We start from the raw sequence: 144,179 nt of genomic DNA, 5'->3' as shown, positions 1-144,179 counted from the left end.
TCTTGTTTATCAATAAAAACTATTTGAGTTTTCCTCCATGCTTTTGTATCATTGATGCTTGTTACATTTGTATGGTCAATTTACATCTGATCCTAGATTGTTTATGAATATAGATCCATGTCTTTGTATAGTGCTATGCTTCTGTGATCTTACAGGTACTTTGTGAAGCTAGGCGTGCAAGGGAGCAGGTAGCTGAGGACTATCAAAGAAGAGAGGGATCGAATCGAAGGATTAGCGCAAGACAGAGGTTGGTCTTTCTGTTCCTCTCTATCTATAATTCATAAAGGAAAGACAAAAGTAGTTTTTCTCTATTTGTTTCTAAGGCAGCTGTCACACCTTAGTGGGATAGAGCAGTTCTATATAGACACTTTTCCCTGTAACAAAATGGCGACTCCGCTGGGGAGCTAATTAGTTTGTTTGTTTATCATTCTTTGTTTGTTTGTTTCATAAACTTATAAGTAGCATTCGAACTGCATTTTCCATAACAAATGCAAAGTAGACAACTGTTGCTTCAATCCATTCACTGGATCTGTTTATGATTTAAACAACTGATTCACAAACTATCTGATTGCCCTTGTGATAGCTCTTAGATCCTCCTTAGATCTACACCTGATTGTTGAATTACTAATTGCTTTTTACTCGGCCAAAAACCAAAAACTGAACTGTAAACTGTGACTCGGAACCCGAACAGAGTCTCGTTTCTGGCCCATCGCAGGTACTGTTCAGAGATTCTGAATTTTAGCGCACTTCCCGAGTGGACAACCTGCGCTGCATTTCAGATTCTCTGTGTTACAGGTGCACTGATCAGACTAGCTCTGTGCAGTTGTGGCTTCTGTGGTTCATTTTTTCTAGTTCTATTCCTGAATTTTGCTGCCTGTGATCAGTATATGTCTGTTTGAAACTTTTTTTCCTTGCTGTTATTCTGCCTCCTTTGTACAAAAGAACTGTAGATGTTTTTGTGTGTTTGTTGAGTCATTTACAGTTCTCCTTTGCAAAAGTAGCATAATCGTACTGTCGTACTTTGATTTGAATCTGTCGCAAGTGTCGATTCCAATCGTAGGAAAGAGTTTGATTGCTGTTGATGGTTGATTATCCTGTTACTATTGATTTTGGTCTGAATTTGTGATTTTCTAGTGCCAAAAAACGAGTATTCATTTCAAAATCGTAAGGTGTCGTAATCATCTCTATTTTTGATTTCGAAAAGAAACTTGTTTATATTTGTCGCTTGAAAAGAAATTCAGATTTGTGCATCAACTTTCTTTTTAGCATCCATATACTAAGAAAGTTGAAAACAAATACATGCATGTGCATTTGCATATAGACAGTCTGTTTGGCTTGATTTAGGAAAGTGCATTTACAGTGTGCTCTTTGCTCTTTGTGAAAATATTATGTCTTTCTTTTCCCTAGTAGCTAGGATTTTCATTGCATAAAAGAGATAAAAAGCTTGTTTATCATCTTTAGATTGCATTTTAGGAATTACATCTACATCTCGTGGTGAACCCGAAGGGAAAACTTCATAAGCAAGATCAACTTAAAATAAATTCAATGAATCTAACAACGCTTTGGAACTTAATGCACAACATTTAGAGGTCTAGGCTAGAGATGTATTCCGGCGTCGTAAAGCATGGTAACTGTTGTTCTCACTGATGGTTGGGTGATTCCTCCACTTTGAGACGATAAGTGCCAGTACGGACTTGTGCTCCCATGTACCGTCGAGTATATTTTGGGAGACCCCTATAGGCTTAAACCCTTTATCCATAGGAAGCCATGTCGGCCGCCCTATGGATCGCAATGCACTGAACAAAGCATTCGGGAAGATTGACTGCCGTACCGTAAAACTTATTCTGCAGTTTTGCGATTGGTTTGGTACTCCCTCTACCTAGACTTCCAGAGCAGTCCCTTTCATTCCTTTTCAGACTCCTTAACGGAAAAGGTCCATCTGAGCACTTGTCACTTCAGGCTCATTAAAAATCGAAGGAGACTAGAGTCATCTTTTGGTTTTTCTCGACTCCTAAAAACTGAAAAAACAAGTTGTGTCGAAGCGTCTAAAATTCATTTAATTCGGAAACATACTTCCCCTTTATTTTAGTTGATCGAGTAATCCGTAATCGTGGAAGAAAGTCAATTGAAACCCCATCGTTCGCGGAGGCTTATGAGTCAACCGTCTTTGTCTCCGGAATCGAAACCAATAAGGACAAAGCGAACTCGTTTAACCGGTTCCAAATCTCCTATTAAATTTAGAACAAGTGTTCCAATGACATCAGAGACTCCGGTTACTCCAAACATTTCTGGAATCCCTGCCTCTACAGAAGAAGTTCAGCAGCCACAGAAGGACAGTGATACTGATCGTAGTCTGAGAGTAAACACTTGTGTTACCGAACCAGTTCCATCTACAACCGGTTTGGAAAGTCTTGCTCTTCAAACATCTGTCGCTGCCGATTTCACACCTTCTTCGACACCAGAAATATTCTATGGACCCGACGGTCTTCCCCTTCCACCTGGCCTGATTGCCATAGAAGAAATTGTAGAAGATCCTCCAAAAAATACTCCAACGCAATTTGGAGTCGGGATCACTCTATATTCTTCTTCATCAGAAGTTAGTCTACCACCAACAGAAGCTCCTGTAGAATTGCTAGGTAATCTTTTGGATAGACTACAAATGTCTGAACAACCATCAACATCTAGGACTGTGTCGTCTAACACAGCGACGGCAAAACTCCCTACTATCACTCCGACAATGTTCGCCTGTATACCATCTGTCCTGACTAGCTCTCAACCGCTAGAAAGAGCCCACTCAGAGGCTACTTCGACAGTATGGTCTGTTCCTGTTTGTTCATCCGGAATAATATCCGGAAACTCTTATGTTGGGTCTCAACAGGTTGATCCATTTGGAGGTCAATTTGGGCAGTCCGGCCCCCAAGGGCAGACAATTACCTTGAGTTCTGGATTACCACCGTATGGGGGGCAGTATGTCCTTTCATTATCCCCTCCGGGCGGATATCCATACGGGAGTTCACAACAACATTCAGGTTATACTGGAATTACCTCAAGCGGTTGGGTACCAATACTACCTCAACAACCAAGAGTTGTATATTCGATGCAATAATGCTTACCTATGTCAAACATACCGACTACGCCAGCTATTTTGACGGTGTCACAAGTTCAAGCGCTGCCTGTTGTATGCCAACCTCAGGTTTCTCAGGTTGTAATGCAACAGCCCCTTGACCTTGTGACTCAACCACAATCGCCGACTGGTGGAATGACACAGGTTCAGACGGGTACAATTACCCATCATCTTGGTCAAACTGTTAGTATCGGTCAACAGCACATGGCTTCACAACCATGGCTAGTACAATACCAACAACCGCAATTCCAACAAGTATACCAAGGTTCTGAGCAACAAATCTTTGCTAATAGTGGGCAGCCGTACATTCAAAATGGTGAAAATCAACCATTTTACAATGGTCATGCCCACCAACCTTACCAAAGTTACCAGCATCAAATGCATTATGCCGGTATGCAAAGACCAACTGCTCAGGCAATCCCATCTTATCATGGGTATGCTTCACCTAACCTGAATCAACAGTTACCCTTTGTGGCAACTTTAGAGTTACCTGATTTAAATCGGTTAACAAACGATCCAATCGCTTATGCCCCTTGGTGGCCAGCGATTCCGCATAAACTTCCATCAGATATTCCTAAATTTAATGGAAATCCGGGTGAAGATCCATCGAATCACGTGATTACCTTTCATATATGGTGTTCATCAAACACCTTAAATGATGATTCGATAAGACTTCACCTCTTTCAGAGGACGTTAACGGGTCCGGCGGTAAAATGGTACATTGAATTGCCTAGAGCTTCGTTCAACAACTTCAGTACCTTAGCCACAACCTTTTTAACCCATTTTCAGTTACCAATAAGGTACGAAACAGGAACAAAACTTCTTACCAACTTCAAACAGACAACGGCCACTCACATATCTGATCATATTCATGAGTGGCAACGTCGTCGTAGAATGGTAAAAACGTATGTCCCCGATAAAATCTTAGCTGAATGGTTTATCAAGTCATTACTGCCTTCCATCACGGAAGATGTGGCAAAGGGGGGAGTCATAACAGAAGAGCAAGTTATTGCTCGTGCGCAATATCTGGACTTGATTTACACTTAGTCCAGCACGCTCTACGATAAAATACCTGATGACCCTAGACTGGAATTCTCAATTCCTCCTCCTCCTAAATCGAACAATGACTCTCATGCCGGCGATGGCTTGATTGGCACAACAGACACGAAATCGACAAAGGCTACATCCAAAAAGGCCCGTAAGATTTCAAGTCAAAATGCAAAAGAAGAACTTCTTGCTTTGGAAGTAAATGCCGTATCGACAGATAAAGGCAAAGAAACCAAACAACCAGGGAGCAAGAAGAAAGGCAAAGGGAAGAAGAAGAAACAGGAGGAGTCATCGCCTGAAAAATCTTCTTCAAACCCTCCTGGAGATAGGAAACCAAAAAATCCATGTCTCATATGCGATGAAGATCATTGGACCGCAAATTGTCCACACAGAGCTGAGGTTAAAAAATTCTTCAAGAATTCGAAAACCTCCGCAGTGTTAACTGATCCGTTTCCAAATCCAGGAACAAATCTGGTTGAAAGTGAAAATGCTTCCCCGTCTCAAGTGCTAATGTTATCGATTTCAAAACAGCAAAATGATGCTTTGATATCGACTAGGAACAAATATTATGGGAATCCACAGCTATCGAACAACAAGGATAAAGATCAACCTAGTAGTTCGACAACAACTTCAACAGAAGTTGCGCCGCCTACCATTCCTGAATTGACAATAAAACCACCAAAGGGAGTAGTACACAAGTCAACGTTTAATCCCCACGCTAGAGCGACACAGCATTATAATATAGTGGAAGATTTTGCCCAATCGCCATCCGCTATGTCGACTCTTGAAGTACTACAGAATTGCCCATCCCAAAGGCAGGCTTTATTATCAGCTATTGGTGGGATAGACCCAAAGGATTCCAATCTTGTATGCTTCGATCATAAAGGATATGATCCTCAATTACCAGCTCAACTAGCTTTCCTTGTTCAAGTGAAAGCCCTCAACAAAACTGTTCATCGAACAATTATTGATGAGGGGGCATCTACATGCATTATGTCGATGTGTTACTGGAAAACTTTAGGATCTCCAACCTTGTCGCGATCTTCGACAACATTAAAAGCATTCAACGGAAGGACGTATACCCCATATGGTATACTAAGTAACTTGAAAGTTGAACTAGGAGGGAAAACGGTAGAAATAGATGTTGAAGTAATCGATGGAAATATTGATTACAACATCCTACTGGGAAGGCCATGGATATATGCTATGGCGGCTGTTGTGTCGACCTATTTTAGGAAGATTTCATTTCCCTTTCAAGGAGGGATTACAATCGTCGATCAACAAAACTTCCTCCCCAATGGTTCTCAAGTTACAGGAAGCATTCCCATGATCCATGGAAGCCCTCATTCACTTCAAAATATCGGAGTAGGCCTATTAAAAGATCCTATACTAATGGCAACTTTCACCCTTCCACCTCCGATCAACTTGGCGGAAGTAGCATCGATAGGAACCTGCAACATGATATCTTCTACAAAGATCTCAGAAAATGATATCGACATGGATCATGCAATGGTTTTTCCCCCAAGCCCAATGGAAATATTGTAGCAATCAATGTTCCTAGCATGGGAGGCAAACCAAAATCAATGCTCATCAAGCATTTGGATAGATAGGTCTAAAGAATATGGTACCCCTTTAGATCCTTGGTTGCATGTGCACGTTATCGACGAAGGAATTGTCCAATCAATGGTAATTGAAGGGGCACCATGGAATGATTCCCACCATCGTTCCCTTCTCCCGGATTGTGGATAAGATACTCAAGATGAACTTTATCATCCTTCAGTCTTTGATTTCCTATCAAATACTGTAACCATGGTGGATTCCAAGCGAAACTTGTCCAAAATTGAAGAGACTATAGCCATAAATATCTCGACCAAAACAGATGTTGTAGAGAATATTTATGTTGGCAAATGTTGTTCTCCTCCAGAACTGGAAATATATAACGCTCTTTTTCGCGAATTCAGAGATGTCTTTGCCTGGTCATACAATGAAATGCCAGGCATTGACTCGAGTATCGTTGAACACGAAATTAAGATGTATCCAGATGTCAAACCGGTACGACAACAGCTAAGGTAGGTGCACCCCAAGAAAGCCGCTACCATTAAGGAAGAAGTTGAAAAACTTCTCCATGCTGGTTTCATCTACCCGGTTCCTCTAACCGATTGGGTATCGAATATTGTCCCTGTTATGAAAAAACAAGGAACAATTAGAGTGTGCGTCGATTATAGGGATGTAAATCAAGCTTGTCCAAAAGACAACTACCCTACGCCCTTCATTGACCAGATAATTGATGAATGCACCGGATGCGAAATCTTTTCATTCATGGATGGATTCTCTGGGTATAATCAAATAAATATCCGCCCACAGTACCAGTCAAAGATTGCATTCATTTGTCTGTGGGGCACATTTGCATATCGAAAATTACCCTTTGGTTTAAAGAACGCAGGGGCGACGTTTCAGAGGGCGATGAATTATGCCTTCCATGACATCAAAAACATCGTTCAACCGTACCTCGACGACCTTCCGGCTCATTCACGAAAGTGGACTGATCATCCGCAGCATTTAAGAGCGATATTTCTATGTTGCCAACACTACAAGATACGACTCAATCCACACAAATGTGTATTTTGCATCAGTTCTGATCGTTTACTTGGCTTTGTAGTCTCTAAGGACGGGATTCGTCTCGACCCATGTAAGGTCCAGGCAAGCATAAACTTGCCTCCACCTTCGAATTTGCTTCAGATTCAGAAACTCCAAGGGAAAGAAAACTTTCTGAGGAGGTTCATTCCAAATTACGCCGAACTTGCTAAAGGTTATACACGTCTTTTGAAAAAGGAAGTACCCTTTGTCTGGGATCAGGTTGCGCAAGCTTCCGTTGATGCTTTAAAAGAATCCCTAATGAAAGCATCATTAATGTATGCTCTTGATTTTCAAAAAGATTTTAACCTGTATCTGGCTGCAGTGGATACAACCATCGCAATGGTTTTAGTTCAAGAGGTCGATGGAATTGAACATCCTATATATTACTTAAGTAAAAACTTAAATGATACAGAAAGCAAATATTCTTACGTTGAAAAGTTAGAACTCGCAGCTGTTCAAGCGATACAGAGATTTCGACACTATGTCCTCTTTCAGAAAACTACCATTCTGTCAGATTGCAACCCCATGACTTATATATTGTCGCGACAGTTGCTGGGGGGCAAGTATTCAAAATGGATAGCAATCGTACAAAAGTTTGATCTGGAATTTGTAAAATCCAAGTCGAAGAAAGCTCTAGTTTTCGCAGAATTATTGTGCGATCTCCCATCGTCGTCCAACGATGGAATGTCCAAAGAAACAATCGTGGACGAAAATTTGTTTCTGATATTGACAAGCAATGAGTGGTATGGAGATATAATCATTTATCTCCAAACCCAAAAATATAGGCCAAACACCTCCCGCTCCGAACAAAAACGTATTCGATACCAAGCAAAAGACTACATGATCATCGGTGATACACTTTACCGTCATGGTATCGATACGGTTCTGAGAAGGTGCCTCACCCATGAGGAGGCCGAAAAAGTCCTGAATGATTGTCATTCAGGCGCGTGTGGGGGGCATCAATCTGGATATGCTACAACGCAAAAAATCTTACGAGCAGGATACTTCTGGCCAACAATGTTCAAAGATTGCATAACCGTAGTCAGAAGTTGCCATGCTTGTCAAATTTTCGATAGCAAAACCAGAAAACCACCCGCACCTCTGCAGCATAAGTTTTTGTTGGGCCATTCGCCAAATGGGGCATCGATTTCATGACATGTAACCCCACCTCGACCGAGGGGCATGGGTATATCATAGTCGTAGTTGACTATTTTACCAAATGGGCCAAGGCGATGCCTACATTAGATAATACTGGTGAAACAGCTGCCCTCTTCTTTTTCAATCATGTAGTCACCAGATTCAGCGTGCCGCAAGCTATAGTCACAGATCATGGATCACATTTTTGCAATCACATGATGGTCGAATTAGCTGCCAAACAAGGGTTGTCTCACGACAGCTCTACTCCATATTATCCGCAAGCCAACGGACAAGTTGAAGCAATCAACAAGGTCCTGAAATGCATGCTGCAAAGGATGATTGGAGTTCACAAAAAAATATGCCACCTAATCCTGTACTCAGCTTTGTGGGCTTACCAAACATCGGTAAGGAATGCAACCGGGTTCACACCTTTCCAACTGGTGTATGGCCTAGAAGCAGTCTTACCAATACAGTGTGAAATCTCGTCTCTCAAACTCGCAATTGATCTCTTCCCCGGAACTTCAGAAGAAGAAGCTCGTTTCTTGGAATTAATCCAATTGGATGAAACCCGTCGTGATGCCACTTTGGCTAACAAAGCCCATAAGAAACGAGTCAAGGCGCAGTTCGACAAAAATGTCAAACCCCGTGTCTTCTCAGAAGGCGACTTGGTCTTGCTTTACGACCAAGAATTCGATAAATTGGGAGCAGGTAAATTTAAGTCTTTATGGATGGGCCCCTATATTGTTAAACGAGTGTTAGCAAAAGGAGCCTATGAGTTAATGGATTATGACGGAATTCCACTGGCGCAACCTCGTAATGGGTTGTACCTCAAGCGTTACTATGCGTAATGGTAACCTGTATGCTTTTGTTATGTTTTTGTTTTAGCTAAAGTGTTTATTTTGGTCAAGTAATCCACTTTTTACATTTGTTGCAGATGTCAAACCTATTGGAGTCATGTGTTGGATATGTCGACGGAGCGAGTCGTAGTTCGCGGAACCTATCTTTCGCAGCCTGGGCTATCTTTGATCCAAGCGGCGAGTTAGTAAGTTTCAGAGGGGTATTTATTGGTCGATCAACAAATAACATCGCTGAATATAGCGCGTTGATAGAACTTCTCTCTGATGCCATCACACATGGTATACGCCGACTAATTGTCAGGCTAGACTCACAACTCGTAATACTACAACTCACTGGTATCTACTCTGTCCGAAATCCAGCTATTTATCGCATGTTCCTAAGGGTTAAGATTTTGGAAATATAATTTGATTTTATTCAATATCAACATATTTCCAGAAACTTAAACACATTAACTGACTCATTAGAAAATTATGTGTTAGATAGACATTTGCAACATTTATAAAAAGAAACATACCATCAATGTTTGCATTTGGATCATAACCAAAATAAAACTCCGAAAATCAAAAATATATATAACTGTTTATGGTTTACACATAATGTTCTGTAACCAAGACAAAATCGGTCAAATGACCAAAAGACTCAAAATGCTAGGGGGCACCCTAGTCTAATGATGCTCGTGATAGCAAATCACAGGCTGTGTGATCATGCGTAAGAGACGAGTCCATCATTTGGGCACACCAGTAGTATGCCGCTGTAACCTCAAAGGTAGCTCGTCAGTCCTCAAATCTGGAATACCAAGAGTAAGGCGCTCAACCTGCTCCTGTAATGCTATGAGAGTCCCAGCCACGTCGAGGTCACGAAGGATAGCCCTTTCGACGGCCTCTCCTGCTGGGGCAGCAGCTGGTACTCTCAGGCGAACTGCTAGACGAACAGGACCAACATTTGCATGTACACATGAGTTTGATTAAAGTCTTGATAGAATAAAGCACAAGGACATTATAAACAAAAAATAATAAACAGGAATATGGTCAAAGATTTTACCAATTGCGCCCCACTGTTCACCATCTGGCAGTTCCAAATCTGGATCACCCCGGAAGTCCATGCCAGCGTATGGATACTCGAAATAAACCATCTCTTGACGATCAAACCACCTGAAGAAGGTATCAAAAAATGAAATCTGAGATTGGACAGCATGCCTAGACATATGGTCATCCCATCTCTGCATACGTGGTTCATAGGAGAAGGTAAATCGAGTGCAATGTACTGGGGCTGCATCAGTGATATCTTCTCCAAGGCAAAGGCGGTCAAAATACAACCATACCCAAAGTTCTTCAACCTCCCGCTCTTTATCTTGGTCAACTGTTCTTTCATCACAAGAAGTACTGCGTCGCACCTGTTGAACACCTTCGGTTGGAGGCATTCCAAGGCATACTGCATATAAGATTGGTTGGCTACATGAAGAGCCGCACCACCGGCCATCCTACCAAAAGTAAACAGAATAGTCCTAAGGCACCTGTCAGTGACATCACGGATGATGATCTTGCCGTCTTTACTCGGCTGAGATCCTTCTCTGCAGTACCGGTGAACATAATCTCTCACCGAGTTACCTCCTCGGGCCGAACTTGATAAAGAGATGGGGGCACCCCGCCTCGACAAGCCAGTCAAGAAATAGATGTCTACTACAGTCAAGGGGATAGATTTTCCCTTGATCTGGAAAACCTGGTTGGTAGGATCCCAAGCATCGAGCAGATACTGCAGTAAGTTAATCTGTTGTCTCATGCTAGAAATGCGGAAAAACTTCAGCAAGCCACAGTTCCGCAGTGCGTTTACTGTAACTGGAGCATGAAGGGCAAGCATGTCCTCTTCTTCATTCTCATGTTCTCGCCATGTAATGGTCATCTTGCTCCAAATATCTCTGAAAAACAAACAAGAGAAGAGTTAGATCCTGATTTTGGTAAGAAACAGGCAAAATTTCCATTAAAAATTGTGCACAAAATTCCTTCTCTGCGCCCATCGCACCTACAACAGTACTCTGGGTGCATTGCATGTCAGATGGCCTTTATACTGGCCAACATTCAACGCACCTTTCGATACACAGAGGGTGCGCTGAAGGCAGAACGAGTTTTTCAAACCCCAGGGGCTCATAAAAACTAGGAATCAAGCTCAGAATGCAAAATGGAAACCATGAAATGAAAGAGCTCAGGTTTAGCTCCTACCTGGTCCAGACGGCGCCGAGAATCGTCCACAGAATCTCTCGAAATCAGCTGATGAAAATCAAGGGGGAAAAGCACCTCCAAAGCTCCAAGAAACCAAAGTTCAAATGAAATGGTAAAATGAGAGGTAAAAACACTTTTTCATTACTTTTTACGTAGTTCAAAGTAAAATATTAGTGTTCTAACTCGTTTTCAAGCATATATTGTTCATTTCTGACTAGTTTGTTGAAGCAGTTGAAAATACAGTACAATCTTTGAAAGAACTAAGCTATTTATGGTAAAATAAAAAAGGGACCATTCAATCGAGCAGTTTTAGCACATAGTTCAAGCTCGTTAAAAAATGAACTATTCCCCGGCAAATAACCATCGTGAATGTAGTACTTCAGCCATTAAAGCCTTGGTCGTGTTTGCACCATCACCTCCACTTTTTCATTGGCCGATCATTCACCTCCATTTGATTGTTTACCCATTTTGAGGAACAGCTGCGAAGAGTGATCTCACTAGCCATCGTCGTGACACTGACGTGATTGGAAAATTCCAAACCTTACCTGGAATCAGCTGCTACCCATGTTATCACTCGTTCCTCAAAAGACGAGTCTCCTTTAAGCTCTTTTCAACTGACTCGTAAAATATGAAAAGATTGTGGAGCCATTGGCCTTTCCAGCTCGTTAAAGGGACAGGAAGTGCTATCCCTCCTCTAGATTTTAATCTTTTTGGACCTGAGGGATTATTACACAAAAAGATCGAGCGCTTGTTTTGTTCAGCTCGTTAAAAGTATCGAAAATTCATCCCTTCTGTATTGTTTTATACTTTTTCGGACTTAAGGGATTAAATGACGAAAAAGGAATTTTGGATTTACCTTGACGTTCCTTTTCAGACTCTCTAAAATTGAAAAGGACCGAGTTATCTTTGTCGTTAAACTCTTTAAAAAGATTAATAGCGACAAACTTGTCTATAGACGAGAACGAGTTTCACTATCGCTAGGCTCGTTAAAACATAGCGATGGGTTTGCCCGAAGGGAAAATTATAGAACAAGCATATGTTATCCTCCTCAAGCTTGACAAAAATAAAGAGGTACTGGTCAGAAATGACTGGGGAAAATTGGGAAGAAAACTCAAAGAAACTTTATTGGTAGCAAGTCGCTCTTGAACATGACACTTCCACTCCGTGTCCGAGTCGGGTTGGGTTGTTTCATTCACCGGTCACATCACCATGGTCACGCCATACCATCCACATTTGGGGTTAATGCTACCAATCCATCACATCAATGTCGCCGATATGTTCAAGAGAAGTCATTCAGAGAATTCACCTGTGTCTCACCCACTACCATACATTATACTCCATTCTTTCATGACCGCCACCCTGAACCTTATATCACCAGATCGTTTTCACCTCCATTAAAATCATTTGCTCTGTTCCATGTCATTGTTGTGGGATTCATTAAGGCCCTCCTGCGACAGATCACTTCTTGTCGACATCAGCTCATTATCCAAGAAGTTGATCTAGGAACACCCCATTCAGTACTTTGAAACTTGCATGCCTCAATGGCAAGTTTCTCACTTCCGGTGACAGGTTTACATCAATGGCCTTCGACCGAAAGATTTTGCGTGGTGTTCGACGCCAAGTCCTTTATTCACACCACGTGAATCGTACTGCAGTACCTTGAGGGTCATTATCATTATCGGTGATTCCTCTCGCGCTTGTTAACAGTTTACATCATTGACTGGTAATCAAGCGATGTCTTTCCATGTTCGACTTCAGAACATTTCTCACATGGATCGACTTGTACTCCGAGTGAAGATCAGACGAGATTGAAGACCCCGGATCTAGTTTCATCCATCCGGGGTGCGATATATATTCAGGGAAATAAAAGCATTAAATGTACATCATTGCTGCACAGATAATCATCCACTCAAAAGGATGATGGCTCTATCACAATCATTAGTCTACACTCAGACGATTGTCTGTCCTACGTACATGAAAATGAATTTATAAAGCTGAGCATGGGAATGCCCGCCTCAGCTGGATCATGAAAATAGTATGAAGATAATGTATTGTATTGTATCTTATTACAGGTCTCCTCCCAGCATTGAAAGAACTTCGGATCCTCATAATAAAGCATTTCACCCGACACCAAAAGGTTAACGGCCTCATACTTTAGGGGGCAACTGTTATAGACATTTTTGTGCCCTGCAACCACAAGCATGGAATGTCCATAAACCAAGGGCTCCTAAGTCCCTAAAAGTGTTGTTCTATCCCCTAAAGGAACAAGGTCAACAGATTACAGCTTCTCCCAGAAGTTTTCCATGAGAAAATGCTCAGAATTGGTCAAAACAAGATCATTTCAGCTGCTCCACTAGCTAGGTGCGTTGCATTGCACCTAAATACACTGTGAGGGTGTGTTGCATTTCAAAAGTCCCTTCTATGGGGTGCGATGGGCGATAAATGACAAATGGCAGTGTCATTCCGCGAGGTGGAGAGACAATGGAAGCTTCCAGAATCTTCTCCTGTGACACTTGCCTCACTGAATTCGACCAAGGATGAGTAAGAGGCCTTCAGTCTCCAAGTGGAAGCAAGAACTATCAGAGAGAAGACACTAATCAAATCACAAGTTGACTCATCCCCCTTATAGATATCTATATATGGATCCCTCATCACAGAGATCCAGGGGCTGGAATTTTGCATATTGTAAGGAATTACTGTTGGTTTTTTGAGACAAACATCAGATTGTTGGGTGATCTATGCTTTGTTTGAGGTGAAGAGGGGCTTATTTGCTGGGAGGTTGATGCTTGGTCGGAACAACTGGTTGTAACTCCTCCTGGATCTTTTCTTGTTTATCAATAAAAACTATTTGAGTTTTCCTCCATGCTTTTGTATCATTGATGCTTGTTACATTTGTATGGTCAATTTACATCTGATCCTAGATTGTTTATGAATATAGATCCATGTCTTTGTATAGTGCTATGCTTCTATGATCTTACGGGCACTTTGTGAAGCTGGGCGTGCAAGGGAGCAGGTAGCTGAGGACTATCAAAGAAGAGAGGGATCAAATCGAAGGATTAGTGCAAGACAGAGGTTGGTCTTTCTGTTCCTCTCTATCTATAATTCATAAAGGAAAGACAAAAGTAGTTTTTCTCTGTTTGTTTCTAAGGCAGCTGTCACACCTTAGTGGGATAGAGCAGTTCTATATAGACACTTTTCCCTGTAACAACGATGAGCACACTTGTAGAAGCTATGAGCTAATGATGGATAGAACTGCCACCTACAAAGTGTAGGCCAAAACGCGGCGCTAGACTAGAATGGAGGAATGGCGTGAATAGGGTTTCAGGGGCGCGGACGAGGACGAGGCGGAGGAGGATCTGGAAGGTGTCGCGGACAGTTGATATGCTACAATTGCGGAGGTCCAGGACATTATGATCATGATTGTATGAACCCAACGTGTCCTTCATGTTTGTATTGCACCTTGTTTGATCATGAGATAGAAGATTTTCCTACACTGATAGCTAGGATACGTGACAAAGGAGTGCTACTGCCTCCCCCGACTCAAAACCTGCAGATGATGAGGTATGGGCCGCGCGAGGAAGATCCAAATGTGAAAATTGTACTCCAAAGTGGAATCACGATGGGAGATGACAAAGGAAAATAGCCAGAAGATAGTACTTGGGTTCGCAAAGCTCTGGTGAAGGAAGCGGAGTTTGATTTGGAGTGGGCTCAAGAAACCTTCATGGAAGCTAAGAAGAGCTTCGTTGATGCCTCCACTTTAGGAAGCAAAGATAGACCGAAGCTGGAGATGGACCCATCTATGCTTACGACATTCCTGGAGACATGTATGAAGTTACTGTGCAACAGTAAGGCTGTAAAAGGATTACAGGAACTCATTAACAAATGCGTTGGGACCGCACCAGGAGAACCACGCGTAGTCAGAAAGATTGGACAGTATAAGATGAGGACGGCAAGAGAAATGAGGTTAACTGTGCAGATTGGAGAATATGAAATGGACCAATTAATTCTGGTTTTAGGATTGGATTTGAACGTTTTGCCAAATCAGACATGGGAGAAAATGGGGAGACCTACGCTGCAGTGGTCTACTATTCAGCTGTGAATGGTGAACCAGTAGGAGATAATAACCATGGGGCGATTACAGGGAATCACTGTGGATATTGAGGGAGCAAGTGCGCTAGCAGACTTTGAAGTGATAGAGATTGTTGATGACAACAATCCCTACCCTGTGCTCTTAGGAATTGATTGGGCCACTGACATGAACGGGCTGATTAATCTGAAGAAGTGCAAGATGATTTTTGAGAAGAAGTCGCTATGCGTAGTTATACCCCTGGACCCTAATGAAGGATCGCACTATACAGAGTCGGTGCACAACTATGGAAGTGATGATGATTTGGACTGCATCTACAGGATAATCGCGCGAGAGCAAGACTGGGTAAATCCCACCGCGGATGGGCAGATTTCACGGGAGCGCGAGAGCTCCTGTACTTCGGATTATGATGAGGAAATAGAGTGATGGCAGAATCGGTTACACGAAGTAAACACGTTGAATTGTAATATGATGACAAGGTCACTACACTGCGTATCGATAGAAGTGAGGGATCTGCCTACTTATGATGGTTTAAGTGAGGTAGATGCCTTCTTGGATAAATTTGAAAGGGAGTTGCCATAAAAGCAATGTTTTCAGGCCTTGGATTGGGTACTACTGGGTGCTATCACCGCGAGATGGTGGGGTATGCACAAAGGCATCTTTGACGACTTGTTCGAATGTAGAAGGATGATGCGCACATGATTTGGGAAGCCTAGGGTGTGACTGACAGACAAACACAATGGACGGGGTGATTCACATGCTCATCTGGCTAGCTGGGTGCAGGCATATGGAAAACAACCTATGCGGATGCACATGAACTCTGCATTGAAAGGTATGGTCAATAAGCCTGTGTTGGGGCGGTGCATATGCAAGTGGATTTTATTATTCCAAGAATATGATTTTGAAGTTGTTGTGAAGCTTGGACAACTGGCGCGGGACCTGATCACTTGTCGCGTATTGAGATAGGGGAGGAACGTACCATTTTTGAGGAAGGACGACCCGATGCATATCTTTTTGATATGTGCATAGCGGACAGACATTTTGAAGATATAATTCACTTTTTAACAACTAGAACTACGTCGAAAGGTTACTCTGTCCATCAGAAGAAGGAACTAGTGGTGTGTGCAACAGATTTCTCTGTCATTGTGGGGCATCAATATAATATGGGGAAAAATGAGATACTATGAAGGTATGTACCTGAGTGTGAACGAAGCAGCATCCTCGTGGACGCTCATGGGGGCGCTGCGAGAGGCCATTATGCAAGAGAGAAACCGCACAGAAGATTCCTCACACAGGGTTGTGGTGGCCCACCCATCATCAGGATTCGAAAGCACATTGCAAGGCATGTGATGTATGTCAAAGAACAGGTAAGCCATCACAAAGGGATGAGATGCCTTTGAATCCGAAAATGACATTGTAGCCCTTCAAAAAGTGGGCGATTGACTTTGTAGGATCTATAAAACCTCAAGGAAAGACAAGCATGAGATATATTATTACTCTGACAAAGTATCTGGCTCACTGGGTAAAAGCACAGTTGGTAAAGGATTGCATGGCTGCGATGACCGTGAAGTTTCTGTTTGAACACATACTAACACAATTCAGATGTTCGAAGATCTTGATGAGTGACCGCGGTACACATTTCCTGAATGAGACGATCAACGTGCTGACGAAAGAATTTCAGGTGTATCATCAGAAAAGCACACCGTATCATCCATAGGCTATCGGGACCATAGAAGTGTTTAACAAAGTACTATAGACTACACTGACGAAGGTATGTAATGTGAAGCGAAGTGATTCGGACCTGCGCGTACGCACACTACTATGGGCTTATAGGACAACATGCAAGAAACTGACGGGACAAACACCGTTTAGGCTTGTCTATGGAGTAGAAGTTGTAATGCCAATCCAAGAGTACATCATGCCTAGTCTGCACATAGTAGTGCTCACAGGTATTACAGACCGTGGAACCCTGGAGGAGAGGCTCGCGCAGCTAGAGGAACTCGAAGAAGAAAGATTTTTGGCTGGATTCCACCAGCAGGTACAAAAGCAGTGCGAAAAGGCCTGACACGATCGACATATTAAGTTGCACACCTTTAAGGTGAATAATTTGGTGTTGTTATATGATAGTAAGTTTGATAAGTTCCCAGGGAATTTCAGAATGCATTGGCTGGGACCATGTGACACTAAGGAGATAACAGATGGTGGTGCGATGTAGTTGGTGAAACTAAATGGAGAACTCTTCCCAGGGAAAGTAAATGGTAGTCGTTTGAAGCCATATACAAGTTCCTCAGCCATCTGACTAGTCGTAGGAAGTACAGTCTTAGCACTCTAGGCAGCTCAAAGGAGGTGTGGGACTATAAACTAGTCTGCCCGAGAGTTGCACAATGTCAGGACTACGCGCAGTAGTGAGGTATCACAGGGTCCACGACAACATGAGGGTAGCTACGCTGTCGCGCGGGTTGGATGGAAAGTGACGTTACAATCACTATTCATGATGTGATACTTGGTTTGAGACCAAATGGAGCAGACGATAGGCATTTAAGGTGAGCTTTATGGGCTATATTTGTGAAAATATGCCGCCAAGGGAGAATTAATGGACCGAATGTGGGGGGAACGGTCAAATTCAAATTCAAAAGGCGCTATAAATTGAAAAGGGCTGCCGAGCAAACAACACTTGGCCATTTGAGAATTGAGTTGTCGCATGCCCAGAGATCCATGAACCCAGATTTGTTTGATCTTTTGAAGTCAAAGGCATTATTTGAGCACTTACCTAAGCCGTAGAGAGAATTGTGGAATAGCAGTATAGCAGTGCCTGAGGAAGCCATGGATACCAGAGCAATGACCGCTGAGGAGGCTGCGCAGGCCGTGATGGTAGGAGAACCCCTAGAAAGTGCCGGTATAGTTGCATAAATCCCTAAATTGCCACACATAATGAGACCCAAGAAAGACAAGTAGCCTATGGTCCCAACGCACATGTCCCCTAGGAATCAGTTAAGGACTAGGCTCACCATGGAAGAAAAGGGGAAGGCGGTCAACTTGGAAATCGATGAGGAGGAAAAATTCGAGGAAATCCTGGTAGAAGATGAGGAAGACATAGAGATGGAGGTGGAAACCCAGGGTACGGACCCTCTGACCAGGCTGCTCACGTATGTTCCTCCACGGAAGGGGAAAGCAAGGGCACCCAAGGACTTACATGAAATCAAGAGCTCTCTGTAGATCCTGTTGCTCCCCAATGACATCATTTTTTATGGACTACACTTCAGGCAAGTGCCAGTATTAAAATTTGAAGACTGGTATCTTGCTGACCACAAGAAATTCCCAATTTGGCAACCGCGCAGCTCATGCGCAAGAAGGAAAACACACCAATGGGAGTCATAGAGGTGGATCCGCACAAGTGGTTGCGAGGAGTAGAGAAAGCAGGATTGTTGAACCTGCTCTGGGTGCCGCATTACCATCGTGCCCTAGTAACTATTTTCGTCATTAGGCAGCTACTTTGCCTAGTGCATGATTGATGTTTGTGGCTAAAGGAGCCCATCCCCATCACAGACCACTTAATCCACAGAATTACCCACCTCCCTTGCAAAGGGGAGCATCCAGCAAATATCTCAAAGGGTAAGAGTGACGATTTGGCCATTGCGGAGGCCATGAAGAAAAAGTTCAAGATGGAGAAGAAGAAGAGAGGGTACGTGATTTCCGGCAACAACAACGCTGTGGTCAAAGTCGCGACACAGAGATTGGCCAGGAAGGTTATGTGGAAGTGCCGCGTGGATGAGGTGCCTGTGCCAGTGGTTGTACTTGCCGTGCAATGTGTAGAAGGGGTCTAGTTTAGCTAGTTGAATTACTTGTGCAGAGAGTTCCTGGAGAACTGCTATGAGGCACAAGAACAAGGGAAGACTTTCGACTATGCATGGCTTCCGCTATCCATAGTGCTGGTGGCTTGGGAATTGCCTGAGCATAGCGAGTTCCCAATGATTGTACAAGATCTTCTCTAGGTAGCGAAGTACACTTCGTTGTGGGCAACTTGAGATGCACAAAGAATTAGGGACAATAAGATATTCTAGGTGTTCATGGAGATGAACATCAGAATATGGATTAATCACAAGTCGCGGTTATTTCCCACTGTCTACAACAGTCTGCGGAGCTTCGCAGAGTTCAAGGCAGACTTCCACCATGTTTATATCAGGGTGTGGAAGGACCCCATGAAGACATGGCATGAGCTATCTTACCTGGTGACAGATGATGTCATATTCACCGTGCTTGAGTCGTGGCTGCCGAAGTGGCGTGCTCCAGCAAGCTCCGTAGTGGAAGCAGAGAAGTCTGTTGCACAGAGGAAGAAGGAGGAGGCAAAACTATAGATGGTGCAGTTGGCAGAGAAGCATCGGAACAAAGCAATAGCAGCAAAGGCCCATGTGGCGCAGGACACTGCGAAGGCAGCAAAAGAAAAACATAAGGCAGTAGAGAAGGAGTGCGAAGGCCAGAAGTCACCTTTGCCCGAACAGGAAACAGATATAGAGGAAGGTGGTATGGACCCGTAGATACGTCCACATAGTTGAAACGACAGTGCCCAAGAGAGCAGGTAGGGTTGTGGAAGAAGTCGAAGGCTTGGAAAACTTCTTTCGACCTGATCACCTTCACTCAGGGGGATCTACATGACATTGGGGAAATGGTGAGGGACGTCATCGCAGAGGCCCTCCAATAGTTTATGGAGGAACACCAGATGGTGTTGGGGGCCCTCCGGGTGCAGATACAGGAGTTGCAGGTGCGCACTCCATAGCCTGGTACTCTGTCAACTAGCCTCATAGTAGGCACGATTGCGGCTAAGGAAATGCTACGCGTCCGAATGACCAACACTATAGTGCTACCAGAGGGAGCAATGGTTATAGAAAATGAGGCCAACAAGCCTATGGTTAGTGCACTAAAGGGAGTTTGGATAAACATGGATGCGCTCCCTCAGGAGATGCTCTATGTTTTGCAGGATGGTGTTACTGCAAAACTGCGAGCTAGGGAAGGTCGCAGGCTCTAGGTCCTGAGAAAGCAGCGCATCAATATTGAACAATTGAGCTTGCAATGCAATGGCGTAGTGGCATAGAACTGACATATTGTGAAGGTGGTCGACGAAGCTTGCCAAATGGTCCCAAAGCTTGCCAGATGGTCCCGAAGCTGGCCATCTAGGCAGAGGAACCAGTAGAGGCGCCATCCTGAAACTAGCAGTAGGGTGCGTGAGGCAAAGGAAGAGATGGCCAAGGTTCAGCTGGAGCTAAACCTTCAGATCGCCAAATTTTAGTTGAAGGCACAACCTTCAACCCCTCCAGAGGTTAAGGAACAGCGTGCCAACGCCATTACAACAGCCATGGTAGAGGTCAACAGTGCATTAAAGGACTGCACCAAGCTGTTCGAAGAGTCATTTGAGGTTCTCACCACTCTGCAGGAGGACCCAAACATACAACACCTACAAATAGAAGCACACGGGCTACAAAAAAATTATGATGAATTAAAAGGGACCGCGTAGATGGTGGCCCTTACATAGAGGCTCGTGTGGATGCAGTAGGCAAAAGCACTCAAGGAACAGGTAGATGTTGTGCGACATAAGTCATTTTTAAGGCGCGCGTATATCTGTGGATTGATGAGGCTTTTATCATTACAACCTCTATTGAAGCAAAGCTCACACAGATGTAGGGAACATAGGAACAGGTTCAGGGAAGCAGTTCATCTACAGCGGTTTCTGAACAACGCGTCTAGGAAGTGCAGCGGGCAGCCGCTCAGTGCGCTGCCGATCTCGTAGTAGTCTAGGCAGAGTTGGGAGGTCTTTGCATAAAGATCTCCGCACCGATAGAGTGACTCGAGGGCGAGTCACGATGTTTGTGTTGGGGGTCTGATGGGCGCGGGATCCCCCAAGAGAATTTTTCGGGCTTAGAACCGAGATTTTGGTCAAAATTGATAATTTTGATGTAAAGACTCTGCATTTTGTGGGCACAGAGCACATAGCTTGTAAAAGAGTCATAGGGTTGTCTGCCATGAATTTTGTAATGGAATGTCAGCTATAGAGATCTACCCATGGTCTGCGGACCATGGGATTGTATAACTAGAGCGAGGCTCTAAGTTGTAAAAGAATCAAATCAAAGAATTCTAAGGATGAAGAATTGAGTCATAACTGAAGTGTAAAGTCGAGTCTTTCGGTCGTAGAGTAAGAGAAGGCTCTGCAGCCAAGTGCGCAGAGGCCTAGTTGAGTTTGTAACTGTTGGAGAATTAATAAAGAGAAGTTTTTATATCATTCATGTGTATTTATTTCTTGTTTTTTGCATTGAATGTATTGGGTATGAATTGCATTTCTGTTGTTTATATGATGTGCGAACATATGTGACTGTGTTAATTAAGTGAATGTGAGATAAAGTATCTGTGTATGCGAAGTTAACTAAGATCTTTAAGAAGACAAGTAACATCCACGGTATAGTTTGGGGAAATAGCGCTGATCGCTGCCATAGTAGCATGAAAAGCACCTCAGCCCTTGGTTAGGGTTGCACAAAGGTGATTATAACAGATCACGGAGGTCTCGTAGGTTAGGAAAATGCACAAAGTGGCCTGCATGAATGTAGGCACAGTTGGACAAAATCGACCCCTTAGACATCTCAAGGGTGCAAAAAATTGGTTCGAGCATCCCCCCATACTACTTCAGATGAGACTTCAGTCTGCGCTCTGCAGGCTGATACTGAAAGGGCCAATACTGTAGGGATTTGTTTGGCTAATTAACTCCAAACGTGGCTTAGGCTCCATCAAGCGAACACCTCAGTTCCAAGCTCGACCCTCACTATTCTGTTGTGAACAAATACCTGCAAGAAAGACCTAACAAAGATGATACAAGAATACATATCATAATTCATTCTAACATAAAATATATGACCAATCAAGGAATATCATACTAAATGAGTAATGCTTTACACACTTATGGAATGTAAACATGCATTGTATTAATAATAAACATAAGAGGGAAGCATGCAACCACTGCCTTGATTTTGGAAGCATCCTTCAGATTGGGTTTCCAATTCCAAGAGAAGACTTCTCAAGCTCTCCTTTTTCCTTCTCAAATTGGAAGTAATTAGGCACAATTTAGTAGCAACATGCTCAATCTATTCTAACCAACCATTTGAGGGTGTAAGGTAATGCATTTATGGGTAAGGACAGAGAGTTAAGCATCCAGAAAAGGGGGAAGAAGGTCCACATATTAAGGGGAATATCCATAAATTTAGGATCAACGACTCAAAATGGAAGAACTTGACCATATCCTTATTCAACAATAACCACCTTTCTGTTATCGAGGCTTCTAGTAAGAGAAGTTTTTGCTCCATTTATGGAGAAACTGCTTGAAGAGGATAAACATGGGTTTTCCTATCCAAAGTCATGTTGCCAGCACTAGTCACTAGTTAGACCAAAGGATACCAGCATGGATTTACTTTCTAAAAGTAGCATTGGGATTACAACTAGGGTTTTTGACAAGCTCTTCCAGAATTACTTCAAGGAATTTCTTCTTCTTTTCTTCATGGATGCTATGGTTAGTAGTTTTCATGGTGAATTCATTGACATATTTTTTCTCTTTGCAACATTTTGGGAAAAGTTTGACAACTCAAGGTATGAGACAGGGAGTGCGACAAGTTATTGTATAACAGAAAGTAGTAAGAATATGTTGTAGCGGCTACAAGCACCCTCAAAAAATTTTCCTTAGCTTCGTTTTGGAACCTCCCTACCAACCTTTCACAGCAGCATGTCTTGCATCATCAAGTACACGAGATTCAATGTTTTTCTTGCAAAATGACAACCATCCATCAAATCTTGATGCATTCGCCTCACTGGCTATTCCACCAGACTTGGTCCAGCTGCAGGCTAGAATCTCCCTCAAGTAATTGAAAATTTCTCGAGGGAAACGAGCCTTCCCTCTAGAAATTGTACAATTATGTCTGGTAGCCTGCTCGGCTCCAGAATTGCACAATTCTCCCATTTAGGTTTCATCTAGAAAATTGTGCAATTCCTCCCAGTAGAACTTCATAGCGCAAGAATTGTGAAATCATGGGGAGCAGTCTGCTTCTCTGCCCATAAATTGCACAAATCTCCTAGGCAGCCAACCGAGCTCCCTTCCAAAAATGCACATTTTCTCCCGGCAGTTGAGCAGCCTCTTGCATGTGCAATTGATTTGACCGGTTCCCTCTAGGACCGAGCAAAACTAATTTGCATGCATGGGATGCTTCTCCCAAGGAAGCATGCAAAGGCATCCCTTGATTCAGGGATCTACTTTTAGAAGATGGAGGTTGCATGCAAGGATCATCTCAAAAACCTCCCACCCAATGTTGCTCTTCCTATATTTGTTGCATGTGCGTCACATCTTTGATTTTATATGTTGCAGAGCTCATTCCTAATAGCAACCTTGCAGGTCTGACTTGCTACATCGCATCTAGGAGCTGTCGGTACATTCAGCTCAGCTGTTTTGGGGTAAGCCCACTTTCCATGTCTTGTGTTACTTTTCTGGTGCTTTTTATGTTTAGCTTCATATGAATGATGTCTTCTTGATTTCAGTGAGCACTTGTTGTCATTTTGATACATACTAGCTTGTAATAGAACCATTTTAGTTTTTGTTAACATCTCACTACTGTCGAATGCATGAAATTATTTTGCACGAACAATCATCGATTCAGAGACTCACCTCACCCACATGCATGTTGTTCCATTTTATGAATTTGTCATTCACCATTTGCATGCACGATCATTCACTTATGCTTCCACTCAGTATCACCATGCATTCGCATTCACATTCACTTTCAGTTGCCCATCGGCGAGTCTGGGCAGCCTTGGCCCAGACTCTGCCTCGCTAATAAAACATTGCGCAATCCTGAGAGGGAAGGCTTTGTCTTCCTCTTAGGAAATGCACATTTGTAACCAGTGATTTTCCTTCAGTCTTGCATTGCGCAATTCTGAGGGACAGTGACTGCTGGCCCAGAAAATTGCACCATGTAGTCACTGAGCCTGCAACCACTGGCAGCTGAGATTGTGCATTTCATAATTCCAATAGTCAACAGCCAAAATGGAGTAGGAATTGCGTAGTTCCGGCAGTCATTCAACATCCCAGTAGCCTAGACGTTTCCTTGCACAGTCTTGGCAATCAGTCTCCCGACGTCCTGATGGAAATTGTGCAACCTTCATGATTAGTCACACAGGTATGTTGCAAGTCAGTTCTCAAGTTCATTTTGGTTTTCGACTGACATATTGTTGTGGGGAAAAATGCCTATTTAGGACGATCCTATCCACCTAAGGTGTGACAGCGCCTTAGCAACAAACGAATACAGCTATCATGATTTCTTCCTTTATGAAATATGAAAGAGAGGAGATCGGCAGACTTACCATTATCTTCCGGTTGTCCCTCGAACTAGATCCTCTTCTCTTTGTGTGTCCACAGCTACTTTCCTCCTCGCTCGATCAAGAGAACAACTACTTGAATCCCACGAGATCACAAGAGAACAGCTACCTGTGACAAGAGAGCAGCTACTTGCAACAAGAGAAGAACACAATACAAAGACAAATATACATATTCATAAATGATTCAGGATTAGAAGTAAATCAAATATACTAATGCAATCATACAAATACACCAGCATATAGGAAAGAATCAAGATATCTTTATTGAAAGTAACAGTGTTCAGGAAGAGATACAACCCATAGGGCTCCAACCCAGCATCTCCTTCCCAGCAGAATGGACTTCCTTCTTCATCTCCTTTCAAAGCATAACACACCCAATATTTCTAACCACAAACCAACAACAATTCTTTGCAAATACTAAATCCCAGCCTCCCTAGACCTCATGAGAGAGATCTATATATAGGAGTTTTGGAGAAAGGATGAGTCAGCTTGAGGCTGGCATGAAGCTGACTAGTGTCCTCTCCCACTTCAGTTCTTAAGTCCACTTGGAGGTTCTTGCTTCCACTTGGAGATTTGGAACCTCTTACTCATCACCAATCGAATTCCCTGATCCAAGTGTCATTTTGGAAGCTTCCTGGGCATTGACACCTTGAGGAATGACTCTGCCACTTGTCCAAACTAGCTCAGAGCAGGTAGCCTTCTTTGCAGTTGACATTCAATGCAGGTAGACAGTGGAGCAGTTGACATTCAGCGCAGATGCTCAGTGGAGCAGTTGACATGATCCAGAATTGCCTTGTTTTTTAGTGTTTTCAGGTGGAGAACTTTTGTTAAGTGCTGTGGTTTGCTGGCCTTGTTCTTCTAGGGATAGGAACAACATGTTTAGCAACTTTGGATCCCTTGATTATTGACATTTCATGCTCAGTGATGCAAGGCACAAAAATGTCTATAACACATATTGCTTGCCATGAGTGTTTCCATGTCTCCAGGTATCGCAAGCTTTCATCTGCCTCTCAGTAGTATAGGTACAATGGTTTCTAGGAGAACAAAGATGAAGACAACATTCAGAGCACACTTGGGGATGCAGTCGGTCAAGTGTCTATGAAATTTCCTACCCATGAAGACATCCAGTTGTTCATAGACAAGTACATCAAGATATTGTGGCAGCACCATCACAACAAGCAACACCATGAACAGTAGTTGAAGGAAGTACACTGGACGCCATGAACACAAGAGGAAGGTTGTTGACAACACATAGGCAAAACAAGGTTGCAAGCTCAAGCAGATCCACTTGTGATGAAAGCAACTTTGGAGACTCAGGCTATGAGGTGATGATGCGACATGAAGATCGCGTAAAGACAGAGAATGGAATAAAGAAAGATTTGCATGTGTTGAAGCAACAACTCAAGGAATAAGAGGAGCTCCATAGATGAGAGAATGAGTTGCAACAGGGACAAGTATAGTAGCGGGTGCAACATGCACTCATGGATGAAAATGTGCCCATACAAGTTAAAGATTCATCCCAGTAGCTGACACGGAGTAGACATGGTGAGTAGTGTTATTGATCACATGCAAGGGAATTCAGCAACATGCATGTCATCTTGCGCCATGCGATCCCACCCATTCAGCACACTTACCAAGGTAAATACAAGAAGAAAGTCCATTGGAGCTGAACGTGTAGTTGATAGTTGATGTGCATGACCACCAACACACACTGGAAGATCAACACAGAAACGATGCATCAGTGTGTTTTTGGTCCAGCCGCACCCATAAGACCATTCACATGTTAGCAAACGAGTTGGATGGAGGAGCCACACCAATGCACTCGGATGCAACAGAGGCAAGAGTTCACTTTAGAAATATGTCACCATGGAGCGCATGCACACCATCATGGATGACCAAGCTTGGAATCAGCTCACCACCTTCACCATCACAAGCATGTCAAAGAGTTGGTCTCACCAGAATGGGCTGAGTGTGAGTGATGTCTTGCATGGCTTGCTCAAGCCATTTTGTATCACATGGGCACATGTGCATTGTAATGTAATGTCTTGTCAAGTGGAAGTTCAAGTGTCGATAGTTGAATGTAACAGTCATAGAGTAGTTAAAGAGTTATGAGGATAGATGAACAGTCTCAAAGGGGAATGTGAAGGGTCACCCCACCCTTTGTTATAAATAGTCCCTCATAATGCATTGTAAGGGCTTTTGTTCAACCACGCTTCCGATAAGACTATCTTGGAGGAGCTTGGACAATATTATAATGAGCCTTGGCTTCTCCACTGCGCAAAGATAGTACATCTCTTTAGAGGAGCAGGTGGTTGTGGATGTAATGTTTCACTATCAGAACTAGAGGTTAGACATGGATGTCTTGTATGACTGGAACTTACACTTCTTAATATAACAAGAGATAACACGTTTCATGCACATGTTTTATTATATTGTATGCTATCTGGTTTACTCTAAATGATATATATATTGATTTTCTTACGCATGCATGTATAGCTATCTGTGTATGTATGTATGAAACTTTCCGAAATGTGATGTTGGTTTAACCATCACTTTGGATTACTTGCTAACTTGCCTCCCATGTTGTGATGCATCTTCACTCGTATGTTCCAAGGGGTGCACAGGTTTCCAAGGGGTGCACTCATCTCAACCCCCGTGTGTTAGAACATCTCATAAACCTTCCTTGGCTCACTACAGCTATCACAACCTTGATACCAATAGAGTTATCTTACTTGCCTCTGTGTGAAATCGTGGTCAAGGCATTTTCACACGACCCACTACTATGACTACTACACAAAATGGCCTGAGGTCTAACTGGGACTTCTTACCGAGGAGATCCCCTTGCACGTTGGCGGTGTTAGCACAGTTCTAGGCTAAGTCATGAGTAGGATTTGAATTTTTTATTTTTAGGATTAATTTTGTAAATTTCAAAAAAAATTAAAACGCTATTGGAATTTCCGGTAGCACCCGATTTTGTCGTTTAGATAGTCTCCCCTATTTTTCAGACAGTCTTTCAGTTATTTTTTTATTTCTTGTTTTCTTTAACAAAATTATGATACAGCCAGAATTTCCGGTAGCGTTTTCCGTTTTTAAAAATAAATCCGAAAACACAACCATTTCCGATTGTCCACGTTCCATGACAGTGGAATATCAAATCCAAATCATGAGATTTCGTGATTAGATAGGTCACAAACCCAAAGTTAAGTCAAGTGGTAGTCATTAATCGTTTTGGTTGATCATGTTTGCTAGGTGTCAGCCATAGCCATAGCCAACCATTTTCTACCCCACCCATCTTAAATAACTTGGGCTTCCCAAAATCTACAGCGTGTCTGTCGTGTCAGTCTGAGGAAGATATTTAAATTCTGACGGTTGTTCTTTCCATTTCACATAATATGCTACTGAAATTTCTGACCAGTCTGAATTAATGGAGGAAAATTGCCAAATTTGCAAGATTCTCGTACAACCAACTGTAGCAGATCAGCTGGACTCTCCAAGGAAACTCAAATTCATCATTACAACAACATGTTGTCTATCATGACATGAAATCTTGTGTAATTTGGAAGGATTATATGGATGGGAGATTGAACCATGGCTTCATCTCAAATATTCAAAAGTGAAAGAAATGTCACCATTTCAAATTCCTGAAGAGCAACTAAGGAGACACTGGTGAAGGAGTTAAAGAACATATCCTAGGTTTCCAGGGAGCATAACTCAAGATAATTGCAATAGTTGTTGGGTAAGGATTCAAACACTTTGACACCTATTCTTCAGAATCAGCAAGTAGATATTCTATGGAACCAAAGTCTAGGAAAGCTGGAAAGCTCAAAAGAATTGAACCCCATGGAGCTGAGTTAGTTGATGCTAATCCGAAGGTAAGAAGTTTGTTCATTTAGGCAGGCTGGTATCCACTCTGCACGACATTAGTAGACTCACATCAAGGAGTAGCTTATGAATTTGCTCAAACTTTCAATGGATAGGAAGCTATCATTTTTGGTTTTTAGTTGCAGGTTTCGAAATAATCTATTGCAGAGGATTTTAGCCTTCCCCAGGAAGGAGAAAAGTGGTTCAAAGGATAGCTTATCACAGGAGGATATCTCAATGCTTTTGCGAGAGATGAATACTGAGATCCAAACTGGGCCAAATGAATTCCCAACAGTTATATGAAGAAAGAATGGGAAGCAACAGTCAAGCTAGTTAAGGTCTTTCTCACTTGTGAGAGAAGATATACAATAGTTTTCCTGTACCATGTGAGGTTTCTGTTTCATTTTGCAGGTATGAGGGCTCTTAATCTGCTTTATTTTATATTGCAGAGCCTAACCAAAATGGAAGCTAGGATTCAAACACATCAAGAAGCATCAGAGTACAACCTGTATCATCAGGAAATTATCAAGGCTCTGGTTGAAGAAGAGTTGAAAAAGAGGAACCAGACTTGGGACCATTTCTTGTTTTACCGAGCAGGCCAACCTGTAGCAAAACCAAAAGAAACTAAAAAGCCTTCTTCAACATGGGTTCAGACAAAGAGGACATCAACTGCATCAACTGAAGGAAACTCCAAAAGAAATACAAGGAGGGAAGGTGTGAAAAGAGGTGCCAAGAGTAGTAGAAATAAGCCTTTATCTACTAAAACTGAAAAGAAAAAGGAGCAAGGAGAAATCTCTTCTGCTCAGAAAATGGTTGCTCCCATTAGATCTTTTCCTAAGGTTTACATAAGAACTCGGAGAACAAAACATGTAGCTGAAGAGATATCTAAAGTGCAGGTGTTTCCTAAAATTCCAGAAGCACATGAACAGTAACAAGAAGACCCACCTCTTGATTCTGATGAGGAGATATTGAAGGAAGAAGGGTATACAAGAACCAGTAAAAAAAGGAAGGAAGAGATAAAACTAGTTGCTAGAACTAGGAGGAGGCATACTAGGGAAAAGAACAAATACAAACAGAAACCAAAGGCCCTAAATAATCCTAGTTTGCTAACTGAAATAATAGTTATAAAAGAACAACCTACAAAGTTGCAGACTGAGGATCCCTCAATTTCAGAAATCAAAAGATCCTTGAAGAAGCAAAGAGGCAATTCTCCCCTAGACCAGCCATCAGAGTCTTCCAAAAGAAAAAAAAGATCCAAAAAGAAGCAAAAAAGAGAGAGGCCATCATCAGAGAAGACACAACAAAAATCACAAGGTCTAAATCTTCTAGAATTAAAACCAACTTGGATAAGCTTGCATAGGCTGCAGCTCACATAGGATGAAAGGGTATTTTGAAGAATTTTTGTTGAAATTTTGAAGTGGAAACATTATCCTACCAAAAGTTTCGAAGTGTTTCTAGTTTTTTTGCCATTACAGGTATTACCAGAATTTCAGGTAGCACCTGTCACAACAGAAATATACAGCTGTCAACAGCAAACCTCTGAGCCAGTTTTGGAAGACAACAACTCATAACGATAGGGATAAGCAAGATGATGGATATGAGACAGTTATGAGGTTGATGAAGGTTATGTTAAATGAAGACATATGGTCATTCAATAAGCAATACCATAAAGAGAAAATTCAACAACAAAAGGGGCAGCGAGTTAGTTTTCAAGATGTAAAGTGTCATTCTTCCCCTTCTTCTCATCTACACCTGTACTTTCTGTTGTAATTTGATGGGAGGTGATCTTAATGTCTAAAAGACACTGATGTAAAAAGAATATAGTGGAACCACCAATTTAGGAGAGTTGGAGTTGGTGTCTCTCTCCATATATATACCTTTTGTAAGTATCACTTCAGGGTTGGATTTTGGTTCACCTGAAGATTCAACTTAATAAAATAGCTTTTTCTACACTTCATGCTGGAGGATTTTGTGATTCAAGTCATATCTAATGTGTGGTTTGTCTATCTCCTATTTTCAACTTTCTAAATTATAAATTTGCAATAGCTAGTATAGTATGAGTGAGAATCATTAAGAGGATCTAATGATGACTTATCTACTGTCCAATTTTCTATGAATTATAATATGTGTTCAAGTAGAACTTGCTAGTGAAGATTTCACAAAGGATTTGTGAGATACTTTATACCTGTTTTTACTTCCTAATTGTTGTTTTCCTTGTCATGCCTGTTTTAATATTTTAAATGATAAATTACAGCAGCTAGTATAGTATGAGGGAGAATCATTAAGAGGATCTAATGATGACTTATCTACTATCCATTTTGTTGTAAATCATAATATCAGTTTAAGTAGAAATTGTTAGTGAAGGTTTCACAAAGGATTTGTGAAATACTTTATACTTTTTCCTACTTTTTATCTGTTATTCTCCTTATCAAAATATAGAGTTTGCTATAAGGCTTTATGTAGTTGAGGTGACTGTCTTAATATACCTAGTTTTCTTAGGATAAGTATCAGCTACCTGTTCTCCTTCCTTTGCTCCCTTATACTACTCACTTAACCATACAATTTATGCTTGCCACAACTTGCCAAATGCATGAAAGTTAAAGAGGAACTCATTCATCTCAAAACCCCTTCAGAAAGCCATCCCACCACTCAAAAAACCCTTTTAAATTTTGAAATGAAATCATGATGTGTAAGGCTTACTGATTTTTCAGTCTAGGAGTAACTCCTTACACTAACAGGCAGGTCCAGCACTATGAATAGAATAAAACTTTAAAATCGGATGGAAATGGACTCCCAAGTACAAGAGGGAATTGGTAATGGTTGATACAAACCATGCTTACAATTTGAGGGCTTTCTTTGTGAAAAAAAAGAACATGTGCAAATAAATTTTCTGACTGGCTTGGACAAGGCAGGCCAATAGAAGTGGCGTTGAATATGTCTTGTCTATGCAAAAATTCTATCCTCAAGAAGAGGAATGTGCTGCTTGAATGACAAGGAGACAATCACCGTATTATGGCAGAAATAGTTGGTTAAGTTTATAAAACCAACCATCACTAATGGTATGCTCAAGAAGGGGAGTTTTTTTTATGATTGTAGGTTTCTGCAGAGCTTCCCATGTCTTCCAAAAGACTGGATTGGTTGCATACATATATTTCTAGGTATCATATGCAACAAAAATCACATCTAGAATGTGTAGGACCTAATTAGGTGATCAATTTAACAAATCAACCATTTTATTACTTCTCCCCTTCTTAAATTTAATCACCTTATGGAATTGTTGAACATAGGTAACCCACTTTAGATGGTGTTTCTCTTGAATCTTTCATTGTGAGTTTATGAAGATTAGTGGATAATGATCTATATGGAGGATGGTCTCTTTTCCAAGAATGTAATGGTGCCACTACTTCAAGGATTGTACTAAATTGTAGAAATATTTGTCATATGTGATATACGTGAGTTTAGCATCTACAAGTGCCTTATAATGGTATGCCATGGGGTGGCCTCCATATTTAAGAACAAGCCCAATGGAAAATTTAGAGGCATGACTCTCCATCTCAAATTTTTTATCCATATCGGGAAAATGAAGAATAGGGGAAAAGCATAATGCATTCTTGAGTTGAGAAAAATATTGCTCAGATTCGACATCCCAAATAAACTTTTCTTGATTTGACAATTGGTGCAAAGGCTGAGTCAACTCTGAGAAATGAGAGAGAAATTTTCTGTAGAAATTAATACCTCACATGAAGTTCTTGAGGTCATGTGCATTGGAAGGTGCTGGCCATTGTGCTAAAGCTTGTACCCAAGAGGGCTCTGGGAAAACACCTGTGATGTCAATAATAAATCCCAAATATTGAATTCAATTTTGTCCAAAATAGGATTCTTCTCCTTGACCTGAAGGTGATGTGCTCATAATAATTCAAGTATGTTGTGAACGTATTGAATATGGTCTTCCCAATATTTACTGAATACCAAAATATCATCAAGGTATATGACCACAAAATTATCCAAGTGTGTCCTGAAAACATCATTAATGAATCTCATAAAGGTCGTCGGTGCATTGGTTAGTCCAAATGGCATGGCCAACCATTCAAGTAACCCAAACCCTATTTTAAAAGTACTTTTCCATGCGTTGTCTACATGCATGCCAACTTCATCGTAGGATGCATTCAAATCCATCTTTGTGAAGAAACAATCCCCATGTTAGTGGTCCAAAAAATCTTAAATGCGAGGTAGGGGGTAGAAGTTTTTAATAGTGGATTTATTAATGACCCGGTATTTTGTCATGAGGTGCAATTCAAAAGTATCATTTTTGGGAATAATAAAAGATGGAGATGTACATGGCGAGGATGAAAGCTAAATACAACCGGATGTAAATAATTGTTCAATTTGGAATTCTATCTCAGCGACCTGTCGAGGAGCAAGGCAAAAATATGGGGTATTGACACGTTTATTTTTGCTTCCATCATTAGACATGTTCTAAAATAGTTGGAGAGACTATGAAGCAAATAATCGATAGCCTTACCATTCATTTGGCCTCAGAATTTGGGTAGCTAAAAGCATGTATTGAGTTGCATTGTCACTGGTGGGCATCATTCTTAATGCAACATAATTAGCTCTTGAAGAGCCATGGATAAATCATGGACTATTGATTATGAATTTGAGGTCTCTTAAAGAGGAGGCATGATTTTCATCCACCGAATGGATTGAAATGTATGATCCAAAAAAAAATATATTCAAATAGGTGGATGGATTCCAAGAACTTATGCTCTGATATCAGTTGATCCACTTGTAGATCTGAAAAACTAATTCAAAGAATCACATAACAATATAGATGCAAGAAAAGAGCAGAATACAACAACTATGGAAATAATATCATTGTTTTATTATGAGGGAGAGATGAGAATTTTATAAACAATGCAAACATTCTCCTTATTTTAATTTGTAATTAGAAAATATATTACATAAAAATCAAATACATTATTAGATAAATAAAATATATTGAGATGTTTCCTTCTCTCCTTTTTTTTATATGTTTCTGTCTTTTCTACTGTTAGATGTTTCCACAGAAAGGAGTGCACTTTTTATTGGTTTCCCAATCATTTAGGGGTTTCTTATTGGTGTGCCTTTCTTGGTTTCCCACATAAACATATTTCAAATATTCATCTTGAGCATACTATTCAATATAAAGGTCATGCATGATTTAGCTATGCTTAAGAATAACAAATGCATTAACAATAGGCCTTGATAACATGTATGCAATGTTGTTGTATATACCTTTCTTAAACTTGACTACCAAATGAAATTGTTGCACATATCCCATTCATCTGAAATGTCTAGCTTGTTGTAGCTTGGTTTGAAACTATAAATATTGCAAAGGTTAATGGTCAGTATGAATAATCAATTACTTACCCATCAAATAATGCTTCCATTTGTTCACGCATTGTACTAAAACATACAACTCTTGATCGTAAGTTGGATAGTCAATCACTGTATTGGAAAATATTTCAGAATGATAACATATTGGCTTACCATGTTGTATAAAAAATGTTCCCATAACATATTTTCTTGCATCAGTTTGAATTTCAAATGGCTGCTTAAGGTCTGGAAGTGCTAGAACTAGTGTTGTACTAATTTTGTATTTTAGAGTATCCAATGCTTTCTGTTGCTTGCCTCCCGACTGAAAGACCTGCTTCATTCTTGTCAAAGCATGTAATGGTGTTGCAATGAATGAGAAGTTAGCAATAAATTTTCTCCAATATTAGGTTGCTCCCAAAAATCTCCTACCTTCTATTTCAATGTTGGGTTTAGGAAAGTTCACAATAACATCAACTTTGGAGGGATCAATCTTCAATTCACCACCTCCTGCAATATGACCTAAGTAAGCCAAATACATTTTCCCAGATTCACATTTTGACATCTTCAAATACAAATTTTCCCTTTTCAAAAAATCTAGAACTTTCTTTACATGCTTGACATGATCTTCACGACCCTTACTGAAAATTAGAATATCATCTAAGTAGACTATGAAAAGATCATCAAGGAATGGTCCCAATACATCATTCATAACTCTCATAAATGTGGCAGGTGCATTACAAAGCCCAAACAACAAAACTAACCATTCAAACAAACATTGTTTTTTCTTGAAAGGAATTTTCCAAATATCATCTTCAACAATCCTTATGTCATGATAACCTCTTCTCAAGTCTAACATAGTAAAAAAATAGTTCCCTTTAACCAATCTAGACAGTCATCAATGTGAGGAAGAGGATAGTGATTCTTTACTGTGATCTTGTTCAAAGCTCGAAAATCCACACATATGTGGCAAGTACCATCTTTCTTTGGAACCAAAAAGATAGGATACTGATAATGATATGTACAAGTTATAATGACCCCTTTGTTAGGAAGCTCTTGAATTTCATTCCTAATCTCCGTATTCTCGAAAACTGACATTCTATTCAAACCAATATTCAATAGCGATGCATCTTGTTGGAAATGAATCTCATGTTCGATTCCTCTTTATATAGGTAAACCTTTAGGTTCCTTAAACATCTTGCCATAAGTGTTAATAAATTCAACCAATTCATGCTTGAGTTTATAATCACATATTGAGAAAGCTTTAGTTTCAACAATATCTCTAGCTTTAATCACCAAGAACACAAAATTGTTACTAGCATCCACAAGACTTTTCATTTGACCTACACTAACAAGGCATAAGTTCATCTTCTTGTGTTGTGCTCTAACAATATAATCAACTCCATCTTTGAAAAGATGATATTTGTTCTCATGATGTTAAAATATGAATTTTTGATCATATAAATATGGATTCCCTAAAAAAATCGCCCAAATATCAAGTGGTGAAACATCAAGCTCTACCTCATCTATAAAAATAGCAATGATGGAAAATTTGAGTTTACATTTTTTTGTCACTTGCAATTTGGCACATCACATACCCAACCCAAAGGGTAGGGTCTCGCATGAGGTTTAGTCTCTAAATTAACCTTCTTGGCAATTTCTTTAGAGATAAGATTGACTTGAGATCTACTATCAAATAATGTATCCATTTTTGTATGTTTTGTAATGACCTTGATATGGAAAATATCACTTATTTATTTATCATTTTGAGATTCAATATGCTTGCTAGAAGAACTAGTACTTGCATTAGAAGCTATCCATTTGATTCCCATGGTTGTGATTTTGGTTTCATCACCTGAATCAAATCCTAATTCTTGTTGCGTTGTAGCAGCAATCTTTTGTTTCACCTTGTTATCGAACTTCTTTGGTCACAATTCTAGATGTAATTTCCAGTAATGGTATTCATCATGGCCATATTTTTAACAACATTTGCAAGTAAGTTTATCTCCCTCTTTATTCACAGTAGCATTCCCTTTACCTTTGCCTTTAAATTTCCCATTTCCTTTATCTCCATATTTAAAAGGTTTCTTGTTGAACTCTTCAAGAACATTCTTTCCTCTTGATTCTAAATGAGTTGTCTGAACTTCATCTAGATTGGTGCGATTAAACATAAGTATAGTATATCTCAAATAACTATGAAATACACGTATATATTTAAGGAGAGTATCTTGTGAGGTCAAATCAACACCCAATATTAATGCTCTTTTTCTAAATTCTTGTGTGTAACTTTGGACACTCTGACCTTTAGCTTTTCTAAAAAAATTCCAATTCACAATTTCTTTTTGCATGTAATCTAATGGTTAAATTTGCTTCATAATGAAACTATAAAATCATTCCAAGAAGAGATAATTTTACCACTTTTCTTAAAATCTTATTTAATTCTTGCCTCCCACTAGATGATTGTTTCACCTTCCAAGCGAAGAGAAGTAAGTTGTATCTTTGTGACATCATCATCAATCTTTTAAATCTTGTAACTTCAATTTGACAAACCCAGTTATCCATGTTTTAAGCATATACTTCTCTATTGTACATTGGAAATTCAAACTTGGCATCAAACTTAACAAAGGAGACTTAACATGTCCTCTTGGAGATGTAGGAGTAGTAGGTCTATGTGATGAAGGAGTTCAATAAAGAGGTGAGGATGTAGGTGAAAATGGAGGTTAAGGAGGAGGAGAAGATGGAGGGTTGCTTCCATTACCAACATCACCTTTTGGTTGATTAGAATTTTCTCCTTGCAATTGTGTTGTTCTCCCATTGTACAACACTTTCACCATCTCAGTCACATCAAATAAAGATTTTCTAAAATCTCTCTCATCCTTAGACATCAAATCTTGTCCTTTTACCTCTTCATGTGCCATGACTTCTGGAGTTTGTGGCCTCATTGAGCCAATTTGAGGGTTAGGTTCTTCAAGCGCTCTTTCTCCTCTTCTCAATTTAGACCTTGTAAGCATTCAAAAACAATGCAATTTCTGTCAAACCTTCACAAAGACCATTCTTTGATACCAAACTGATCCAAAATTAAAAAGGTTTCATGAGATGATTTGCAAGATATTTTATGTATTTTAGGCAATGGATTGTGATTGAAAAAGCACACAAAATTCAATAAATTTTAAATAATTTTAACAGTTAAAAATGAACAAACATGTAGCATCAAACACAAGAAATTCATAACAGAGTTCACCCCTCCTAGGCTATGTCTCCGGGTGCAACTTCCAATGGTGGCCTTTTTTATTATATTCTTAAATTCTCAATACATCATCATACAAGCTTCAATATTAAAAAATAATATTGTCATTGAGTCCAGAATGCCTAGAAACTCATATCTAGGCTCTTATTGAGCTCAAAAAAATTGAAAAATGGGCAAGATAGGTTTCTTATAAACTTGAGGTGTCAATATTATAAACACAAGGTATATAAACCCTAAGATAAATATTATAAACCCTAAAATAAACATGTTTGACCATGGTTGATTTTCATATTGAGATAATCCTTCTCACAATGTGACGTTCGATCATGGTTGACTACGTTTGACCATGATTAATTTTCATATCAAGACAATCTTTATCACAATGTGACGTTGCACCATGATTGATTTTCATATTGAGACAATATTTTCCACATTATGACATTGGACCAGGGTTGACCATGATTGACCATGGTTCACCATGATTGATTCTATAAAACATGGTTGACCATGGTCGACCATGATCAAGACAAATTTAAAATTAAGAGAAATATCAATCTTTGATTTGTTAGCTACTATTAAGTATATTATATAATATTTTATAAAGTTTAAATTCCTACTATCCACCTTTAGTTATTGATAAGAATATTTGAAGAGACTTATTCCATGGTCATTGCTAACCACATCTGGTTCAAGATTTTTGTGGTATGACTCTAACCATTCCCAGAAGTAGGCAATTAGTGAATCATGGACATATCTCGGTCAATGAAAGATTTAATTTCTTTCATCTACTATAATTATTGAATTAAAAATCAATTTTGGAGATTGAATTATAAAATAAAAAGACATATTCATGTAAATATTTTATTAATATTCAATAAAGATTAAACATATTGAAGTAAATATTTTATGATTCACGACTCTAGGTTGTTAAAACTTCATGGAGCATTGTAAGAAATAAGATTTAATTATCATCAACCATATAGACAACTCTAGATTATTATCACTCTTATGTTGCAATCATCTCTATGGGACCTTCGTTTTTAGGTTTTTATTTTTCATGATCCTTTCCAATTACTCAATTTTGAATCTACCAAAAAATATTCTCGCTTGTTTGTCCTTTATTATTTCTTTTTAATTTTGGGCATCCATCCTCATTCTTGGCGCTTCTTTAATTTGTAATTACAAACGATATTGCATAAAAATTAAATACATTATTAGATAAAGAAAATACATTGCGATGTTTCCTTCTTTTCTTCTTTTAGATGTTTCAAAGGAAGGAGTGCACTTTTTGTTGGTTGCCCAAGAATTCAGAGGTTTTTTATTTGTGTGGATTTGTTGGTTGCCCAATTCCTCTCTATTTAGAGAAGGAACTGTCCCTGCTTCCTCCGCCAAAAGGGGGAAATTGTGCTTCAATGTTTTTCGAGTAATCAATTTTTATTGCGTTTGTATGTGTCCCTTCTGATCAAGAAGATATAATAAGTATGGTTGTTGGCATGTCTTACTTTTCTTATGGCCAATAACTGTATCTTTGAGTAGAGGAGAGTAAAAATAAGGAACATTTTCCATCAAGTGATGAGCTGTTACAGATTCCTCAAGTCAAGGTTGTTCAAAGAGCTTGAGATGATTAAAATTAACGACATTATTGATGCCAATCTAGGAAGGCAAGTACACACGATACAAATTTTATCTAATTCATTCAAGAATAATATATGGGCCATATCATAGAGGGTGAAACTTATGGTGCTAGCCCTTAAAGAGATTCTTGTACAACAAGAGCAATACATGATCTTCAGGTCGAAAATACAATGGTGTTTGAAAATTTTCCTGCCTCTATTTGGCATGATCTTGAGTTGTATGAAAACAACATTTACTTTAGCCTCCTATTGAGATATGGAGTGGAAGAAATGATAAGCTGATTTTTGTTCCTCTTCTTGATGTGCAGACCCAGAAGGGGTGATAGTTAGTGGCATCTCAAAGGGAACACTTGTCTAACACCCAAAATAAACCTCAAAAGGCTAGAAACTAGTGGAGGAGTACATGGCCCTTTGTAACTATGATGAACTATGTGAAAATATGTATCCCACTATTTGTTTATGGAAACATAGTTGGTAAGGGAGTGAAGCAAAGTGTGATCGACAACTTCGATTAGTCCATCCATTTGTGCGTGAAACATAGTGTAGTAACAAAGTTGGAAACCCAACAAAGATGATAGAGTATGCCAAAAACTACTGAGAAAATGAGAGTCATGATGAGAAATAACGCTACTTGGGAAAATAAAGTGTGGCCAAACATGTTAGAAGAAGAGATCCACAGTCTGAGTAATAGAGATAGTATTATGACAAGGAAGAAATACACCCATCTTGTAAAAGTGACAAACCACTAACCAAATAACATCATGTTTGCAAAAAGTAGTAGGAAGACCACGTAAAAAGTCCATGAAAATTGATTCCCAAGGACAAGAGGGAACTTGTAATGGATGATACAAACCATGCTTATGGTTTGACTACTTTCTTTTCGAACAAAGAGAACATGATCAAATGAATTTTTTCACCTTCTTGGGTAAAGCAGGGCAGTAGAAGTGGTCTTGAAGATTGAGAATGTTCTTGGATGTGCCAAAATTCCCTTCTCATAAATAGGCATGTGCTTCAATAATTAGAAGGAGACGATCATCATATTGTGGAAAAAAGAGCTAGTTCAATTTATGTAATCAACCATCATGAATGGTATGATCAAGATAGGGAGTTTGGTTTATGACTGTAGGTTGATGCAAGGATTGCTATTTCCCACCAAAGACTGTATATGTTGCATACATATCTTTCCATGCATCATATAACAATGTAAACTTTGAAATAGGAACTATAAAGTTAAAATAGGAACTCTAGCCAAAAAAACCCCAAAAAAACATGAAAAACAATGCTAAAAACAAAAAGTGTTGATGCTAGAATAACACTTTTTTTTTCTAGTGTAAATTTTCAACATGTTTTAAAAATGGCAGTGAAAACAAATTTTTTATGCAAAAATTGTGCAAAAAACACCCTCAAAATGAAAAGTGTTGACGTTGCAATAATTTTTTTTTTCTTGGGTAAATTTTCAACATATTTTAAAAATGTCAGTGAAAAATGATTTTTTGTGTAAAATTTGTGCAAAAAACACCCTCAAAACGAAAAGTGTTAATGTTGGAATAACACTTTTTTTTCTAGGCTAAATTTTTAACATTTTGAAATAATGGTGTAAAAGATTTTATCACAACTCCAAAAAACATTAAAATTTCAAAAGAATAATGAAAACATAAAGTAAAAAATTAAAACAAAAATTAAAAAAAAATAATAATAAAAAATAAAAATAGCAAAATGTAAATAAAAATATATATTAAAAACAAAACATAAAATAAAAATAAAAAAATCAATCAAAGTCTGACTGACTACTGAAACTGTGCAATGCATAGACCAGCCTGGCCTGCTAAGGACTGAAACTGCACAATGCACAATTTTAGTTAGCAGTGGCATGCAACCAACAAACTACATTACAAAGCTTCGCAGAAAAATAGGACATTTCCTCCAATAATTGCGCAATGTATGCCTGGAGGTCAATTCTTGGCTAGACTTGCATAATTTCTGGATGGAAGGCAGAGCCTTTGCTTCCAGAAATGTGCAGTGCTAGCCAGGCAATCCATGGTTCGAGCCAAGGCAGCCCTGTCCGGCTGACGGGTGACATAAAAAACGAGAAGTGTGAAGCATGATGAGATGAGTGCAAACAAGAGTGAATGATCATTCATGCAAAAAACAAGCACTAGATTCAGAAAAAGGGAAAGCATGCATGTGTGTGAAGCGAGTCACTGCAACGATGACCGTTTGTGCAAAAGAATGTCATGCTTGCAACAACAGTGAGATGTGAACGGAAACTAAAACGGTTCTTCAACAAGCTAACATGTATCAAAATGATAGAAAGAACTCCTTGAAATCAAGAAGACAACAATCACACAAAGCGAAAAACAAAAAGCATTAAAAATGCAACACAAGACATGAAAGGCGGGCTTACCCCAAAACAACTGATATGAATGTGTTGATGACTTCTAGATGCATTGTGGGATGCCAGAGCTATAGGGTTGATGTGAGGAATGAGATCTGCAGTGTCCGGTTCATGAGTTTTGATAAAATTGAAGATGTGATGCGCATGCCAAAAATCTAGGAAGAGCGACACTTAGTGGGAGGTTTTTGAGATGATCCTCGCATGCAACCTCCAACTGCTAAAAGTAGAACCCTAAATCAAGGGATGTGTTTGCATGTTTCCTTGGGAGGAGCAGTCCATGCATGTAAATCAATTTTTCTTAGTCCCAGAGGGAATCGGTCAACTCAACTGCACATGCAACAGTCTGCTTAGTTGGGAGGAAAAAATGTGCATTTCTAGGAGGGAGTTTGGCTACCTACCTAGAGGGATTATGCAATTTCTAGGCAGTGCAGTTGACTGCTGCCCAGAGTTGCGCAATTTATGGGTTGAGCAGTCCGATTGGGAGGAATTGCACAATTTTTCCAGTGAACAGTGATAGACATATTTGCACAATTGTGGAGCTCAGCAGGCTGCAGACATAATTGTGCAATTTATTGAGGGAAGGCTAGTCCCCTCTAGAATTGTGCAATTTCGTGAGGGAGATGCTTAACCTGCATCTGGACCAAGTCTGGAGAAACAACTTGTCAGGGGGATGTAACAAGCTTTGATGGACATGATATCATTTTGCAAGATAAACACTGAAGCTTGTGTACTTGACAAGACAAGACCTGCTGCCATGAAAGGTTGTTAGGGAGGCTCCAAAAGGAAGCTAAGGAAAATTTTTGGAGGGTGGTTGTTGCCACTACAACGCTTTGCAACACACTGGTAGAACTCCAACTCTTTGAATGGACCTATTTTCGTGAAAAGCAAGTCTAACACCTCCGAAAGTATTGTTCAGTTCTCAGTTCGTCTTTGTTTCCACACTGCTTGATTGTAAGATGTAGCATTTGCCAAGCACTTGGTCAGTCGACACACATTCCGATATAAGTCAACACAGGTGTTTTGATTGGGGTTGAGGGGTATATTTGTGCATAAGAAATATATTCATCAGAGTATTAGTTTCATCTTTGGTGTTTCTCCGCTGCTAGCAGGCTTGGACAATACCGTAGTGGAGTCACACAGGAACACAAGGTTTCCCCCCTCACCTTACTCTAATTGACTGAGGTGACAAGGGTTAACTAAAAAACAACCAACTAGACAAGGTGATACTAGTTAGTGCACAAGCGTTGTGTTTTCACCAAGGTTCACTTCGAACAATATGTAGTTTACATTGATGTATCACGGACTGAAGACAAAAATTTCTTACATAAGACAGTGGACAACAAATAACCAAATGTTAATAGTAGTACAAGTCCTCTTGTACTTTACCCATCTTGTTTCAAGAGTCACACACGGTCCATGTGAAACTAACCTATAAACAATAACAAGAAAACAAACCAAAAAGAAAAGCAAGAAGCAAAAGAAAATGTGGAAGAAAATCGAGTAAGAAAACAAACAAGAAAACAAATAAAGACGCAAAGGAAGAAGAAAACATGCATGCAAGCAAACAACTCAAAAAAAAACAATACTCCTACTCCTAAGCTAACAGTGCATGGGTCATGTCACGTGAAGTGATACTTCCAATGTAGCCACCAACGCATTGGTTGACCCATGTTGGTGAAGGAATGGTTTGTGAAAATCGAATTTTCACAAACCAATGAGCATGAAAGACATAACGATGAAGACAGACACACTCTGAGCTTACAAGCAACCACAAAACAAAGATGAGTGAAAGCACATGACATGCACTCTGTGGAGCTACAATGGTGTTATGATACACTGCATGCAGATGTTGAGTGTATGCATTCTTCTGACTGTGACATGGAAGCAAACATGAGGAAGGTATACCACTTATGCTATGCATGTGTGCTTGTTGTGTAAGATTCCTGCAATGCACGAGTGATGGGATCATGTAGTTCGAGTGGAGGAAGTGAAATTTGGGTGTTTGCTGATCTTCAATGCAAATCAGAGAGTGATGAGGAGCCTTGAGTGTTTCAACAATTTTGTGATTAGAAGTGAAACCAACCTTAAGACAGTGAGGGCCTACCATAACCATCAGCTTAGGCTGAAGTGCGTCGACAGTCTGTGGGGTTTCGACTTTGTTGACAGATGGATCATCGTATATTAGTGTCTTAGACAAATTAACAAATGATTGAATCAACATCATGATTGGATGAGGAAGTGGAGAGATCACGACAACCAAGATCAAAACATTCAGGATGTTTGTCAGCATCCTCATGATTTGATGAATCAGGAAGAGGGGTACATGAGAAGCAAAGATGTTCACTCTTTGTGTTTTTAGAAATGAGAGATGACAGATTGGATGGATTTTCGGAGGAAGATGTGTCATCTCTGCACTATGATGACACACTGACATTCAACGTGTCCTGTGAATGATCGAAAATAGAAACATCTTGAAAGGGGTTTTCATAGGGGAAATCAGTAGTGGAAGAATCACAATGGATGTCAGGATAAATCAGATGAGGTGTGGCTAGAAGGGAGTCATCCTTGGCTGGTGATTCTTCTTTATATTTCCACACACACTCATCATGAATGATGGCACAGGTTGGCTACATAACAACAACTCCATCGACAAATTGATCCTCATTCATAGTAGGTGAGGAATCCAAAAGGGAAGAACACAAGACAGTACAATCCAGAGGATCAACAGAACATGGGGATGGAGGTTGAGGGAACGAATCCATATGAAAACCAATAAGATTTCAAGCCAAATATGCGTAAATATAAAGAGAAGGTGGGGTGGGAGGATGTGACACTTCAACAGATGTGTGCACATGATCTCCCACTGTGCCTACTTGTGATTCTGTAGCTCCATCACCGAAGTGTGCTGAGTGGGGTTCAGATATGCAAAGAAGATACTCAAATATTCCATAAACAAATTCCCAATCAATTTCATCTTTGGTAAATCATTATGCAATAATACAAAAGTATGTGTAAAATTGATCAGTTGATTCATCAGGTGCTTTTCATAATTTTAGAATTTATTGATCGAGTTCTTTATGGTTAAAGTGATTGAAAGCATGGTCTATCTTTGTGACCAGATGAGCAAGAGAATGAATATATTTTTCGGGAAGCATGACACACCAGTGCATGGGGTTCCCTTGAAGTGTGTAGATGAACATTGCGCAGGTCATGTATTCTTCAAATATTCCATGTCTTTTGCATGAGACTACAATACCAACCACGTGCCTAACCAAGGCTAGGTTGCCTCCACCATCAAATGTTTTATGTGACATGTTATCCGAGAGGTCTTCTGAGATATTGAAGTTGTTTCCATAAGAAATACACTCTGAAAGAGGAACTTGGTAGTTAGTCATGATAGATATGTATAGATTCAAAAAAGATGTGAGGAATCAACTTGTCATCTGGCCCTCATAGCGCCAAAATGTTGACGATGCAGGACCCACCAACATGTAAGGGTATCTCCCCAGTAAGAAGTGCCAATTAGACCTCAAACCGTTTGGTCTAGGAGTCATAGCAGTGGGTCATATGGTAATGCTTTGATCACGGTTTTGCACAGATGCAAGTAAGATGTCTCTGTTGGTAGAAAATGTGTGACAGTTGCAGCAAGCCAAGGAAGGTGCATGAGAGGTTCAAACACACGGGGGTTGAGATGAGTGTGCCCCTTGGAAACCTGTGATAGAACGGAGTTAAGAAGGGAACACATGAGAAAGGATGCATCACAACATGGAAGGCATGTTAGACAACACTCCAAAGTGATGGTTAAACCAAAAGTCCATACATGCATGCATAAGAAAATGAATATATATATCATTTAGAGTAAACCATATATCATAGAATATAATACAACATATGCATGAAAAGTGTTGGCTCTATTATATCAGTAAGTGCAAGTTTCAGTCATATAGTACATCCATGTCTAACCACTAGTTCTGACAGTAGAATGTTACAGCCACAACCGCCTACTCCTCCAAAGTGATATACTAGCTCTGCGCAGTGGAGAAGCTAAGGCACGTTACAATACTGTCCAAGCTCTCTCTAAGATTGTTGTATCGAAAGCTTGACTAACCAAAAGCCTTCATAATGGGTTATGAGGTTCTATTTATAGCAAAGGGTGGGGTGACCCTTGACATTCCGCTTTGTCATAGTTCATCTACCATCATGACTCTTCATCTACTCTATGACTGTTACATCCAACTATCGATGCTTGAACTTCCACTTGACAAGACATTACATTAAAATTCAGATGTGCCCATGTGAGACAAAATGGCTTGAGAAAGCCAAGCAAGACATCACTGACACTCGGCCCATTATGAAGAGACCAACTCTTTGACATGCTTGTGATGATGAAGGTTGTGAGCTAATGCTAAGCTTGGTTGTCTGTGATGGTGTGCATGCGCTCCATGGTGACATCTTGCTGAAGCAAACTCTTGCCTCTGTTGCATCATGGTGCATTGGTGTGTCTCCTCCATCCAACTCATTTTCTAACATGTGCATGGTCTTCTTGGGTGCATCCAAAGTGGAAACACATTTACGCATAGTTTCCTTGTTGATCTTCCAATGTGTGCTAGTGGTCATGTGCATCAATTGTCAAGTGCATCTTCAGCTCCAGTCGGACTTGGTTCTTGTCTTTTCCTCGATGAGTGTTCCAAATGGCTAGGATTGCATGCATGCACACAATGACATACATGTTTTTGCATTCCCTTGCATGCGATCAACAACACTTCTCACCTTCTCTTCTCTATGCCAGCTGCTGGTATGGATCTGTAACTTGTACGAGTGCAGTTTCATCTATGTTTTCATGTTGTGCCCCTTGCTGTACATGTTGTTGTTGCAACTCATTCTCTCGTCTATGGAGCTCTTGTCATTCCTTGAGTTTCTGCTTCAGCACATGAAACTCCTTCTCAGATCCATTCTCTACCTTCATGCGATCTTCATGTCATGTCGTCACCTCATAGCTTGAGTCTCCAAAGTTTCTTTCACCACAAGTGGATCTTCTTAAGCTTGTAACTTTGTTTCGCCTTTGTGTTGTCAACAAACCTCCTCTTGCATTCATTGCATTGGGTATGCTACCTTCAGCTGCTATTGATGGTGTTGCTTGATATGATGTTACTGCCATCATATCTTTATGTCCTTGTCTACGAACAACTCAAGGTCTTCGTGGGTAGGCAAGTTCATAGACACTTGATCGACTACATCCCCATGTGTGCTCTGAACGATATCTTCAACTCTGCTCTCCTGGAAACCATTGTACCTATGTTGTTGAGAGGAAGATGAACACCTGTGGTACTTGGAGACATGGCAACACTCATGGCAAGCAATTTGTCAGTCAAAAACCAAAACAAACTTGAGAACTGACTTGCAACATACCTATGTGACTAATCATGAAAGTTGCGCAATTTCTGCTGGGAGGTCAAGAGACTCACTGCCAAAACTGTGCAAGGCACAGTCTGGGCTATTAGTAGGCTGACTAACTACTAGAACTGTGCAATGCACAGTCCATCTTGGCCTGTTGTGGAAATAAACTGCGCAATGCATAATTTCAGTCAGTAGTGGCATGCAACCAGCAAACTGAATTGCGTAGTTTCTCGGGCCAACATGACACTGCCTCCAAGAATTGTGCAAAGCATGCCTACAGGTTAGTGCCTGACTAGACTTGCGCAATTTTTGGAGGGAAGGAAGAGCCTTCGCTTCCTGAAATGTACAGTGTTAGCTGGGCAAGGCACGTTCCAAGCCAAGGTAACCCAGTCCACCCTACGCGTGATTGAAAACATGAGAAGTGTGAATGCATGATGAGATGAGCGCAAACAAGAATGAATGATCATTCATGTAAACAACAAGCGTTGGATTCAGAAAAGAGCAAAGCATCCATGTATGTGAAGGAACTTGCTGCAATGATGACCATTTGTGCAAAACAGTGTCATGCATGTGACAACAGTGAGATGCGAATGGAAAATGAAATGGTGCTTCTACAAGCTAACATGTATAAAAACGATAGCAAGTGCTCACTGAAATCAAGCAGACAACAATCACACGAAGCAAAACACAAAAAATGACATAAATGAAACACAAGACATGAAAGGTGGGGTTACCCCAAAACAGTTGAGACGATTGTGCCGATGACTACTAGATGCAATGTGGGATGTCAGAGCTGCAAGGTCGATGTGAGGAATGAGCTTTCAACCATCTGGTTCATGAGTTTTGATGAAGTTCAATATGTGACATGCATGCCACAAAACTAGGAAAAGTGACACTTGGTGGGACGTTTCTAAGATGATCATTGCATGCAACCTCCAGCTGCTAAGAGTAGATCCCTAAATCAAGGGATGCCTTTGCAAGCTGCCTTGGGAGGAGCATCCCATTCATGCAAATCATTTTTGCTCAGTCCCAGAGGGAATTGGTCAACTCAACTGCACATGCAATAGTCTGCTCAGTTGGGAGGAAAAAATGTACATTTCTGGGAGGGAGCTAGGTTGGCTTCCCAGAGGGTTTGCACAGTTTCTGGGTAGAGTAGTTGACTTCTGCCTAGAATTGCACAATTTCTTGGGTGAGTAGTCCTACTGGGAGGAATTACACAAATTTTCGAGTGAACAGCGAAATGTAGATTTGCGCAATTCTATAGCCCAGAAGACTGCCAGACAGAATTGCACAATTTCTAGAGCTTAGCAGGCTTCTAGACATAATTTCACAATTTCTGGAGGGAAGGCTAGTTCCCCTCCAGAATTGCGCAATTTCTAGAGGGAGTTGCTCAGCCTGTAGTTGGACCAAGTCTGGAGAAACTACCCGTGAGGGGGATGTAACAAGCTTTCATGGACATGCTGTCATTCTAAAAGAAAAACACTGAAGCTTGTGTACTTGACAAGACAAGATATGCTACTATGAAAGGTTGGTCGGGAGGCTCCAAAAAGAAGCTAAGGAAAAATTTTGTAGGGTTGTTATAGCTGCTACAACATTGTCCCAATATTAACTCATGGAATTTCTTTTCTTAGTCATCATAATACCGTTCATTTTGATATTTGGACTTGATATGTTTCTCGAACTCCTCCTAGGTGGTTGTCTTTTCTTCGAAAGTATGCATGATTTTTACCTCCTCCCACCATAGGGAAGCTTTTCCTTGCAACTGGTAATTGACAAGTCTGGCCTTGAAATTATTCTTATGCTCATAAGATTAGAAGTACTTTGTCATATTGAGGATCCATGCTTCTGCATCCTCTTCTTTTTCATCATGAAATGTAGGGGGTTTTATTTTTCTAAAGTCCCCTTGAAACTCCACTTTCTCCTTCTTTTCAATATTGTTCGGATAAGTTTTATCCGATTTGTCCCCACTTTTAGATTTTTTTGTTTTTGTTTCAACATTTTTTCTCTTCAATGGTTCTATTTTTCCTCCATCTTCTCCTACTTCTCTTATTTTGTGACTAGGTTTTTCAGTTACATCTATTATCATTTTTTTTGTTCTTCACTAAGTTTCGGCAACGTTCATTGTTGTTTATGTGATGAATCAACTCTTCTTGTGAACTCCTCATGATGTCCACAAGTTCAGTTGTTGGTTGAGAATTTCCTCATCCCAATTCCACATATATTACTTCTCCCTCCACTGCAAGTATATTCTTGTGGTGTAACTTTCCATTCTTGGAGTACCTTATAATTCAACACAGTTCAACATTAGAATAATAATTTCAAACATAATTTCCAACTGTACTCATAGCTTTATTCAAACTGTGGTGATCTTGGGTGGTCCCGATTTTGAACTGGTACTGTGATACCATATGTTACATATCTAATGGCTAGCTCTGGAACTTGACGCATCCGTGCTATTTATTCTTTGAGATTGATTGATTTTTTCACCTTTGACCTGAGGATATAGTTGGGTTGAAATGTTGACCAAATCATAATGATGTGATTAATCTGAAAGCCATTATTATTTACATTATGGATCACACAATTCTACAATCCAAAATTTTCCCTATGTTTGTTTTGTACCTTTTGTAAAGGTTAATTAAAAATCTAAAATCCATTACCTCCAATTTAGTACACTTCCTTAGACTAAGGAATGCGATCAAAATTCACTTACCTTTAATGTGCCCAAGTGAAAGGATATAGTTGACGTATACATGTTTTATAAACTCCTTGCATTAATTATGTATAAGTGATGAAACTTCAAGACAATAGTAGTTTCTCAACGTTTGGTAAACATGGTAAGTGATAATGTTTTTATGGCATGGTCCTTATAGTTGTATAATGCATTTAAGACTTAAGGGATCAACGGCTGAGTGTTCGTTAGGTTTTGTGAGAGAACCTATGGTGGCGACGTTCTCATAGCTCATGTGATTGTCATGTGACTTTGAGTAGCTAGCAAAATGGACATTGGGGATGTTTTTCGACAATAAAAGGGTAGATATTTGCTAAAAAGGATACTGGTAGGACCCCTGCTGTCCTGAATAATCCTTTCCCTACTTAGAAACAACAACACCTTATTGCAAACCAACCCCAACCTCCACAAAGAGGTAATGGTGGTTCACAACATCCTTTAGCTGGTGAAGGATCCTCTACCGTTTACACCTTGGAAACGGTAGATCTAGAAACCAGAGCCAAAGCTTATGGATCTCCTGTCACTCATGCAGAGGAACCTCCTCAAGTCAAAACCCACCGCCTGACGATCTCCAAATTGAAAGGCTAGTTTCTGACCTTGTGATTCGCCCCCCTAAAGGGGCACTTCGACACACAATGCACAATACATCTGCACGTGTTTCCCAAAGCTACAACATTGTAGAAGACATGGCACAAGTGCCATCGGCTATGTCGACGCTCGAAGTATTACAAACATTTCCAGCACGTTAGCCTCCTGTTCCAACAGGTGTTCATATTTCATGATTGACATTTTTACATGCCAAATATGTCATCTTTCATGCTGCAAGGTTCCATATTTCCAAAAGAGGCCAAAGAAAAGGCCATGAAAGTGTGCTAGTCCAAGTGCCAGTGTTGTATTCCAATTTTGATGACTTAACCATTTTTGAAGAATGTTCTATAAAAGGGAGGGCCAAACAGTTTAATCTTGGCCCCCCTAGGTTTCAATTTCGTGTTTTAGAATATAGAGAATTGATATCTGACCAAACAACTTAATCTTGGCAGATTTGTAGATAGGTAGAGAATCAAAGGAACCCAACTGCTTAATCTGGGCCCTTGGCAGAAATAAGGGTAGACTTAGATAGGAGGGCAGTGAAAAGAAAAATTGTAAAGCAGGGTCTGCAAGTCTAAGTGCACCCACCCAAAAAGAAGAAAAAATGTTAGGAAGGTAGGCTGGGTAGGTAGCTGTGTGGTTGCAGAATCATGGCTTGTGATCCATTTCATGTTGTCAAATGTCATATTTATTCAGATCACAAGTTGAAGGCAGTTTTCATCTGGAGGAGCTCAAGATGGGTATCTCTAACTTCCCCATTCTCCCTTATCACCAAATCAGTCACTAACTTCCCTGAAGAGGTCAAGATCTGCTTTATTCCTCTTAGTTTCATCATTTTCCATTATATTTGCCTGAGTAAAGGTCCTCTTTGCTTAAGAGTCCTGTTGTTTCACTCTATGAGTCACTTTTCCCCCAAAATAGCCTAAGGTCACATACTTAGCGCTTTCTCGTCACCTCCATATTAACTACTAATTCTATTATATAGCTCCCTATCTATCCCCCCTTCCCCTACTAAAATTATGTATAAAATTCCCCTATGTACATATTCCCCATCCCTGGCACTATAGCCCAATTGTATAAGTTCTGGGAAATAACAGCCCATCTGGGGCTGTTAATTAGCCCATCCGTGTCCTGGAGTTACTCTGACATCTGGTCAGAATAACAACCAGTTCCCCTAAATCCTAACCCTGAAAAACCTATTTTTCCACCTTTATTCTAAAGTTTTGCCTCTAAATATCTACCCCGACGTGCAAAACCCGCAAAAACCCACTTTCCTAAGGTTTTAAACCCCCCCGCCATACAAAAAATTAAATATAGCTGGCGGGACCCCGCCCTAACATTCCGTCACCTTACCTATCCTGTCAACCGTTAGATCTAGCCCGCCCAAGATTTATGGTGGGCGAGTGTTTCCTCGCGCCAACAGCCTGAGGGTTAGTGTCCGGGAGTTCGGCGGTTTTACCGTCATACTCCCGCTACGTGTCTCCCTCCCAGGTGTGGCGGAGCCCCCTCCTCCCAAACTGCTTCAGTGCAAAGGCGGTGCGCCCGAAACCGCCAAACTGCCCTCCCCTGGGTAATGTCAATGCCACATCCTCCGCCCAGTGACGTCATCCTACCGCGTCATCTGCGTGTGTCGGCCTCCTGCCACCATACTGCCAACTCACCATTGCCACGTCACTGTCACCGTGTACCACCACATCACCCGTCGTACATGCTGACGTCACCCTGCTGACATCACCCTGCCACGTCACCGCCGTACTGGGTCCCACCCATAGACGTCATGCTGACGTCATCAGCAAAAACGGCGTGAAGGCAAAAATCGTGCTTAGGAAGCCCGGATTCAAATTCTAAGGCAGTTTTTCATGCGCAATTAGCGCCTAGCGCTAATCGCGCATGGCTACGGGAACTGGGCCAAAGTGGAAAGACCCTCATCGCACAGCCCCCAGCAAGCCTGAAAGGCGCAGAATGACCCGTTTTTGTTCGCGAAGCATTTAGAGAGGGGCAAACACAGTTTTTAAAGCAACAGAGGGCCGAACAGTAGCCATTAACTACTGATTTGACAATTTCATACACAGTGAAAGAGAGAAACGACCTGATTCAACTGCGAAATAGTATCGGAGGAAAGATGGAGTGACAAAGAGTATCAGTTGGATGTTTTAATCAAAATATTCATTTCCCAAGGCAGCTTAGCATTGAATGGCCTCCAACAAAGTCAAATAAAGCGGTGTAAGCCCATTAAAGCTCTAAAATCACAGTTAAAGAATTTAAAGCCACCGAACAACAATGGATCAAAGCCCAAAGCATAGTTATTGCAGAAACACTGCACCAAGCCACCAAGGACAACACATTAACTCAGTTTTGATATGGCTACCCTCAGCGCAGCTCAAAGATATTTTCTTGCATTTATTTCTGGATAGGATTAGGTTAAAGTAATCATTTTCTTTTAGACCTGTTTAGGTCAAACTGTAATAGACAATTTTGGATATTTTTCCTATTTATACCTCCCTCTGTATTGTTCTAAGGGTGGGTTGGTTGATAATCTAGAGGAGAGACTCGCACGGGATATCTTAGATGTTTTACTTAATCAAAGATTGCTGAAAACCTTTGGAGAAATGATTGTTTGCTCTGTGTCTAATGGTATGAAGAATTGAATGTGGAATTCTTGTGCTGCAGTATGAATCAATAAGTGATTCTTACCTCTGTTATTTCAATTTCATATAAGCTCAAGTTGCAGAATGAAGGATTGGTTTAGAATTTTCTTAACTACACTCTATGCTCAGTTTTTGTGGCTTTTTAATGTTTTCTTCTCGATTTAGGCATAAACATGAATTCCTTTGTGGCTCATGTTTGATCTTTTTCACATATGAATGACTGTTATCTAGGAATTCTTAACTACTCCTAGATAGGGCTCATTTGTTTTCTTTCTGCTAATCTGAATGAGAGATTCTTAATTGCCCCTCATTCCTTAGCCTTTAATCCATCTCTTTTACCTTAAATAATTGTTTCATATACAGCTAGCTTGCTCCATTTTCCTTCTGGCGACCAAGAAAACGCACCAGCAATCCTACTCCTTGACTCCATGCCCAATGGTTCTAAAACTTTCATGCTATCCCTGCCTCTTTACTGATAGTATCATCCTTCCCACCAAAACTTAAACAAAACCCCCTTGAACTCAATAGCTAGCCTAAAATCATCTTCAACAAAGCTAAATCAAAAAGAGAGAGCCCTCTCTGATTGCAGGTGGGCTAGAACCTGCAGTCCAAAGACTGGTCTGTGGTTACCTCGGCCATATCCTTTTGCGCTGATCAAAAGGACAACCTGAGTGATAACATAATGGCGACTCCATTGGGGAATATCCTCAGTTAATTTCATAAAACAGGTTGGAAAAATCTGCTGGGGATAAATTGATTTTCTAATTGCTGTATATTCCTTAAAACTACATATTAATCCTGAATATCAGCCAGGAAGCCTTTGAAACTATTTTTTCTTTGCATTAACAGAAGTAAATAAAAGCTGCTTCAGTCAATCTTCATGCTAGTTTTAAACTATACACAGCTATTCCAAAATCGGATCAGTTCCTTGCTAATTCTAAAAACATTCACACAAAATACCAAAACGAATTCAGAATCTGGCTCCCAAAAGGAATTCTCATTATACTAGGTCAAATCCTGACCCAAATTCCCCAGCTGCTTTTGAAAATCCAAACTTAATCCCAAAGATCCTTAGGAAGCAAAAAAGACAAGAAGATTTTGTTGATAATAGCCCTGAATCAATTCACCCTAGCTGTGCTCCAACTCCTGTCAAGGTTTTATTTCATTCAACCCCTATTTCCCCTTGTTCATCATCCACATCTCAAAGCACTCCTTCCACACCTTCATTCACTGCACATACTCCTATTACCACTACTGTTGTCACAACTGTTCCAGTTGTCCCTATTGTTCCTATTGTTCCACTTATCCCTGTGAATATGGCCAATAGATATGCACCCCTGCAACTACCTGCTAATCTAGGGCTTTGCCACAAGATTACCAAACTAAAATCACATATTTTGATAGTACCGGTCCTTGCACAACCCTACAACATACCAAGAAGATGCAAGACTATTTTGAGAACTACAAGATAGATGATGACAGCGTAAGAATGAAAATTGTTGTTCAAAGTTTAACAGGTGATGTAAGAACCTGGTTCAAATCACTTGCTGCAAATTCTATAACCACTCTGGATGAGCTTTACCAATCCTTTACCAACAGATGGGAGAAAAAGAAAGACCCCTTGCACATACTAGCTGAATATGATACAATTAAAAGAGGTCTTCAAGAGACTGTTTTGGAGTATTGTGCAAGGTTCAATAATGTCTATAATGCAATACCACAGAACTTAAGACCACCACCTGACCTTGCCTTGTATAAATTCCCTGATGGATTCAACCCAGATATGGCATACCAGTTAAAGGAAAGAGCCCCTCAAACCCTTGCAGACATGCAAAATGTTGTTGTTAGCGTAGAGGCCAACCTAATTGCCAAAAGAAACAGAGCTAGAATGGAAAGAAGAACCACCTTCAAGGAAGAACCCTCAGCCTTAGAGCAAAAGCTTGATGCTATTATCAGTGGCATGCAAAGGCTGGGAGACAGAGTAGAGAGTGTTGAGAGGAAATAATCATGGGAAGGACAACCGTCCAATACCATAAGGAACCCAAACTTTAGGAAAACACAGAACACAAATGCTGGTAGGTGAAGTCCAGACCATGACATAAGACCCCCTTTCCAAGAAAACTATGCTGAGGAATCCACTTCTAGTGAACCCATAGAAGACACTCACATGAATCTGATGGATCTAAAGGGTGAGCATCAAACTTTCCTGAGCCAAGAAGACCAAGATGAGCATGACTATAGTCAATTTCAGACTAATTCTAGTGAGTCTTTTGATTTTAAACAAGGTTATGATACTGCTATGTATGAGGTACACAAACAATATAAGCTGAGAACTAGGACCATTGATATTTCTGAACCTAGCAAACCAAAGGATGGCAAACAGCCCAACAAGATTAAAGGCAAGGCTATTATAATAGAACCAGCTGATATACCTGTCCCAAACCCGCATCAAGTGACTGTAGAAGACATAACAGAAATGCAGCCTTCTATTGATCAGCCTCTACCACCTTCTTCCTCTGAGAAAAATTCGACCAGTGTTCGAAAAAGCTCTCCTAAAACAGAAAAACCGCAAGCAATCAATTCCCATAACGCTGATAAACAAGAGCAAATCACTGATAATTCAAATGAAGAAGAAAAAACTCCCATTATCAACACCAAGAATCCATTGGAAAAGCCATTTAATTTAGAGGCAGAGATTGGAAAACTTAAGATATCCATCCCCCTCTCAGAACTTTCCAAACATGATGTGTATAGGCAACAAATTCAAAGATCGCTTCAAATCCCAGAGAACAAGGATGACATAAATGTTTTAGGTGATACCCCTGAACTGCTGTTTGGTCCAGAAGTTAATGGAAAGTCAACATATGGACCTATTTCACCCTTTTATGTCAATTTGCATATACATGACAAAGTTTTGCACAACGCTATGTTTGACTCAGGAACATCGCACAATCTTATGCCCAAAGCAGTTATGGAAAAGCTGAACCTTGATATCACAAGGCCCTACAAAGATTTATTCTCATTTGACTCAAGTCAAGTCAAATGTTTAGGCCTCATCAAAGACTTGTGTGTCTCCTTAGTCCAATATCCCAACAAGACCATCCTCATGGATGTGGTGGTGGCTGACATCCCACCAAAGTACGGTATGCTCCTATCAAGATCATGGGGAGCAAAGCTTCAAGGATCCCTTCAATTAGACCTCTCCTATGCCACTATTTCAGTCTTTGGGCAACCAAAGAGACTATACAGAGAAACACTGATGAAATATGTGGTAAGTAGTGAGAGCAAGCCTGAAAATTTTCCCATTTACTCAATCCATTCCGATATGGATTCTTTTATTTTGTTTAATGATGAAACAGGTCCTCCCACTGACGATGAGCTGCTGGCTCTAGAACAAGACATACACATCAATGAAGAATTGGTGGCCCATACTGATAAAACTATCAAAACAATCAAGGTAACCAACTTACAATAAGAACCTCCCCAAACAGAAATTTCAAATCTGCCCAATCCTGAAATGGCTGAAACTCTTAGTACTAACCACAAGCAAGAAATCACATGGTATTTAAAGTTTGACGGCTCTGTTAACAAATTAGGAGCAGGGGCAGGTGTATGGATTCATAACACACATAACAGCCATGCAGAAGGCCATGCCTATAGACTAAATTTCAAATGCACAAATAACATGGCAGAGTATGAGGCTCTTCTTTTAGGCATTAAATTGCTCAAAGCTCTAGGAGCTGCAAAAGTGTCTATGCTAGGTGACTCTGATTTAATCATACAACAGATGAAAGGTAACTTTGTTAGTAATGACAACAGAATGAGGGCCTATAGGACTGCTGCCACTAATATACCCAATGCATTCACTGAATCCAAGCTCGCCAAAATCTCAAGAGATCATAACATTCATGCACACAGCCTAGCCACTTTTGCTAGTACATGGAAGCTTCCCTTTGAGCCAAACTACTACTTTACTTCTGAGATAAAACATAGGCCTGCTATCCTAAATAATGTTAAAGATTGGCAAGTATTCGAGAATGATGCCCAGATTAATAATTTCCTTACTCTTGAGCAAGCGTTTTCAAATATTAACATTGACATGGATGCTGTGACAGATGAACAACAACAAACAAATGAAAATCAGTAGGCCGTAACAGCTGTAACAGCCAAACAAATCCTAAACCCAACTGTTTTTGACAATACAAACATAGAAGAGCTGAAACAGATGCATTTGGAGGAAATTGCGAAAACGGAGGCAGAGATCATTGACTTAAAGGATAACTTTTTGCCTACTGGCCTAACTCTGTTAGAAGACATGTTTGATGCAAATGATGTTCCTAAAAAACCAAAAATGCAACCACTGAATTCTGATATAGAGGAACACAACATTGGGACAGTAGAGAAGCCAAAAATGATCAAACTGTCCAAAAATTTGCCACCTGATCAAAAGCCCAAGTATATTGATTTATTTAAAGAATTCCAAGATGTATTTGCTTGGAGTTATGAGGACTTGAAGTCCTATGACACCTCAGTAATCCAACACACCATTCCCTTAAAACCAAACCAGAAACCCTTCAAACAGAAACTGAGGAGAATCAACCCCATGCTTCTTCCGCTGATTGAGAAGGAAGTAAAGAGAATGTTTGAAGCAGGTATAATAACACCCATCAGATTTTCTGAATGGGTGTCCAATCTTGGTCCCACAAGAAAAAAGACAGGTGAGATTAGACTTTGTGTAGATTTGAGAAAATTAAACCAAGTCTCCTTAAAAGACCACTATCCCTTGCCCAAGATGGACCACATCCTAAAAAGAGTAGTGCGGTCATCTAGAATCTCTTTGCTAGATGGCTTTTTAGGTTTCAATCAAATACTTGTTCACCCGGATGACCAAGACAAGAGAGCCTTTACCACACCGTGGGGAACATTTAAGTATGTAAAGATGCCATTCAGACTTAAAAATGCTGGTGCTACCTTTCAAAGAGAAATGGATATTGCATTTGCCAAGGAAATACATGATTTCCTAGTGGTCTACCTTGACGACTTGACTCCATTTTCTAAATCTGATCAGGAGCACCTAAAACATGTGAGGCAAATATTCATGACATGTAGGAAATATGGCATTTCCTTGAATCCCAAGAAGTCTCTTTTTGGCCTTGAAGAAGGCAAATTACTTGGCCACATCATATCAAAGGATTGGATTAGAATTGATCCTGAAAGAATTCAAGCCATCCTCAGAATGCCATATCCAAGAAACATCAATGTCATGCGGAAAGAGTCAATTTTGCGGACAAAACCGACCTCCCTAGAAGCTAAGGCTTTCTAGTGACAAACAAGACAATCAAGCACTATCTTTCCCTAAATATGCATTTAAAATACAAGCAACCAAGTGTTTAAAGCATACCTTTAGTTCAACGCTGTTTAGCAGCCAAGTCTCTCTAATCCAGATGAGCTCCTCCTTCTCTTTGAAACCTGCATTCACTAACAAGCAAACGATTACATAGCACCTGAATAACTCATATAATAAAACATATTCATCATAAAGACCAAGGAGTATATGAAACAAATTATATATAACAACTTGTTGAGAAAAATGAACTTAATTGTATTAATTGGAAACAAAAGAAACCATTACAACCAGTGCCTTGGTGTTGTGCAGGTCCCTCCCAGGGTCCAGCAAGAGTTCTCCTTTACTTTGATCAGCTCACCCACTTCCAAATGAAGCTAAGAAAGGATGGGAATCTCTCCTCTTAAGCTCTATAAGGGAGTCCTAATTTAAGCAGCATCTACCCTTAGGAATGTTCGGCTTTCAACCTCCCCTCCCTCTGGCCCAATGCCTGTATTTATAATGCTTTGGAGGAAGTTAATCAGGTCCACCATCAATGGGATAAGCCCCTCTTTCAATGGGATAGCTCCCCTCTTGATGGGATAAGTTCCTCTTTCATAGGGATGCATGAACCATCTGGAGGTGCTCAATACACGTCAAACCATCTTCTAGAATGCTCTAGATTCGACCACAAGTAACTTTTTTGAAGTAAAACTCACGCCTTTTGACCTTTACAGGAGTACGCACCCACCCCTTTACAGACAGAGCGTACAAGTACGCAGGTATTGTGAACTTGAGGTGCGTACACGCAGGTAAGGTTAAGAGAAACTGCGTAACCAGAGTTAATTGACTTTTTAAGGACTTTCTCTCTTTCTTGGAGTTTGACATGAGGAGCAGAGGTATAAGACTTGCCAAGGAGGATAGTATGACAGTTGATGGAGCCATACTAACTGCAAATAGTCATGGTGACAAATTTTAGTGTAACAGATTGCCCCCTAAAGTGCGAAGCCTGTAGTAGATTAGGGTTTCATATCATCTAGGAAGGGTGAAGCACTTTATCATTTCAAGGATTATCTTGTGGAGAGCCCAGTCGGAACCTGCAAATATTCAACACAAAATACATATATAAGATCATATCATCGCTGAGGTAGGCATTCCCATACTCATATTGAAAACTTTAACTAACAAACTAACTACTACTCTGATATAGGAATGATTTCGCAGTACATCATAATCATAGACTCTTGTAGACACAGTATGGACGCAGCCATCTATTTATGATTAGTCTACTATATAATGAATACAAAACTCCTCGCAGCCTAGATGGTGGAAACTAGTTCCAGGGTCTTCATTTCTACTTCCCGAAATAGTACGATTCTATCCATGCGAATAAATGAGTTGATGTCGAACATGGTAGAAACCACTTGATTACCAGTCGATGATGTAAACTGTTAACAAGTGTGAGAGAGGCCACCAGTGATGTCAATGGTTCTCAAAGTACCCAGTACAATCCATGAGATGTGAATGAATGTATTGATGTCGAACATATCACGGAATCCTTCGATCAAAATTCAATGATGTAAACTGTCGTCAAAGGCGAGAAACCTGCCATTGATGCATGCAGATTTCAAGGTATTGACGATTTCTAGGTCATCTTTCTAGATAATGTGCTGATGTCGATAGAAAGCGACCCCTTGCAGGCAAGCCAACAACACGAAATCATAGATCAAGTTGAAGAAATGTAGCTGTAAGGACCGACTCAGGGATGGTCAAAATGGATGACAGGTATTTTGCAGATGAATGGTTTATTTGCAGTGACCTCTTGAACACATAACGACACGACAAATGGCTTGGTGACAATTGACCCAAAGTTAATACCCGGAACCGGCTGAAGATTTTCAATGTGGTTTGATCAACTGTTAGGCAAAGGATTTCCCAACCCAGGTGAATGAAAAAGTGTCGTGTTCAAGAGTGGTGATAAGGTTTCTTCCGAGACAAAGGATAACAAATAGGCTCATTTTTCTCTCTTTTCCCCCACCATTTCTGGCAAGTACAAGCTTGAGGAGGATAACATATGCTTGATTATAAGCTCATCCTTCGGATGAGTCCAACTTAGTTTAGATTCGAACCCTAAGAAGGAGTGGTCCGTTCCTGTTTGTAATCGAACAGTTCCTTTACTGTGAAATTTTAACGAGTCCACTATAGGAGAAACTCGACGTTTTTCAATTTTAGAGAGTCTGAAAAACTTAAGAAGACTCCAGGGCTGACCTTTTTCGTAAATTTGTGTCTCCCAAGCCCGAAAAAGTATAAAATAATACTTGATAGAACCACTTGATCTTTACGACCAAGGAGTACTTTCATGATTAGTGTCTTTGACCTGAAAAGTAAAAATCGATCAAGGACACGTCGTTTTATTTCCATTATCGAATTTGAAACGACAAAAATCCGGCAATCTTTTCCTGTTTTTACGGTCAGAAAAGGGCTATAAGAGGACCGTCTTTTAATTCCGTTTTAACGAGTGTAAAAGAAACGCTCGGCAATCTTTTCATGTTTTAGGAGTCAGAAAAGGGATTAAAAATGACTCTGATGTTTTTGTTCGTAAAAAATGACAATTTTCCCTAAAAATCCTTTTATCCTGCACAAAAACCAACACATTACTCATACCTGTTTAAAGATAGATAAAAATACTTTGAAAAATACCTTTTCATGGTGAAAAATAAGCAAATTTGCCATTTATTTACCCAAAAAACCTATAAAAAGGGCTTTTACCAATCATTTTTACCATTTTACTGTTGAGGAGAGAAAAAGGGCTTTTGGCAAGAAACTTCCCGTGGACATTGCGGAGAATGTGACCGTCGAAATCGAACGTCGTCTCTTTCAGGTATTCTACAACATCCTCCTCTTCATTTTCATCCATTTAGAATTTGTTTTTAGGCCCTAGATGTCATTTTTTGGAGGCTTTGGGGTTTCAAGATCCGCCTTTCGGGGTACGCAGGTGCCACACTAGGGACCTGCGTACCCCAACATTTTCTCAGTTGGGAAAATGGCGGGCATACGCAGCTTGCCTTAAAGGAACCCGCGTACCCACTCTCTGTTCCTAAAGGCAGGGTGCGTACTCCGCGCAAAGGGTTTACAAACCCCAAATTCTCCAAATTGGACCAACAATTTTTGATTTTATGGATTCTAATGGATGTTTTCTGGTGTGTAGATTGCCCACCATGCTTGATTGGCGTAAAGAGAGCACGAAGATGTTGATTTGGCCGCCATTAATCATCAACCGTCCATTGATGCTTTGAAGGCATGCGACTTTTACAAATACTGGGCCATACCTGGCATGAGGGCCCAGGTGCGCTTTCTAGAGTGGCTGGTAGAGAGATGGAACGTTCAGGGACCAGTGTTTTTGCATTGGAGGGCACCAGCTCGAGATAGAGCCCTCAGATATCTACTTCCTCACTAGTTTGCCCAAGAGAGGCAAACACTTGACTCTGTTCAGGACTAGGCCGGGTGGCCAGTCCATTGCTAGTCTCCGACTAGAGTGGTGTAACACTCAGTCTCAGGAGAAGGGGATAGAGATCAAAACTATATCCCGACCTGAACTTATGGTGATTGCTTTTACACTTACCAGACTTTGCGAGGCTGCCGCTTTACACATTGCCACTGGATCCCAGATGCGGATGGCGATTGATTGCTATCGAGGCACCATTTTCAACTGGTGTGATGCTGTGTTGGCCAATTTAAAGGGCCAACTGACTAGAACCAAAAACGGACAGCTAAAGACTTTTGGTTATGGGCCTTTAGTTGTGAGTTTTTCCTTAGAGAGGGTTCCGATGCTGATCCCACAGCAGCTCACTGTTGAAGCTGGGCCTCCCCGAGAGCCTAAATTGATGCGATGGGTTGCGGTTATGGCCCGTCATTCTGATGAGGGCACGGAGGTTGTCCGATTTACTCCGGAGTACTTTCACTGGTTGGAGGACCAGGTCTTTTCTATACAGTATTTTCCTTATGACGGAGTTGATTTTCGTGGAGATTCGGACATGGTTCTTCCACCGGGAGAACAATGGGATGACACAGGTAATTCGTTTTTCACAAGTTTTTAAATTATCTATTTTTTTGTTTTTTATATCGTCTCAAAACTGACAGTAATAATTTTCAAAATGCAGATGTAGGCCCACGTTGTCCAGCCAACCTCCGGCCTTTCGAGAGGAGACTGCCAGCTGCAGCGGCATCGGCCCCATGGGACGAGGCCACAGAGACCTTAACTGAGTTGGAACAAGACCTAGAGCGTCTAACGGCAGATATACCAGATACTACTATAGATGATATTCCTATCAGACTTCAGCGCTATGTAGTCGCAGTCCCAGGACCTTTTAGGAGGTTCTTGTGTAGGGTAGCCCATGCAATGGTGTCGTATAGAGAGCATCACCAGTGATTGGATGGTCATTTTTGTAGACACATGTGACATTTTGGTTTTTTGTACTTATCATTTTTGCCGATCATAAGGTGTTTTTCAACCTATGATCGAAGACGATGTATTTTTTGACACACTCCTATCTATATATATCATTATTACCGGCTTATCTTGTTAAACATGTGTGATGAAATGTTTTTAAATTTACATGTATGATTATTGCAAATGTCTGTTTAACATTCGAGAAGCAATTGCATTTGCTAATGTATTTAAAGACCTTGGAATATGCTGATATTCAATGTAATAAAATTCATGTTCCAAGAGACGCACTCTCAAAAATAACCTTAATAACACTGGATTTCTAATGGCATACACTCTATTAAGCTGTAATACAACGAGTTCAGAATCTAACCTCACTATCAAACTCCGAATCCAAAATGAAATAGATTCAGACAATAACTCAATCACTGCACTGTATTCGGCAATGTTGTTAGTTGTTTGACCGAGGCTCACCCCATGCATAGAAACTAACTCGTCAGAGGGCGAATAGATAACCCAAGCTGCGGAAGAGATATTCCGTGTACTACGACAAGCACCATCAGAAAATCCAATGTATGTTTGGAGAGGCATCGACATCTGCAAACATCAAGCGTAAAACCAAGATAAGCAGAATAACGACGAAAAACACACTTTCTAAGCTAAGCACACTGTCTAAACTAACAAACACACCAGCTAGAAAGAAAAACCTAACCTAACTAAAATCTCCATACCCATCATTTAAGCATAATACCTCTTTAGGTAAAGTCCATTTCTGGGTTTACCCAAAGAGTCCCCGTCAAAGTCTACCAGCTCATAGGCCCCTTTTGCTAGCTTTCGCTTGACAATATAGGGCCCATGCCACATAGGAACGAATTTTCCAGCACCGAATTTATCGTTAGCTTGATCATATAATAGCACTAGGTCTCCTTCCGAAAAATTTTGAGGGGTCACATTTCGATCATACTGAGCTTTCATACATTTTGCGTGAGTCTCGATTGCCAATGCAGCATCACGTCGAGTCTCATATAATTGAGCTAAGTATAATAAATGCTTCTCCTCTTCGGAAGTAGCTGGAAGTAATTCGATGGCCATTTGAAGTGACGGGATTTCGCATTCAATGGGCAGCACAGCTTCCAAACCATAAACTAGTTGGAAAGGAGTGAACCCTGTTGATGTTTTCACTGAGGTTCGGTAAGCCCAAAGTGCGGAAAATAACATGTTGTGCCAATTCGACCGATGAATACCAATGATTCGTCGGATCATGATAACTAAAACTTTGTTGATGGACTCAACCAGACCATTCACTTGTGGATAATAAGGAGTTGAGCTATCGTGACGCAAACCAAGCTGGCCTCTAAGTTCTGTCATCATAACGTTTCGAAAATGGCACCCATGGTCAGTGATTATCGCTTGTGGGACACCAAACCTAGCAATAATGTGATTGAATATGAAAATTGCAGCTGTCTTTCCATCTGCCTCGAATGTAGGCATCGCCTCGGCCCACTTAGTAAAATAATCTACCGCAAGGATGATATACGCATGCCCCCCAGCCGAGTGAGGGTTACATGTAATAAAATCGATACCCCATTTGGCAAAAGGACCAACAGCAATCATAGGGTGGAGAGGAGCAGGTGGAGCGCGCATCTTGTGATCAAACACTTGACAGTTGTGGCATTTCCGGAACGCAGTAATACAATCTTTAAACAAGGACGACCAGAAGTAGCCAGCGCGCAATATATTTTGGGCTGTGGCATACCCAGACATATGACCGCCATACGCTCCAGAGTGACAGTCATTCAGAACCCTTTCAACTTCCTCATGAGTTAAACAATGTCGAAAAACAAAGTTCGCCCCACGGCGATAAAGAGTATCTCCAATAATTTTGTACTGTTGGGACTGGAATCGAATTTTCCGACGTTCCGACTTTGAAACTTCGGGCCGAAAGGATTGGGTCTGGAGATAGACGATGATATCCCCATACCACGGATCTAAAGTGCTGATTAGAAACAAAGATTCGTCCGCAATTGGATCCTCTGCCACAGTTTCCGTGTCAGCACGCGGGAAGTCACACATTAACTCTGCAAAAACTAAAGATTTCTTAGACTTAGATTTTTCAAATTCCAAGTCGAACTCCTGCAGGATAACGATCCATTTAGAGTACTTGCCCCCTAGCAATTGTTTAGTCAAAATGTAGATCATAGGGTTGCAATCTGAAATGACTGTAGTTTTACAGAGTAGAATGTAGTGACGAAAACCTTGGACAGCTTGAACGGCTTCCAATGCCAATTTCTCCACATGTGAATATTTGAGTTTAGTTGGATTTAACGTCCGACTAAGGTAATATATCACATGTTCCGTTCCGAATTCATCTTCCTGTACTAAGACCATTCCAATGGTGGAATGAGCGGCGGCGAGGTACAAAAAGTAATCCTGGTTGTAGTTGGGAGGATGCAGCAACGGTGCATGGGTCATCACGTGCTTGAGGGCATCAAAAGATTTCTGAGCTATCTCATCCCAAGAGAATTGAGCGTTCTGGTTCAACAACCAGGTAAAACCCTTTGTAACCTCGGCGTAGTTAGGAATGAATCGTCGTAAAAAGTTTGCTTTCCCCTGCAAACTTTGGAGTTGGCGAATACTCGAAGGAGGAGGCAATTTGATGATAGCTTCTACCTTCGAGGGATCGACGCGAATGCCGACTTTTGAAACTACAAATCCCAGTAATGGACCCACCTCTATACAGAAGACACATTTGTGTGGGTTCAACCGAATACGATAATGCCTACACCTCATGAAAATTGCTCGTAAATGGACAAGGTGGTCAGCCTGATGTAATGAATGAGCGGGCAAATCATCGAGATACGGTTGTACAATGTGTTTGATGTCATGAAACGCATAAGACATCACCCTTTGAAATGTGGCTCCGGCATTCTTGAGCCCAAAAGGTAATTTGCAATAAGAAAATGTCCCCCATGGACAAATGAAAGCCATTTTCGGTTGATCAGCAGGTAGAATATTGATTTGATTGTAACCGAAAAAACCGTCCATAAAGGAAAATATTTCACTGCCGGCACAATCATCAATTATTTGATCGATATAGGGTGTTGGGTAGTTGTCATTTGGACAAGCTCGATTAATGTCCCTATAATCGATGCATATTCTTATTGTTCCGTGTTTTTTGTTAACCAGAACAATATTCGATACCCAATCCGTTAATGGGATCGGATAAATGAAACCTACTTTCAACAACTTCTCAACTTCTGCTTTAATTGCAGCCGCTTTTCGTGGGTGAATCTGACGCAAACATTGCCAGACGGGTTTAGTGTCCGGGAAAGTCTTAATCTCATGGACAACAATCGCGGGATCAATTCCTGGCATTTCCTCATAGGACCAGGCAAACACGTCGCAGAATTCTTGAAATAGGGCCTTGTATGTCTGAATTTCGTCATCTGAACATGAGGCACCTATATGAATGTGCTCAACAATTCCGGGCTTGACTGAAATGTCAATGGGAATAGTTCGAGAAATGTTTCCAAAATTCAGCTCTGAATCAGGATGTTTCATTGGATTCTGAGCTTCTTTGACATATTCAGCTGTAAAGATTGTTGAGAAATCATTTTCAAAACGATCCTCCTCAGGTAAAAATGAAGATCTGTGATGGAGATCTTCCCATGGTAAATCGTCTACACACAGGACTTCACGAAGTTGCTCGTCAGATGACACAACTTCGGGAAACACTATTAACTCCGAGATTGACGTGAAAAGTGATTCCTCACGGACCACATTCATTTGGTCGATTTTGGTTGAACATGAGTCGGTAAAAGACTGCACGGCTTCATAGGCAATTTCATATGGACTCAAAGGCATAGCATCACCAAATGAGTCTATCTCAGATTCAGAAGGAACGATCCAAGGATCGTCATAAACAACGGTATCTGATGTAATCATATGAATGGATGAAAACGAAGACAATGCGTTGATTGGAGGAAAAGGAAAAGTTCCCAGTAAACCGACATCTTTAACTAATCCTACTCCAACATCCTTGTAAGGGATAGTCGTTTTACCGACATGCTGAATACTCTCTGAAGAGGCTGGGTCGGATGAAAAGTAAGCCAGCTAGTCTATGGTTACGATCTTGCCATTATGTGGAAACTTGATTACTCTGAAGACCGATGAAATGACCACTATCATAGCGTAAGACAAACTTCGACCCAAGAGAAGGTTGTAGCCTAGAGGGGCATCAACCACCTCCACATCTAGACTAACGGTTTTGCCTTCAACCCCTATATGCAAATCCTATATAATGCCAAACGGATGAAACCCATGGCCATCAAAGGCCTTAAGAATTGTCAGGGATTGATTTAGTGAAGGAGAACCAAGCGATCTCCAACACTGTATCGACATAATACATGTGGAAGCTCCCTCATCAATTACAGTCCAATGAATAGGTCTGTTTTTGACTATCACTGGGATCTAGAAAGCCATTTGATGAGGTTAACGCGGTGTACTATTTTCTAGATCAAAGATTATTAGGTTCGGGTCCTGAACATCAATAGCTCCTATAGCCGACAAAAGTAATTTGCGTTGTGATGGGCATGATTGCAACACTTCCAAAGCCGACATTGCTGAGGGTGAAACAACTAAATCCTCAACAATGTTGTAATTTTGGGCCGCTCTCGCATGTGGATTGAAAGAAGACCTTCGAAGTACACCCTTGGCGGGCAGTTTGATTACTAAGTCTGGGTTAGGTTTCTCGATCTGTAGTGGATCGGAACCGGGAGCTGAGGTTGATGGATTAGAATGAGAAGATTCTGCTTCTTTGCCATCAACAGGACTTTTACTACCATAATCTTGCGATCAAGTCGCAATCCTTACATGAGACATCATCAATATGGGTTCTTCACTGGCACTTGAGGAAGAACCTATCATCTTACTCTCCTGCTTTGGAAATGGGTCTTTCAAAACAGCAGGAGTTGGGGAACCCTTGACGATTTTCACAACCTCGGCCCGATGAGGGCAATCTCTTGTAAAATGATCCTCTTCACAAATAAGACAAGGATATCGGGGTTTGCGTTTTTCGTCACTAGTTTCCTTTTCAGTTTTCTCCTTTGGAGTTTTGTTTGCTTTATTCTTCTTCTTGCCTTTCTTTTTCCCACTGGATTTTGATTTAGCCGTAGATGACTCTACAACGTGAATATCAGCGGAAACTTCAGCAGAAGATTCTCTTGTCGGGGAGTTTGGTAAGGTTATAATAGGAGAAGAATTCTTTGAGGATTTCTTCTTGTTTTTAGTATTCACCGTACCAATCATGCCATCAGCGGCATGAGACCCCGAAGGAGCAGCAGCGATTTGATTTGACTTAGGAAGATCTGGGATCTTTTCGTGTAACATACCTGACTGAGTATAAACTAAGTCAAGGTACTGCGCTTGAGCAATCACTTGCTCCTCAGTGACTACTCCGGCCTTAGCTACGTCTTCAATAATCTTCGGTAGCAATGATTTAACAAACCATTCAGCTAAGATCTGGTCTGGGATAAAAACTTTCACTAACCGCCTTCGACGTCTCCATTCATGAATATGATAAAAAATATACGTGGACGTCGATTGTTTTAATGAAGTTAGTAACTCCGTGGCATTATCATGTCTAACCGACAACTGAAAATGAGTTAAGAACGAGGTAGCTAACTGGCTAAAATTATAAAAAGAGGCCCGTGGTAACTCAATGCACCACTTGGCCGCGAGACCAATGAGAGTATGCTGGAAAAGACGTAAGCGGATCGAATCATCCGAGATGGAATTAGAGGCACACCAGAGGTGGTAAGTCATCACATGGTTCGACGGGTCCTCTCCAGACTTACCTTCGAACTTGGGTATGTCACTGGGCAACTTATTTGGCATTGGCGGCCAAAACGGAAGATAATTTATTGGATCGTTCGTTAGGCGCGACAAGTCTGGTAAATCCAAAGTTGCGATAAACGGTAACTGTCGATTAGGATCCCTAAAGCTCTGGGTCACGAGACCAGTCCCAGGAGGAGGATATCCAAGATAACTTGGAATAGGAATCGCGTTCGGGATATTGTATCCTCCTGGAAAACCAGGATTAATCGGACCGTACTGGGGTTGTTGTGATTGTTGATAAGTGTACCCAGGATACGGTTGATACTGATAAACTGGCTGCTGGACAGCAGGCCCGTATTGGTACTGTCCCTGGTACGGTTGATAAGTGAATTGTGGTTGACTTGTGACAACCGTACTTAAACCAGGTTGTCCTACAGGCATCTGAACCGTAGTTTGAATCGTAGATCCAGACGATGGTAAAGATGTCTGAGGAGTAGATACAGAGACAGTAGAAACCGGAGCTGTCGATACTCCAGAGGTAAGTGGGGTAGATTGAACAAATGTTGCGGTAGTTGCAGCAGTCGTTTGAGATGGAGTACTAGGTGCAATAGGCCCAGGCTGAGAAACTACCGAAGGTATAGAAGTTTGAACATTAGACTGGACAGGTTGCTGGGGTGAACCAGAAACTAAGGGTTGTCCAGTTTGAGATGACAACTGTACACTTGGCTGCAATACCTGTTGAATTTGCGATGGATCCCACACTATGTTCATTCCGGGGTATTGACCCATAACAGGTTGAGGATATTGAGATCCATAACCAGATTGAGGGTAGGATTGATAATTGAAAGGTACATTTCCCGTACCTTGAACATAAGATTGACCTTGGGGTGGTTGGTAACCTTGACTCGAGTACTGACCTTGGGGTAGATACCCTTGAGGTAAGTACTGATACTGGGGTTGACCTTGAGGTATAAATTGATACTGAGGTTGACCGTGGGGTACATATTGAGGCTGGGGTTGACCTTGAGGAATGTACTGCACCACGGGACATACTGTCCTTGAGGTTGCCCCCCAGACGCAATTTGTGTACCTTTAGGTTGCCCCCCAGGCATTAATTGAGGCTGCCCCCCAGGCGGTAACTGGCCACCTTGAGGTTGAGAACTGGGAATTGAACCTGACATCATATAAATGTCTCCTACGCTCAACGGTTTATTACCATTATTTCCAGTTAATAACCCATGTTCGATGGGTTGAGGAGATGCTCCTGCAAAAGTACCAGAAAGTGACTGATACCTAGAGGGAACAGAAGGACCGCCGTACAAAAAAGATTCACGAGATTGAGTAAAAATGGACGACTGACCTGACATATTTACAGGAGTATAAATACCTCCAGGTGGATAAGGAGCACAAGGTGGAGAAAAACTTAACCCTGAGTTGTCCAAATAATTAGTTAAAGAAAGATACCAAGTAGTACTTCTAGGTGGACTGTAAAAAATGGATTCACGCTCCCTTAGATCAATAGTAGGTTGATTTTCAGGGATAGGGACGCCTATTTCTTCTTCTGGAGCAAGTTCTTCAATAGCTATCAAACCAGAAGGAAGATTTTCGGTGATGACTCTTTCTACCCTAGGTGAATCAGGAGCACTAGAAGTTGGAGTAACGGGTTCAGATATCTCAAGTTCTTCGCCTATATCACTAGTAGATGAAAAACTACCAGCAAGCTCGGAAACTGCAATAGCTTCAGGATTTTAACCTGTTTCTAGACTTTGGTAATCAGGATGAACTACCAACGAAGACTCTCCTTCTTCAGGTGAACCTACTTTACTGCCACTAGGAGTTACGAGGACTTTCAAACCTTCGTAATGACCCGGGACGTCTTCAGGAGGTTGGCCCCGAAGTCTACGGGACTTCCTCAACAAATCGGCCATGGTTACAATCTCAGGAGACTGGCCCCGAAGTCTACGGGACTGTCTCGGTAATTCAGCCACAGTTAAAAACTTTTAACTACTGCACACGCAAACAAAGTAAAATCTCAAAGCAAACCGCCTAAAGTCTCTAAAGAACCAAACAAATTCGAATCACACGCCTAAAGAATCAAGGGCGTCAAACCATACACAAACAGTAGCCTTCCGGACCGAAAACACTAGTTGGTGATGAAATCCAACATCGTTGAATTCAATACAGAAGTGGCGGGTGGAACAGTTACCCCGGCAACCTGCTTAATGAATAGACCGGCACAAGTTCCTCCACTTTAACCGTCTCGAGTGAAGTGAACCCCCCGGAAAATCCAAGTGAGTCTAGCCGACGTCTGCTCCAGGTACAGTGGGATCGTCCCTCCACCGTCACCTTGGGTAGAACCCTAAAGATAATGGTCACTAAGGTCACCAACAGCAACAAATATACCTAGGGGAACAGTCTACGATCCGATAGCACGCAAGGGCAGAGTAACAAGCTCAATCCCCTTGCCGGCTCCTTGACAATAATCCAAGGTTTACCGACAAGTGACCCCAGGCTCCTCGACAATGGTCAATTCAAGGTTTACCGTTTGTAGTACGTGCGTATCTGGTGTCATTCCCAATGAAGGAGGATTGATCCCCTCACTGGTTCGGACACGATCTCGTGCTTCTCCTTTAAGAGTAGCTTTCCCAGAGCATAAATGTAACAACTGGATTTATCCTACCACAAGATGAGCTACTTATTTGGTTTTGCTGTCTTGGAGAGTTAATTACTCTCCTACTCCAAGACACTAGCCTGATCTATATTGGTGTTTCAGAGCCCTAGTAAATAAAAAGTTACTAAGTAAATTTTACTTTAAGCGTTAATTTTTATGGCTTTTCTTTAGGACAAAAGGTAGTGGAGATGAAACTGATGGTGTGTAGACTCGACTCAAATCCACTAAAAATATGCACCTAGGATGATTTATACTATTTTTCTTTTTCAATGAATTCCCTAGCTAAGAGAGTTGGAGAATGCAAAATTAATATAAAGACAACTTTCTTGGCAATGAAAATCAAAGAACAATCTCTTTATCTTTTCCAAAGCGTACAACACATGACCACTAATTATTTCACGCAAACTCCTTTCTCTTTTCAAAGACTTCAAATGCTACTAAAACAAACTTTTTCCAAAGAGATTTTTGTATTTTTTCCTATATTAACAAAGCATGTAAAACTACTTAACAAAAATCAACTTTAAAAAATCTATGACAATCAAATCAATTTTACCTAAAAGCAAATCTAAGAGAAATTCACCTAAAAGCAAACCTGATGAGGTAAAAGCCTACAAAGTATAATTCCAGGATGTTTTACTCAGTTACAATTCAACCAAGGACTAGTTCATGCAGAATCATAAACCAGTCAAAAACAAAAATCAAAATCTTTTGTTCTTTTTCTTAAGAATGAAATTCACAGCTTTAACAAACAAGCTTTCTCAAAATTCCGCAAAGAGACAACACAATGGTAGGTTTCTCACAAAGGTGGATTTTACGAAAGGTCTGACTCCTAAGAAGACTGAAAAGACCAGGGATATCCAAGGTTTTTACAACTTCTAAAGCCAAAGTCACTACAAGACCGATGCAAAAATCAAACCTAGGGCTAGAACTTTTATGAACTTCACTAAAACTCTTGATACTAATGAAACAAGCTTAGATGAAGACTTCTGACAGGTAACCAGTGGATCTGGGCAGCAAAAAACAAACTATAAACAAAATCTAGGAGGCAAAAAGGAAAAAATGGAATTTTCTCAACTTTTGACAGGGTACGCAGGCAGCCTGTTTGCACAGGTGCGGCTACGCTCTGTGTACAAAGCTGCAGTGCGTACAGGTACACACTGTGCTTAACGTAGAGGGTGCATACTGCTAACAAAACCAAGAAAAATAAAAACTAACTTAACCCTAAGCTATTCCACCCAAATTCACAGTCAATCAGTCAAAAACCAGAAAGAAATCGACTTTTCTCAAATCAAAGTATCACTCAAAAGAGAAATCAATCAAATCCATGGAATCCCCAGTGGAGTCGCCATTTTGTCATGCGGAAAGAGTCAATTTTGCGGACAAAACTGACCTCCCTAGAAGCTAAGGCTTTCTAGTGACAAACAAGACAATCAAGCACTATCTTTCCCTAAATATGCATTTAAAATACAAGCAACCAGGTGTTTAAAGCATACCTTTAGTCCAACGCTGTTTGTAGCAGCCAAGCCTCTCCGATCCAGATGAGCTCCTCCTTCTCTTTGAAACCTGCATTCACTAACAAGCAAATGATTACGTAGCACCTGAATAACTCATATAATAAAACATATTCATCATAAAGACCAAGGAGTATATGAAACAAATTATATATAACAACTTGTTGAGAAAAATGAACTTAATTGTATTAATTGGAAACAAAAGAAACCATTACAACCAGTGCCTTGGTGTTGTGCAGGTCCCTCCCAGGGTCCAGCAAGAGTTCTCCTTTACTTTGATCAGCTCACCCACTTCCAAATGAAGCTAAGAAAGGATGGGAATCTCTCCTCTCAAGCTCTATAAGGGAGTCCTAATTTCAGCAGCATCTACCCTTAGGAATGTTCAGCTTTCGACCTCCCCTCCCTCTGGCCCAATGCCTGTATTTATAATGCTTTGGAGGAAGTTAATCAGGTCCACCATCAATGGGATAAGCCCCTCTTTCAATGGGATAGCTCCCCTCTTGATGGGATAAGTTCCTCTTTCATAGGGATGCATGAAGCATCTGGAGGCGCTCAATACACGTCAAACCATCTTCTAGAATGCTCTAGATTCGACCACAAGTAACTTTTTTGAAGTAAAACTCGTGCCTTTTGACCTTTACAGGAGTACGCACCCACCCCTTTATAGACATAGCGTACAAGTACGCAGGTATTGTGAACTTGAGGTGCGTACACGCAGGTAAGGTTAAAAGAAACTGCGTAACCAGAGTTAATTGACTTTTTAAGGACTTTCTCTCTTTCTTGGAGTTTGACATGAGGAGCAGAGGTATAAGACTTGCCAAGGAGGATAGTATGACAGTTGATGGAGCCATACTAACTGCAAATAGTCATGGTGACAAATTTTAGTGTAACAATCAAGGAGCTGCAAGCTTTCCTTGGAAAGATCAATTTCCTAAGAAGATTTATCCCAAATCTAGCCGAGTTGATAAGACTGTTAAGCAACATGTTAAAAAAGGATGCCAAGGTAAAATGGTCTCTTGAGACCAAGCAAGCCTTTGAGAGCATCAAATTTGCCTTAACCCAAACCCCTGTCCTCACCAGCCCGCAGTTTGACAAAGATTTTATCATATTTTCTTTTGCATCTGATCATACTATAGCTGCTGTCCTTTTGCAAAAGGATGAACAGGGAGCTGAAAATCCAATTGCATTTTTCAGCCGAGCCTTAAGAGATGCCCCTTTGAAATACCCAATCATGGAAAACCAGGCCTACGCCCTTGTTAAGGCCATCAAGGATTTCAGAGTGTACATTTTATATTCACATGTGATTGCCTATGTCCCAAGTGTTGTTGTAAAAGACATACTAACCCAAGAGGGATTAGAAGGCAAAAGAGGCAAGTGGATTACAAACATCCTTGAGTATGACATAGAAATAAAACCAACCAAACTGATAAAGGGACAAGTTTTAGCCAAACTAATGTCCAAAACAAACTTTCAAGCCTTGGACATTAACCAACTGGACAATGAATAGGAGCTGGCAACTCCACAGATCAGTGAAACCTTTTTGCAATCTCCATGGTATGCTGATATATGTTTTGTACTGTTAAACCTGTTTTCTCCCCTGGGATTGTCCAGAACCAAGAAAAGATTTTTGAAAATGAAGGCTTTAAAGTTTTGTGTTATAGATGGTGCGTTATATTGGAGAAATCATGAAGGCATATTGCTGAACTATTTAACCATGAATGAAACTAAAAATGTCATGAAAGAATTCCATGCAGGTGACTGTGGAGGACATCTATATTGGAAGTCCACTGCTGATAAAATTTTAAGGGCTGGTTTCTATTGGCCCTCTCTTTTTGCAGATGTAAAGAAGTTTGCCATGTCATGTCATAAATGCCAAATCTTTGAGGGCAAAAGAAAGCTGTTGCCCTTTCCCCTTAAACCCATCTCAACCGAAAAGCCTTTTCAACAATGGGGTCTTGACTTCATTGGAGAAATCCACCCCTCTTCCTCAGGTTAGCACAAGTAGATCTTAACAGCCACTGAATATTTCACCAAGTGGGTTGAAGCCATCCCATGTAGGCAAGCCAATGACACCATCATTATCCAATTCCTTGAGTGTAATATCCTTTCTAGATTTGGCTGCCCTGAGAAGATCATTACTGACAACGCTGTTGCCTTCAAATCCAAAAAGATGATCAATTTTTGCCACCAATTTCATATTACCTTGGGCCACTCTACAGCCTATTACCCTCAAGGTAATGGCTTGGCCGAATCATCCAACAAAACTCTCATCAATATCATAAATAAAGTGCTAGAAGAAAACAAGAAGAACTAGCACAAAAAGCTGGTGAAAGCCCTATGGGCAGACAGACTTTCAACAAAGAGATCTATTGGGATGAGCCCTTATGAGCTAGTATATGGCATGGAGGCCAGATTTCCTTCATCCTTGGGCATCCCTACTATCAGATTGTTACAAGATATTCAGGCTGAACCAAATGACATCCAATGAAGAATCAATCAGACCATTCATCTTCAGCAAACCAGAGAACAGGTCTATGACAGAGCTCAAACTTTGCAAGAGAAGCTAAAAAAGATGTTTGATAAGAGAGTTAAGGCTGAGGATTTCTACATTGGTGACAAAGTTCTAAGGTGGGATTCACAAAGAGAAGACAAGGGAAAACATGCCAAGTTTGATTTTTTATGGAAAGGGCCATTCGTTATTTCTACTGTTCAGGGAAATAACACGTATTTTCTCAAATCTATAGAGGGCAGCACTGCTGAAGAAGGCCCTGTTAATGACCGTATGCTGAAACATTACCATGATCCCTTTTAAGGGATACAATGCAACTTCGTATATATCTTTTGTACAATAATATTTGTATATATCAACACTTTGTCTTATTTTTCCAAATGTTAGAGGAGCAACAGTCAATCTTGTGAAGACACAGCCAATGCAAGTATTCCAATTTTAAAAAGCTCCGTCTCTGCACTAATCTCAACAAAACAGCAAGAGTAGCACTGTCGCATCACAACAATTCATGGCAAAAAGAAGCTGTTTGTAGTCTTGCAGTCTTAAGTTTCACATCAGCAACTGTTTCTAGACCAAGCCTAAAGGAAATACATCAGTTTTGGTCTATGTTTTTCAAAGGCAATAATCAAGAAACATTCTATATAATATCAAGCACGCAGAAGAAAGCAGGTGATGCTATACAGTTCATAAAAATTCAGTTGAGGGAAAGTGCAGTTCTTATTCCAAAGTTTCAAGTATCTGACAGTCAGCACAAAGAAGTGTTTCTAGTCTACAACAACAACATAAGATCAAGGCAGTATGACCTGTTGTTCTTGGCTTTTCACAAGGAAAAGCCATCCCCAAGTGGAGCCACTATTAGCCTCCTGTTGCAACAGGTGTTCATATTTCATGATTGACATTTTTACATGCCAAATATGTCATCTTTCATGCTGCAAGGTTCCATATTTCCAAAGAGACCAAAGAAAAGGCCATGAAAGTGTGCCCATCCAAGTGCCACTGCTGTATTCCAATTTTGATGACTTAACCATTTTTGAAGAATGTTCTATAAAAGGGAGGGCCAAACAATTTAATCTTGGCCCCCCTAGGTTTCACTTTCTTATTTTAGAATATAGAGAATTGATATCTGACCAAACAGCTTAATCTTGGAAGATTTGTAGATATGTAGAGAATCAAAGGAGCCCAACTGCTTAATCTGGGCCCTTGGCAGAAATAAGGGTAGACTTAGATAGGAGGGTAGTCAAAAGAAAAATTGTAAAGAAGGGTCTGCAAGTCTAAGTGCACCCACCCAAAAAGAAAAAAAAATGTTAGGAAGGTAGGCTGGGTAGGTAGCTGTGTGGTTGCAGAATCATGGCTTGTGATCCATTTCATGTTGTCAAATGTCATATTTATTCAGATCACAAGTTGAAGGCAATTTTCATCTAGAGGAGCTCAAGATGGATATCTCTAACTTCCCCATTCTCCCTTATCCCCAAATCACTCACTAAATTCCCTGAAGAGGTCAAGATCTGCTTGATTCCTCTTAGTTTCATCATTTTCCATTATATTTGCCTGAGTAAAGGTCCTCTTTGCTTAAGAGTCCTGTTGTTTCACTCTATGAGTAACTTTTCCCTCAAAATAGCCTAAGGTCACATACTTAGCACTTTCTGGTCACCTCCATATTAACTACTAATTCTATTATATAGCTCCCTATCTATCCCCCCTTCCCCTACTAAAACTATGTATAAAATTCCCCTATGTACATATTCCCCATCCCCGACATTATAGCCTTATTGTATAAGTTCTGGGAAATAACAGTCCATCTAGGGCTGTTAATTAGCCCATCCGCGTCCTCGAGTTACTCTGACATCTCGTCAGAATAACAACCAGATCCCCTAAATCCTAACCCTGAAAAACCTATTTTTCCGCCTTTATTCTAAAGTTTTGCCTCTAAATATCTACCCCGACGTGCAAAAACCACCAAAACCTCACTTTCCTAAGGTTTTAAACCCCCCCCCCCGCTATACAAAAAATTAAATATAGCGGGCGAGCCCCCGCCCTAACCTTCCGTCACCTTACCTGTCCCATCGACCGTTAGATCTGGCCCACCCAAGATCTACGGTGGGTGGGTGTTTCCTCGCGCCAACAGCCCGAGGGTTAGCGTTCGGGAGTTCGGCGGTTTTATCATCATACTCCCGCCACACGTTGCCCTCCCAGGTGTGGCGGAGCCCCCTCCTCCCAAACCGCTTTAGTGCAAAGGCGGTGCCCCCGAAACCGCCAAACCGCCCTCCCCTGGGTGATGTCAACGCCACGTCCTCCGCCCAGTGACGTCATCCTACTGCATCATCTGCCTGCATCAGCCTCCTGCCACCATACTGCCAACTCACCATTGCCATGTCACTGCCATCGTGTACTGCCACGTCACCCGCCGTACATGCTGACGTCACCCTGCTACGTCACTGTCGTACTGGGTCCCACCCGCTAACGTCATGCTGACGTCATCAGCAAAAAAGGCGCGAAGGCAAAAATCGTGCTTAAGAAGCCCAGATTCAAATTCTGAGGCAATTTTTCATGCGCGATTAGCGCCTAGCGCTAATCGCGCGGGAAATGGGCCAAAGTAGAAAGACCCTCATCGCACAGCCCCCAGCAAGCCCAAAAGGTGCAGAATGACCCGATTTTCTTCACGAAGCATTTAGAAAGGGGCAAACGCAGTTTTTAAAGCAACAGAGGGCCGAACAACGGCCATTAACTATTGATTTGACAATTTCATACACAGCAAAAGAGAGAAACGGCCCGATTCAACTGCGAAAGAGTATCAGAGGAAAGATGGAGCGACAAAGAGTATCAGTTGGATGTTTTAATAAAAATCTTCATTTCCCAAGGCAGCTTAGCATTGAATGGCCTCCAACAAAGTCAAATAAAGCGGTGTAAGCCCATTAAAGCTCTGAAATCACAGTTAAAGCATTTAAAGCCGCCGAATAGCAATGGATCAAAGCCCAAAGCACAGTTATTGCAGGAACACTGCACCAAGCCACCAAGGACAACACATTAACTTAGTTTTGATACGGCTGCCCTTAGCGCAGCTCAAAGATATTTTCTTGCATTTATTTCTGGATAGGATTAGGTTAAAGTAATCATTTTCTTTCAGACCTATTTAGGTCAAACTGTAATAGACAATTTTGGATATTTTTCCTATTTATACTGCCCTCTGTATTGTTTTAAGGGTGGGTTGGTTGATAATCTAGAGGAGAGACTCGCACGGGATATCTTAGATGTTTTACTTAATCAAAGATTGCTGAAAAGATTTGGAGAAATGACTGTCTACTCTGTGTCTAATGGTCTGAAGAATTGAATGTGGAATTCTTGTGCTGCAGTATGAATCAATAAGTGTTTCTTACCTCTGTTATTTCAATTTCATATAAGCTCAAGTTGCAGAACGAAGGATTGGTTTAGAATTTGCTTAGCTGCACTCTATGCTCAGTTTCTATGGATTTTTAATGTTTTCTTCTTGATTTAGGCATAAACATGAATTCTTTTGTGGCTCATGTTTGATCTTTTTCACATATGAATGATTGTTATCTAGGAATTCTTAACTGCTCCTAGATAGGGCTCATTTGTTTTCTTTCTGCTAATCTGAATGAGAGATTCTTAATTTCCCCTCATACCTTAGCCTTTAATCCATCTCTTTTACCTTAAATAATTGTTTCATATACAGCTAGATTGCTCCATTTTCCTTCTGGCGACCAAGAAAATGCACCAGCAGTCCTACTCCTTGACTCCACGCCCAATGGTTCTAAAACTTTCATGTTATCCCTGCCTCTTTACCTGAAAGTATCATCCTTCGCACCAAAACTTAAAAAAAACCCCCTTGAACTCAATAGCTAGCCTAAAATCATCTTCAACAAAGGTAAATCAAAAAGAGAGAGCCCTCTCTGATTGCAGGTGGGCTAGAATCTGCAGTCCAAAGACTGGTCTGTGGTTACCTCGGCCGTATCCTTTTGCGATGATCAAAAGGACAACCTGAGTGATAACACAACACAAAGGAAAGCTTTGCTTTTGGCCATTGGTGGTATCGACCCACAGGATTCCATGCTTGCAATTTTCGACATGGAAATATGTAAACCTCCCCTTTCTCACCAACTTGCATTTCAGGTGTAAATCTTTTCAAAAAGTAAAGGTATACATAGAACTGTCATCAACAAAGGTGCTTCTACCTGCGTCATGTCGGCTTCATGTTGGCTCACTTTGGGTTCTCCAACCCTATCCCCGCCGTCGAATTCCCTTAAAGCTTTCGACGGCCACACTTTCATCCCAAAAGGTTACATAGCTAGCTACCCCATCACCTTGTATGGGAAAATGGTAATGGTGGACATCGATGTTGTAGATAAAAAGCTCGACTATAATCTCTTGTTGGGTCGTAGTTGGACATATGCCATGATGGCCATTGTGTCTACTATCATCCGCATCATCCTATTTCCATTGGATGGAAAGGTAGTTATAGTGGACTATCTATCCTTTTTCACCCCTGATTATTCCTTGTTACCAAGTGGCTCTATACCCCTTGTAGGTGGTATACCTGACTTATGTCAGTATCGGTACTGGTCTACTGAAGGCTTCTTCCTTGATGGGTTGTTTTCCTCTTTAGCCACCGAAGGTTCCACTTACATTCAACATGCTTTCAACCATTCCTCATGAACCGACCAATCCATGGATCCTACTGACTCCTTTACGCATTGAAACTTATAGAGAACAATGTCGCTATCACCAACCGAATTGGCCTACCAAGCCATTCAATATGCATCCGAATCTCCTGTCACTTTGGTTACGGGCAACAGTACCACTGCCCCTTCCATCACTTCTACTTCTTTAGATCCACTCAATCAAGTCCTACCTACGGACGAAGCTATTATAGAAATCATGAGTTTAGAAGAGCGACCGTGGGACGACTCACACCATCGTGTTTCGATATCTAATTTGGAAATGATGCGTCTTCAGATCCTGTCAGCTGACATACTAGAAATAATTTCCTCACCATATACGACTATCCAAACTATGGACATGGAAGGAAACATGGGAAATATTTCAAAGACATTGCTCATCGATATTTCTATCATGACAGGCATTGTGGAAAACATCCAGATTGGAGCAGATTGTAATCCTAAGGAATTGCAACCTTCACCTACCTTTATAAGGAATTCCACGATGTATTCGCTTGGTGTTACAAAGAAATGCCTAGCATAGATCCCTCTATTGTTGAGCACGAGATCAATATTTACGACAATGCTAAACTTGTCCACCAAAGGCTTTGACTGGTCCATCACCACAAACGGTAGCCATAAAAAACGAGGTGGAAAATTTGTTACATGCTAGTTTCATCTATCCTGTTCCTTTAATGGAATGGGTTTCCAATCTAGTTCATGTCGATAAGAAACAAGGGACCATCCACGTATGTGTCGACTATCGAGACTTGAACACCGCGTGTCCCAAGGATAATTATCTGACACCATTCATCGACCAAATCATCAACGTCTGCACTGGTTGTGAATCATTTTCATTCATGCATAGATTCTCAGGTTAGAACCAGATTTTTATAAATCCCAAAGACCAGCACAAAACCGCCTTCGTTTTCCCATGGGGAATCTTTGCCTATCAAAATCTTCCATTCAGTTTAAATAATGTTGGAGCAACTTTTCAAAGAGCCATGGACTACACATTTCATGATATCATGCATATCGTTCAAGCTTGCTTGGATGACCTTCCAGCCCATTCCATGTAGTGAACACAACACCTAAACCATTTAAGAGCCATATTTCTTAGGTATCAATTTTATAACATACATCTGAATCCACATAAATGTGTTTTCTTGTCGAGTTAGGAATGTTACTTGGATTCATTGTCTCCCAGTATGGGATTAGGTTGATCCAAACGAGGTAAAGGCAATTACTAAATTACCTGAACCAAAACTCGTTCTGCAGCTCCAACATTTGCAGGGGAAAGCAAACTTTTTATGACAGTTCATTGTAAACTATGTTGAGTTGACGAAAGGCTTTATGCACTTTATTAAGAAGGGAGTGTCATATATGTGGGATGATCAAGCTCAAGGATCATTTGATGCCTTGAAAAAGGTGCTTATATTAGCCCCACTCATTAGCACTCCGAACTATGGCCGTGATTTTCTTTTCTACCTGGCAGCCTTGCCATCCTCTCTCACAATGGTCTTGGTTCAAACTCATGATGACCAGAGTGAACATGGGATCTATTATCTATCAAAAGGCCTGGCTGGGCGTGAACTCAGATATTCACATGTGGAAAAGCCGTCATTGGCAGTCGTCTCTGATGTCAATCGATTCCAACACTACATACTACTGTGATAGACTACCTTCATCGCCTTGGAGAATCCCATGAGACACATTTTGTCTCGTCAAGTAATTGGAGGAAAATATTTGAAATGGATCATGATCCTCCAACAATTTGATTTGGTTTTCATTGCTGCCAAGGCAAAGAACTCCTTAGTCTTACCCAAAATTTTGTAGGATCTTCCCATTGTCGATCTTAGCGAGATAACCCACGATCCTCTTCTAGAGGAATTTGTCTATCTTATCGACACTACTAACCATTGGTATGGTGACATTGTTGTCTACCTCCAAGCACAATGGTTTCACCCTGAACTATCTTTAGGTGACCATTGTCGCATCTGCCACCAAGCACGACACTATCTAGTGATTAACGATACATTATATCATCGTGGTGCAGATAGAGTTCTTCGACATTGCCTCACTCATGAAGAGGTGGAAGACATTTTAAATGAATTCCATGCTAGGGCATGTGGCTGCCATCTTTCTGGCATATCTACTGCATAGAACATTTTTTGTGTAGGCTATTACTGGCTGGCCTTGTTGAAAGATTATGTCAAGGCCATCCGGTAATGCTGTCGTTGTCAAGTGTTCACAAAGAAAATGTGTGCTCCCTTGGGCCTTCTACACCTGGTTATCTCCGGCGGCCAAATGGGGGATACACTTCGTAACTTGAAATCCCATTTCCTCTGCTGGACACAACTATATCATTGTAGCTATGGACTATTTCATGAAATGGGTCAAAGCCCTTCCCACCTATTGTGCCGATGGGGAAACTGTGGCACTATTCCTATTTAATCAGGTCATCTATCGCTTCGGTGTACCCCACATAATTATTACAGACAATGGTTCTCATTTTCATAATCACATGATGTTTGACTTAACATCGTTGCTAGGTTTTCACAAGGATCAATCATCCTCCTCCTACTCCCAAGCTAATGGTCAAGTAGATGCCATCAATGGCATCTTAAAAACCATGATTTGTAGGTTAGTAGGGAATCACAAAACTAATTGGCATCGAATGTTATATTTGGCGCTATGGGAATATCAAACTTTAGTATATACTGCTACGGGTTTCAAACCTTTTCAACTAGCTTACGGCCTAGAAGAAGTTTTACCAATTGAGTGTCAGATTCCTTCACTACAAATCACTGTTGAACTCCTGCCTGGCACTACTGTCGAAGAAGAGCACCTGCTATAACTCAATCAACTGGATGAAACTCGTCAAGATGCCGAATTGGCACTTGAAGCTCACAAGAACCGGGTAAAATCCCAGTAGGATAAAAAGGTCAAGCCTCGTTCTTACCAAGAGGGAGATCTTGTTTTGCTCTATGATAAAAAACATGACCTCTTGGGGGCAAGAATGCTTCAACCGTTATGGCTAGGTCCATATGTCATCAAGAAAGCCATCTCAAAAGGGGCATATGAACTTTAGGACTAGGAAGGAGTCCTGCTCGCTGAGCCCTGAAATGGGCTCTATCTGAAAATGTATTATGCCTAGTATTGCACTCGGCATGTGCTTTGAAATTTTATGTATTTATAAGTTTTGCTTCCATTTTTGATGTGATTGGATTGGTTTGGTATTTATTGGATTATTTGTCTCATACATCTTTCTCATAATGCATATGTCTTCATTAGCCTTAGCATACGTAGGATATGTGGATGGTGTCAGTCATCACACACCGAACATTGCATCAGTTGCTTGGGTCATCTACACATCTGAGTTGGAACTATTTTGTTCTGGGGGAGTCTTTCTTGGTACTGCCACCAACAATATTTTTGAGTACATGTTTGTAATTTCACTTATGAAGAAGCATCATCAAGGGACATCTCCAATCTAGTGGTCAGGTTAGACTCTCAGGTTGTCTTTATGCAATTGACAAATCGTTATCACATTCGTAATCCAACCTTGTTACGTCATTATTTAAGGGTATGACTCTTGGAACGTCGATTTGAAGTTATCACATATGAAAACATTCCTAGAGAATTTAATACAGTTTTTGATTCATTGTCAAACTATGTGTTAGATTGGCATTTGTCTCATTCACTATAGAAGCATGCATGAAAAGTAAAAGTTTACAGAGTTAAATTTTTTACAAAAACACTTAAAAAAAATTACACCATACAAATACCAAAATGTTTGTATGTATATATATATATATATATATATATATATATATATATATATATAGATAGATAGAATCCAATATTTTACATCAAAATATTCCAAAACTTGGATGTTTTAAGTAAAAAATGGCTACTAAGCTTAGCTACAGACACTCATTGGCTATGCCAAAACACCTGCTAAAAAGACCCTATTTCTCCTGAAATGCTAAAATTGCTCTAGCTATCCTTCGAAGAGGAACCAGTAACCGCTTAGGTACATCAGCTGTGTGCCACTACATATGAGTGGGGATCTCCCTTATAGGAAGGGGGGCACACCCATTCTCAAGCCCTCCAGGTTCCTCAGAACCTCACGAAGACCGTCGACATCACCCCCCCAACAAGTAGTTGGCCTCCTCGTCTCATATGGCGAGGTTCTCCTATAGGTCGTAATGGTGCCACATTTGTGTTAACCATAAAGTGTCATGTCAGTACTTGTTCACCCATAAAAACATCACATAAACTTTCAAAAGCTAAAAAATACTTTAATTACTCTGAAAAATCATTCTCACCTTGAGGACCCTAGTTGGTCCTGGGTGGCAGCATCAAGTCAGGGTCACCGGTGAAGTCCATGTCCTCATAGGCATAGTCATCAATCATCACGATCTGGCCACGAAGCCACTGGAAGAAATCTTCCTCAAAGAAATGTTGGATAGGTCCTCCTCCCATGCAAGGATCAAGTGATGACCATTTCCCTTGTCTAGGCTCCCTCGGATCAAAGGGACCTAAGATCATCCTTGGGCGCATAACAGGTACCCTCTCAAGAATGAATGAGACTATGAGAGTACCATACCCAAAACTTTGTTGGGTTCGAGTCTTGCATGCGGTTAATTCTACCTTCAACTGGCGAAGCACTGCTTCACACCAGTTGAACATCTATGGCTGGTCATAGTCAACTGCAAGCAACAATTGGGCCTTTGTTGCAACGTGTGGACTCTTTGACCCCGCCAACTGCACACTCAACCATAAAATGGCCCTCATAGACCTAGACCTAATCCTTTCTATGGGGACTCTGTTGTTGACAAGTCCACTCTCAGAGATGCAGTAGGATGGCACCAGCTCTAGGGTGGATTGAGGATCAGGCCTACCACTGGTGAGGTTTGCTTATGCTCCACGACACAACAAAGTAGTTAAAAAGCAACAATAGTCACGATAAATGGCCAGCTCATGATCTACAATCCTGAGCACCTACTGATGTTCATCCCAGTGCTGGATAATCCATCTCAACAAATCCTCCTGCCCTTTCATCAACTCCAACTTTGCATACTTCAGGAAATTGTAGCAGCGCAAAGCAAGTATGCATGTTGGATCATTTCACATCAACAATTCTTGGCTATCACAAGCTCGTTCTCTCCATAGGCTAGTCATTATGGCCTAAAACCTGTGCAAAACAACCCAAAAATCAGTCAAAATGGGGCAATAAAGCTTTAGGAATCACTGCATGAGGTTTTAAACTACTCCCTCAAGCTTTAACGCTTCACCCAGTGGTACAAAGGGAGGATGAAAACCCTCCACAAGGTCGTATAGGGCGTTTAACACTCCCTGCAGGCCAGCCAGAGGGCGTTAGTGTGCAAACACTGCTTTAGGGCTCCTGAGATATGCAAGAATCCACCCTAGAAACTGATAAGAAAGGTTAATAAATGCATAGAGCAAGTTTTTTGCCTCTACATGGGACTGACAACACATCAAATGGTTGCCCAAATCCCCTACAATGGTCCGTGGAAAATCTGCTCCTCTTTGGCTCCAAAACGTTCTCACAATTCTCAAATAGTGAAAATGGTGAATGTGAAAGCTCAAAGAACTTTATTATATTTATTTTTGGAGACATGATTTTTTTAAATCATTAAAGAGGAATTAGTCCATTCCCCATGATTTTTTTATCATGCATGACCCCATATGGATAGGAATTGCTACTTTTTTATACTTTTTTCCACTTTTTTATGTAATTACTTTTAGGAATGAAAAGCAGTAATCACTACATGCAATTCTCAATGAGTGCTTTCTTTTATGGGATGCTTTCTCACTATAAAACAGAAAAATCCCCGATTTTTTCATCATTGGACTCATTAAACACATACGATGATGGTCCAAGAAACTCTTTTTCGTTCTTTTTCTAGCTCATTAAACTGATTAAGATCATTAGAACATTCTTTTTACGTGATTTTTTCTTGCTCATAAAACTGAAAAAATCCTGAGTTTTTCCATTAGGCTCATTAAATATTTATAAAGATAACCCAATAATTCTTTTAGGTACTTTTCTCGCTCGTTAAATTGAAAAATCCTGAGTTTTTTTCACTGGGCTCGTTAAAAATCTACGGAAGCAACCAAAGCACTTTCTCTTTTGGGACCATTTCTCACTCTTAAATTGAAAAATCCCTGAGTTTTTCCTTCTTCGGGCTTGTTAAATCTACAAAGATGGAATGAGCAGTTATCTTACCTCTTTTTCCTTGCTCGCTAATCTGAAAAAGATACCTTGAGTTTTCTTCATTTGACTCATTAAAATTTGATGAAGGTGTTGAGTTTATCATCGTGTGACTCATTAAAAATTCACGACGAAAATTGAGTTTAGTCCGTCTCCTCATGCTCGTAACAAAATGAGGTCAACATCTATTGAGAATAGGTTTCTCTTTATTCGGAGTCAATATATTAACTCATGGAAAAGTAATCAATCTGGGTATACTATTAAACTTTTGTCGCACTCAGTTAACAACTATGACAAAGGGACCACCCTAGAGTCGTTCTTTACGATCTTTTCAGACTCTCTAAATATGAAAAGACCACCGAGTTGTCTAGTCGGGAATCATTATATTACACAGACAAGGTATAGAGTCCCTCTTTTAACAATCCTTTTTTAGACTCTTAAAACATGAAAAGGTCGACGAGTTTTCTTGTCTGGGCTCATTAAACTAATCAGATAGGGCATATAGTCATTCCTTTTGCAGTCCTTTTCATACTCTTAAAATATGAAAAGATCAATGAGTTTACCCATCTGGACTCACTAAACTAATCAGATGGGGAGAGTAGACAATACAACTATATTCAATATTAGAAAGTGTGGTTTGGCAGCAATCATTCCCTTGAACATGGCACTCCCTCTGATAAACCTTCCTTGTGACGGCCTTTCAATGTGAATCCTACCATCCTATGAGTTTAGCCTAAATACCCTGATGTTCTTGCATCTCTATATCCTAACACTCTTTGGTTTTCATGAGTCTAGTGTTGCACGGTTAAAACCGTTGTCATGCCTTCTATTGTTCAAGGGTTAAACTTTTGTTTCCTCCATCAACCCATCAAGCATATCCTTTCATCATGCCCTCCGTCGCTTTGTCCCAATGCTCAAAGATTCCTCAAAAAACAAATCATTCTTGTCACATTTCATGTCGATTGATGTAGACACATTATTGCCTACCTTTCGATAGGTATCTTTCTATCAACTTCAACAATATATATAGGAAGACAACCCAGAAACACTTTCAATGCCTTGGTACTTGTAGACATTAGTGGCAGATCACCTTGTGTTTGATCAAGGGTTCTCATTATTTGCTCCTGGTTAAGTGATTCTATGAGTATTCGACGACAAAAACATCTTTCGCACTCGGTAGATTGCACTGTGCATCTTGGAGACCATCACCATTATTGGTGGCCTTCCTCACGTCTGTTAATGGTCCCCATTATTGACTGGTAATCAGAAGATTTCATGCATGTTTGACATCAATGAATATATTCAAATGCATCGATCTATGATGTTCGGTGAAGCGGAAATCAAGACCTTGGGTAGAGGCTTGCATCACTCACCCTTGTCTCCTCTCCTAAGTTGCATATATTGTTTTTTTGGAGACAGCTCATCAAAATGATCCTATTATGACACTAGATCTGCATTGTTCTTATCGGCTACCAACATCATCATATCTCGTTTATGAGAAAAATGACTCTGACATAGCTACTGATCATGGAAATTCCCGACTGAGGACATGATTTTAGTTGTTATATATATATATATATGTTGTATCGATTTTCCCGTAACAGTTAAGTAAATTATTTCAGCCATAATCATAGACTCTGATCTCACACTTTAGGGGTCATTTGTTATATAGCAAAATCACCCACTCATCAACTTAGAGGGGAAGACATGATGGCTGAAGCAAAGACCAAGTTCACAAGCCTTGTTTCCACACTAATGCTAGCTATACATTGACAACATGCTTTATAAACCTTCTCTATAAGCCTAAGGGAGCGTTAGTGACCCCAATAACTCTACTTGTTGGTTCAGGGCTAGCGTTAGTGAAACCTAATGAGGATCTACAGGAAAAGGAGTGAATTGACTCGAAAATATCTCTATATTCTCTCCTAAATCTACTCAGAAAAGTAAGGAAACATCTAAGTTCGGCCTATTTGAGGGATTTCTAATCCTAATGAAGGAGACAAATGGGAAAGAGCTCAAAAGCATGGAAACACCATTTCTTTTACCTAAAGAAATTCATGGAGGAACTTGGAAACCCTATCTTGAACGCTACATAAGCAGAGCTAGGGCTATTGTGATAGAGGTCAGATCATTTGAAACGATAGCTTACTTGATTGTCGAGCATAGTCTCAAAACTAAGCATAAGAAGTTGGTAAGAAGGGAGAGAGAGAGAGGAGTTAGAGGGGTATGGGAAGGCTAATGCAACAGATGGTTGTAATCACTCTTCCAACATTAATATAGAACTGCAGTTGCACTGTCTACTCTGTGGTTTTGGTACTATCATTCATTTGCTTATTTGTCCAATACCTTTTAGCATGAGTAGATTAGTTATGTGTAACTAGATGTCTTTTGTATATTCATGTATTAGTTATCAAGGTTTTATGCTGTGATTATGCTTGTCTCTTCTATGTGCAGGACTTGATCTGGAGCCGGCTCAAGGGACTTCCACCTAGCTACATTGTGCTCTCCAGAAAATATACACGGAGGCTTGAGATAATGAATATATTTTTCTTTGATAGTTAGTTATTGAGTATGGACATGCATGTAGATTTGTGACAATTGCAGATAATCTTACAGTCTGAAAAGGGTCTCGGGAAGACACTTGAGGGTTTATTTATTCTCCATACACCGTGCATTTAATCCTAAAGTAGCAGGAAAATAGACAGGTGGCACAGAGCGGGGCTCTGAGAAAGGCGCGCGGTCGCCTTCGCCTGAGACTGAAGAGGAGGAAACAGAGTAGCATGATGTGGTCCCCTAGGAGACATTTGCCTACATTAAGCGCCAAAGAGAGATGGAGAAGTGAGGGTCCAGAAAGAAATCCAAGGCGACCTATATGACATCGGTGACACAGTCAGAGATGTCACTACAGAGGCCATGTAGCAATTTGAAAAGTAGCAGTAAATCATCCTAGGGGCCATCCAGACCAGGCTGCAAGAGTTGCAGACCCACGCGTTGCAAGCTGGTATGATGTCTACTAGCTTGGCTGTCGGCACATTAGAGATTGTTGATATGCTGCGCATGAAGACTTTTAGTGCGATATTGCTGCCAGATGGAGCACTGCCCACGGAAAATGAGGCTGACAGACCCACTAGAAGCACCTTCAAGGGAGTTGGACTAAACCTGGCAGTGATTCCGTGCAAAGCACTCCACCTCTTGTTGGATGGAGTAATTATAGAGCTGAGGGCTAGTGAGCATCGCGCCCTCTAGGTGATCAGCAAACAGAGGAAAAACAACGAGTAGATGGCCCTATAGAGAAATGTTGTTGTCGCCGTTGAGGGCGAGGTGACCAACAAGTGCAAGAAGATCTTGCAGGTCATGGAGGAGGCATGCAGAATGGTCCCAGAGTTTGCCATTCTGGAGGAGGAGCTGGTCAAGGTCTGCATCTGCAAATTGGCCATAGGGTTGTGTGACACTCAGACAGAGATGGTGCGGGTTCAGTTGGAGCTGAACCTATAGATTACAGAGCTCTGGTTGAGGGCCCAATGCTCAACATCGCTAGAGGTGAAGGAATGATGGGTGGTTGTTGTCATAGATGCAATCATGACGGTGGACAGTGCAGTAGCACATTGCACACAATTGTTCAAGCAATCATTTGAGATCCTGACCAGCTTGCAGGAGGATCTAGACATCTAGAGGCTAAAGACAGAAGAACATGAACTTCAAGAATGCTATGATGAAGTTAAGGGCATTGCATGAACCGTTGCGCTAACACAATGGTTAGCCAAGCTAAAAGAAGCCCAGCAGCTGAAGGAACAGGTGGACACAACTCTGCACAAGGAAGCAGTGCTAAAGATGCGACTAAAACCATGGCTGGAGGAAGCTTACAAAGTCACAGGAAACATTGAAGGCAAGCTTGCGATTCTGCAAGCGATAAAACAAAAGCTTCAGGCTGCCAGCGCAGGAGCAGTAACTAAGAAGGCAGTTAAAGATGAGAAGCAGGCAGCAACTCAGTGCACGACCGAGGTTGCGGTCATCTGGGTCGAGTTGGACAGGCTTCGTGCAAAGATCTCCGCACCGACCAAGTGACTCGAGGGTGTGTCACGATGTTTGTGTTGGGGGCCTGTTGGGAGCAGGATCCCCCAAGGGAAGTTTTACGGCTAAAAACCCATGTTTAAGTCAATTTTTGTAATATAATTCTAAAGACTCTGCATTTTGTGGTCATGGAGCGCGAAGGTGTTATGTGTCAAAAAGGGTAGTCCACCCTTAGTTTTGTAAAATAAAGTTGGCTTTAAGAGATCTACCCATGGTCTGTGGACCATGGGATTGTATAAAAAGAGCGAAGCTCTAGAGATATAGAGACACACGATGTAATAGAGTCATAGCTTGGAAGTAAGAAGTCTAAGTCTTGGTTCGTAGCTTAGGTAGAGGCTCTACAGCTGAGCGCATAGAAGCCTAGGGTAGAAGTCCACAGCTGAGTGTACGGATCCCTGGAGCTATGTGCGTAGGTCAGACAGAAGTTGTAATGCTTGGAAGATATTGATAAAAAGAGATATTTTGCAATTTCTATGTCTTTGTTCAGCTGATGTGTTTGGATATTTTATGTATGAATTTCCTTTATTATGCTTATATGATGAGTGAATGAATGCAATTACATTGAATAATTGAACACAATTACGAATATCTGCTTACACAAGGTTAATTTTAATTATTCGATGAGATAATCAAATCACTTAGACTAATTGAGGAATCTGCATGGCATGCTGCCATAGCAATGCGAAAGTACCTGAGTAGTAGGCTAGGGCTATGCGAGGGTCGATCGTATACTTTCGCAAAGGTATTGAAGGCCAGAATAGAGGGTTTGTCTTGCAATCCCTAGAGTGAAGCAACCTGTGAAGGTAGTGATAGAAGGAATCAAACGAAATCACAACCATCTCAAGGTGCAGAAACTTGGTTCTAGGATCGCCCCATACTGCTTTGGGTGAGATTCAGTCTGTGCTCCTTGGGTTGATGCCGAAAGTGCCAGTAGTGTAGAGCTTTGTTCGGCTAATTAACATTGAACCTGGGTCAAGACCCCTCAAGCCAACAAAGGCTAAGAGAGTTTTAAATGACTACCATTCTGTGGCATGTGGCAGTCATATGTCTGGATATGCTACTTCTCAAAAAATACTTCATGTTGGTTGCTTTTGGCCCTCCATCTTCAAGGATTGCATCCTTGCTGTGCGCAAATGCCATGAGTGCCAAATTTACTAGTGAAAAATGTGAGTTCCGCCTACTCACCTACACCCTGTTATTACCATTGGCCCTTTTGCCCAATGGGGCATCAACTATATGACATGTAACCCTCGTTTGGCCGTGGGGCATGGCTATATTATCGTTGTTGTGGATTATTTCACAAATGGGCTGAAGCGATGCCTACATACTCTGAGACGGTAAAACAACGACTCAATTTCTATTCAATCATGTTGTTTCTAGGTTTGGAGTGCCTCAGGTCATTTTCATCGACCATGGCTACCACTGTCGAGATTACATGATGGTTGAGCTAACTTCTACATTGGGTTTACACCACGATGGATCAACCCTATACTACCCTTAGGCCAATGGCCAATTTGAAGCTATGAACAAAGTCTTGGTCACAATGCTTTAACACACCATTGGGATGCACAAGTGTTTCTAGTAAAACTAGTATTCCTAAAGAATGCTAGCCCTCTAGGTTTGACAGCTACCCTAGAAACAACATTTTAAAGCAATTCAATGATTTCTTCTATGTGTAATAGATAAGAGAAAGATAATGGAACCAACCTGGAACTTCTGCTTAATACTTTTCTTGATCTCTCTCTCCTTTGGCAGATCCTGCAACTCCTCCCCCCTACTTAACACACTTGGAGAGTACTTGTACAAGTACAACAACAAAGAACCTTCAAAGCATTGTGATCTATTACAACATAAACATTACAGAATTATATATATATAATGATCAAATGATAACATTCACAATTGCACAATCATATGGGAGAAAACTTGAAGAGCTTTATTAATAGAAAGGAGAATTACAACCCAGTTGTATGATCTAGCACCATCGTCCTAGCTTCAATCCTTCTTCACCTCATGAAATAGCAAGATCACTCCAACAAGAATACAATGCTCTCTCCTCAATTACAAACTATCAGCACTTACTTGCAATTCACAACATTTTAGCCTCTAGATCTCTGGGATGAGGGATCCATTTATAGATGTGTGCAAGGGTGTGAGTCATCCATGGGGTTTGATTAGTGTCATTCCACTTGTTACAATTGGTTCCACAAGAGAAGGGATTGGAGATTTCTTAGATCCCTTATTCATCTTTGGGCGAATTCAGAGAGGCAAGTGGCACAGGAGAAGTTTCTAGAAGATTCCATGAGCAACCACTTAGCAAATTGTCTTAGACGTTTGTCCATCCTCGCCCATCACACCTTATAGAAGGCTTAAATAGTATGCATCTCACCCTGGTAGTGTACCACTTATTATTCATCACACTTTGCCAGTGGAGTAGTCAGTATGGTTCAATTTAGGCAATTTCTAGATGGTTTCTTAGATGGAACTTTTGGGGAATGATGTATTCAGATGACTATGTTCCTTTACGGAATGAAACAACTATTTTAGGGGTTGATGAGCCCTAATACATCGACATATAATTTTGGGGTTGATGTGCCCAAATATTTATATAATAGTTTCCCCCTAAAGCATGAGGTCATAAATATTCATGTCGGGTGAAATGCTTTATCATGAGGATCCGAAGTTTCAAACTGGAAGGTGACTTTCATAAGTTACAATACAATACATCATCATAATATAATTTTCATGATCTAGCTGAGGGAGGCATTCCCATGCTCAGCTTTGTAAATTTTATTTCATTTACATAGATCAGATAGTCGTTTGCAGATACAGATTGGTGATTCTTCAGATATAGATTCATCATCCATGGTTAGGATGAGCATCTGTGTAGAGCCTTTGTACATTTGATGCTTTTATATCCCTGAATATACCGCAGCCTAGATGGGTGAAACTAGATCCGGGGTCTTCAAACTTGTTCAATCTTCGCTCGATGTACAAGTAAATCTATGTGAAGAGATGTTCTGAAGTCGAACATGGAAAGACATCTCCTGATTACCAGCCAATGATGTGAGTTGTTAACAGACACAAGAGGGATCACTGATAATGATAATGATCCTTAAGGTACTACAGTACAATTCACGTGTTGTGAATATATGATCCGATGTCGAACACCATGCAAAATCTTTTGGTTGAAGTCCATTGATGTCAACCTGTTACAGGAAGTGAAAAACTTGCCATTGATGTATGCAAGCTTCAAAGCACTGAAAGGGTTGTTTCTAAGTCAACTTCTCAGATAATGAGTTGATGTCGACAATAGGTAACTCATTGTAGGAGGGCCTTGATGTATCCCACATCTATGACACGAAATGAAGTAAATGATTTCTGGAGGTGAAAATGAACTGACGACACAAGGTTCAGGAATGGCGGTCATGAAAAAATGAAGGTTGAAGGTATTACAGTGTACGATGCATTAACTAGATGGTGGTTTCTCAACTGAATGACTTCTCCTGAACATGTCGGCAACACTGAGATGAATTGGTAGTGTTAACCCCAAAAGATGGATGGTATGAAAGACCAATGGTATGATGACCAGTGAATGGAATAACGCAACCCAAATCAATAATGGTGATGAAGTGAAAGTTTCATGTTCAAGAGTGACTTGCTACCATAACTTCTTCAAGTTTTTTCCATTTTTTCCCCAGTCATTGCTGACCAATACCTCTTTATTTTTGTCAAGCTTGAGGATCCGAGTTCAAATTATAAAAAACCAAACCACAAAAATCTGCAATCCATTAACATATGCTTGTTCTATAATTCGCCCTTCAGGCAAACCTGTCGCTATTTAATGTTTTAACGAGTCTAGCAATAGTGAAACTCGGTCTTGTCTAGATGGACAAGTTTGTCGCTATTGTTTTAACGAGTTTAATGACAAGGATAAATTAGACCTTTTCATGTTTAGAGAGTTTGAGAAGGGACGAAAAGAAAACTCCATAAGTTATTTTTCAAAAAATAATCCCTGTTAGAGCCTAAATCTGCCTTAGCCTGAAGGAAGGCAAAATTCAGGGTAACCACAAACCACGCTCAGTCTGGTAGCTAGCCCTACCAGAACAGGACAGGGCTCTCTCCGGGTCACACTCAAGAAAATAAACAATAGGGTATGAGATGACACAAAAATGGATACTGATTTTAGGCTAGGTAAACAAATATGATGGAGGTATTTTGAAGAATGACTGAGTTTTCTGGGATGTGTGGGGCCAAGGAACAACATGAGCAGAGAATTTAACTCAAAGACGTAGATTATTTCATGAGGCAAGATAGTTGAAAAGTCTAGCAATTAGATTTGAAATAATATGAAGTGGAGAGATTGTTTAAGAGTGTGAAAAGGGCATAAATACATGAATCCTTTTCAACAAAAGAAAACATTGAACGTGAAAACTATCCCAAGGCAGAGCAGTACACTGAATTCTACCTTTTCTTACTTAGAAAGCTTTCACTGGAAACGAATATGAATGAAAATATAAAACACAACAAAATACATATGAAACATAAAGAAAATACATTTTCTAAACTCATGCCATAGGAATCTCATGAACCAAAGCTGCAACCTTTCATTAATTCTCTGTCAAAATGTACAGTGAGTGACTGGGTTTCTCTCCCCACAGTTTCCCAGAAATTCCAGCCCTTTACAAAATGACTCTCAATACAATAAATAAGCTTTGCCATGAGAAAGTCAATCAACCTAGGAAATGAAGAGCCAACCATCAGCAGTTACATTTAATTTCCTATGAGGACCAATTAGAAAAAAGCAAACAAGAGCGTAGATTTTTTGGGTGACTGTTCGCCTTCATTTGGCCACTTGGATAGAACAGGAAAATATTTTTTAAAATTTTCCTTTGATGCCGGGAAAAAAGTATTGTAAATGAGCAGGCCCACTTAGAGAAAATTGCGAATCGAAATTTCGCGGAGCGAGAGTGATTTTGGCCTTTGGGTCTCTATGCGCTGTGCCAAAAACTGTATGCGTCGCGCCACTTTGGAGCTGATTTTGAGGCACCTTCTGAAGTCCAAATTGAGCCCAAGTGTGCTTTTTGGAAAGCCCTACCTATCTACTTTCCAACCCAAGTAGCATTTCTGAATTTGGTGCCCATTTTCCCCTCCAAAACCTCAATCTTCGAAGACTGCTTCTTGTGTGTGAAATTAGGGGCAGAGAGGTCATTTTTAGGGTGTTTTTGACCTCCTGAGGACTCAAAACTTGCCCAAATTTCTTCGCCATGCACCAAAAGTCATGATTTTCCATGAAAAATCCAAAACTATAAACTTTTTTTCATTTGGAGCCTCCTATTGTAAGCGTGTGTCACGTGGCGCGGCGCACAGGGAGAAAAACCGTGTTTTTTGCACAAAAATTTCCAAAAATACCAAAAATGCCCCAAATTTCTTGAAATTTGGGCTGGAGCTTCCTTATCAAGTGTTATGCTGGGCTAAAGAGGCCTTGGCCAATATCTAAATACGAGCTCCCTTTGCCTCTTGTGCTTCTTGATTGCCTTCGTCAATTTCGCCTTCAAATTCCTCATTCAGGCCTTGCACACTTTGTTTCGCGCCATGTAGTGGAAAGCCATGTGTCTCAGCAATGCATGGTCTTTGTCAACCTTGTCCAGTAGCCTCTCTAGGTGCATGTTAACTCTCTCGAGATTGGCCTCCTGATCCTCATTAATCTCTTGATCCAATAACGTGAGCTCAACTCTTCTCCTTTGCGCAACTTGGCGATTCTCGTGAATGTTTTGTAGCTCCATGATTGCCTGCTGATCTTCAAGCTATTTGTTCCTCTACTCCAAGTATTTTATGGTCCACTTAGCCCTCTCCAAGTCAAGGGATAAGGCTTGGATCTCTGTTTGCTGCTCCTGGATGATCTCTCTAAGCTGTGCACTTTGCGGACCCGTATCTGTATCATCATCATGAAGGAGAATGAAGTCAGTCTCTCATTAACCTGATGGCCCCTCATCCTGCATTGGCCTCTTGCCTTTGTCCTATACCTATGGTGCCGATGTCAGAAACGAGGCCCCTTCCACCCAGGTGGAGATAACACTCGCTTTGCTGCTGCAAACAAATGTCTAGTGCCTCTCTGATATGTGATGAATACCGGCACACTAGCGGTCTCATGGCGCTCATACTGATGAGAAGTTCCACCTTCATGCTTAACCTTTGATAATCCCTATGAAGCTCTAAAGAAGTCACGAGAGATGAAATCATCCCAAGTGATGCCCTGTAATCCAAGCTGATGAACCACCAAAATTTTAATAAGAGCAAAATGATAAACACTGTTAAGTTGCTGCTGAGGGGTTTTATGCTGCACAAGGGTGGTCATCCTCTCTATGTTTCGGCAAATGAAATACCGAATGTTCATCATCCGTACCCTAGTGAAATGCATGAGCAACCTGATGTGACAAGCATATAGACGAGAGAACCGTCCCTCACAACATAAATATTTCATGATCAATTTCATTAGTGGAGCATATTCATCTTTCAGATATCAGAATGGAAACACTCTCTTGAGCTGCCTCAAGAAACCGGTTTTAATGTATGGCTCATAATGCTGCCGGTCAATCTTCTACTTCTTGTTCCATGGTTCTCCAATGTTCGGTATGTCGGTTGCTAATGAGACAGATTCTGGTGTAAGTGTGAAGGTGACACCAGCCAAGATAGCTTGAACTCCATGCAAGTGTAGCACAAAAAGACGAGCCAACTCATGATGAAATTGGACACTAGCCACCTTTTGGCAAAACTCATAGCATGAATGATGCTAAAAACATGACATAGCAAGAGGGCAGGCCTGCAATTCTGTAAGGGTGGTCAGTTCTTCTCTAACATGTCTGCCACTTTTATGAGGCCTCCGGGGTGCTTGTTCTTCCAAGGGAGAGTCACTTTGGGTTTCCACCTCATAGTCCGATGAATGCTCAGATGCCATGACTGCTATACAAAATACCTTGAAGACAAGATGATTGTTGTGTATGAACTGTGCTTGAACTGCTCTTTTTGGTGTTGTATTTCAATTTCTGCCACCAAGGGAAAAAACAAATGCAACAGGGACTGTTAGGGATTGTTAGGAAGGGGAAACAATATTGAGGAATGAGAATTATTGGGATAATTTTAATTAGGGAGAGGAGGGGGATTTTATATATGGGAATAAGGTTTAGGGTTTGGGATTAGTTATGTAGGGTTGAGGAGATTTTAATAAGGGCTAGGGTTTTGGGATGTTGAATGTAATGTAGGATATCAACTTGGTGGGGGGGTAGGAAAAGAGGCAACAAGGGAGAATGGGGAGGGAGGAGAGTCCTTGGTGACAAAAATGTGAGATCTGAAACCCTGGCAGCAAATTTGTTTGTGTTGGGTATGAGTTTTTGTTTCAACCTTTATCACCCTTACACCACCATCTCTTATCATAAAATTTGAAGCAATGTCAAAATAGAAGGCCCTACCTGACAACTCCACGCAAGGGATGAGCAATTTGAAAATATTTGACACAATTTCGGGCTTCGAACTGTGTGTGCCATGCCAAGAACCCAGTGCGCCGCGCTCTCTATGTGCGTCGCACCCATTCAAACTAACACTGGGTGGAAATCCCCAGTGCGTCACGCGCTTCCAGTGTACCGCACCACTCCACCTGTGTGCCGCGCTCCAACCTTTAACACAGTCACGGCCTTTCAAACTGCGGTTTGTTCTTCAACCTCCAAATTCGAATTTTCTATAAGATTTCATGAATGTAACTTGGTACAAATGATTTATATACTTGGAGAAATATCTTGCAAGAGTTGGATTTGATTTTTTCTTTCTCCAAAACCCATTTTGTAATGTTTTCACTTTGGCACTTTTTCACCATTAATACAACTCTGCTTTTCACACTTCCTTTTGATTTCTTTGACTAAAATGATGAAATTTTTGGCAATTTTTTGCAGGGGTAGCCGACATGGAATTTGGCTAAGTAGACCAGGGTTGTGCTTGGAGAAATCTACTAAGAAACTTTTGAAAATTATTACAAATGATAAACTGTTGACTATTCTTCAAAATAGAGTTTTGAAGAACAACCGTAATCTATCAACATGACGGTGAAAATCTTTGAATCATAACTTTATAAGAGCCTCCCACTGGCCTTGCTAGCTTTATTGGACATTGTTTGAAGACCAAATGACTAATCCTTAGACTTAATGACTGAAATGACTCTCATCCATTAAAAGATCAAACATGGACTGTCATGGAATTTAATACACATTGATGAAAAGACCTAAGCTAGCAGGTACAATACATGAGGGGAATGAATGATAAGGCCCTTCCGTCAGATTATGGCATGCCCCTAGTGGAATGCAGCTGAGTGAAGGGAGTGAGACACCTAAAAATGAAATGCAGAAAGAGTTTTGATCTCTGATATAGGACTGACAAGACCAACTCTAACATTGGCTCCAATGGGGGATGGTAGCTCCTTGGAGGTGACAAAAACGACAGATCTTTGGGAGAGCAGACAGTGCCTTCGTCCATTGGGCTACAGAGTCATTATTTCAACAAACAACACAAGACTCTGACTCATTTATTGACTAAAACCTGACTCAAACCGACTCAATTATGAAACCAAAATGACCGAAAAACTGACTCAAATTTGATCTTAAAATGACTCGAAGATAGACTTGACAAACTCTAACCAAAATTGAAATAAAATGGTAATTACAGTGAAAATGGAAATAGCAAAAACAACTCAGAAGTGGTACCACTTGAGCAACCGACCATTAATCGGCCCTCCTGGACAATCTTCCCCGATCATTTCCTTCAGAAGAAAGGAATTCTGACCCCGATATGCTGCAATCTTGAAGGGACCTTTCCAGAGATTCTCGAATTTACCGTGCTTACCCTTTTCCTCATTCCTTGCATCCCACTTCAATACTACATCATCTAGCTGAAATTTGTTCGCCTTTGCTTTTCTGTCATAAATTTTCTTAATTTTCTCCTGCAACTTGGATGTGTTTTGGAAAACTTCTTCTCTGGTCTGCTGCAAATGGATCATTTGATTCAATCTTCTCTGCATAGGATCATCTTCACTGTCGGCTTCCTGAAGAAGTTTGACTACCGGGGTTGCGAGAGAGGTAGGAAACAAGGCATCAACTCCATACACAAGCTCAAAGGGGGACATACCAATGGATTTCTTCTCACTGACCCAATCTGCCCAAAGTGCATTGACCAACTTCTTATGCCAGCTCTTCTTGTTGATTTCCAATAGCTTCTTAATAATGTTGACCAAAGATTTGTTAGAGGACTCTGCCAATCCATTGCCTTGCGGATGATAGGTAGATGAGTGACCCAAAATGATGTGATATTTATCACAAAACTCTACCATCCTTTTTGTTTTGAAAGCTGCTGCGTTATCAGTGATTAACTTATTTAGGCAACCAAAGCGAGACAAGATGTTATTTTCAAGGAATGAAATAATTACCACATCTGTAGCTTGTCTGGTGGGAATTTCTTCAATCCATTTCGTGAAGTAATCTGTTGCCATGAGAATCCATCGATGCTGACCAGAAGAAGCGGGATGAATTTCACCAATGAAATCCAACCCCCATTGTTGAAAAGGGGCACTCACCTCAATGGGCTTAAGCGACAAAGGCTGTAATTTCTGCCTTCCTTCAACAATATGGCATTTATGACAACCCTTGACAACCTTATATACATCAGCAAACAATTTCGGCCAATAGTATCCTGCTCTCAAAACATTATTTGCTGTTGTTTTCCAAAAAATGTGACCACCACAATCTCCTTCGTGGAAATCCTCCATGACCTACTTTGCTTCTTCTTCCACCAAACAATTCAAAAGAACGCCACTGGGATCTTTCCAAGAAAGTACAGAATTTAGAATGCAAAACTTGGTAGCCTTTAATTTGAGAGTTCTAGCTTGGTTTCTAGTCATGCAGGGTGGTGGTGACAAATTTTGAAGCACATATATGATGTCTGAATACCACGGAGAAAGAGAAAACATTTCAGATACCTGAATTGACAAACCTCCCTCATTCTCATCGAACATAGCAGTGATCAGATTTATGTCTAAGGCATGCAAGTTTGATTCAGTCATTAACTTTGCCAATCCCTGTCCTTTAACAAGCTTTGTGGGCTTTATTTCCACATCATATTCCAACAAAGCCGCAATCCACTTGCCTCGTCTTCCTTCCGGATTGGTCTGCACTAAAACATCTTTGACAGCAGTGTTAGGAACATAAACCAGAATATGAGAATGCAAAATTTATACCCGAAAATCTTTCAATTCTTTCACAAGTGTGAGGGCTTGCTTCTCAATGATGTTGTACTTTAAGGCTGCATCTCTTATAGTTCAGCTGAAGAAAGCAATTGGTCTTTCATGATCATCTATTTTCTGCATCAACACCGCTGCCATAATATGCTCTGAAGTGAATGAAAACAATATAAAATCCTGAGTGTGTTCCGGGCTGATTAGAATTGGAGCTGAAGAAAGAGCCAATTTGATTAAATTGAAAGATTTTACAGCCTCTTCTGTTCACTTCACTTGGCTTTCCTTCTTAAGCATGTTTGTGATCTCTCTTAGGTGCTCAGCCAGATTAGGTACAAAGCGGTGTAAAAATTTCATTTTACCATTGACCGATTGAATCTCCTTCTTATTCCAGGGCAGATCGATGTGTTGAATTGCTTGCACACACACTGGATCAATACGAATGCCTTCTTTTGAGATGATGTGCCCAAGTAGTTTGCCCTCCTCCATAGCAAACAAGCTCTTTTTCGGATTCAGAGATAGACCATATTTTCTGCACTTTTGAAAGACAGTTTTCAGATGATACATGTGTTCTTCATTAGATTTGGAAAACACCATCAGATCATCAAGGTATGCAACCAAAAAGACATCCTTCTCATTTGCGAAAGCCAAGTCCATTTCCCGCTGAAAGGTGGCACCCACATTCTTCAAACTGAAAGGCATTTTAGCGTAATGAAAAGTTCCCCACGGAGTGGTGAACGCTATCTTGTCTCGGTCATCTTTATGGACAGAAATTTGGTTATATCCAGAATAACCGTCAAGTAGTGACATACGAGATGCTCCAACTACTCGCTGAAGTATATGATCCATTTTGGGCAGTGGGTAGTTATCTTTCAATGAAACTTTATTGAGATTCCTAAAATCAATGCACAAGCGAATCTCACCTGTCTTCTTCTGCACGAGCACCAAATTGGAGATCCAATCCGAAAATCTGATGGGAAAGATGATTCCTGATTTGTACAACCTGTTTATCTCCTTTTCAATTGATGGTAGCAGTTTTGGATTTAGCCTTCTCAAATTATGTCTAAAAGGTTTTTGATTAGGCTTAATGGTATAGTGTGCTGAATTATATTGGTATCATATGTCTTCAAGTCAGAATAGTCCCAAGCAAACACGTCAGCAAATGAAGACAACAAACTGATATATTTGTCTTTCATCTTTTGCGGCAATGCTTTAGATAGTTTTACCATTTTAGGATTAGCAGTTGTTCTGATATTGACCTCTTCAACACCCTTCTCTGTTGGTTGCAATGTTGGTTTTCGGGCTACGTCATCTTGATCAAAGAGTTCTTCTAAAGGTATCAAGCCTTTAGGAATGATGTTATCCTTTAGCTGCAACACGTCCATTTGATGGATCTGCACCTCATCTTTGCCACCATCATTTTCTTCATCAACTGAGGTCTCTTTGAACTTACCTTTGTTTTGCAGAAAATCATCAATCTCTTCATCATCTTGGAAAACTTGCCAATATCTCTGATTGTTGGGGACAGTTGGCCGATGCTTGACATGGATTTCGAATTTATTACTGGAGTTCATTGGAATCTTCAAACAACTGGCTACCTTAGCAAGAGCATCAACAATGCTGTTTTGAACACGAGGCACACATGTCAAGGTATATTCTGAAAATAATTTCAGGATGTCTAAAACTGCATTCCGGTAAGCCCGCATCTGAGGATGTTTTGGTTGATATTCGCCTATGACATGCTTAATCACCAATTCAGAGTCGCCATATACTGCAATCCTATTAGCATTCAACTTTCTTAGGATCTTTAGGCAAGCAATCAGAGCTTCATACTCAACCTCATTGTTTGAACAATCAAAAGCTAATTTGTAGGAGCATACCCGCACATTACTAGGCACCTTGTTTGGGGTAGAGAAAGGACTGTGTACCCAAATACCAATTCCATCACCATCATTTCCCACTGCACCATCGAAATCCATGGTCCACAAACCTTCTTCTTCTTCTTCCAAGTGCTGAAATTCTGCTGGCTCTGTTTTTCCTGCTTGATGTCCATTACCTTCAGCTGATTTCTCAATGGTGTTTTTCTGTTCTCGTCCTTCTTTCTTCAAAACTTCTCTGAAATTGTCTACTATTTCTGGAATAATTTCTGCTTCTACTAACTGACTATCAATATCATTAAAACTATCTGAATACAAAAAAAAAGACTCTCAATCTGTATGTACATAATTAATTGGATGATTAATGGGTTTCTCCTTGCTTGTAATCATGTATTTCATTTTTTGTTCCTGATACAGTTTTCTCATCTGGCCAAACACCGGAATTGTTGCATAGGAGAAATCTAGTTGTAGTGTCCCTTTCAATTTTGTTGCCCAAGACCTAGAAAGAAGCATGTCGAACCTGGGAGGAATATCCGCTACAACAATATCTATCAAAACATTCTTCATTGGGATTTGATCCAGACTTACAACCAAGTATTTGATGAGACTGATACATCTTACTCTGCTGGAATCAAAACAATAGAGATCATGGTATTTCCGGGTGACGTCCAAACCCAGATTATCCATGATAGCCTTGGGCATGAGATTGTGAGAAGCTCTTGAATCGAACATGGCATTATGTAACACAAAATCATGCAATCTTAAACTGATACAAAAAGGTGGCACATCATTATCTAGAGACTCACCATTCAATGCTGGCCCAAAAATCATTTCGAGTTGATCATCTTCGACATTCACCATATCAGACATTGGATCACAATTTAAAATTTTAGAAGCTTGCCCTCTATAACTGTTGTTCTTCATTATTTCAGTCAATGGAATGGATACCTTCAATTTATAAATTTCATTCTCTAAACTAAAGACGGAAGTCTTTTCTACATCTTTGATCGGGACTTATTTCCTTTCCTTTTCTCTCGATACAATTTGCTGATTTGATTTTTCTGCTGATGGTGAATTGCTGCTGTCAGGTCCAAGTGCCTCTTTGCCTTTCTTTTGTGAAACTGGTGAATCATTCTTTGATGTCGAAACTTCCTTCCTCTTCTGAATTGGGTTAAATGGCACATCTCTATTTCTAAGTGAGTATTGCCGTTGTTGAGTGGACAGAGCATTCATATAGCCTCTTTGATACTCCTTTGGTTCTTCTTCCAAAACTGTGTCACTTGCTAGAATGAAATCTGCGTCTTTGTGTGCAGTTGAACTTTCTGCATACTCCTCCTCTTCAGTAATGTAAGTAGGAAAATCATCCGGAGTAAAGAAGTGGTTCTCTTCCCCTATTACCTTCCCTTCCTCATCAGACTCCAGTCCATGCACAAAATTTTGCTGCAGAGGTGGCTGTACTCGCTGTTGTGCTGTCTGATCTTGGGCTCGCTGATCTATCTACCTTATCCTATATTGTGGTTGCTGTTGGCCATGGAAGTTAGAATTTCTAACTTGTGGCTCAGGTTTGTCAAGTTTCACCCTTTCAAGCATCTGCTCTACCTTCCTAAGTAATTGATCTGTCGAGCAAGACTCTTCCTTGACGGTGACCTTCTTTTCTGCTTTTTCTCTAGCCCTCTTGGACAACAGATTTTCTTCAACGCTGACCGTGATTTTCTGCATGTCTTCCATTGTGGCCAGCTCTCTCTCTCTCAGTTGATAAGCCATGTCAGCATCAAAGCCATCCAGAAATTTCATCATGGCTAGTCCCATAGGTGGCCTTAGATGATCAGGAATTTCATTATAAATAGAATTGAATCTAATGCAGTAGTCTTGGACCGACTCACCAGCGTTTCATTTGATCTGCTCATATTCAGCTAGAATTTGAAGAGGGTTCTTTTTCACTTCCCAGCGGTCTAAAATTATCTTTGCAGTTCGGCCAAGGTAGCGATATGTGCAGCTGGAAAACCTCTAAACCATTTCCTTACTTCCCCAACAAATGTCTGTACAAAGAGTCTCATTGTCACATTCTCTGCATCAATCTCATGAAGGTCATAGAAATCTACCATTCTGTCTACATGTTGTTGAGCGGTAACGCTATGAGGGGCACCATCAAACAAAGGGATTTTTCTTTGATAATTTGCGGGCATATCATCTAGAACTTGAGGCAGCACAAGAGGTGCAAAATGGGCAGCCATCACTCTTGGTGGGTTTGGTCTTGGAGGTGTTGGATGGGTGTGTGCAGTTTGTAGGGAATTAACAAATTGAGTTTGAACCTGTGTCGCAATATAATTATCAATTGACCAGTTAGCCCTTTCAGTTTCTAGGTCTACAAGAAACTGTGGATTGGGGATAGTAGAGTCAATAGCCCTTTCGGATTTGGTCTCGAACAATGATATTTCAAATCGTTCATCAAACTCAAGCTCTTCAAGATACTAAAAAATGTCAGGACATGAATGGGATTTGAACACGGGAGTTATAGAGCTCTCTTGACGAAGGAGTCTTGCAATCAAATTGGGGTTTTCGTAGATATGAGGAGGATCTAGATCTGGATTGGCTCTGGTATATCGTCTTGAAGCCAGCGTGCTATTTTCGAAAAAATCACAAAGACATGAACAACTTACTCAGCCTATCAAATCCTAAACTTATCATACGGAAGCTTAGAATTATCAGAAGTATGGGGTGTTCGTAGGTTAAGCCTACCGTTTACGCAACGGAGAAGACTAACAAAAGAAGAAATTCGAGTTTCCCCAGTGGAGTCGCCACTATGACTTAAGAAATTGGTTTTGATGTATGGCTCATAATGTTGTCAGTCAATCTTTTGCTTCTTGTTCCATGGTTCTCTAATGTTCGGTATGTCGGTTGCTAATGAGACAGATTTTAGTGTAAGTGTGAAGGTGACACCAGCCAAGATAGCTTTATCTCCATGCAAGTGCAGCACAAAAAGACAAGCCAACTCATGATGAAATTGGACAATAGCCACCTTTTGACAAAACTCATAGCATGACTGATGCTGAAAACATGACATAGCAAGAGGGCAGGCCTACAATTCTGTAAGGGTGGTTAGTTCTTCTCTAACATGTCTGCCACTTTTATGAGGCCTCCGGGGTGCCTGTTCTTCCAAGGGAGAGTCACTTTGTGTTTCCACCTCATAGTCCGATGAATGCTCAGATGCCATGACTGGTATACAAAATACCTTGAAGACAAGATGACTATTGTGTATGAACTGTGCTTGAACTTCTCTTTTTGGTGTTTTATTTCAATTTCTGCCACCAAGGGAAAAAACAAATGCAACAGGGACAATTAGGGATTGTTAGGAAGGGGAAACAATATTGAGGAATGAGAATTATTGGGATAATTTTAATTAGGGAGAGGAGGGGGATTTTATATATGGGAATAAGGTTTAGGGTTTGGTATTAGTTATATAGGGTTGAGGAGATTTTAATAAGGGCTAGGGTTTTGGGATGTTGAATGTAATGTAGGATTGATCAACTTGGTGGGGGGGTAGGAAATGAGGCAACAAGGGAGAATGGGGAAGGAGGAGAGTCCTTGGTGACAAAACTGTGAGCTCTGAAACCCTAGCAGCAAATTTGTTTGTGTTTGGTATGAATTTTTGTTTCAACCTTTATCACCCTTACACCACCATCTCTTATCATAAAATCTGAAGCAATGTCAAAATAGAAGGCCCTACCTGACAACTCCATGCAAGGGATGAGCAATTTAAAAAGATTTGACACAATTTCGGGCTCTGAACTGTGTGCACCATGCCAAGAACCCAGTGCACTGCGCTCTCTATGTGTGTCACGCCTGTTCAAATTAACACTGGGTGGAAATCCCCAGTGCGCCGCGCCACTCCACCTGTGCGCCGCGCTCCAACCTTTAACACAGTCACGACCTTTCAAACTGTGGTTTGTTCTTCAACCTCCAAATTCGACTTTGCTATAAGATTTCATGAATGTAACTTGGTACAAATGATTTATATACTTGGAGAAATATCTTGCAAGAGTTGGATTTGATTTTTTCTTTCTCCAAAACCCATTTTGTAATGTTTTCACTTTGGCACTTTTTCACAATTAATATAACTCTGCTTTTCACACTTCCTTTTGATTTCTTTGACTAAAATGATGAAATTTTTGGCAATTTTTTGCAGGGGTAGCTGACATGGAATTTGGCTAAGGAGACCAGGGCTCTCTTGGAGAAATCCACTGAGAAACTTTTGAAAATTATTACAAATGCTAAACTGTTGACTTTTCTTCAAAACTATGCTTGGATTTAGTTTCATGTTTACATAAGCTTGAAATGAAAAACTATGCTTAGATTCAGTTTCATTTTTACACAAGCTCGAAATGAAAAACTATGCTTGAAAAATGGCTTGCATGCCCCCAGCATGATGAAAATGAGAGTCTCTTGTAACCAGATGGAAGTCATTGCGGTGAGGTAGGATGGTTATCCAACATCTATTTGGCTTCGTCTAGATAGGCAAAGGTGAATGGGGTGAAAGACCAATCATATAACCTTATCTTTACCATTAGGTGCATGCCCCACAAGCTTCATTACATTCACCTAAGTAGACTACTCATGTCTATCAAGTGGGTGGAATGAAGGCTCAATTACGAGATTAAGTGAAAACTTGACTGGGAGTTTGTTTCATATTTTAAATGAGCTTGACACAAGACAAGGAATTATGCTCATATCCTTTTTTTCATTTTTTAATGAGGTCATAACATGACAACAAACTATCCTCTAAGCTCCCAATCATAACTTGTAAGAGGTCATGGAGGAGAAATATGGTTCCAATGCCCCTAATACATGATGTACAACATCACTGAATTGATTGCCAGTTGATGTAGGTATGGAATAGGTTACCACATAATTAACCCATGGTGGGGATGATACCGTCAATATAGATGGACCACTTAGGGACGATGATTTACTTGGAGCTATGTTTGGACCAAGAAATGAAAGCTGGTCAACAGTGACAATCTTGCCTTCATGCGGGAAACACATCACTCGGAAGAGTGTTGAAACAATAGAATCCATGTTAGAAACATAGTCACACCCAAGAATTAAACTCTAATATAAAGGTCCTGGGACTACCATCACGTTTAGATAAACGGTCTTTCCTTTCAAAGTAATAGGTAACTTAGGAAGGATCCCTAACGGTCGACTCGTTCTTCTGTTAAAGCCCAAAAAATTCTGTGTAACAGGCACAAGTGGTGGTGAACCAAGCGCTTTCCAAGCAATTGAAGAAAGGATACTCACTGATGCACCTTCATCTATAATAGTGCCAGATACAATCATTTTACAAAATTGTACTATGATCTGGAAAGGCACATAAGAAGGAAGGCGAGATCCTGCCAGTCGATTTCAATCAAAGGAAGTGACTAGGTTCTTTGGAGGGGATACTGTAGAAATGGGAGGATTAAACCCTTGTGTTACAAGAACTAGAGGATTTTCCTCCTATCTTGATGGAACAGGTGGATTGCCCCCAAGTTTGTTAGAATCCGAAGTAACAAAAAGAACTTGAGTGGTATCATTTTGACTCTCTTCGAAAAAGGTACGATTTGTTGAAGATGACATTAAGTCAACTTTTGTTTCGACTTGTTGATTTGGGCTAGGTATAGAGTCATTGGATTCACTTTCAGAGAGATTGGTTTCGACCGACGATTGATTTTGGCCAGTTGGTTCTTCATCTAGTGAAGGATTTAGGGAGAGTTTCCTGTAACCTGATGGAAGTTGCTGTGGTGAAGCAGGACGGTTATCCAATACTCTTTTGGCTCCATCCAAAAAGGGACAAAGGTGAAGGGAATGATTACCTTCACATAACCTACATGGAATCCTGACCTTTCCCTTCTTTCCATGAACTTTACTATCACTAGTTGATGGTGTGCTACCAGCATGATCTCCAAAGGTTGATGATACAGGATTGTGTGAATGGGAAGACCATTCTTTCAAGATTCGAGGAAAGTAAGGACAATTTCAATGAAAATGGTCTCTCGCACAAATTATGCATGGATATTTGGCTTTGTGAAGCTTAATGGACAGATTTTCATCAGATGTTGCATTCAGAGCAATGGTTGCTTGGTTGCCCCCTTGCTGAATTGGCTTCTTCTTCTTCTCTTGCCCTTTCTTCTTCTTCTTAGCCACCTAGTTACTAGTATCAATACTTTCACCAAGCGAAGAGGAAGAAGGGGAGGAAGAAACAAATATGGAAGAAGGCAAAGGGTCAACTTCAGGATCAACTGGAGGTTGATTTTGTCCAATTGAAGGTTTACTTGATTGTGGATAAATCACGACATTTTGAAGCAAAGAGGTTGAAAACAACCATACTGGCAAGCCAATGGTAAGTCCCGGAAGGGATAACGTAGCCATATAAGGAGCACCAATTTTTCGAAAGAAGGAAAAGGACTAGGATTCCCATCAAAAGGGATTCCTTGATCAGTGGACTTCGGATTTGTCACCATACGTCTCAACCTAAGATCAACTAAAGAATAGGGATGTTATTCGTAGTCAATTAATTTTAATGACACTTGGACACAACTTTGCTTTTTCAGTTTTTAAGAGTTGAGAAAAAGCTAAAGATGACTCTAGTCTCCTAAAATTTTTAATGAGCCTAAAAGGACAAGTGCTCAAATGGACCTTTTATTTTAAAGAGTCGAAAAGGAATGAAAGTGACTACCCTAGAAAATCTAGACAGAGGGATTACCAAACCAATCACAAAACTGCAATATACACCTTGGTGATCAATTAAAGAGAAATTACAAAGGACTTTTGTACGACAATCAATCTTTCTGAATGTTGTTTTCAGTGCATTGCGATCAATAAGGCGACAGACTCAGTTTCCTATGGATAAAGGATTTAAGCCTATTATGGCCTCCCAATATATATGCGATGGTACAGGGAGCATAAGTCCATGCTAGCACTTGTCGTATCAAGGAGGAGGAATCACCTAACCTTCAATGAAAACGATAGCCACTAGTTTTAATGACGTCGGAACACGTCACTAGCCTAGACCTCTAGATATGTTGCGTTAAGTTCCAAAGCATTATTAGGTTCATTGAAATTCATTTTAAAGTTTATCTTGTTTAGAGTTTGCCTTTCAATGGTTCACCGCATGATGATGATCTGAAATTCCTAAGATGCAATCTACAATGATAAACAATCTTTGTTTATTTGAGCAATGAAAATCCTAGCTACTAGGGAAAGAAAATAACAATGCTTTTAAGCAAAGAGCAAGGAGCACAGACTAATGCATTTCTCTAAATCATCTTTTCACACACAAATCAAAAAATTCTAAGTGAAAATGCATGTATTTTTTTCGTTCTCCTTAATGTGAAAATTGCCAAAAAGGAAAACTAAATGCAGCAAAGATCTGAAATACTTCACTCAAAATGACATTTTCGACATTTTATTCTTCAAAAGAGAAAGGAAGACTCCAAAATGACACTTTCAAACAAAAATTCTTTCGACACTTTGAATGCGAAAAAATAAAATCAAATGCATCAAGGGAAGGAAGAATTCATGGCACTTCTCTTTTCGACAAAGTACGATAATTACGACACCTTCTGTACCAAAGTGACAAATCGATTTAAACAAATTTTTGACAAAGGATTGTAAATGAGGAACAAATACACAAAAATATTCACTAATCCTAATGTAATCGAGGCTGATCTAAGTGATGCAAGTAAGCTTCAGTAAAGAGGCACTGTTCATATGTAGCAAAACAACCAAACAAAACTGAAAACAAGGTCAAAAACCCTCAATTTCTAGATGGAAAAAAAGTTCAGTCAATCATCAGACCTAGGCTTCACAAAAATTGAGAGGCATCACACTTACTGCACTCAGAAGGTGTTATGCATACTGAGTCACAGTGGAAGACAGTGCGATGGTCTAGGGAGCGCAACTGAAATGGGTTTTGGCTCAAATGTGGAGCTATTTTCAATGAGTTAAGCTGGGTTTTTATGAACAAAGATGAGCAAAGTATGATGGAATGTATTTAGAGGTTATTGAGCTACCAAAAGGGCATTTAGATGTGCTTGCAAGTCAAATTTTTAATTCATAAACCAAACCAGAGATTGACTGAAGCAACATTCATCTACTATGCAATTGCAAAGCAAGAGCAGTTTGAAAGCTACCTGGCTGACTTCAGACTCTGTCTATAGTTTATCAAATTGAACATAAAACAAAAAATAACAAAAAACAAACATCTATTCATTCCCTAGCGGAGTCGCCAATTTGTTTCTGGGAAAACTAGTATTCCTAAAAAATGCTAGCCCTCTAGGTTTGGTAGCTACCCTAGAAAGAACAGTTTAAAGTAATTCAATGATTTCTTCTATGTGTAATAGATAAGAGAAAGATAAGGGAACCAACCTGGAACTTCCGCTTAATCCTTTTCTTGATCTCTCTCTCCTTTGGTAGATCCTACAACTCCTCCCCGTACTTAACACGCTTGGAGAGTACCTGTACAAGTACAACAACAAAGAACCGTCAAATCATCGTGATCTATTACAACATAAACATTATAGAATCATATATATAATGAACAAATGATAGCATTCACAAATGATAACATACACAATTGCACAATCATATGGGATAAAACTTGAAGAGCTTTATTAATAGAAAGGATAATTACAACCCAGTTGTCTGATCCAGCACCATCCTCCTAGCTTCAATCCTTCTTCACCTCATGAAATAGCGAGATCACTCCAACAAGAATACAATGCTCTCTCCTCAATTACAAACTATCAACACTTACTTGCAATTCACAACATTTCAGCCTCTAGATCTCTTGGATGAGGAATTCATTTATAGATGTGTGCAAGGGTGTGAGTCATCCATGGGGTTTGATTAGTGTCATTCCACTTGTTACAATTGGTTACATAAGAGAAGGGATTGGATATTTCTTAGATTCCTTATTCATCCTTGGGCGAATTCAGAGAGGCAAGTGGCACAGGAGAAGTTTCTAGAAGATTCGATGAACAACCACTTAGCAAACTGTCCTAGACATTTTTCCATCCTCGCCCATCGCACCCTATAGAAGGCCTAAATAGTATGCATCATACCCTGGCAGTGTACCACTTAGTATGCATCACACTTTGCCAATGGAGCAGTTAGTATGGTTCAACTTAGGCAATTTCTGGATGGTTTCTCAGATGGAACTTTTGGGGAATGATGTATTCAAATGACTATGTTCCTTTAGGGTATGAAACAACTATTTTAGGGGTTGATGATCCCTAATACATTGACATATAAGTTTGGGGTTGATGTGCCCAAATATGTCTATAACAACAAGTCAAATTGGCATCTCATGCTATTTTCAGCTCTATGGGCTTACCGAATCTCAACCAAGGATGCAACTGGATTTACACCATTCCAGACAGTCTACGGTTTGGAAGCAACTTTCTAGATTGAATGAAAAATTCCATCCCTCAAGGTGGCTGTCGAACTTCTCCATGAGACCTCACCTCAGGAAGAGCATCTCTTGTACTTAGAATGACTGGACGAGACCCGTCATCTTGCTGCTTTGGTTATTGAAGCACAGTAAAACAAATCAAATCCCATTTTGATCAGTCTGTTTCTCCTCGAGCTTTTTCCGAAGGTGATTTGGTCCTTCTGTATGATTAGGCTAATGATAAGCTGGGGGTAGGCAAGTTCGAACCCATGTGGCATGGGCCCTACATTGTTAAACGCATGTTACAAAAAGGGGCCTATGAGCTTATTGACTATGAGGGCAATCCCTTAGACAAGCCCCGTAATGGGCTTTATCTCAAAAGGTACTATGCTTAGGTCATCTTGCATGGTTACTTTTGTACAATAAGTGTGTCATTCATTTTTGTGCAGTGTGGTTTGGTGTGTTGATTTGCAAGCAAATTTCTTGCTTATTATGTTTTTTCCTGCTTTGCAAATGTCGGTGTCTCCTCACATCAATTTCGCTAATGGTGCTTGCCGCACTACCCAGAACCTATCATGTGTAGCATGGGCTATTTATGACCCCCATGGTGAGTTGATTGACCTTCAAGGGATTTGTTTAGGTCAAAAAACTAATAACATCGTTGAGTATAGTGCAGTTATCGAATTGTTTCCAGAAGTTATCGCTCTTGGCATTCAAGATTTGGTTGTCAACCTTGATTCATAGCTTGTTGTTCTTCAACTCAACAAGAAATATTCTGTCAGAAACCCTCAAATATTGAGAATGTATCTACATATTCGTCGATTGGAGAGAAATTTTGATTACATTACATATCATCATATTCCTAGACATATGAATACATTGACAGATGCATTAGCTAATTATGTGTTGGATAGACATTTGCGAAACATGTAAAAAAAAAAAAAAAAATCATTTGTATCATAGTAAGCATGAAAATATAATAATATAATATATATATATATATATATATATATATATATATATATGTATATATATATATATATGTATATATATATATATATATATATCAATAATGTTTGTCATACATGAAAGCCTCAAAAAATAATATGTGTGTTTGAAATATGTCGGTGGCTCGCAAACCTTATACATCTGTGGCTCACAGGCCTCAAAATATAGAATGCTAGACCTATGCACTAAAAAACATGATGCTTGTGATAGCATGTAACTGCTCGGACTACGCGAGTCAGTAGTCGGTGGATCCAATCTCACACCCCTACCGTATGCCTCTAGTACTGGCATGGGATATCACCCATCTGATTGTACTATAGGATCCTATGGGTCAAACCCTCGCAATTATACACAATCTCCTCCTCGTTGTCCCTCTTCTCCTGGTAAGGAGTGAAATCAAACTACCGAGCGACACGCCTGGCAATCGGGGACATCTCGGCAGTCCGTTCTGGTCCAACATCTGCACTCATAAAATTGAAGTGTCATGAACACATATATTTCAAAATAGTAAAAACATCAAAAAATAAAAAAATTGTTTGTTTTCAACTCCATCATAAAAATCATCCCCTTCTAGGAGCGCATATTTGGATCTCCAAGGAAGTCAATACTGCTGTAAGGCCAATCCTCCACTACGATCAACTGTCATCATAGCCATGACAAGAAGGGGGGCTTGTAGGAAATCTGTTGGCCCCCTATAACCTTGGGCATCAACTCGCTCCAACATACCATTTGTGGGTCTCGTGGCATCAGTGGATCCACCTCGGTCAATTGGTATTGGAACAATAGAACCCGCTCTAGGAAGAAGGTCACTAGCACAGACCCAAAGCAAGCCTACTTCAGGTATCCTGCCTTATCTTTTGATAGCTAGTGCTTCATGTTGATTTTCATAGATTCTGCCCAGTTAAAAATAGTCGGCATTGTGCACTCAATAGCATACAGGAATTTTGACTTGTTAGTCTCATGTGGCACTTGAGACCCATCATCTCTGTTGATGGTCAACAATAACACTCTCAACACAAGATCTTGAATAGTCGCAATCTTCATCTTGCCACTTTTGGATTTGAGAGATTTTGGGAAATGTTCGAAAAGTAACATGGACACACTTGCCCCAATCGGCCTTGACCCATATAGGTTGACTGGTTCCCCTCTCCAGGATAGTCCTGTCATAAAATAAATATTTGAAGTCTCCAAATCTAGCTCTTAGATCAGCTATTGCTTGAGTATTGATATCCTCATGCTCTCGTTCTTTCCAATCCACCATTTTCAATGATTTTCTTCCTACAAAAACCATTTAATGAAGTCAATGTTCATCTTTTCAAAGGGAAATTTGGATTCAAGCGGTCAATTTGAGCAAAAAACATGTTTTTTTTTCTCAGGTGCTGACACGACTGTTTTAATAACAGTGGCACCAACAACGTGATTGTCGGTTTTCTTAACCCTCGGTCGGTGTATATCCGTGACTGGAAGTCGCGCCGACCGAGGGTGAAATTTGTTTTCCAAATCCTTCCCATGAAATCCAAAAGATGGATAAAAATAGGTAAAATAGTATGAAAGTGGAGCTTATGGTCCTGGCTCTTACCTACAGCTGACAGCTCATAAAATGACCTCTCGGATCTCCTGCAATCTGCTCCAGAAAAATTAGGGCATGAAAGGATAAAAATCTCTTCACACAAAGGTAAAATGGTAATTGGTAAAAAATAATTACCTTTTCCCCTTTTTATTCATTTTAATGAAAATATTAGGGTTTTTAAAGTGTTTTTAACCTATTTTGACTCAGAATTGGATAATGCATTTACCTTTCTTTTTCAGCGACAGGTGATGGATTGTTGACGATGATACTCGAGTCCCGTTTAAGCTCTTTTCTTGGTTCGTAAAACTCAAATGAAAACATTGCCAAGTATTTTTCCCTTTTGACTCATTAAAGAAAATAAAATGGGGAGATCTGCTTTCAACTCTTTTCTGACCTTTTAAACATGAAAATATTGTCGAGCTTTTGTCGTTTTCAACTTGTTAAAGGATGCAAAACATCGTTTACCTAGTATACGTTTACCCCCTTTTCGGGCTAGGATAAACTATTTGTGAGAAAGGTACTCCTTGACTCAAATGGTTAAGCGGTTCTCTCAAGTATCATTTTCTACATTTTCGGGCTTGAGAGACACAAATGTATGAAAAGGGACCATGTGGAGTTTTCTTTTCTGTGTCCTTTTCAAACTCTCTAAAAATGAAAATCACACCGAGTTACACCTTTGTCAAACTCGTTAAAGCATTAAATGACATCAGATTCATCACCATGATGAACATGAGCTTCTCCCTCCTAGGGCTCATTAAACTTACTAGGTCGGATTCGTCCGAAGGCTGAACTTATAGTGCAAGCACATGCTATCCCCTTCAAGCTTGCAATAAAAAATAATTGGGGTACCTACCAGAAATGGTGGGGGAAAATCTGGAAATTCTATCCATGGTGTCGGTAGCTCACTCTTGAACATGAAACTATCTGTTTTATGTCAGGTTGGGGTATCCTTCTTTCATCATTGACCTTCCTAGGTTGGGGAATTAATTTTTTCCTTCCATTTGATCTCTGCCACATCATCATGACCACTGATCCCATGGATCCAAAAGCTGCCAAACTCCAGAATTGTGTTGTCGATCCGTTCAAGGGTTATTCCCTCTTCAATTACGCTTACTCCTTATTCTCTCGACTATCTAATAACATTCGCATCCCTTTTTCTCGTGTCGATGATGTGGGATACATCATGGCCCTCCTTTGACATGGTCACTTCCTGTCGACTTCAGCTCATTATCCAGCAAGCTAGCCGAGAGACTCCTTTCCAGTACCTTAGAGCTTGCATCCCCTAATGGCAAGTTCTTCGCAGTTGACGACAAGTCTACATCATTGGCTTTCAATCAGGTGATTTCATGTGTGTTCGACATCAGTTCCTTTATTCACATTCCATGAAATGTGCTGCGAGTACCTTGAGAGGCATTGTCATTATTGGTGGTTTTGGTCACACTTGTTAATAGCTCACATCATTGGCTGGTAATTAGGCGACTTCTTAGCATGTTTGACTTCAACACATTCATTCGCACGTTAGGATCTATACTTTGATTAGGTCGTTTGGAGCACAAGACCATGGGATAAGAATACACAAGTCCACGTTGCAAGGCGATGTGACATGATCATGCTAATATACATGTCTCTTTCATATGGATTGTTGTGACCATACCATGAGTTTTTATATGTGATCCTTCTCATTATTGGATGGTAACAACCATACCTTGGTTTCATTATGATTCTTTTTGCTGGATGGTTATACCCATGCCTTGGATCCATTTACATGATTATTCTTTGGATGGCTGCACCCATGCCTTGGATCCATTGACATGATCATTCTCTGGATGGATGTGTCCATATCATGATTCCTGTATTATTATTTAGAGTTTTCAGTGATGTATATGTATCTATGCTTGCTTGTAGGTTCTCCGATGACAAACTCTGGTTCCCCGCACACACTCGTAAAGCATTTCACTCCTCACTCTCGTTCGACCTTCATGCTTTATGGGGCATCTGTTACACAACATTTTGTCATTGTCCCTGTACTGCCCATTCCATTATCCTAGAGGACCTCTACAATGAACTGTACATGATTTCCCATCATGAATAAACTCCCATTGTGTCCCACTTCATGAGCAAAACAATTCCCTTTTCCCTTATTTTCGGAAAATCGTTTGTTTGCCCTAGTTTACAAGACTAGTGTTAATGACCTGTGTCCTCATCACACTGATATGTAGGGATTATAACTATCCCTAGTGCCGATCGGGTCGACTGAGCCCTTTCTCTGTCGCGCCGATTCTCTTTTGGAAAGTTTTTTAAATATGGAGCCGAAGCTTCCAGCTCTAGAAGCTTCGTAATAGAATTCTGGAAAATGGTTAGGCCAGATGGAGTCGAGAGGGTCAGTTTGGGCTCCTTTCCCCTATTAGGATGGAACTAGTCAAAGAGATAAGGCTTTCTCCCATGAGAAGAGGAAACATCTCCCATCCATCCAAGCTATAAAAACCTCTCTTTTTCCCAAGAAAAAGCTAGTTTTTAGTTGGGAGTTATAATAATCAGCAAGACATCTATATTCTAAAGTTTTCTAATGTATGTTTGAGGGATAATAGTGTGCCTGGGTGCGATTTGAGACTAGAGGGAAAGAGACCTTAAAACCTCTATTGTTGGGGTTGTCCATGAAGTGCTAGCAGAAGTGTGGGAACCTGGATATGTTGGAGGAGACCAACAACGTCAAGGCACCGATTGTAATCTGTTTTTGATTTATATAAATGCAACTATCGATTCATTTCCTACATGAAGTGTCATTTTACATCTTTATGGCTTAATGTTCCTTGACCTGTTAAGTAGGATGAATACAATATTGTATGCTATTACATTTGGTGTTTTTTGTTGTTTACTTGTTTCGAGTGTGAGAAGGAAGGAAATGAAAGATAGCTGGAGCGAATAAGTAGGATCATCACCATGAAGAATAGAGTTCGAAGAGGTAGGCCCTATTAAATGATTCTAGTCTAAGGAAATCTTCCGTAGATTGTCTGTTTGTGACTAGACCCACTCTCTCGGGCTAGAGGAATTTTTTGTGTCCACACTTAGAATTTACCTGCATCACACTTGGTATTCCCAAGATCTTAGAAGTGTGGTCCATAGGTTCACATCAACCTTTGTCATCAATCTCTAGAGATCATGTTGGTGATAAACCTTCAACTATTAATAGTAAAGCCCATGGGAAAAACAAAAAGTCAAATTTACCTATAGTTTATGTGATGGGAATCATCCTATTCACCTTTTTCCTTTTACGGATGAAGCCTCTGAAGTTTTGGATAACCTTACCACTTCTCAACCTCGTCTCCTGACTGGTTATCAATAAATTTCCCTTAATCCTCCACTAGTTGATAAAGTGATCAATTGAAACTCATATCTTCTCAATCCCACTCTCTCTCTTAAAGTGAATCTCATTAGTCCATTCCCGACCAACCATTGGTCGAGGAAATGGTTGAACCAATTCCACCTTCAAGTGATCCTACATTTCCCATAGAGAGTGCACCTCATATCACTCATGTTCTTCGTGCTTCGTCAGATTCCAATGAATTGAAGGGTAATCCTCTCATTCTCACGGTACTGTGGGGTGATCCTCCTCTTCCCATAACGCAATGGGGCAGTTCTCCCATTCCCATGGAACCCGCTCCAAGTAGTATGGTTATTTCCTTTGATTGGAGTCGATTGGGAGGATATCGTCTTCCTTCTTATGTGCCCTTCCAAATCACGGTGCAAGCTTATAATATCGTTGTACCTAACACATTTATAGATGAAGGCGTGTCTGTTAGTATTTTTTCCTCCACTTCTTGGAAAGATGTTAGGGTCCCACCCTAACCCCCTTATTTATGTCATGGGATCACGTCATAGTCAAAAGTCAATAAAGCCCATATTAATATTTGTAAGTGGTTAACCTGCAATTAATGACGAGACCACAGTTAGTTGCAAATGGGCCGTAGTATTAGATAGATGGTATTAATAAAACCCACAGTATTGGCCCGTGGTATTACATGTATGAGTCATATATAAAGGATAGAGACTCCTTGCGAGGAGCATTGTGTCTTATTTTGTAGTCGATCTATGCTCTATTGGAGGTTGCCCCCTTGAAGAGGCAAGTGAACATTACTCTCTGGATAATAAAATCATTGCTATTCTGTGTTCTGGGTATCTTTTCTTCGAATATTCTGTATTTGGGTATCATTTTGCAGGTTAAGAGCATAACAAGTGGTATCAGAGCGCTTTCCAGGGCCGGTGGGATCTCCAATTCTTAGCAAAAAAAAAATTTGGCTAGAGACGTGTTTCGGGGTCTTTAAACCACGGGATTTGTCGTTAAGCGCATAAACCTGCGGATTTGGGGAGGCATGCACGCAGGAAATACAAGAGGTGGTCACATCTGTTGGACTCCCTTGTAACCGCTGTGGGTACCCCTTCAAGTAGTAGCGCATTAGATAGAACCGCGCACGGATTGTCTTCCACATACCCTCTGGGTATATAGGAAGCCCCCTAGGCTCCCTTGAAACCTCGCCATAGATAAACCGTCCGCCGTCTTGTGGCTACATTACACCGAGAACAACACTCAGAGAGATTACTCGCCCGTACGATAGGGAAGTCGGGTGGTACGGCTAAGGGTACGGTCGATCCTCCTTAGTTAGAGCCCTGAAACATTGGGCCGAGTACTACTGCCAGACCCTTATGTATATTGCGATCTGTAGCACCTAACACTCCTCACGACCATAATTTCCTTTTCTATCGGGGTATCACACATCATCTATTCCCGATCCGCGTGTGCAAAGAGGTGCTACAGCAGCAGACATCAGTCCCGCAGATCCATCAGATCCGTCGCAGCAGTTGTTCCGCCATTTAGATCTCTCAAACCCACTAGATTGGAGTTGTTGGAAGGGTTCCTATACTGGGGTATACTTTTCGCAGGACTTTTGGCAGCATTGACATTTTGAGGATTTGGCGACTGCAGTATTGATCAAGAAGGAGTAAAACTCCGTTAGGAGTTTTCCAAAAAAAAAAAAAAGTCTGAGATCTTCCGGGGTGCTTATTGGTGATCTAGCCCATCAGAATCAGGACGACGAGCTGAGCAAGGTGGTACCATTCAATTTATTAGTAAAAAAAATTTAGGCGGTCCCAATTTTTCATCAGGTTGGTGTATGGTAGAAACTAGAGCTCAAGCGATGGCCAATGAAAGGATGGACAAACTTGAAGACAATGTGACCTCCATCCAAACTGCGATGAACTCCATCCAAAATGAGATTCACGGACTAAGTCTCCAGATACAGCAATTCCTCCCGAAGGGCAAGGAACCAGCCCACGAGGAGGCGTATATTGGCCATGAATACAATGAGGGTGAGTCTAGCCACTCTCCTCATGTCTGGCACACCCATCCACCACCCAGTCAGCGACCTCCCAAGTTGGATGTGCATAAATTTGACGGTTCTCACACTTTCGCATGGCTAGCACAAATGGAGCAGTATTTCAAATTGAATCATATCCCAGATGATGCGAATAAGCTTATGTTGGGGAGCATGTACTTAGACAATGAAAGGTGGCAATGGTGGGAATGGCATCAGCGTTGCAATGGACCTTTTAAGACCTGAACCCAATTTACCAAAGCTCTTCGAGATCGCTTTGAATAGGAAGACTCTTTTTTGGGTCGTCTCACTAAGCTCCAACAAACTGGTACAATGGATGAATATATTACCGCTTTTGAAGCCTTAGCTTTCCGCACTAGGGGTCTCACAGATGAGTTCTACATGGAATGTTTTATCAGCGGTCTTAAAGAAGCCATCAAAGCTCAAGTTCTACTTCACCACCCTCTCACGTGGACGAAGGCTTGCCAGGTAGCGTAGCTCGTTGTACCTAACACATTTATAGATGAAGGCGTGTCTGTTAGTATTTTGTCCTCCACTTCTTGGCAAGATTTCAGTTCTTCCCGGCTTGTGCCCGTTACCAAGAATTTGTTAGCTCTTAATAGAGGAAACAATCCACCCTTATGGATCCTTCTTAAGTTGGCTATTACTTTGGGAGGAAAATTCGTCTATCTCGATGTGGTGGTTGTCCAAGGCCCTTTAGATTTTAATCTACTCCTTGGTTGTGACTATGTTTATGTCATGGCATCTCTTATCTCTTCTCTCTATCATGGGTTGTGTTTCCTGCATGAAGGAATAATTGTGAGCATTGATCTTCTATCATTCGTTGGTTGTAATTCAGATACACAATCAACCATCTTCCCTAAAAGGTCCTTACAAGCAAGTGGTATCTTCCCTGCCATAGGTGAATTATGTGGCCACCTTTTCCATGCTCGCGTCAACTAATGATCTAGTTAGTGATATAGTGCATCATGAACTGGGGACGTTGGAACCCAATTTTTCAATTAGATCCCTTTATAGGTATCCCTTCCAGAGTGTTGTTCTTCGATCTGATGCGAACCTATTCAAATCCATGGTCTCTTATATTCCATGATCAAGGTTGTGAGGATAGTTCTTTTACCATGTCAACCTTGTTACAAAATGAAATAGGTTCCCATGAGGATAATTTTTTTACTATGTCAACCTCATTAAAAAAAGAAATAGGTCTCCATGAGGATAGTTATTTTACTATGTCAACCTCGTTAAAAAATGAAATAGGTGTCATGAGGATAGTTTTTTTACTATGTAACATTTCGTTAAAAAATGAAATAGTTGTCATGAGGATAGTTCTTTTTATTTTTAGCCTCTTTTTCAAACTCTCTAAACATGAAAAAGATGTCGAGTTACCCCTCTGTCAGATTCTTAAAGCTTAAATGATGTAGAAATTGTCACCATGGCGAGACCAAGGTATTCCTTCCTAGGGCTCATTAAACTTACTAGGATTGATTCATTTGAAGGATGAACTTATATGACAAGTATATGATATCCTATTCAAGCTTGTGATTAAGTATAAAGAGGTACTCACTAGAAGTAGCAGGGGGTGGGGGAATGGAAGTAAAGTGTGTTTTGTACCTTGTATAAAAGAAATCATGTCGTTCTTGAACATGACACTCATTTGTATCTCGTGTCGGGTTTGGCATATCCTCTCTTCACCACTTGCCTTCCTGAGTTTGGGAAATCTATTTTCTTCTGATTCCATCACTCATGTTCTCACCATGACCTCTGATCCCATTATGAGTCAAACGTTTCCAAACTCTGTAGTCATGTCTTTCATATGTTCAAGAGAAGTCCTATCTAAAAATTCAAACTTCCTATACTTATTTGACCCCCTTTGCAAAAATCCTGAATCACTCCTATCATTTTGAGATATCATATGTTTCGTGTCGATGATATGGTTAAGTTTATGGCCCTCCTTCGTTGCATCACTTCCTGTCAACTTTAGCTCATTATCCAGGAAGTTGATTTAGAAACATCCTTTCAGTACCTTGGAGCTTGCATACATCAATGGAGATTTATTCATGTTCGACGACAGGCTTACATCATTGGCCTTCGATCAAATGATTCAAAAAGTGTTCGAATTCAACTCACATATTCACATTTGTAGATCGTACTAGTGTACCATGAGGGCCATTGCCATTATTGGTGGTTTCTCTCATGCCTGTTAACGGTTTACATTATTGATTGGTAATCAGGTGGTTTCTACCATATTTAACGTCAACACATCTATTCACATGGTTAGATTCATACTTTGGCTAGGATAGAGATGAAGACCATGGATCTCATATGTTAAAAGCCAGGTTTCGAGGAGTTATTGAGTATTCATGATTGTATACATGATCCTTTTCATATGGATGGCTATGTTCATGCCACAGATCCATACATATGATCCTTTCTAGTCAGATGGTTGTGCCCACATCATGGATCTATACATATGATCCTTTCTAGTTGGATGGTTGCGTCCATGTTGTGCATCCATACACATGATCCTTTCTAGTTGAATGGTTGTGCCCGTGTCGTGGATATGTGTATCGTTAACTGCTTACTCAGAGATTTCATATATGTTGTATTATGTTTTATTTGTAGGTCTCCTGATGGTAGTTATCCAAAATCTGTGCCTTGACTTGTTAAGCAATCCATCCATCACTTCCTATTATGAATTCTATATCGTGGATCCATACATATGATCCTTTCTAGTCAGATGGTTGTGTCCATGTCGTGGATCCATACACATGATCCTTTCTAGTCAGATGGTTGCACCCATGATGTGGATTCTTTTATTGTTAAATTCCTACTTAGAGATGTCATATATATTGTATTATGTTTGATTTGCAGGTCTCCTGATGGTAGTTCTCCAAAGTCCTTTCCTTGACTTGTAAACCACTCGATCCATCACTTCCTATTCTGACTTCATGCTTTAGGGGGAATCTATTACATAGAAATTTGTCGCACTCCCTGTCTCATACCCTGAGCTATCAAAATTTTTGCAAAATGTTGCAAAGAAACAAAATATGTCAATGAATTCACCATGAAAAATATTGATCAGAGCATCCCTGAAGAAAGGAAAAATAAATTCCTTGAAGTAATTTTGGAAGAGCTTGTCAAACAACCCTATTTTAAATCCCAACACTACTTTTAGTAGGAAAACTCATGCTGTTACCCTTTGGTCTAACTAGTGACTAGCACTGGCAGTGCGACTTCGGATAAGAAAATCCATGTTGATCCTCTTTAGATAGTTTCTCCAAAAATGAAGGAGAAGCATCTCCTACTAAATTCCTCGAGAAGGATGCGCTGGTAGTTGTTGGATGAAGATATGGTTGATCACTCCTATTTACAGCTTTTGATCCTACCTTTAAGGATCTTACCTTTGGGATAAGGACCTTCTTTCGCCTTTGGTGAATCTCTGACCTCCTCTCCGTAACTATAAATTTGTTCTTCACTTTCCTCAATGTGTTGGTCATTGTTGGTTTCCATTTTTCTACTCAATTGTGCTTAAATACTTGCCATTTTGGTGATAGAGGAAAGGAGAGCTTATTATGCTTGGCTTGGACTTGGAACCATCCTGAAGGAGGCATTCAACATCAACGCACCAGTTGTATGCTTCCTTCTTTGATTTAATAATTAATACAAATAATATTTTACTTCACATAAGCTTATTTATGATGGTTTCCTTAGTACAATACTTGATATGTTGTATAACTTATATTGGAATGCATATGCTATGATCTATCTTGTTGTTTTATTTTGATCTCTTTTGCAGGTATTTGGACACAAGGAATAACGAGGAGTGAGCTTGGGAGCTAAGGGATCGAGATCATCATCAAAGGTCGAGCACATAGGAGAGAGGTAGGCCATCTCCATTTCTCATTTGTGATTTTGATTTAAATTAGTGAAGTTTTCTTGTTTTGTCACAGTTGTTAATAGACCCACACATTGGGCTAGAGGGATCTCTTCTATCCATAGAATGAATTGCCTCGTTAACACTTTGTCAAGCATCTTGTTCCTTTGTAAAAATTTAATCCAACAACATAATTCGCCTTTACATACAATGTTGTAGATGGTAATACCAGATGTCAATATGCTTGGATTTATCATGAAAAAACAAGTTTCTCATAGAGTTTGATACAACTATGATTATCTCGATAAATCAAAGTAGGATCCATCATCTGAAAAAATACCCCAACAAGAATCTTTCTCATCCATATCGCCTCACATGATGCTTTACTTTCAACCATGTACTCTGCTTCTGTTGAGCTTACTGCCACAAATATCTACATCCTACTACAACAAGAAGATGTTGTTGGCCCAACACTGAAAATTCTTCTTGACGTGCACTTCATTTATGATGGAAACTGTGACCAATATTAATCTGTGAAGCCTTGCAACTTCATTCCCTATTTGTCTATACCAAAAGTCTAAAATGCGTAGTGCCTCTGTGGTATCTCAACACATACTTTTCTGCCTTCCAATATAGTTTGGTTGGCTTCATCATTGCTTGACTAATTGGATAACTCCATAACACATGCCAGGTCATGTGTTCACCAAATACATAAGTGAAACCAAAAGCTACCTGTAAATGGTAGCCTCCACTTCCTCACCTAAAGTGGTATCATCTTTCCTCCAACTGCATGCTAGAGGAGTGTCCATGGGTTTCCTACTCTCCACACAGAACTTCTTTAGTATCTCATTGGCATACTTGCCTTGAGAGAGAAACAATTACCCAATTACTTTCCATACTTCCAAACCAAATAAATAATGCATGATTACCATGTTCTTCATCTCAAATTCCCTTGAAAGATACTATTTGAAAGAGTTCATCAACTTCTCATCGCTGGTTAAAATTAAATCATCGATATATAACACAATAATCAATAATTTACCTTCAACAACAATATGATAAAGGTTTGCAACTTCTTCACTTTTGGTGAAGCGAAATCTAGTGAGATAGTTTTCGATCCTTGTTTACCAATAATGGGGTTCTTGGTTCAATCCATACAATGATCGCTTGACTCTACACACATGCGAATCTCTGCCAAAGGTCTCAAAGCCTTCTAGTTGTTCAATGTACACCTCTTCCTCAATAAATCCATTGAGGAATTTTGTCTTCACATCCATCTGGTCAATCTTCCATGCCATCTGTGTTGCAATTGTTAGAATTGATCTGATGGGAGAGTACCTTTCTACTGGAGTAAAGGTCTCCTCATAGTCAATTCCCTCCACCTGAGAGATGTTGGAAATGCAATAATACAATTCTTGATTTAATTTTCCCTTGAATTACATTAGGAGAAAAATTGTAATTCCACATCACAAGATGAATTGTACAAGTTAACTAACTTAATTCAACTTAGTTGGTTCAATCAATTCGAGTTTAGGGTGTAACTTGTGTCATGTAGAGTGTGTCCTACTTTATAAGATACCTTATTGAGTTTATTTTGAGTTGTAATTAATTAATACAATTTAACTGAGTTAAAGTGAGTTAAACTAGTTCCAACTATTGGGGAACTAGTAGGAGGTATAACAGTGGGGCGTTTCTTCATGTGTTCAACCAGTTAACTGATAATTCAACCATAAATTAATCATGCACGTGAGATTTGAGAGTTACTTAGTTGAGATTAGAGTTCAAGGGAAGTGCACTATCAATTCTATAACTATCTGAATTATACAGATGGTGCATGTAGTTAGAGGAATAGCCTAAAATAACTCATGCGCAATCCAATGGAGGAAAATTCCTATTAAATAGGGGCCTAATTCCTCATTGAATAATGCAAGGAAATAAGGACTTGGGAAAACAAAAAATTGGTTAAGCATTGGACAAGGCTTGTCTAAGAAGTAGTAAGACAAATAGAGATATTGTAGAGGTTTCTCAAGCTTGAGCAAAGCATTGTAATCTTCTCATATTTTCTGACTAATGTAATATACAAATAGAAGTGGTTTTTAGCTATGGATTTCCCAAGGATATCATTGTCTAATGTGTTGACTCAATTTCTTCTCTTATATGCTTCGTGATTTCTCTCCCCATTAATTGTTTTCGCTGATGAGTGGACTAGATTCAAATCTATTGTTTTAGTAAATTACGATTAGTAGTTTGAATCTACAAGGAATTTCTACATGGTATCAGAGCTGAAATCACAATAGCAGAGAATAATTCAAATTTGTCCTTGCAAGTGAATAGAATTTGCAAAATCACTCTTCAGAGCTAGTAGAATGTCATTCTATGGATTGAGACTCGAGTATTTCCTTTAGTGTAGATCAAATTACATTTCTTGGAAGGACGGGGTGGAGGTAGTGTTGGAAGATAATTAACTGAAGGAATTCATAGATCATGATATCTCAAAGCCTCCAACATCTTATACTAAAGAAATAGTAGAGTGGAAGAAGAGTATAGCAAGAGTTATGGGGATCATACTGGAGGGTGTGAGAGACCACATAGGCTTGAAACTACATGGAAAAGAGACTTCCTTTGCTACGTGGAATACTCTCAATGAGCTATTCAGTAATAGACATGAATCCAAGAAACTTAAACTAATGAAGAAAATTAAGATTGAAGACAATGGGTATGAGGTAGTCTTCAAAAACGGGAAGGCCTACCTCAAGCATGTCGCTTCATGTCAAATCAAGAAATTTGGTGTGAGGGTCGAGAACCTCTACAAATTAGAAGAAGATGCATGCATAACCTTGAGAAGAAAGGCATGGATTAGAGATGTTTTGGTTGAGAGGGAGCATAATTCGGTTATCAAAAGGAAGCCTCAACTAATTGATAGTTGGTGTTGGCTTAGGGGGTCATGACCCAGGTTCAGATTTAGTTGCGCTAAACAAATCCCTACACTACTGGCCCTTTCAGCATTAACAGGCGAACTAGATACATATGCACACTATAGATTACTCTTAGACCAATATTTGCTCAGATCTACTTAAGTGTTTGATGACTTTAACAAAGAGAGTTATATTCTTTGCGTAATCACTTAAAATCAATTGTGTTTAGATAACAATGTATATCAAGTAAAGTCGTGCATCAATACATCATTATTTCATAAAACCATTATTCATCATAGCATAAAGCACATTCATACATAACAAAAGTTAATAGATAAAACACAAGAATTTCTGCAACAATCTTCTTTATTGATATTCAGTTAAGCTTACAGACTCAAGACTTTCCTATGCACTCAGTTGTAGGGCTCTGCACACTTAGCTGCGGACACTACTCTAGGCCTCTGTGCACTCAGCTACAGAGCCTTCCTTCTTACTCTCTTGTGCTAACTCTCTAGACTCTTTCCGTCGTACCCATAAACAAATTCAATTACTTACTTTAGACTCTCTAAGACACACCTATTTATACAGTCTCATGGTCTATGGACCATGGGTAGATCTTCAAAAGATGACTCCAGTTACAGAAAAGAAGGGTAAAATCCTTTTTGACTCTTAAATAGCTACGCACTCTGCGACCACAATTTGCAGAGAATTTACATCTTTTTACATAAAAACTTGGGGGTTTTCCCCAAAACTTGGGCTTTTTCCCCAAAACTGACCCAGGGAACCCCATCCCAATGGGCCCCCAACACAAAGATCATGACTCACCCTCGAGTCACTTAGCTGGCACGAAGATCTTGCTGTGAAGATCTACTAGCTCCATCTGCACCACTGCTACTTCAGCCGCACTCTGCGTGACTGCCTGCTTCACTTTTTTGACTAGTTTTTATGTGGCTAGTCCTTTTTTCTCTCTTGCTTGATCTCCTACTGTGTAAGTTGTAGGTTCACCAAAATTTCTTGTATGTTGGTGAGACTTGATAGGCTTCTTCCAACCAAGGATTGAACCGCACCTTAAGGACTGCTCTTTTTTCTGTGCTGCTTCCACTTGTGTAAGGACTTGCTTCCCCTCTTGCAACTTGGCGAGGTGCTGCACTCTATTCACTGAGTGCGTCGTCACCCGAACTTTGTCGTTCTTCTTCTGAAGCTCGCAAGTCTCTATTTTTAATCTCTGCAAGTTGGGATCTTACTGTAGGGTTGTCACTACTTCCATGGCCTGCTCAAACAATGTTGTGAGCAGTCCCCAACAACAACATTCACAGTGGCTATTGCATCCTTAACAACAGCTTCATGTTGTTCCCTAACTTCTGGCAGGGTTGAAGGCTGTGATTCGAGCTCCAGTTCTTCGATTTTCATTTCAGCTCAAACTGAACTCTGGCCACCTTTACCCTGGTATTGCGGACAACTACTATAAGATTCCTAATTTTTGCCTCAAGCAATTCCTCCTCAGGTATGTGCAACTGCGACGATGTCCTGCATGCTTCTGCAACTGCATTTGCCAGCTGAGCGCTCTGCGCCTGGATCATCTCTTTTGCCTTCAGGGCCTCCATCTTTTTGGCAAACATTTTCTCATTTTTCACCCAATATTCACTTATTAGGCTAAGAGAACGTTGCTCCTGGGATCGTACCTCCAATGTCACACCTATCTACAGCATGTGAATAAATTCATTGGGGAGCATTGCACAATTGAGGTCAACGTTATATAGAGTACTCACGATGATCTTGGCATCAACTGATTCCATGCTCAAAGACCCTTCAGGAAGCATGACTTCCCAAAGATCGACTGATCTGACCATCTCTGTAGCCTGACTGGTCCCTAGTGCCAAGATCGTCTTTTGCAGTGCTCACCTGCTCTGTGCCCACTTGTATCTTGCTAGTTTGGATCTACAACTCGCGTAGATCCTTCTGAAGAGTGCCTAGGGACTACAAGTGCTTTTGTTCGAACTGCTACAATAGTCCACTGTGGTGTCACACAATTTATCTCTGATCTCATCAAGATTGCCTTCCATGATTGTAATGGGATAGAGTGATGGATTGATCACTTTGACTTTTTCTCCGGGCCCCTCCTTCTATTGTTCCCTGTACCTCTTCACTTGGAATGGATTGCTCTATTCTTCATCTCTGCCACCTCCCTTCTTTGACTTCTCCTCTTCCTCGGTCTGGGGTGAAGGGGATTTATCACTCCACTCAGAGTGATGATGTTCTTGTCAGCCTGCCGCTTTGTAACGCACTCCTTTTCCAATTGGGCCTTCTCATCGACCTCCTTCCTTCACTTCTCAGCCAACTGTTGGACTGCGCCTGCTTTTCTACCTCCCCCCTTCTTCTTTTTCACCGTAGAACTACCCGCACTTTGCCAGTGCCTGTAGCCAGATCAGATGGAGAATGCGAATCTATCGGCTAGTACTTGATACCTCCTGAATGGAATCTTCTATGGAAAGATAAGGCAGATCAAACCACTTTTGATGTAGATCCTTCAACGCCCTAATATACACGCGGTGGAAGTCTGACTTAAACTCCACGTATTTTGATAATTTCTAAAACAGAGTCGAGGAAAACCATGGCTTCTGGTTGATGACCATGTCAAGGCTTACCTCCATCAACACCTAGAAAAATTGTCTCTGTGACCCGCGTGGAGTCCTTTATGGCCCAAAGGGAGGCAAACTGTGCAACCTCTAACAATCCTTTCTCCAAGGGAGGAAATTGGCTGTCCTCTGGCAACTCCCAAGCTACTAACACGATGGAGAGCAAACAACCATGCGTGTTGGAAGGTTTTTCTCTCATCCTGAGCCTTGAGAAAATTCCTAACAAACTCGCTGCAGAGGTAGCGTGACCAGTCTAATGGAATGCCTTCCGCGCACTATACAACTGACGATGTTACTAGGGTAAGAACCTCGTATCTGTGGCATTTCCTCATAACTTACTAATGAAGATCTACGTGGCAAATTACACGTGGGGTCAGTGAAAGAGGTGATTGAGTACCCACATGGCTTCTAACTAAGATTGAACTTCTTCTTCATCTTTTCTACCAGGTTGCGGTCAGTGGTGTTTCCACCAAAATCCTTCAATGGATTCAAGCTTGAATGTGGTAGGAGCATGATTTGATGGATCATCATGTCTGTGATTGGGATCGGTGTGCTTAGCCACAAACATCCATCATGTACCAAGGTCAACAATTTCTTCATACATATGATATTGATGTTGGAGCAGTGGTAGTGGGGCACCCACAGTAGGTTCAGTAACCCCGACTGATTCACTTCACAAATCCACTCGAATGGCTCGAACACATTGACACTAGACTCTTTATATGTACACCCTCTTCTTGTAGTTCTCTATCGCGAGGTGGGAAACCTCTCATGGTCCACCATATCCCAGTCTTCCATTCTTAAATGGGGAATCCATGCCAGGCTTCAAAGGTGATGCTTTCTGGTAGTAGGGGCATATTTATGAGGAATTTTGTCGCATTTGGGTCCTCAGTGACCTTCACATTTCCCTTACTTGGAGAGATGTAATGTGAAAATTTGGAGATGGGTTCCATGCCCTCGACATCTATATCATCCGCGTGCTCTTCGGCCTCCAAATCTACAACTTTCTCCTTATCCTTAACTGGTTCTTTATCTTTCTTCTAGACCTGGGTAGTAGAGTGCTTCCTCGATGACTCACACACCAACATTGGCCTCTTCTGCTTATCTTTCTTGGGCTTGGGATTTTCACGCACTGGTGTAGGCTTCGACCTAGGTTACCTAGGTGCCATAGGGAGAGGAGACGGAGCCTCCATGTTAACAACTTCTGGAGCCACTCCTTTGAAGGAGACAGTTCCTTTGGTGCTTGTAGTCTCACCTAGTGCATACATAGTGCTGAGAATAAATTGTTGGGTATCCTTAGGTAAAGTATCAAACACAGATCTTGCGACCAAATCTGTGAAAAAATGAGGATTCATAAACGACAGACAACACAACTAAAAAATTCTAAGGATGTGAAGTTGTCTCTAGTTGATGACCATGCATAATTTATAGGCAAATTTGAAGTCAAATCTAACCATGCCCCCCAAAATCCGTCGATAAATGTTGATTTGGTGGCAGATATTCAAATATTTTAACCTTAAATGTCGCCCCACGCTCCTCTTAACCATCTCCTAGTTATCAAATCATGAACAATGACTGTAACAATCATTTTCTGGCTATGTTGCACAGTATCTCCCCTCATAGCGTAGCTCCCTTCATGCACCTTTTGATATTGTTACATCACCCTTTTCTGTGCAACCCCTCTCCCGCATAGTTCCACCAACCAAGAAGTGTAGTTTATAGTCCCGCGCTCCCTTGCAACTGCCTGAAGCGCTAAGACTATCCTACCATCAAGTAATCATTGAGCTAGATCCCCTATATATGTCTTCAACCAGCTTCCATTTACCCTTCCCGGAAATGGTTCTCCATTCAACTTTGCGAGCTAAACTGTGCCACCATCTGTAATTTCTTTGAAGATATATGGCCTTAGCTAGTGCATCTGAAAATTTCCTCAAAACTTAGCAAACTTGCTATCATATAATAGAACCAAGTCATTTACCTTGAAGGTGTGCAGTTTGATGTGCTAATCATGCCAAGCTTTTTCACATTCCTTCTGAACCTTTTGATGGAATCAAGCCAAAATCCTATCTTCTTCAAGCTCCATTAACTATGTGAGTTGTTCTTCTAAGGCTTCGTGGTCTGCCATTCCTGTGAAATTTGCTATGCATAACTAGGCACAATATATTCCATAGGCATTACAACCTATACAACATAAACCAATCGGAAATGCATCTGACCTGTTATCTTTTTGCAAGTAGTCCTGTATGCCCGTAGTATCGTCGGTATGTTCACATCCCAATCATTCCGTTGTGCATTGCAAATATTTTCAGTGCATTTTCCAATATCTTATTGAATGCCTCAACTGTTCCATTGGCCTGAGGATGATATGGTGTACTTTTATGATATTAAACCTGGAGCTATTCTGTCAATGCGTTGATCGTTTCATTGAGAAAATGTGTACAGTGGTTGCTCATCAATATATTCAGGCAACCAAACTTGGTCAAAACATATTCAAACAAAAAAATTTCTATTATTTCCCATGTACAGTCCTTCACAGATTGTGCCTCTGCCCATCTGGTCAGATATTTGGTCACGGTGATGATATATTGCGCACCTGTTTTCTTGCTTGGGGGATGAATCAGTCCTACAAAATCAGTTTCCTATTTCTCAAAAGGCTTAAATGACACTTGTGGATTAAGAGGTAGCTCATCCCTATGCAACAGTCTGCTCATTCTTTGGCATGGATCGCATGCCCTGCAATATGCTTTAGAATATTTATGCAATGTCGGCCACTATAACCCAGCGCGCAAAACCTTCTACATTGTTGTTTTTCCTGCATAATTCCCTCCTGCAGCTCCTCCATAAGCCTCTACAAGGATGTTGTTTCTTTCGAAATTGGGCGCATACCGTCGGAATATGTCATTCAGTCCCATCTTATACAAATGGCCTGCAATTACTGAGAAATTAGCCGTGCGCACCACCAACGTTTCCTTCTGCTTACTGGTGTATCCCTCTAGAGTCATCCCTGTAGTCAACAAGTGGATAATATCCGTGAAATGGTTATCCGCTACATGCACCACAAAGAGCTATGTGCCGGGCAACCCTTCCTCCAAAGTAGTAAGCTCCTCTCTTGTCTCAATGCGCGACATATGGTCAAGGCATGCATTCAACCTTCCTAGCTTCACAATTACCTCAAAATCATATTATTTAAATAACATCAGCCATATGCATATTTTCCCCCGCAACATAGGCTTATTGACTAGATACTTCAATGCAAAATGGTCTGTGTACATCTTGAAATGTCTACCCAGCAGGTAATGGGTGAATTTTTGGAGTGTATATACCATCGTCAATCCTTCGCACTCTGTCATTGAATAATTATTTTTAGCGTTTGACAACTTCCTGCTCGCAAATTCTATAGGATGATCCATTTCCCCTTCACGAGTCTATGTTAGCACTGCTCCTAATGAAATACATGAGGCATCAACATGCACATGGAACTCCTTCTTCCAATCTAGGAAGACCAATATTGGTGCGGTGACCATATTTTCCTTCAAGACATCCAGACTGTGCTGACATTCTTCATCCCAACAGAATATAGTGTCCTTCTTGAGAAACTTCTCCATGGGCGCGATAATATGAGCATAAGACTTGATGAACTTCCGATAATACCTAGTATGGCCCAACGTTTCACGCAACTATTTGACACTCCTTGGGGATTCCAAATTTATTATTACTGCGATCTTGTCAGGGTCCACCATGAGCCCTTTCTTGCATATCACATGACCTAGCAAAATCCCAAAGAGGACACAAAACAATAACTTCTTCAGGTTCAGTGTGATCTGATAACTTTGGCATGTAACTAACATTAAGCATAGACTGGCTACATGGCGCTTGACTAACCGAAACACTCTCTAGTCATCAAAATATACCTCCAAGAATTTGTGAATAAATTCTTTGAACGTCGTGATAACTACGTGCGAGAATATTGTTGGCGCATTCTTGAGTCCAAATGACATCACTGTATACTCGAAACAACCCCATTCCATCGCGAAGGTTGTATTACACCTATCCTCTAGTGTGATCTTAATCTGGTGGTACGCATAGAACCCATCAGTGAATGAAGAAGCCTCATGTCCTCCAACATTATCCAACACCTCATCAATAAATGGTGTGGGGAAAGGATAATGAATGGAGGCATCGTTAAGCTTTCTTAGATCAACGTAAATCCTTATCTCTCCCTTTTGCTTCGCTTCCTTAACTACCATTGGAGTCACCCAATCAGATTCCTCCAATGGTTCAATAATACCTGCTTCAAGCATCTTATCCAACTCCAAGCAGGTCGTTTCCTTTTATTTGGGATAAAGGCGATATGGCCTTTGCTTAATGGTCTTAAGGTCTAGTTTCAAAGTTATTTTCATCACTCCCAAACTGCATATGATGCCTTTCAAGTCTGAACATTTTATAGGAAGAAGATCTTGGTACTCACAGAGTAACTCAACAACTTTATCCATTGTGGCATCATCCCAATAATTTCTGATCTTTGCGAATTTAGGCTCTGCTTCAGTACCAATGTTTACTTGCCTAGTCTTCAGTGGTGTGCTATTATCCAAGTTCTCTATCTGTTGACCTTCAACCTCACGTTGGCCTTCCATTACTGGGATATTGATATTACTTGGATCCTCATCCTCCATTTCAGGAGTCATATTATAGCATTCCAGTGCATGGCGCTGCTGGGTGCTCCAATCTAGTTGAATCAAGTCCAAAGGATCCTACAGGATTCGGAAGATCATTGCCTTAACCTCCTGTAGTGCCTCATCGATGATTTCAAACCTATCTTCAAAGCTAAATGTCCTCACAAACCCTTATCTTAAGACATCCCACTCCATGGTGTCGTGGCAGAGCTTTGTTTCCAAATACCAATTCATAAGGATTATGTCCAGAGTGTGACGGAATAAATGCACCCATTCTAGCTGCGGCTCTATTCCATATACCTTAGTTCATTTGGTCAAATGATCACGTGGATCGTTCCTCCCATTAGACTTCTCCATTGTCTGTACTTTAGGATGACCAAATCATGCTCTCATCATCCTTCTATAATCGCGCCACTCATCAAAGTTGTGTTTGTGCGTACCCCACCACCGAGTGGGCGTAGCACGCAATGCCCAGTCCAATACTTGAAAGTAGTAATCCTCTAAAACTTCTCTTTCAAAAGAATCCAAAAATTTATCTATGTCAGTTAAACCATCGTGATAAGGTAAATTTCTTACCTCTGACGACACACAATGTAGCAATTTTGTCATCACGTTGCAATGTTGTGTGGATACTTCATGCAACCTATTTTTCCAACCTTCCAACTCTTCATCAGAATCTGAGGTACAGGAACTTTACGGTCCCATGTGTTAGGTTACTATAATAATAGGGATCATAATTCTGAATTGGATATGTTAAGTCTTGTAATATTGTACATACAGTTGCTTTTCTGCAAATTTTTTCCCATATTAAAAAATGTAAAGAGGGTATGTCCTAAAAGAATAATCAAAGGACAAAAAGAAGAAAATATCATAAAAAGAATATTAAATATGAACCCCACCAAAAGAGATAACAATAGATCACGAAAGTGTGCATGTTCAAATGCCACTCCTCTCAGTTTACTTTTTACAAATAAGATTGTGTGCTGCTTGTCAAAATTCTACAATCCATGATGATCAAACAATTTAATCTTGATTCATTCATGATTTAAATTTCATGTTGATAGATATAGAATGAATATCTATCCAAATTGTTTAACCTTGGTGGATGAGTAGTTAGGTAGACAATAATAAGGAGCTCATCAGTTTAATCTGAGCCCTTGGAAGTTATAAGGTTAGAATTAGATAGTTTTCTTATCAAAGAAAAAGAAATCAAGGGTCAGCAAGCTCAAATGCACCCAATAAATGAAGAAACAATGTTAGGGTAAATGATGGTTAGGGAGAAGAAGTTTTCACAAAGCATGGAGAGCATCAACTGGCTCAATTCGTATCACTAACTTCCTTCCATACTCATTTTCCCTCAAAAAATCACCCCTACCCCTTCATTTTACTATTCCCCCCTTATTAGTTTCTAGTTTCCTTTAAAACCCACTAAAACCCCTTATCCTAAGTTTGAATAATGTATGAGTCCCCATTCAAAAAACCCTCCCTGATGCCATTTTTAACTTAACCATGACATTATTCATACAATAATCCCACTTTATATATTTAAACTCCCCACTTTATAAATCTTGACCCTCACTAAACCTTTGAAATATGTTTAAACCACTGCATTATTTATCCTCGAGCCCCACCAACCACACCCCGATTCAACCCTTACAACTCTGATTTGAGATAACCCTCTGATCTCCCACCTCTAGATCCGACGGCCCATATCCATATCGCGCTCCCATCATCCGACAGTTAAAATCCCAAAAGCATGCGAGATTCATGGTTTTGCCCGAGCACCCTTTTGCTACATTGCAGCCCCACATTATAACACGTGCTCTCAAAAAATACCGCCCTCCACTGAGAAATGGTGTGATATGACACAAAACCACCTCCTGTTCCACGACAACCCCCTCAGAAGACCGACCTCCAACTGTTTACTTCTGCCCGAAAGCCTCCTCCGACTGCTTCACTGTGTATCCATGGAAACCCTATCATCTATTGTTGTGCGGTAAACCATATAACCACACCTGCACAATGTAAAAGATCACAAAGTTTTTACAATATGAAACTCCACCATTCCCTTACCTTTGTTTAAAATGAATAAATGAAAAGCGACTTCCAAACAGAATTGAGTCATCCACAGTCTGGACTCCATCCTCAAACACCTCAGTTCAATCAAGCCATTGATTGCCTTCCCTGTAGGCCTATGCTTTATTAATGATTGTTTTATTTTGCAGGTGATTAGCAGAATGGGAGCTTGGACAAACAATTTTGATACTAGTTCCAAAACTTGTTTACTCCAAGGTTAGCAAGGAAATGTATTCAAAGGCTTTATTCAGAAGGAAAAGACAATTATCACAAAGGAAAAAGAAATCATTTACACATAAGCAGTAATGGTTAAAACAAAGATAAATCCCATAAAGTAAAAAAGAAATATATATATATATATATATATATATATATATATATATATATATATATATATATATATACAATCCCTCTTTTTACCCCTTACTTCACCAAACCCTATTAATATAAAGTTTTGGACTTTATATTAATTTCTCCCTGTAAGCCTATACTACCTCTTTCCCTGCAAAGTCAACCAATGGCCCCCCCCACACTGAGAATTAAACCCCCTTCATTTTTATTTGCCTCAAGATTTGTAAAAATTCCATATCGAGTGTTCATCTCATCCAACACTTAACACTCAAAAAGCACGCGAGATTATTAGTTTCCCCAACCCATCTTTTTACTACGTGGCAGCCCCACGTTATATCGCATGCTCTCAAAAAATACCACCTACCACTCAAAAGTAGTGCGATAAACCATTAACTATTTTGGTTTTAAATCTTATAAATGTTACGGGAATATGGGGTGGATTAATTTCAAGTGAAATACAGAGATATGAGAATGTGGTAATATTTCAGAGCTAGAGCTACGAGGGAAACCATACTTGAGGTAAAATTATATAGCTACAGGTAATATGAGACTAAGGTTGTGGAATGAATTTATCAGAGAACATAAAAGGGAAATCTTCACATGAAATTAATGTATAGGTGAGCAAAGATAGCATTCATGTAAATGCATTTCACCATAGAAGATTATGGTGAGATCAATTTACAGTCATGGTGAAATAAATTCACAGGCATGGCGAAATGAATTTATAGGCATGGTAAAATCAATTTACAGGTGTAAAAACATGTTGCAGATAAAAATAAAAGAGTAAAGTGAGAATACTCTTCCAACCATACAAATCAACACATGGTTTTGCAAAACCATCCAGGTATTGTACAAGGGTGAAAGGAATTTACATAGAGATAAAATGAATTTACAGAGGAAGTAGTAATAGGAACAAAACTACACATGATTTTGTGAATTCATGGAAAGAGAAAACAAAACCACAAATTGGAAATAACACATGGTTTTGTAGAAATTTAATTAGAAATTTCATTTAAAATATTTTGGAAATATTATTCAAATATATATATTATTATATTTTTTCCAAAATACTTTGTGACACTAATGGATAATAAAATAGCAGGGCAGTCACAGGATCAACTATCGATGAGGGAAGTCTCAGCTTATCAAGTCAGAGGATGCGCAAGTAGTTGAGTGGATTACTAAGAAAAAGGGAGATACATCTGCATCTTCTAGTTCATCTGCTAGCACAACAAAAAATTTGGGTCCACATCCTACCTGCTCCCATTTCCACAACAGCAACATTTGCAAAGCACATTCGACCAGAACTATTAATCTGCAGTAGTTAGAGATTTTTAGGTCATATATAGTCTAAAAATGAACTATAGGCTAAAAATGTCCTGTCCATTAGAGAGAACATTTATTGTAAATAGTTTTTAAATTTTGTATAAATACTTCTTCTTTTGAAGTATTGGTCGGCGGGGGGGGGGGGGGGGCAGTCTCTGAACATTTCTATAGGCGAAGTCATCTACAACCTTAGGGTTTACTGTACTTTTTTAGTTAACATACATGGCAAATACTATAAACATTTATTTATAGGATTCATGTGTTGAGCCAGTTCAGTGAAGTATATTTCAATTGTTCATGTTCTTTTCTAAAGTAGTCCATAAACTTGAATCTTTTCTAAATTTGAATGGTATAACAGGAATGTTATTGCAGAAATTGTTTAAGTACACTCTTCTCTTACTATTATATATTTCTATGTTTTTTTCTGATATCCGAATATGAGAATCCTTAATTGCTCTCCCATCCCGGTTGATCTCTTTCACTTCCTTCATTATCTAGTTTAAGGAATCCTTAAATTCTCCTTGACCTGATTGAAAATCATTTCACAATTATAGGCTTGAGATTTGATATTGTGCAGCTACCTTGCCCTATAACACTGCTCTTATAATTTGTTTTTGTTCTGTTTTCATGATATATTGACTCCATAGCCCAATGGAAAATAGACAATCATCTATCCATCTAAATCAGTAATTCCCCTAACAACTCAAATCAAAACCAAATCAAGCTTATATAACTAGCTTAAAATCAATTAAAACAACAAAGTTAAATCATTAAGAGAGAGCCCTCTCTGAGCATTAGGAAGGCTAGATCCTAATCTCCAAAGTAGGTTTGTGGTTACCTCTATTATTTCTTTCATGACAACCCTAGGGAAATTTTAGAGTGATAACATAGTGGCGACCATACTGGGGAAGAGAACATTTTCTTCAGAAAGATTATACAAAGATCAGATCTGATCTATGATGGTGGATAGTGATCAGACACACAAAGGTTAAAATCATCCACCTGGCGACTCCAGCTCCAAATCAATTTCAAAATCAAGACTCCACTGGAGGAATGAACCTGAAAGAACAATATGGGAAGATCAGGTTTCTAACTTGGATTGTTATCCAAGACATCATGTTCTTTCTCATCAAGAAGGTTTTTCAATGTATATTGTATTTTAGAGAAGATCTTAGATTATTTTTTTATTATTTTCCTGGAAGATTGTAAATATAAATTCTCCTTATCCATTTGAGCAGCTTTCTTCTAAACCTTATGATGATGATTTCCGATTGAGAAGCCTCAAACAACTAAGACTAATATTAAAATTCCTGTACATATTCTTGTACCTTGTAAAGTTCTTGATAGATATAAGCCCCTCATGTTACCTCCTATACTCCATGATTTTCCTGATAACTATTACAAATATCTCCCCAATTTTGATGGAGAGAATGGTATCACTGCCCAAAAACATATTCAAGGTTTTGAGAATTATCTGGACCTATTTGAGATTAATGAAGATGATGTTATTATCAGGATTTTTTCTCTTTCTTTGCAAAGTAAAGTAAAGAGTTGGTTTAGCAACCTGCCTACTGGAAGCATCTCAAATTTCCAATAGTTTGTCAAATTTTTCCTTGATAGATGGATAATCAAAATCAATCTTTTTTTGATCATAGAAGAATATAATCAGTTGAAAAGACAACCAAATGAAACAATACAACAATTTTATGACAGATTTAATCAAGTTTATTATTCAATGCCAGCAAATATAAGACCTCCTCCTAATTCATCTCTCTTGCATTATCCAAAAGAATTTGATCCAAAAATAGAATTTCAATGAAGAGAAAGAAACCCAACAACTCTTGAAACGATGTAGAAGATTGTAGTAGATGTAGAGGTTCAACTGTTGATTAAAAAGAAAAAGTTGAACGCAGAAGCAAAGAGGAACAATATAGCAGAGTTTAAAACTCGACATTTTGGTAAGAAAAATAGAGGAAATGATATAGAATATCACCATGCAAGATAACTTTTTTGTGCAAGACCACCATGACCTATTTATTTAAGAAAAAGAACATGTTGATATCCATGAGAAAATTCCTGCTAATTCCAAATACCATAGATCAGAAAGTGGATTTACAGATCAATATGTGGAAGAGGAATATACTGATCTAATGTGTATGTTTGATGACATTCCTTATTTTAATGATTTACCTAACTATGATCAGTATGATGATAGTTATGTTCTCCAATTTCAAGCTAGCTTAACAGAGGAATCAAAAGCTAGTTTGGGAAATAAGGAAATTTAGTTTCAACAGCTTGAAAACATCGATCAACTTATTCATATCAGCTATGAAAGTGAGGAAGAAAGTGTAAAAAATTTGGAAATAAGTGAACATTCTTTGCCTCTTTGTTTTTATTCATTTCAGTTCATTAGAGAAAACTTTAAAGCAATAAAAATCAGCAGCCTTTTCGTATTGTTATTGATAACAAAGAAGACAATAAAACTCTTGATCAAGATTCTTCAGTTTCACAACTATAGTTATCAAATTTCATTGAAACACCTGATCAAATTACACAGGAAAGTTTTATACCACTATGTTTTGAATCATTTTAGTTTTTAAAGGAAATGTGGTATAAAATCTCTAATGAAAAGGATGATCAGCTTGTATAAATCTACGAAGTTCGATTCAAACCTATTTGCAATAAGTTGCAGTAATCCTTCCAAGTTTTTTATGATCAAATAGTTGGTATATTAGATAATGGAAGCAATAAAAATTGTTCTCCATTAACTAGCTATGAGATTTAGGATCAAGATGATAAAGGTTTCATCAGTCAAACATTTCAATTAGTAGAAATATCATCACAAAGCTTATTTGAAAATTTGCAGGGTGATGAAGATGAGAATGACACTTCAGTTTCATGGCATATGTTATCACCCTAAAATCTTTGTCTCTAAGCTTTGGTAAGTTGCCTTGTTTCTAATCATAGTCTTATAAGTTTTGAGTCAGCTCATCACAATAAGTGTCATTCTCATTTAAAAACCCTTCTTTTAGTCATGGTGTTAAAGGGTCTCTAGGTCATTTCATGCTTTAAGAGTTAGGTCATAAGGTTAGAAGTCTTTCAAGGTCATATCTCTTTTCCATCAAAGTTTGACAGCCTCATTCCATGTCCTAGAAGCCTCACCATGAGTTTGGAAGTCATATCTCACATTACTTTGGAGAAATTTTCAAACTAGCTTTGAAATCACTGAACTAGGCGTTTTCGTAGCGCGCTACGAAACCCCTGTAGCAGCCTGTTTTAGCAGAAAAACTCTGTTTTCTGCTTTTACTAGTCAATTTCCAAAAGCTTTCCTGAGCAGCTGAGAACTTAATTTTTCAAACTGAACGAGGCTTTTCTTCCTAACATGCTGTACTAAAAACACCTCTTTCAGTTTCTTCAAATTCGTTCTGAGGTGGGTGGCATTGATGGTTAAACTTGCGCTACGAAACTGTTGAAAGTCAAGCTTTGTCTACTGGTTTTAGCAGTCTTTTTCAAGATCAGTTTCTGGTCACATGAAAGGGTATTTTGGAATTCTGAAGGAGGTTTATCTTCATCAACTCTCCTACTACAATAACCTATCTCAATTTCTTCATAAGTGTTTTCAGTTGGGAGATAATAAGCTTTCTTTGAAACCCTAATTTCAGAAAACGGATTTTTCCTGTTTGCCACGTGTTTTTCAAGGACAGTTTCTGGACAGCTGGAGTAATGTTTTCAAAAACCAGGAGAGGTTTTTGTTCTGGACAACATGGGCTACAAAAAACTCCTTCAGTTTCATGAAATGTGTCATGGATGAAGAGATAAAGGCTCTGTCCCACGTGCCATTTTCAGGGATCCTAAACCTAAAAACAGGGAAACATGTTCCCTAATTTCTAGGGTTTGTCTTCAGCAGTCAGATGACCACGTGGGAGGCTTCATAAAATTCGAATTAATGGAGTTTTAGGTGTCAAATAATGCTTTAAATGCTTAGATAAGGTTGTTGAATCATGATAAGGAGTTACACTCCTAGTTGTATTAGGTCTCTAGGACTGCTAGTTAGGTGTCATTTGCATTTAATAGTTAGTTTTGAGTATCAATAGGTGTCATAGTAGGATGAATTCGAATTTCCCTCATGCTGGAGGAGGAATCTAAGTTGTGTAAAGAGCTCTATATATAGCAGAAGAGCTGATGTACAAAGGGTTGGATATTTTATAAAACAGAGTACTGTTTTGGCTTATGTAAAGACGGAATTCAGTAATATAAGTTGGTTGTTTTTCTTCTCAGGATTCATGAGGGATTTCCATGTTTAGAATGTGTGATTTATTCTTTCCTTAATGTCTTTTACAGTTGCATATATGTGTAATCACTCAGAATTCATTGATCATGCTCTGACTTCCTGTTATAGACATTTTTGTGCCTTACAGCATGAAGCATGAAATGTCAATAATCTAAGGGATCCAAAGTCCCTAAACATGTTGTTCCTACCCCTAGAGGAACAAGGTCAGCAAACCACAGCACTGAAAATCAGTTCTCCACCGGAAAACACTCAAAAACAAGCTAATTCTGGATCATGTCAACTGCTCCACTGAGCATCTGCGCTGAATGTCAACTGCTCCACTCTGTACCTGTGTTGAATGTCAACTCTAATGAAGGCTACCTGCGCTGGGTGAGATTGGCCAAGTGGCACAGTCATTCTGCAAGGTGTCAAATGCTCAGGAAGCTTCCAAAATGACACTTGGATCAGGGAATTCCCTTGTGATGAGTAAGAGGATCTAGATCTCCAAGTGGAAGCAAGAAACTCCAAGTGGACTCAAGAACTGAAGTATAACTGAAGTGGGAGAGGACACTAGTCAGCTTCATGCCAGCCTCAAGCTGACTCATCCTTTCTCCAAAACTCCTATATATAGAGCTCTCTCATGAGGTCTAAGGAGGCTGGAATCTGGTGAATGTAAGGAAGTGCTGTGGTTTGAGTATAGAACTATTGGGTGATTGCTTTGAAGGAGGTGAAGAGGAGATTTCTTTCTGCTGGGAGGTGTTGTTGGATTGGGCCTTTTATGGTTGTAACACTCTCAGAACTTTACTTCTTCCATTAATAAAGCATTTGAGGTTCTTCTATATGCATGTGTCTCAATGGCGTCTTGATACTTGTATATTTGATTTATTCTAATCCTTGAATCAATTATGAATGTATGCTTCTTGTAGTTTCCCTTTCTTGTTATTTTGCAGGATCTTGGTGTAGCTGGGCCAGTGAAAGAGCAAGGAGCTGGAGCAAGCAGCAAAGAGGGAAGATTGGATCAACCATTAGCGGAAGATAACGGTTAGTGGATCTCTTTCTCCTCTCTCTTACATTTCATAAAGAAGTAATCTCGAATAGCTTTACATTCGGTTGTTGCTGAGGTACTATCACCCTTAGAGTGGGATAGGGTCATTCCGTATTGGATACTTTCCCAACAACAAATTGGCGACTCCGCTGGGGATCGTATCTTGTTGGTTGTTTGTGTTTTTGCTATTCATTTCATAAACACAGGGAGTACCGAATCGAACTGCATTTGGATCTTTCAAATGCAAAGTAGAGGGCAGCTACTCTAGCTCAGTTTCTGGGCAAGTTTATGATTTGAAGAGCTGATCCACAAGGACTCTTAATAAGCTCTTAGTGATAGCTTTTCATCCTCCTTTTCATCCCTTAGTGTGTCCTTGACTGATAGCTTCTGATTTGGCCAAAAACTGTGAATTTTTGAGAAATCTGTGACCCGGAAACCAAGAGAAACAAAAGTTTCGTTCTTCAGTGCAGGCTGTGTGAAGGCTGTCTGCATTTCAGCGCAGTTCCCGAAGGGGCTACCTGCGCTGAAGGTCAAACTGCCTGTGTACCACCTGCGTTGAACCAGTCTTGCCTTGTGCTACTAGGGTTTCCTGCTGTTTCTTACCCTGTTTTCACTTTTGTTTTGCTACCTGTTACCAGTCAATGTACCTATCTGAAACCAACTTTCCTTACCACTATTCCGCCTCGGTTGTATAAAGAAACTGTGTTTGTTCTTTGTGTATTTCTTGTATCATTTACAGTTTCCCATAACGAAAGTGAACTAGTCTAGCTGTGGCCTCTTAGATCTAGACCTGTGATAAAGTGTCGTTTTGATCTTAAGAGTTAGTTTGTTTGCTGTTCATAGCTGATTGAGCTTTTGCTTTCATCATATGGTTTGAATTTATATATTTCTAGTGTCGAAACAAGTGAATCTTAAGGTGTCTTTTGATTTTGGACAAGCTTGTTTGCTTTCACTTGAAATTGAATTCAAAGTTATACAACAGCTTTCTTTTTGTGTCGCACAAACATTAAGAAAGAGAAAAGAAATACTTGCATTGTGCATGTGCATTATGACAGTTTGCATGTTGATTTAGGGAAAAGTGCATTAGTGTGTGCTCTATGATCTGTGTGAAAAGATGTTATCTTTCTTTTCCCTCAGTAGTTAAGATTTTCAAGTTGAAAGATTGAAAAGCTTGCTTATCATCTTAGACTGCATTTAGGAGTGTTATCATACATCTCGTGGTGATCCATAAAGGCAAACTACTAAACAAGATCAACCTTAAAATAAATTGAATTTACATAACAACGCATTGAAACATAACGCAAACACATAGAGGTCTAAGCTAGAGACGTGTTCCGGCGTCGTTAAACGTGATATCTTAGCGTTGAGTGGTTGGGTGATTCCTCCACGTGAAGCGAGATAAGTATCAATACGGACTTGTGCTCCCACGTACCGTCGCGTATATATTGGGAGACCCCTATAGGAACAAAGCCTTTATCCATAGGAAGCCGTGTCGGCCGCCCTACTGATCGCAATGCAGTGAACACAGCATTCACGAAGATCGACCACTCGTACCGTAAAACGTATTCTGTGGTTTTGCGAAAAGTTTGGCACACCCTCTGCCTAGAACTCCAGAGCAGTTTCTTTTGGCCTTTTTCAAACTCTATAACTGAAAAAGTCCATCCGAGCATTTGTCACTTCGGGCTCGTTAAAACATCGAAGGAGACTAGAGTCATCTTTAGCTTTTTCTCGACTCTTAAAAAGTGAAAAAGCAAGTTGTGTCTAAGCGTCATTATAAAATTTATTTTAAACAGAACATAATCACCTCCTATTCCCGCGTTGATCTTAGG

The sequence above is a fragment of the Pinus tabuliformis genome, chromosome 4_2 (genome assembly GCF_031772625.1).
Source record: "Pinus tabuliformis cultivar Carrire ecotype Pingquan chromosome 4_2, CPIR1, whole genome shotgun sequence".
NCBI lineage: Eukaryota > Viridiplantae > Streptophyta > Pinopsida > Pinales > Pinaceae > Pinus > Pinus tabuliformis.
This window is presented reverse-complemented; position numbering follows the sequence as displayed.